This window comes from Equus asinus, chromosome 24 (genome assembly GCF_041296235.1).
Source record: "Equus asinus isolate D_3611 breed Donkey chromosome 24, EquAss-T2T_v2, whole genome shotgun sequence".
NCBI classification, from domain to species: Eukaryota; Metazoa; Chordata; class Mammalia; order Perissodactyla; family Equidae; genus Equus; species Equus asinus.
In genome coordinates, this window is record NC_091813.1 from 15691435 (window position 1) to 15835613 (window position 144179).

Sequence of the window (144179 nt, forward strand, 5' to 3'; positions counted from 1 at the left end):
CTGGGACCTTAATCCATGGCAGCTTGCACCCTCCTAGCTTTGCACAACAGCACGCTACAATCTCCAACATATTATCCTGCTCTCCCACCTGGTCTGCCAGCCCCGAAGCTAGCAGAGTAGTGGACAACCGCACACCTTTCTCTAACCTCAGCTCTTCCAACTTTTTAACTGGAGCATCAGCCTCTAGTTGGGCATCAGTGACCAACTGAATTGCCCCTGGTAGAGACCAGCCTACTACGGCAGCCATTCATTTCCCTTCTTTGCCACAGTGTGCTCTGCACTCCACAAAGAAGCACATCAAACCAGGCAGTACTTTGGGGGTGTCCCCATACTCGTAAGCATTTAAGCCTTGACCCCACATGGAGGTCAATGGCCAACACAGGATTTCCCCTGCACATGCTTCTTTCCCAAGACTCATTTCTTCAGTCTCCTAGCTAGCTCACTACTTGTTGGTTCAAAATCTTGAGAGGTTCCCAGGTAAAATCTGAAACTGACCCTTGTGCACACAGGGCAAGCAGAGACTGAAGAAAGAGGCAGACTGTTCCAGATTGGTAGGTGGAAGGCTTAATAAGCAAAGGAACTTACATACAAGACTTGTCTTAGGTGGCCACAAAACAAGTAGATCTCCATATCTGCCCACCTGAATCTTAAAAGTTCAGAGGTCTTAACTGGGTTCAAGCACATATTCAGCCCAGGTGGTCTCAACAACCCATTACTCTCCCAAGGCAGTCCTTGAAATAGCTCCTAGCGTAGGAATGGTGAGCTGACTTACATTCCAAGGACAGAGGAGGGGATGAGGAGCCTCCAGTTGCCTGGGTGCAGCTCACGGGTCAACAGGCAGTCACATTTTCTTGATGACTTCCTCCAACAATAGGATAACACCATGAAAAGAAGCATAGATTGTATAATAGCCCAAAGTAAGGAATATAAAAGCTTTCTTGTCGCTGGTGGCTCCTCAAAGAGTAGAAAAACCCAGCGGCATCTTCCCCTGCTCTGCAACAAAGTAGACATGAAGTTCAATTACAAGTGAATTATTCGCTCTTCATACAGTGTTTTGCTGTGTCAAATAGAATCTGTTGTATCAAGCAAAAGAGTTTGTTTCACCTGAAATTACTCATTCAAAATATTTATTGAACACAACCTAAATACCAGCACTTTGGTGGCTGCTGGAAACACAGAAGTGAACAAAACAAATATGGTCCCTGCCCCTATAGAAACTTTCCATGCAACAAGGAAGGCCAACATTGAGTAAGGAATTGCTGGTATGATCGAAGGAATCAAAGGAAAGTTAGCATTATTAACAAACATTGCAGGGATCTTGAACTTTGGAAGTGACAGGACAGGTGTCTGAAAGGAAGTGATTTTCTCAGCATCAAATTAAAGGATGAGTAGGATGTGACCAAATGAAGATAGCATGTTCCAGGTAAAGGAAATAGCACCTATACAGACTCAGGATTAAGAAGGACTAAGGCATGAAGTCCAGTATAGTTGGAGAAAATCAATTGAGATAAGGAGGAACCCTGATGTCAAAGGGTGGGAAGAGCCCCAATCCTTGATGGTTTATGAGTCTTGACAAGGTTTCAGAACTAGACACCACTAAAAGATTTTAAGAAATGCAGTGTTATGACCAGATTTGCATTCTCAACAACCATTTCGCCTGCCAACCTGTGAGAAAAATGATGGGAAAAAGATCAGTTAGTCTTCTGAGGAATCCAGACAAGACAATGGGGCATAGAGGAAGAGAATGGCAGAGGGGATACAGAGAGGTGAACAGTTGAAGGATGCTTAGAAGATAGAATCAAAAGGTTTTAGTGGTTGATGGGATGTGGAAAGTGAGGGAAAGGGAAGTCACGTTAATTCCTAGGTTTCTGGGTTAAGCATTTGAGAGAATGGTTGTACCATTCACAAAGACAAAAAACTCGTCTTGTAGAAAAAAGATGGTGTGGAAAGGAGTGGGGAGGGATCTCACTTTGTTCATATTGAATTTGAAATGCCTGTAAAATGTCCAGCTGGAGGTATGCCAACTCATTGGATATACATGCCTAAAGAATCAGAAGAAAGGACTGGGCTAAAAATACAGTTTTGGCATAAAAATGATATCCAAAGCCAAAGAGAGAAAGTGTAAAAGTTTCCCATCCTGGTTGATCATATGACTCATCTGAAAAATGTATTTAAAATAGATATATTCTTGGGCCTCCATCTCCAACATGTTGACTGAGAATCTCTAGATAGTAGTTTATCGCCTTAGCTCTATTTTATAATTATCTAGTGAGTTTTTAAAAGTCCTTATCAGCAGACCTTACCCTAGTTCAATTAACCAGAATTTATGAGGATAGGATTCAAACATGAGGACTCTTTTAAAGTTCCCAGGTGATTCCAGTGGGTATCAAAGTTAAGAACTACTGCCCTAGGGGAATGGCGGTAATCTGTATAATTACGAAAGCATCCAGATTATACAATTATCAGCCAGATTTGAGCCTCATGTTTTCAGCCATCTTTCACTAGGATCTCTGCTCAAATAAGCCTTTCCTAACCACTCTACCTAAACTAGCATACAAACCACATACACCCAGCACTCTCCATCCTTCTTTCCTGCTTTATTTTCCTTCATGGCGCTTATCATCCTCTGACTGTATTTGCTTTTCCTGTTTATCTATTGTCTGTTTCCCACTCTAAAAATGTGAACCCCATGAGGTCAGGGACTTTGTCTATGTTTTCCTATGTAGGAAGAATCCCAGCACCTAACACGTAGTAGGTGCTTAATCTAATATTTGTGGAAGGAGGGAATGAAAAGGGATCTAGAGTTCAAGTAGAGATGCTCCTTTTGTTGAAACAGGAGGAAAGGATGGGTACAGATGCAGGTGGGTTAGTAGCCCTAGTGGTAGAAAGGTGAAGTTTCAGTTGGGCTTCTCATTCCTATATGAAAGAGCTGCTTCTATGAGAAGTAGAAAGAAATCTCATGATCAGAGTGAGATACAGGGTTGGAACTTGAAAAATTTTGGAAACAGTTGAGACCATGCCTAGTCAACTACTGAGTAGTGTTGACAGGCAAGTTGAGGTTGAACATCACGAATTTGTAAACCACTTTGCCTCAATGGGTGATTTTCTCCAACTGTGCTAGGTATCCTTGGTACAGACATGGAGATTACAAGCAGTTGAGATAATCTGGAGTTAGGGTTTTAATACATAGATGTGACAGAAGGATAAAGGAGCAAGCGAGTTTGGTTCATTTGAATAACAGGATATTAAATGGGACTCTTCCCTTTGATTCAGAATTGGGCAAATAAATGTCCATAAAGATGTAAACAACCATTGAGTACCACCACATTCTAAAGAGAGCCATAAAGTACACTCCCTCAGAACTGGCTGTGCCATGAAACTATCACTCCATCACCCCCAATTAGCCTATATTTGCAAAAGACTGAAAATCAAGAAGAATCCACTGAAGCCAGTAAGCATTGGTGTAGTGTAGAGAGTTATGGCTTTTACTCTCCATTAAAGAAAGAATGCTTCAAACCCTCACCAAGTAAGCCACATGAGAGAGGCTCTCAGAAAACCACTCATAGAGACTGAGGGGTATCTTCAAAAAGGGCATGTTATCCACTGGGTGGATATCTATTACACAGTGGAGTTGCCTACTTAACTTACATGCCTATGTACCTCATTGTGAGGCAGCAAGGAAAAGAGAGGAGGCATTTGCAGGGGGAGACTTTCTTCTTTCATTTGGCTTGACAAGGATGCTTGAGTCTCCCGTGGTCAAACAGCCACTTAAAAAATAGCCAGACTTGAGCCATCTTACTGGAATCCCTTCTAAGAGGACTTCAGGCCAGAGGGAGGAACCTTAGCAGCAAGCAGTTGTGAAGCATACCATGGGGACAAAAGCTGAGTGGGAGTTGAGAGAGGTCATTTTGAGATACTGGGCAGTGGATAGGGCCCCTGCAGGCCCCTCTGAAAAGCATACACAGGCACTCCACGTGAGGAGCAGCATTTGGGTACCTGCCACACAGTGAGCACTGACAGTAAAGAGAGGATTCCAGTGGCACATGTTAAGTGGAGAAGACCTTAACCTCTTTTTGTCTAGTCTTCTCTCTTCACCTGAATTCTGAAAAAGCTGGAGTGAAAGAGCTGACATACCACCTCTGCAGTCCAAGTTCCTGGGTAAATTCTGACTTTAAGGCAGGAAGGAAAATGAGCACTAAATTGGGTTTGAGATTAAAGTTTGCAAGTGGATTAAATTGGACTATGATTTAAAGCAATGATCTAAAAGCAATGAAATCTTTCTGAGGTATGCTAAGGGGTAGGAAAGAATATCCCACAGAACATAACTGAAGGCAGTGGCTAAAGATAAATAAAACTAGTTTTGCACTCCTTGGAGTTCAGGCTCTTCAATAAATGGGGTTTGTTACCAAGACGTGGAATCCAAGCTGGATAAGGAAGGAAGTGAAGACAAGGAGGAGCTGACGGACGGGAAGAACACAAAAGGCTCACTGCCTTGAGCGTCATGATGAAGCTAAAAACAGTTGCAGAGGGGGCACTGAGCAGGCGAACTGGAAACCCAGAAGAATGGAGCATCTCAATCAGTGGTTTCAAAGCAGTGGCAGTTTGTAATGAATACAAGTTCAAGTTCAGTCCTTAAAGAGGCTGAGTGGCTGAGGTTGAGTAAAAAAAAAGGTCTTTGAAGATAAGAAAGTCAAATAACTGAGAGAATGTTGGACGTGTCATCCAACGTGGATGCTCAATTCACCCCAGAAGATGGCAGATATTGGGTTGCACTGAGGGCCACGTACTAAAGCCTCTACTGAATGGGGTGGAGTAACCACAATGCAAATAAATGATAGTGATGGGGAGCTGGGTATGAGCTTCAAACGACAAAGGCTTTCCACAGAAGGAAGATTTATTGGTCTGGAAGCAGCGCTGAAGAATGAGGAAGACACGTCCACAACCACCAACTCTGGAGGGCACAGACAGTCTCTTCAGTGTCTTCAGGGTTAAGCCAGGAGGTGCTGGGGTTGTTCACTAAAGGGGATGGGCATCTGGGGGAGTTTGTTAATAATGGAATAAGGATTCCAGATAGTCCAGTGGAAAGTTGGTGATAAGGAGGAATAGGAAGTTAGCAGACAGAGTCAAGATTCGCAGAGACATCTGTATACCACTCATAGAATCCTGAGCAGGAGACATGACATGGTCAGGTTTGCATTTTAGATAAGCCACTCTAGCATCTGCGTGGAATACTTGAGGGGGGCCAAGGCTACAGGAAGGGAGATCATTTAAAAGACTGTTATTTTATTCATGACAAGAAGTCCAAAGGTCTAAAATTGAATAGTAACAACAGGGTGATTGAGATATATATATATAAAACTAGACTTGACTGATTGGGTTTGAGAAGTGGAAGAAGGAAGAGTTTACAAAGACTCTCAAATTTCTAGCCTGAGAACTTGGTGGTTGGTGAGGACAAAGGAGGAAAATCAGATTTATGGGGAGATATGTTCAGATTTGGACATTGTGACTGAAGCCTCGAGTTGACCCCCAGTATTCATCTCCCTTCTTACATTGTGATAGACTAGCTAACTTTAGTTTGGCATATGGCCATCCAAAATAAAGGTAACATTTCATACTTGCAGCTAGATGTAGCCAAATGACTAAGTTCTGGCTAATGGTATGCAAAATAAATTTGTTATTATAATATCGGTTGTGTTTGCATCTTCCAGGAAGTGTGCTCAAAAGGAGGGTGGGTTTGTCTACACGCCTTCCTCCTTCCTGTAGGGAATATGGACATAATAGCTAGAGCTCTATTAACCATCTTGGATCATAAGGCTAACTTGGCCATGGAAACCACAAACAGCAGAGCAGCAAGACAGAAAGAGCCTGGGTCTTTGACTTCTTAAAAATGAGAAATAAAGAAATTTCTTGTTTAAGCCACTGTTATTTTGTGGCTCTCTGTGACTCACAGCTGAAACTAATCCTAATAAATACTAGATGTGTTAAATATGAGGCATCTGTGGAACTTCAAGGAGGGATACACACTTGGATATACTGATAGGGAACTAGGCAAGAGATCAGAGTTGGAGACAGGGTCTGTAAGTGAGCACATATGGGCCATTCCCTGCAAGCAAATCCATGTGATTTTTCCCTCTAGGCTTCAGTGGCCTGGATCTAAGAGTGAAAAAGTGAATAAATGTTCACTTAGACATCCACATCTAAATTTATTTTCTAACCATAAGTATAAGGTGACTTAGGGATCAATATTAATTTGCATTTAAAAGATTGTCTTTGAAAATAAAAGATTTACATCAGCTACTCTTTGCATAATAGGTTACCCTTTCTAAGGCACTCAGACCACTTGAGGACAATATAATCAATACCCTTTTTATTATGGAGAAATTATGACTAAAACCAAAGGAGGAATAATCTTATATGCCAAATACAGTGCAATGGATATAATAAATAGTAAATACTTAGGAATAATCACATTGATCTTATTTGTACAAAAAATAAAATGTAAATTTTATTTGAGCAATTGCATAGGCAGCATAATTCTTTGTAGACTCAAAAACAGATGCTCACAAATCTGAGAATACATACATGCAGCCACCTGTTAAGCTTGTTAAACTGTGAATCCCATTGTACAAAATACTCCATAAAAAATACTCAGAAATTAGGGTCTATGTAAATACTACTTTTAAGTTTTGAAAGCTTTCCCACTGTAGACCTCGTTAGAAGCTACAACCTCTTCCTACAGTTATTTCAGGCTAGTTTCTTAAAATTAAGGGTCCTAGCTTCAAATATAAATTATAAGTGATGAATTTCTTATGCTTCCAAATTTAAAGAGCTAGAAAAAGTATTTCACGTTGTTCTGTATTCCCCCAATGAAAGTTTGGACAAATAAATCAACACTTACATGTTTGATTTTGTGGGGTTTCACCGTTAGTTTTTATACCCAGGCTATCTGATCTCTTCTCTCTACAGCTTGTCAGTGTGCGCTCAATCAGGGATTACAAAAATAATTTTAACATAAGATTCAGCAAACTTAAGGAAGAAATATACTATGAAAATAAAAATCACAGCATGCATTTCAGCTAGTTATTAATTTTGTGCTTATCACCTGGTTAGGACTGCCTTGGCCCCTTAGTCCCTTGGCCCCTCTCCCAGAATAAACTAGAAGGTAGTGACTGAGTGCCTTGACAACATCAAGAATCAAACTCACATCTAGCCACTGAGAGAAGGTGAAATTCCTTTGTACCTCCATTCTGTGTGGCCCCGGGCCACAGCTGGGTCAGTGACAATCTGAACTGAACCCATCTTTAGGCTCCTGATACAGAGGCGCTTCATCAAGGAGCATCAGAAACCCAAATGAATCAGAAATTAATCAAAATAAATTCACAGAACTTTGAGGTTTGAAAGCTCCCGCCCAGAGACTAAGCGTTCCCAGGAAGGGAGGGGGAAGGGAGACTACCTGCTAATAAAACTGGGTGAAGAACCCCGAGACCTAGAATCTTAGTCTTGTTCTGGTACTAATTAGCCGAGTCTGTTTCTTCCTATGAAAGCAAAGAATTGGACTGGGATGACCTCAGTGGTCTCTTCTAACTTTAAAAGGTGTGCATATTGGGAATTACAGGTGCATGCTATGAATTTAGCAATCTGCTTAAAGCCTCCTGAATACAATACATCCATTTATTGTCTATTCCTTTTGATCTTGGTCTCCAGAAAATACTTAACTCAGACGTTTTGCTCTGTAGAAAAGTTTCTATCACTACGACTCAATCTTCAATTGATGTTAGTTCTTTCAAAAAAATATTTACATGGTTTTCTTTGATATTTAGAATGACATTACCGCATTTGTAAAACTGCAAAAGGAAGGTATCACTAAATGTAAAAATTTCCATTAAGGAATTTTCCTTTCTGCAATTAAACATGCTATAGGTAAAGTATGGTACAGGAAAGTGATCATACGCATATGAAGTCATGTGGCTGTCAGAGGTTCTTTGGTTGTTTGGGGTCTCCTAGGATACCTAGTTGTTTTTCCATCAACCCACACATCCTCTACATTCCTAAAAGATCCTTCGGAATCTGCGGGGCTTTTTAAGGCTCCCACCACTCTGTTTTATGACTTCACCATATCATTAAAAATCTAAAGTTATTTAGCATAATTTAACAGTCTTAGCAAGATGTGTAACCGTATCCAAGGATATGAATCTGTTTGTTGTAACAACCGCCTGAACACTCCAAAAGGCCATTCAAAGAAAAATCATACCACGACAAATTTTCAGTAGTTTTATTGAAAAATGCCTCTTTTGTTTCAGAAATAAATAATATAAGGCAGTGAAATTCACAATCTGCAGTTAAAATATAAAAGCAGCAATTCTACGGCCATAGTCTTGCAAACATTTTCCAACTGCTTTTGATAACTAAGAAACATTATGTTCCGGAAAAGAAGTTCATACTAAATATACAACACAAACATGCAATTCCATCTGTGCAGAATAATCTGCAATTTGGCATAAATGTTAGTGTGTCTAAAACAAGGAGGTTTAAGGCAATAAGGAACTGTATCCCGTCGATACAGTAATTTCAGCTACATGGCTTAAGTTTTGCGGTTGTTAAAGACGTGTAGGAGCACTCTATGCCCTAATGTATAACAGAAGGTAAAAGAGGAAGATAGATAATTGCAATGGAGTTGACTTCTCCCTCCTTTTGGGTTTCAGGAGGGGTATTACTTCGTGGTGTAATTGAACTGCAAATAAGTATTGGAAAAGATAAACTGCCCTCTGAAAATATACAGTCGTTCTGGGTTCCAGGACTTACTGCTTGACCTAGGAGTGTCATTGAGGCTGCCGCCGTGCTAGCTAAAGGCACAAGGCACGTTCTCTCCTTGCCGTTTTCGTGAACAAAGTACTGTGCAAGCATTTCAAGCGCAAAGGCAAAGATGTCTACAGACTGCGTGCAGCGAGCTAGGCTTCCTGCAGAAACAAGGTTCCTTGCGCTCAGAAAGGGTACTCTTGGCTGAAGCAAGGCCGGAAGAACCACGGAGATAGAACGCACACTGCTCTATCTGACCTGTGGACGAGAGTCCCAACACCTCCCCCCAGCCTGGCCGCGCCGCGCGGCCCCAGGTTCAAGGCCCGGGGCGGCGGGACCTGGCGCGCCGCCAGCGCGCGCGGGGAGGCTGCTCGTCGGCTGGCTGGTCGGCGCCGTAGTCCTCGTACTCGTCCGCCGTCCGCTCAGGCTCCACTGGCACGACGAAGGGCTCGCGCTCAGGCAGGTAGGCCCCGCCCTCGGGCACGTAAGGCTCTGTCCGATTCAACATTACAGTTATGGCATGATTTGGAAGGCACACACATAGCAAAAGCTAGATCATCACCCGAGGTGATGGCACGCCAGTCTTATCTCACAACTATAAATAGAAAAGTTACAATGTTCTGATGACTCTCATTTGCAGAGAGAATTTGATGATGATCAAATCATGAAATGGCCCTTTTTTTAAACCTTCAAAGATCCAGCAGTAGATACAATCATTGCACAAATACCTGGGAAGGGTCAGAGAGACTAGGCCAGACAACTGCAAACGCAGAACCTAGGTGGGATTTTTGCGAATCCCCAAGCAACTGTTCATGACTTCAAACTCCTCAATTCAAAGAACAATTTGGAAAGACGGAGAGGTGAGGGGAAGATTTATTGGCTCCCAAAAACTGAACTGGGGAGGTGAAAACAGGCTATCACCAGGTAACATACAGTACATGACATTCTCTGTGGCTCTCTCCCCCGCAGACTGAGTTACAGCTGCCGGGTGAGGAACACCAGTGGCTACAGCGAGACAGGAAGAAAAACTGTGACTATAAAACTTTGGTTTGAAAATCGCAGTTACGAAACCCAAATGAGAGCACATGTACAAAGAATAATAATAATAAGACACATGCCCTCTGTCAGACATATCACTATCAAGCAAGAGATGAGGAGCTTGCATTCCGGGTCATGCCGGCTTAGAGAGAGCGCAGGCTTTGATGCAGAAGCTTGCCGCAGAATTGTTAAGTGATTTTAGTGGACAGGGTCACATACAAATCATTTACAAGCCACAGTTAGTTTATTATTTACATAAGACATTTCTCTTTAACCAGGTTAATTGTTTTTCTCAAAATGGCATGATTTCAGCTGGTTAGTAGTTTTATTATGCGCCTCTTTCACAACCGAGGCTCCCCATGACTGTGTGTTTGAACTTTTTTTTTAAATAATATTTACCTACATTATTACTGGAATGCATCAAGCTTATAAACTAACACCACTGCTTTTGTCTCATTCAAGTTAGTATAGTCTCCACCCTCCTTTATGATATCAATCCAGTTCATTAACCATATCTGTAGTGAGATTCCATACAGACTCATTTCCTAATAAGCACGTGCGCAAACATCTCAGAAACAGGATTTTCATGTATTCAAACTGTAAGCAGCACTGGCGACTTAGAAAATTTGTTAGCCGGAACCTGAAACAGGTCAAAGATGATAGTGTTTAAAAGTTGAATTACTATGCAAAAAATATATATACACATCCATCTAAGTATCTAATGGTTAAAGTATATATATATATATCCATATATTTCCAATTATTCACACATACCATAAGGCAGAGATAATTTAAATTTATTTTATGAAGAATTAAATTGTAATTTTGTGAATGGGTTGCATGAGAAATTTACATTAAGATTCATTACTACTTCTGGTCATATGTAAGGATGCACATAAATATATAGATATATAGATATTTAGATATCCAACTACTCATGCACTATTTGCTAGTAGCCAACCACATCAAACAGCAGTATCGTTTTTAAAACTTGCAAGATGCTTGAGGGTGCGCTGCTGAAAAGGTCACCACTGACCACAGCATGACTTTCTCATTTCCAGATCAGCATAGCTTCTCCGTCCTCACATTCCCCAAAATCAGGCATAAGAGACTTCTGCCCTCTATAATCGTCAAACACTAGAATTTTACTACCAACTCTTTAAAAAGTATTACGTGCTAGATTTCATAAATATGAATTCCTTGGACAGTGTAAGACAGTGAATTATTTTTAGTTGTCTGCACCATGTTATCAAATAATTTGCCTACACATTAGAGTCCCAAAACAATTTTTATATATATAACAATTTTTATATATTCTTGACATTCCATAATTGTATTCAACAAATCCCTGTTCCCAGCCTTTAGGTTAAAAAAAAAATTCAATTGGTAGCATTCTTTTGAACTCCCAAGAGAAACAGAGAGGTTTATATGATGTCATTTGGGAAATGCAAAAATATAGGAAGGAAGAGGATATAATTACTCAACTCTTAACAATGAAATAATGTTTTATGCTTTGAGAACCCAATTGCTATATAATCAAAACACACAAGTGAAAGAGTTGGTATCTTCAAGAAATTCTCACATCAACCTTCCTCCAATCCTAGGGAACTCCATTTCCATGAAGGTTGTTTAATTGAGGTGAATTTGGGTTCCTACAATGGCAACAACATACCTGGATAGCCTTGCCCGTTGTATGGGATGCTGGCACACTGGGAGGAGTCACAGTACCCAGGAGGACCTGGGGGGCCTCGGATACCTGAGTTTCCAGGACGACCAGGGGGCCCAGGGGGACCTCTTGAACCTGTAGACCCTGGTGGACCTGTTCTGGATTCTCCTTGTGGACCTAGTGTGCAGGTAAAACAAATATTTCCTCTCTTATTAAATACATCTCCCGAGGCAACCAACAATACTTTGGCACCTCCACTGCCCCAAGACTAGACGATTCATTAGTGTCTGGCAAGAAAATATTTCCTTAAGAAATCACCAATATGAACCAAAGTGTGGAACTTTCTTACCAGTGATTCATAAAGAGTTAATGTGAGAAATCCAACTACTTTAATGATTTTATTCAAAGAAAACTGACTTAGCAAGAATTAAGCCAAACTGAAGATAGGAGTGAGTTCTCTGGTTTGCTCCCACTCTCACAGAGGTAGGACCACCTGAAGGGAATGGCAACATCAGCCACGTCAGATGCCAGGAACACAGAGAGCACCTGCTCCTCACCTCCAGGCTCTGTGAAGCAATGTTGCTTCTGGACTAAGTGATAGTCACTGATGGTTAACATAAACCTAAAGATTTAACCGCTAGGACTGATCTTGGTTGCAAGGGTCTCGTGGACCTTATAATGAAGGAAAAAAATTATTTTCAATCCAGTAAATGAGATGCATAAAAAACTAGATGACGATTATTTCTTTCAAAACATCAGTAAAGAACCTATGAATGAAATCTTGCAGTGTGTCAGGCTTTTTAGTGAGACTGTATTTCTCAGTCTACTAGCAACATCTTGAAGAGCACTAGAAGAAACAGGAAATGGCACTATTCTTCTAGGCCATGAGGCCAAAAAAACAAACAGGAATTCCATGAAAAAGGAAATAGCAACCCTCTGTGTCACTGAAACTCATTCCCTCATAGAGTAAAGTTATAGTGAATGCTTAAGAGAACACAGTCAAACATTTTTTGAACAAAGAGAATATAAAAATAAGGAGCTTATACAAGCTGAACCTCTTGCTAAAATGTGTTCCATGCCCTAGGCATGCCTGAAGCTACCAGGGTTAGGCCGTGGCTCCTGGGGGCTGTAGGCTCTGAGTATTTATACCGTGTACTTACTTGATGTTCTAGCAAACCTACCTGGGGGGCCAGGCAGCCCTCGCGGTCCTGGAGATCCAGTACCCCTCTCGCCTTTCTCTCCTGGCAAACCTAAGGAAGGACAAAAAGAGAAAGCGCAGGGAGAAAATTATCTGAAAACATGTCGTTTTCATCTTAACTGATAATACTTGATTCAAGTAATTCATTTCTCCTAGTGAAAGCAGAACCTAATTTTTCACAGAAGTTTACTCTTTAAGCCAAATTCTTTCTAGACATTTGTGTAATTCCAGATTCATGGCCAAGAAACATATCTGGCTACAAGTCAGGGGAAAAATTATTTGAAGAAAACAAACATGTCGAATATATTTTTTTAGAAACAGTAATTAAGGACAGAAATTTTGAATAAATAGTTACAACCCATTGAAAAACACCTTATCTTTAGTAGCCCTATTAATACAGTATCCAAACCATCCGAATTATAGAAATATCTAAGTTTTCTCCAGAATAACAACTACTTTGACAAAAGCAAGTACCCAAAGTCCTGAACCATCTGGACTCAGATAATCCTACTTTTCTTCTTTCCCTTCAATTACACTTATCTACCATGAAATTAAAGCCAAAAAAACACTTAAAATGAGTGCCAGGTCCTGAATAAAGGAACCAAAAGAATTTGGATCTAAAACTGTAGGGCTGCTTAGGTGTATTCAATTCCTGCCCAAGTCTTGCCAGTCATAACAATTAAGAAGATTTTAGTGCCTGATTCAGTTTGCCAAGATTACAGATTTTCCTGTTAACAACAACAATCAGAAAACAGCGTTATCTTTCCTGAGATCTCCCGACACAGTCATCCAGTTTTCTAAGCCATGGATCTCGATGGCTTGTGGCTGCCCGCACAGGAAGACAGGTTCATGGACACAGCTCTCCTGGGGCTGTCCAAACAAGACTAGCTAATGCAGATGGCCAGGTTCAGTGTCCCGTGCCTTTCAACCTCACCCAGCTCCTACCCTTGCAGATTCCTTCCTTGATCCCCATGCACCAGCCAGAAATGCTGACCTCGTTCACCCGGGGGGCCCTGCATCCCTGGTGTGCCGGGGAAGCCTGGCCGCCCCCCAGGTCCTGGTTCTCCTCTGGCTCCCGCACTGCCAGGGGGGCCTGGGGGACCCGGCGGGCCCGGCTGGTTGCGACTGGAGTGGTAATCATTTGGAATCTGATTCAGCATCTGATTGAATCTGCTCATCTGGCCTACAAATAGAAATAAGACTTGTTAGTAAGAAACCCAATAAGGGAGGGATGAGAAGGTGGAACTGTTTTCTCTTGGTGTCTAGTGAAATGCATCTCTATTCGTCCCCCCTCCAGGAAACATTCTAATTAGAATCCTAAAAATAAAATAAAACCCTCCAGCCATCCAGGACAAAAGGATCCCTCATAAACATTTGTCTCCACAAGCATTGCTATAAACATAAAAACCTCGTAAAATTTAATATGGTTCCCATATGAAGCTCTGAGGTTTGCCAAAAGATATCACTCAAAAAAGGCCCTTTTTAAATTAACAAATTATACTATTTTTGTGTGTACCTAAGGCAAGGATAATCAGGCCTTAGTGTAAATGGGGGTTGCCTGTGGGATATGTTGAAAAATACAGATTTCTGGGCCTCCTCTGCAAAGACAGTGATTCATGAGGTTTAGGGTGTGGCCCAGGAACCCTCATTTCTAACCAGCAGCGCAGGTGCTTCTCGTGCAGATGTCCTGACTGAGCCTTCTGAAAGAGGGAGCCTGAGCGTGAGCCACACTCAGTGCACAAGCACGGAGCCCTATCACGTACCGGGCCTCACGGAACAGGAAGAGAGAGGCTGTGAAAAATAAGGGGCAATAAAAGGTCCCCACCGAAATGGACTTTCTACGATCAAATTAATCTTGGGGGGCCTGCTCCCACAAAATCATAGAATAACTTAAGGTCATAATATAAAAGATCCAATGTTTGCTGCTTCTATATATTCTCAGATGAAGATCAGTATACATCCTAATATGGAAACCGAAAAACCCTTCTAAAATATGATTTTGTATCAGATCGAATATAAGGATAGCATTTTTTTACCCTGGGTTATTATTTTATCTTGCTGACAATCATTAAAATATCACTAGCTTTATCTAACCAGATACAAAACTGACAATATATAAAAATAAGAGATCATCAAAAATGAAATAGAGGGCCAGCCAAGGTGGCGCAGTGGTTGAGTTTGTGCGTTCCATTTTGGCAGCCCAGGGTTCACCGGTTCAGATCCCGGGTATGGACCTGCACACTGCTTGGCAAAGTATGCTGTGGTAATGTCCCACATAAAATAGAGGAAGATGGGCACAGATGTTAGCTCAGGGCCAGTCTTCCTCAGCAAAAAAGGGAGGATTGGCAGCAGATGTTAGCTCAGAGCTAATCTTCCTCAAAAGAAAAAAAAGAAATAGAAACATATGTCTTAGAAATGTCATGACTCACTCTGAATTTTCCTGCAATTAATTAAAAAAATATTCATACATTGAAAAGAAAAGAAATTTTACCACTTATCAATTGTTCACAGACTTGTCTTGCAACTGCTCGCATCATGTTCTGAGAAGCAATGTCTCCCTTGGTAATTAAATCAAGGAGAATCATTAGTATATTATTTCTATAGTTTCAGACTTCAATGTTTAACACACAAAATAAATGGAGGTAAATTTTAAGAAATACATACTCTATCGCCTTTCTCTCCTTTCAGTCCAGATGGACCCTGAAACACAGGAATTTCATATATTAGAAACTGACAAAAATGGTCTAAAATGACTCATGGACATGATGATGAAAGAGAGCAAGTTCTGTTTCCTAACAAACTAGCAAAACGACACATCACATTTATATCCATGTTACTCACGTTTTGCTTGTCTGTAAAAAGGAATCAAATCTCTCTCTCTGTCTCTCTCAGAAGCACATGTCCTTCAAAATAGTGCTGAGATATGAATTTTATGATCACAAATTTAGAAGTTATGTATTATGCATGCATTTTATGATGCCATTCACAGTATAGGCCTGAAACTGAAATACATATGAAAATTGCCCCTTGTAACATTATCGCTTCTGTCACGGCTGGGTAGCTCAGCTGGTTATTGTAGATTGTCCATGAGCTTGATCTTGGTTCAATTCTAGTAAGAACCACTGGGCTTTTTGTCAATTCCCTAACTAAATATATATCTCTAATTTCTTCCAATGATTTTTTGTGCAATGAGTATAAAAGGAACCACCTGTCTCCCTTATTAAATAACTGAATCCAAATGGTGGTCCCACATCCAAACACAAATACACAACATTTGTCCCTACTCTGTCAGACCTCTCACTGGCCATGAGAGGATCTTGGAAAAAGTTTCCCTATAGTACAAGAAGTTTTTATCTTTTAGTAATGTATTTCCAGGCTGCCAACTGCTATCACGGAAGGAACATCCAAACCACTGACAAATCTGATATTCAGATCATATTACAAACCAAACCACTTCTTACAGTCCCCACCCTTTTGTCTGAACTCCAATATCCCCAAACTGGTCTCCCTACTTCCCATTTTGCCCCTGTCGAGTCTATTCTCCACACAGAAGCCAGAGTGATAGTTTTTAAAGGAAAATTAGATCACGTCACTCTTCTGGCCCCCAGGGCTTCCCATCACACTTAGAATAAAATAAGAATTCCTTACCGTGAGCTAGATGGTCGAGTGATCACCTCAGCCCAGCTATCTGACCTCTCTTCTGTTCCTCTCCCTTCGCTCCCTTTTCTTTGAGTACCTGGGCCTCTCTGCTGGTCCTTCACATGCCAGGTCCACTCCTCACTCCAGGCTTTTCTTCATTCTTTTCCCACTGCCCAGAACCCTCTTCCCACAGATCTTCAAGCAGCTTGCTCCCTCACTCCGTTACAGTGTCACCCCCTCCGACAGGCTCCCTGGCTACTGTCTCTAAAATAGCCACGTTCCCACCACCACGATTACTCCCTAACCCCTTACTCTGTTTCTTTTTTCTGCACGTCACTCCTCATCGCCAGAAACTATCTTGTTTCTTCACGTTTTTGGTCTATATCCCCCACTAGAATCTCATGAGGGCAAGGACTTTGTCTTGTTCACTGCTGTATCTGCAGACCCTAGAACATGCGTGACTAGCACATTTAGACAGTAAACAAGTTTTGAGTAAATGACTAAGAATGTTCCACAAGCAGCTCCTGAAAACATCCCCTCTCTGACATCAACAGGTTACAACAGCTAATGACAAGCTAAGGGTAACTGAGCCAAGCTCTCTGCTAAGACCTTTAGACATCCATCTGCTGGTTTTGGTTTTAGCAATTAAGGGAGGCTAGAATCAAGAAGAAAAGGAAGGGCAATTTGCTACTTAGAAGGATGAGGAAGATAAAGAGCAAAAAGGGGGTAGATAAGGTCCAAATAAATGTTACCAAATTATAATCATAAGAAAAACTGAAGTTTGGCTCTCCCTTTGCCAAAAGCACTAGACTGGTATGGAAACACTATTACTATTTAGTTTAGAGCCTTTTGTAAATTATAGGAATTTTTTTTTACATTTACTGTTACTTTGGGATTGCTCCTGGTGTGTTTTTTTAATTTACTGCCACCCTGAGATTGTTCTAGTATATATGATTTGTAGAAATCATCTTTATTGCCAGTACCTAGAGATCACATTCAAGTAAAGGAAGTAGAAATTTCTTTCAGGTTTCTAGCTGCAGCCATCAATTACTTCAGTAATATTCTTATGTAAGACTCTATTCCAGTCATGGTAAAATGAAATAGAATTCTGAATGGGTAGGAAAGTTCCACATACTTTTAACAGCTCTTGTCAAGTTTCTCCATGATTCATTGAGCAAAAGAGAGTAATAAAGTAATGTGCTAGGGTACCCGCAGATTATAAAGCATATCAGGAGTCCTTTCATCTTGATGATGCTTGCTGAATTTTATGTAAACATAGAAGGTGTTCCATGTCACATAAAGATTCTACCCTGTTTGTTTAATATTAAAATTTTTTTTAACTTGGGTTTATGTAACTTGGACAATACTTAAGAAAAGAGACATTCTTTCCGGAGAACAGTCCTGAGAGATCTGTGTCATCACAGACTTAATTATCTTTAAGATTTTTGTATTTTTATATTTAGAATTCTATTCAGACAAAAAAAACTGCTTAAAATAAATTCATGCTTCATACGTACAAATAAGGAAGCGCTTGTAGAAAAGAATATGAAGGCCAACAGTCATTACAAATACTTCTGGATATTTTAAGAACTTCAAATTCAGTTTTAGAGATACTAATTTGAAAATACCAGATATGCATAACACCATCTCAACTATTATTTTAACCAAATCATCTGAGTAAAGGAAAATTAAACTGAATGTAAGTTGGAGCAGGGCAATCTAAAAACGTAAAATAGTGGACGAGATCAATTCTTTTCATTCTGAGACTCATCTTTGAGGACCCACAACGAAAAAGAAAAGAGCAGAGGGCCTGGCTGGAGCAGGCTGACGAGGTGTTAGCGACATCTCTGCACCACGGGGAGAGGTGCCGTTACGTCATCAGGTCATCAGGTAGTTCCTGGCGTAAGCAGCATACACTCCTAAAAGGCAGACTGTCCTGCTGACCCGGCTTTCAGTGTTTACACGTGCAGAAGTATGTGTCTGGGCTCATAATCTCATTCTCCTTTTAAAGAAACTCTATGACCCCAATTTCATCCCAGAATATTATAACTCAGAAAGAAAAACTTTAGAACTAGTACCAAGTTAAATCCATGGGCTTAGCATAGTTTCAACAAATGCTTCAAACACATGACAGCAGAGATAACATAAATATGCCAACGCCCTGCAGCCTCCTTGTTATTACGGCCACAGTGCAATGACTCTGCACGCGCCAGCTGTCCTCTTACTGGTCTGCCGTGGTCTCCGGGTTTGCCTGGCTTCCCACTTGGTCCCGTGACTCCTGGAGAGCCGGGGCTGCCCTGCAACACACAAGCCAGGAAGGGAAGGTTGCCATGAAAGGAAAATCCCATCTGAAGTAACTAACACAGTGTGGCCAGTTTTAAAAGCTTTTAAAAGAAATAGCACATATTCACACATTAAGGAGGAGTCAAATCAAATTTTAAGATAAGATGAAGGGGAAAAAACTTGAAAATTCCCATTCAATCTTTATGGACCACAATATATAGCTCTAAAATATATTTCGAAAGCATTTGAAAAATACATAAATACATATAAAACCAGTTTCACAATTCACAGACTGTGATCCTAGTAAATTGGCTACAAAGTGAGTTTGCAGAAAGCAGTTTGTGTTTTTCAGTTTATTCCTATTACAAAACCAGAAAACCCATCAAAAGACAGGAGTGAAAATTCTGGCTGGGAAAGAAATTAAGAGGGTCGCCGGCTTTGTGCTAAATTAGTCGTTGTAGCGGCGACGTCTTCCCTGTCTGCTGGGAGCTGCACTCTCAGCCTAAAAACACCTTTGGTGCATTCTCCACCCTTCCATTCTCTTCCGTCATAGCCATACCACTCACCCCAGCAAAATCATGAGAACTTCTCCCTGTTGCTTTTAACACAGCTTCAAGACATTTTAGCCATATTTTTAGTCTAATACATGTAATATCTACCACCTAATACATTATGTTCTGAAGCCCAAAATTTCCTTAAAATAGACTCATTAGATTTTGTAAAACAATTAATCCTTTACCTCGTCAATTATGCAAATTTTAAGCTCTATAATAAAGACCTAAAATCAAAGTTTACTATACATTTTAAACTCTCCTTTACCTGAGAACATATATATAAAATACAAATAATAAAATTATTTTAACATATGCTCTCAAGTCTTCATATCCTGCCATAAGACATGACGAGCATCCAGCACCTCATACAAGTTAATTGGGATCTCACCTGGATGCAGGTATATAGATGCCATTTTCAACATCATTGGCTTCAGTATTTTCCCCAAAGATCTTAATTAGAAGACCTACTTGGGTAAAACTTGCTTCCTCAGAATGACTGACAGCTGTTCAGTAACAAAGGTCCTTATAATTAAATATCATAGACCACAGATTCTTAAAATTCTAGAACAGGAATTAACCAGTGAGATCATGAAACCCCACCACTCCAAGTGGGGAGGGAAGGAACTGGGGCACTAACCAACTAGTCGCCAAATTAGTTAAGCATATTTTTTCAAATATAACCTGATTAAACAGAAAGACTTTATATTTTAACATATCTGTTTTCTCTAGCCCATTTTGACTTAGGAAAATAAAACACACAGTTCCCTTGATGGTGCACCCACAGCACAGATGAAATGTGCCTCAAAGGTTGGGTTACCAGGCTGTTCCCTCAATGATGGGGCAGGGAGTTTGGGCTGGGGCAACAACAATGTAACCCATTCCATTCTTACCGGTGGCCCAGGGGGACCCCTGGGTCCCATTGCACCATCTTTTCCAGTAAAGCCCTATTGTAAAAATGAAATTAATATGGATTAGTGAAATACTGATCAAGTGAAAAGGAAAAACAATAAACAGGTGGCTAAGAGTGAAGGGTGAGGAATTTACCCCAATTGCAGGTGAACTTTCAATATAAAAACAAATATACAGAAAAAGACCTTTCCAACTTGTTATGCCTTTTCCTGATAATTAATTTCTATATTCATTCGTTTATATAGTTATAAATAAAATTACTTTAAGAGTCAAACTACTCCAAAGAAGGTAGATTCTTTTTATGAAGATACCAGCTTTTAGAAGAGTGTAAAGAATTCCAAAGGAAGACTGATCCTTTCTGCTGAAAAGTCAATGTCCACAAACTGGCCCAGGAAGGATCAAAGTGGGGTGAAAGGAACGTTGGTGAGAAAAGTACACGACATCAGAAAAGATGAAGGAGAGGCCAACCACCTGACAGAAAACTCCCTCCCTCCTTCCCCACGCTATGACCAGACAGCCAGGGCAGGACTACCGACGGCCGAGCTCCTGGCGAATTTCTCTCCTCTGCACAAAAAAGAGGCGGAGCTGTCTTCACTGCCCACCACTCAAAAGAAAGAAAATGCTCAGTCCTCAGTTAATTTTTTAGTGGCCGGTCTCTCCCCATCTCACACAAAAGGCCAGACCCGCATCAGTGTCCAGTTGATTGGGGAGCAAAGAGGGGCCCCAGGAGCACAGCGCATCTCTGGCAGGCTCGAGCTCTGGCTCTCACGCGGCTCTCTGGACAGTGCCAAGTGACCTCTGCCTGGAATGAGTCACTCTGCTGCCCAGCCAGCATTCATCCCAACAGCAGATCTCTGAAATCCAGCCGAGGATTTCTGAGTCAGGTCGTTTTTTATGATTGTTGCATTCTTCTGTCAAAGGAGATTTTTGTCTTATTTTCTGCAGAGAATAAGAGTGATAATTTCATCCATATTCTTGGATTCTAGCAAAAATGAAAAACATTTGGGTCACTGCCTGCATTAAGTATCCACCCTTCCATTGATTTACAACAAAGGAAGTTTAAATTATTTCTTTAAAACTGTGTTAAAAATCTATCACCCCCTCCCCACATTTTATTTTTTTTGTCAGAAACTTATAGTGATAAAGATTTCAGACTGTTTTCTGGAAGATCTAGGCCTGCTTAGCAAAAAACAGACTCCAAGTTCATCTGATGTGCCATCAACATTGCTTCTGAGAGCCACTTCAGAAGCAGAAATGCTCTGGTAGTATTGCTTGAACAGTTTGAATAGCATTTCTTCCATCTGAGTTTCTCCAACTGCTATATAGGAGACTTTTTTAAAGTAAGTATCATATTTCTCAATAATCCTCCTTCAGTCAGTCTAAGAACTTCCTGATCAACCATTCTCTTTTTTTCCAGGTTTACTGAGGCATAACTGACAAATAAAAAATGTATATATTTATGGCATACATGATGTTTTGATATACGTATACATTGTGAAATGATGACCATAATCAAGATAATTAAGATACCCATCACCTCACAGTTATTTTTTCAGTGTGGCGAGAACATTTAAGATCTACTCTATCAGCAAATTTCAAGTATACAATGTAGTATTATTAACTGCAGTCACCATGCTGTACAGTAGATCCCCAGAACTTATTCATCCTGCATAACTGAAGCTTTGTACCCTTTGGCCAACACCTCTCCGCTCCCCACCTCCTCTGCCCCTGGCATCCACCATTCCACTCTTTGCTTCCATGAGTTCAGCTTCTTTAAAGTCTATACATAAGTGAGATCACACAGTATCCACCTTTCTGTGCTTGGCTTATTTCACTCAGCATAATGTCTTTCAGGTTCAAGGTTCATCCATGTTGTTGCACATGACGGTATTTCCTTCTTTTTAAGGCTGAATAGTAGTCCATTGTGTATATAAATGTGATATATCACACCTATACATATATACATACATATAGATATATGTGTGTATATATATGTATGTGATTTTCTTTATCCATTCATCCATCGATGGACACTTAGGTCTGATCAACCATTTTCTTTTAGGAGGAACATATATCTAAGTTGGAGTGAAGAGGACTTTATTCTGATATCAGAAGGGCTACCCATCTGCAGAGCTGTTTGCTATAGTTTTATTCACTCTCCATTTTCAAAGCTGCCACAGTTCTTGCTGTTTCCCCCATGAGGGAATGGCTGAGGAGCCCCATGGCTGTTTTCATAGATATACATGTATTAGATACCTGTACAGGTGTTTTATTGTTATCTTCTAACAGTCCCCAAAGGTGTGCCTCATTGTGAAAATCATCTATGCTGAAGACAACCCAGGCATCCTCTTCCTTCAAACTCCATCTTGGTCACAAGTCCTCCTTCCTTTCCATGGTCCTTGGGCTTGCTCTCCCAAGCTTTCTTCTCTTTTCTTCCACCATGCGGTTCAAGTTTCCTTCTTTCTTTTTTTTTTTTTAAGCTGAGATGCCTGTCCCTCAAGTCGATCTAACTTTCCAAAGTTGTTTATGTTCCACCAGCTGTGCACCCTACTTTCAGCATTAGTAAGAGGAAACTGGGTGGTAAGCAGGGTACAGGCTGTGAGGGAAAGAAGAGAATGATTCCTGAAAAGTCCCCTCACCCTCAACCTGGGAGACCTGGGTGGCCTCACCCCAAAGTTGGATTCACAGATTAGAATTTGAGAGTGGAAAAGCACAGTCCTTCCCACTCCCTCATTTTTCAGAGAAGCAGTAATGGTTGCGATGGCTGCCTGACCACCAGTTCAGAAAGAGGATATTGATGGATGTGCACTGGTGACCCACCACATCTGCATGAAGCCCACATGGGCAGATGTGATGGGCCCAACAAGGTTTCAGGTGTAGCAGCAGCAAGCATGTCAGCCTATCATCACTATTACAGTATTTGGGGGTTTGTTTTCTAATTGAATAGACTGACTTGTCACCCTTGTAATCTACTATTGTCCCTTATTATGATATAAGAATTCAAAAAACTAAAGTGCCAGTCTCAAAAGAGTCAGAAGAACATATATATATATATGTAAGATCCTGCTGGTAGTCATATATTTTAACTTAATTCATTAGTCAGAATACAGACTATTCTCGGACTGTTGTCGGAACCAGAAGATGCTGAAAAATCGTTAGTTCCTTGGTTCTGAGCAATTCTAAAATCGCTTATTAAAGCGTTCATGGTCTCCTATGAAACCAAATGTCTCTACAGTGTTAAATAGAGCATAAAGGCCACGTTCACTGTGCTGCTCATTGACTTGTCCTGGAAAATATTGGTTTTCCACACTAATTTCATCGTAAGTCAATAGCAAACCTGAAAGTTGCCACAAGTGAGCAAAATCCCTACTAAGTACCAGTTGTCTCTCTCTTCCCCGTGGCCTAGAAGTAGTATTTGAGATTTAAAGATGTAAGAAAGATGTCCTGACTTCACTGAAAGTGCCATGGAAATAAGACTACTCTCAGAGTTACATAAAAGCTGCCTCATAACAAAGATTTTAATTTTAGGATTTAAAACAATTTGCTAGGATTCTGGAATCTCTTTCTAATCAGGTTAAATTCTTTTTATGGACTTCTTTTTCTGAATATGATAAAAAGTAAGAAATGTTCCCCAAACTAAAATTTCAAGGACTTGCCTAAAGTCCCACCATTTTGTTTCAGGGACCTGGAGATAGATCTGGTGTTGTATGACCCTGATCCACTGACAGTAGCTTTTCAGCCTTCTGTGAGGTATGTGAGTTCTGCATTTTCAGCCACACAAACTGAATTGTGGAGGGTTCCTCATTAATAAGCAACAATGTGATATCATTTCCAACATCTTTATATCCTGCCCAAGAAAACTTACTCTATCTCCTGGGGGTCCCATTGGACCGGGTGGGCCAGGTAATCCTGGGGTTCCCTACACAAAAGGAAACAAACAAATGAAACACAGTAATATACCTCCTGTGGGGGAAAGATGCTTGTTATTCTCCAAAATGTTTGGAGAAAACAGAAAGTTCAGGGGGCTCTGAAGAGAAACAGAAAACCAGAACAAAGCACAGTCTAGCCATACAGTAGATGCTCAGTCAACAGGCTGGTACCTGGACTGAACAGCACGTGCTTCAAAGGCTAAGACCAGGCATGAAATGCACATAACCAGCCAGGTTTCTGCTGTGCTGCTTAACCTCGGCTCATCTTCTGAGGCACTACAGAGGCGGCTTTTCAAATAGCACTTGACAAGTGAAGGAAAAGGCAAGTTCAAGAACACTTACAGATCGGCCTGGAAGTCCCGGCTCTCCAGCATCCCCTTTCACCCCTTGGCGACCCTAGAGCAAGAAGCAGGAAAACAGCTCTCAGGGGTCCTACAAAGACTATGTGCAAAGGGGAGACATGAGTCATTTCTGACATCTCCCCATCACTTCATAAATCCAATGTAAGCATATTTTTGAAGAGAGATGAATAAATCATTTTTGAATTGATGCTCACTTTTTAAACTACAAATGCTATGTTATAATTTCCACTAATAGTGTTATGGGATAATTTTATATAATTATGGGATAATATATCTACTTTAAAAGGACATGGTTTAACATGAGATTTTCATAGAAATAAAATACGAAGGAAAAAACTATTTTTTATTTAATATAGTTAATTTGGTGCTAATTTTAATAGAAAGATATTCAATGAAATGTTGTAACATAATTTTGGTCATTATAACTACATGCTGGAAGACACTTGTTACAAAGGCAAACAGAATTAAGCAAAACTGATATGTTTTATTTAGTAGTAATAGTAGGAAAAGGCAGAAGCCCCTGAAACTCCCTTTTGGACCAAGAAACTGAAGGAAATGTGCTCAACACTTCTGACCGAGAAAGTCCTGTTCCACCACAGTCGCATTTCCAGCTATAACTGATAGAGATTTCGTTTTTCTTCTAAATGCCAAAATAATGTATCTGTCCTCTATTACGGCATCTTAAAAGAGAGCTCTAAACTCTACCCAGTTATTGTATCTTATTCATATACTGTGTTTATCTTAAGGTATAGAAAAAAGTTAGTAGTTAAATAAAATATGAGCCTTAGAAGGTAAAACACATTTTATAACTTCAAATTAGCATTTGGACCAAAGGTAAACTTTTTATTAAAATTTTTTTCAAGAAGTAATGACGTAGATAAATAATACAAGCTTGCCTGAAGTCATGAATATTAGAAAAGGACCCCAGGGCTGCCAAAAATTAGAAGCAGCTTCAAAGCTTTCAGGATGTTGAAGGCTTTATATATCACTTATAAAAAATTTTTTAAAGGTCAGATAAGTAGCAATAATTTTTTTCTCCACAGTTATGTTTTGTTACATACACTATTTACATATCTGAAGTTTTAGTCACAGGAAGCCATCTCAATGACTAACCTTGTTGAGTTCCCTGAGAAAACATTTGAGTTTGGCAAAATATAGTAAAAAATGTTCCAGTTAAACTCAATGTTAAGCCACCACGCTCACGTAATACAGAAAGCCTCTGTGCTTACTTGTTCTCCCGGAATAGACAGTCCGTTGGGTCCCTGGGGGCCTGGTGGACCCTGGGGGCCTGGAGGACCTGTATCTCCACGAGGGCCGGGGGGCCCCTAAAATGCACAAGACAGAAGCAACCACAAAGTCATGGAGCGCCCTTCTAGTACTAGCATCCAGTCAGAAACTTGTCCCCATTACTCTAGGACTCCAACCATAAGATCTTTGCAAGCATTTTGGAAATCTATATGTCTACAAAAGTATTTATTAATGCAATTCCTTTCTTCTCATTCCATTCTTCCTTTACTACTCATTAAGAAAACAAGTGGAAAGTACAATAAATTCACAAGAGCACTTAAATTTCCAAAAGTCTTATTCGAAGTGGATTTTTAAAGGAAGCAAAATACACTGAATATAATATGTTCATATATTTACATTCATAGATTCATACGAGATCAAAGCTCAAATTTCATCGGATTTGATTTATTTTAAGCTAGTACTGACTTCTCTTGGACTTGGGCTTATTTCTGGGACTAACATACATGTAACTCAGGGAAGGGAAGAACAGATATCCACTGAACAGATACTCTATGGTGGAGCTGCCTTGCAATGTGTCGAGGCGGAAAAGACAGACCCAGGTTAGCATCCCAGCCTCACCATTCCTAACTGGATTAGCTTATTATAAGTGATATTATGACAAAAATTACACATGATCTCCACAATATATTCCCCTAAGAAACTTGAGTTGTTTTATGGAAAACCAGTATGGAACTGGTAGAAGGGCCTGTGATCCCCAGTGAACACATATGTGGCCGCTCAGCTCTTTCTCTGAAAAAGAGCAGCAGAACTAGCTCCAACCTCTCCAGCTCTCTAGTGGGACTCTGCTCCCGGGGGTCTTCCAGTGATGGCCAGGATGCCCCCTCAGCTTTCCTAGGTTGCACAGAGCCCTCAGGTTCTTCTGCAGATTCCCCAGGTGCAATTCCTACAGCAGTGAGAACTCCCGAACCTTTCTTTCTCTGGCCAGTCTAATCCAACATTTTGACATCCAGAGACAAGACAAAGATAATCATGTTGCCTAAGGCACACTAAACTTGAGCTTGCTCAAGGTCACAAACCCCTTCAAGTGTAAATTTGAAAAAGCAGACTTCAATATACAGATGAAAATTTAAATGCACTCTAAAATATACTTACAACTGCCCCACTGATACCTCTTTCACCTCTGGGACCTTTAGCACCGGGTCCTCCCTAAAATATACAGTAAGAGTACATTTTAGGGTGAACATAAGGAAAGCAGGACGAAGCTGACATAGGAAAATCGCTTCAAGAAGCAGTGCACTCCCCAGACAACAAACACTTCTACAGTTACTTACAAAGTATTCAAGCAAATATTTCATCTCATACAAATATGCAGGGAAAGAGAATTTCAAAACTTTGTATATTCTAAGTGTCTCATTTTTTACATTCTGAACTTTTCTTAATTGTTAGCAAATTTTGAGGTTCATTTGAAAATTTGAGATTTACTGGAAAAAGCAATCATGACTTAAATACAGTAAGGGGAAAAATCTGTTTTGGAATTACATGAATGCCTTCTTTAGGGAAAATAATATGCAGAAAGACAAGTATCTTGACTCTCTCAGTCTCGGAACATGTGGTTTAGTAACAGGAATTCAGAGACCACTGAAAGAGAAGGATAAATATGCTCGTGACATCCACTAATGTTATCTTACAGTTAGAGGAAAAATCCCTACTTCTCAAAAACATCCAAGTCACATCCAAGACATAATTTTATAATTACAAATATAGATCAGGTATGTCATTGGTAATAAAAATAAATTGATAGTAATTCCAGTGACATTTTGATTCTGTATATGAAAAGCTGGTTTGTAATTAACCTAAAATCAATTTACATTATTTGCTATGACTCAACTATAGTAAAATTTTGTGTTCTGATTATCTCTGAGCTGTTCCTGTGTTAATTAACCATTTTCTTAAAAGAAGCCAATAGGGCTTAGAGGTGTTGATGCCACCGCACAAAACCAGTCCAGGCAGATCTTGGATTGGCCAAATCAAGGGGCTCCACATTGATTAACGAGATGGATGTCTGGCAGCCTTCAGGCTTTTGTCTTGCACTTTCTTGGCTCCCCTCCCCCCATGAATAGACCTGGTCATAGTCTTCTCATTCAAGTTATTCCAAACCTCAGTACTTTCACCCAGAGTTTATGACATCATCACATATGTAAATTATCCTCTTTATATGTTATTCTCATGATCTATCTGCCGCCTAAGGTACACATGTCCTCAGTTCTAAACAAGCTGTTCTTGGGTCAGCCTCTCAACTCTGGCTCCATAACATACATGTGAGGAGCTTTCAGGAGATGGAAGGAATTTTCAACATCATGCGATTACAGATGGAAATGCAGATTCACACCTTTAAGAGAAAAGCTCTTGAATACTAGCCGATTTCATTCTTGCCAGCATGGCTGGAAAAATGTGTTTAAATGTGTTCAAATTTTCTTCTCAATTTACTCCATTCCAGATCTCAAGACACACTACAAACATGGCCTCCAACTTAGCTTGCTCTGTCCTAGAAAACATGGACGGCTGGAAGCATTTTAGGCACCACACACTGGCAAGAGGATGATCACTCCAAAGGTTTAACAGGAAAACCTGGAAGGACTGTTTCCGTTTCCTTACCGCAGGGCCCGGCGGGCCTGGAGGTCCAACACTGTCCTGCGTGCACGTGCAGGCATTTGGAAGAGCAGGGCATTTCGCCTCATCTCTCTGAAATTTTGAAAAGAGCGTTTACCTATGAATTGAGGGTAAAAATAACTTCTCATCCACCACCCCCACTTACGCATCTGGGAAACGAGGAAATCTTTTTCTCAACTTGAAGAAATGAGTTTTAGTTATCGTTACAAATAATCTTCTGCTGAGCCTTGCTGTGCTCCCTTACGTCTTCATGTTTTACTTTAACAAACCTCACAAGAAAGAAATGCTTACAAAACCACCACCAGGACCGCTGGTAATTTAATCCAATTTTCTCTAATCTGGAGTTAGAGAAATGCTAGGGATCTCAGATAATCGATGCCCATTTCATTCAGAATAAAATCTGAAATCCTTCCCATGGCCTACAAGGCCTTAGCTATTCTGCAAACCAGTGCACACGACTGTGCCGGCCTGCTCCTCTCCCCTCTCACTCCAGCCCCGCTGATCTTAATGGTTCTCGGGTGTTTAGGGCACACTGTGGCCTTAAGGCCTTTGCACTTACAGCTCCTTCTGGCTGGAATGCTCCTTCCCCATTATCCACACTGTTGCTCCCTCACTTCATTCAGGTCTCTGCTGAAATCTCGCCTTATCACTGGGGGCTGATGGTACTCACCTGGCTAACATCCCCTGATTTGTTTTCCATCCTAGGACTTTTCACTCTATAACGTAGTATATATCTACATCTTAATTCTTTCTCTTCCCCTGCCTTTCACTGGAATATTCACTTTTCACTGCTGTGACTCCAGCACATAGAATAGTGCCTGGCTTATAAAAGGTGCTCAGCAAATATTTGCTGAATAAATAATGCACACTCAACCTGTGGACGGATGCAGTTCATTGCTTGCTAAAAGCTTCAAACCCATCATCAGTATTCAACTTTCTAACTATTACCACTTACACAGATACTTGGAGGAAACCCATCATCTCAAAAACAAATATGGTTATCTCTACAATAAACCGGAGATATCCACAGAGGTGATGGCTTATTCTGTAAAATGCTGATATTTTACAAGCAATAGGAAGGCTTTGCAATAAGTGGGTTTATCAAACATGCTGACTCAGCAGGACTTTTCTTACTAATCACCCTGACTGTCAGGGAGAATGTCCAGATATGGTCTTGTGCATTCCTGGCTTTCCAGAGAAGGGTCACTGGCCTGAGCTGTGGCAGCTGATGAGCATGCACATAATGTGGGTCCCCTGGCTCGATCCTGGAGATGCAGTCGCTGAGTGCTACTTCCTCTCCCAGACCAGCCACATCCGCATGCCTGATTCCTGGGGGACTCATAAAACCACAACAGGATACCATCCCACTTTACTTACCCTAGAGGGAATATCACAGCATCTGTCTCTACTGGTCCACACTGGGCTGCAGACGATATCAAAATTCTGGATTTGGAACTGCAAACAACCAACAGCAACATCAGCTAACGATGCAGGAAAAGCATTTTATGTTACTGTTTCCACGTTTTAACCCTTGCCAACTTCTGACATAGACTCTCTCCAGGGTGCAAGCCCTTGGGAGCAACACAATCCTTACTTCCTCAGGAAAAAACATAAAAACCTACACCTAAGAGAAAGAGATAGCAAATCAGAATGCACCTGTGAAATTCCCACTGCTGACTCACTTCCTTAGCTAAAAGGAAATGTTTGATTCCGTTTTGTTTTTTTGAGAACATTAATTTATTTAAGAATTAAGATTATGTTTAAGGATTTGAAAACTGCACATGTAAGCCAACTTTTAAGAGTCTACCTTCATAGAAAAATAACATTAAAAAAATTCCTCACTTATTCTAAAATTGATGTTCTTCTGCTCCTAAATTCTTACCTAGAGTGACTAATAACTTTTAATGACTACCCTCAGCTTAATGATTTCAATATAGTATATACTTTGTATCTTTCTACACTTTAAAAGTAAAGTTTTTTTGATAAAAATGAAAAGATTATTTAGACATAGCCATTCTTTTATAAACCTGATATAATTATTCTATTTAAATATCAATCCAATATTCAATTAAAAGTCTGCATTTTAATCACAATTAAATTTGCACTAATTGTCTCTATACTGTGTAATAAAAACTTCACTTTTGAATCTAGGAGAAGAAAATCCTATCCACTTAGAAAGCTAAATGAAATAACTGCAATTTTAATTAATTAATTTATTTATTTGGTGAGGAAGATTAGCCTTGAGCTAACATCTGTTGCCAACCTTCCTCTGTTTTCTTGAGGAAGATTGTTGCTGAGCTAACATCTGTGCCTATCCTCCTCTATTTTGTGTGTGGGATGCCACCACAGCATGGCTTGATGAGCGGTGTGTAGGTCGCAGCCCAAGATTCCAACTCGTGAAACCCAGGCTGCAGAAGCGGAGCGCACAAACTTAACCACAGTGCCAACGGGCCAGCCCAATAAATGCAATTAAAAACAATAATAGAAGCCAAAGTTGTTAGCCCTTCTCTTAGAACAATATTATTATTAATTGACATTTAATGTGAACTTAATTAGCCTGGTACAGTGAAAACCTTAGATTTAAAATTTGATTACTAGATAGCATTGTAAATAGAGTTGGCATGCTCCTGCCTCAAACTGGAGTCAGTGAAAGTTGTGAATAATGCAGTCCGCTGGCTGCCCCACTACAGGGATCTTCCTTCTGAGACAGACAGATGAGGACCCCTCCATAAGACAGCACGGTTCCAGTGACAGTCACAGCCAGGACCACAATGCTAATGTCCTGATCGCACAAATCTGTATTAACAATTACTATCTTCGAAGAACAAAAATGAATCATTTTAGATTTCATTGATTATCCTAGCAACTCGTTGTGTTGCACTCTCCAATTGGACCCTATTTCAAGATGACTACATGATGTTCTCTGGTGCCTTGACTTCTTATTTTGTTTCTAGCAGTAAAGCATAATATTAGGTTCTATCGGTACCACAGTTTCTCAATGTAATTTTTCCAATGTTTTGGTCTGAATAAGAAATTTGACAATTTAAAACTCACTGAGGAAGAAAACCTCACTGATTACTTTAAAAATGCCATTTCAGTCTTAACACAAGGTAAGAAAAATGAAAGCACGTTACTTACTGTGGCTGATTTCCTCTCCCCTTTAAGTAGTTTTCCAAGAATTTCATAACCATCAGTTGTGATATTTCCAGCTTCTTTGATGTCTTTTTCTATAATTTCATAGCAGTCGATGTAAATCTTAACACTGTTTGAAGTCACTACAATATGAACCTAAAAAGATCATTTGTTTCCATTATAAAATTGCTACCCCCCAAAATTGTCTGACTTCTGCATATTTCAGATCACAGATTAAAAGATGTGTTATTCAAGCTATTCTCATCCCAAACCAAGAGTCTTGTACTAAAAATCCAACAACCACGTTGCAATGTCAATGTCATTTATAAACCACATCAAATTAAGTGAGCCACTTAACTTCTCTGGGTCTCAGTTTCCTTCCTCCACACATATATGCATAATTTTTTATTTTCCCACATGTACTCTTACTGAGATGACCAGAGATAATGTAGTAGATGAGATGACTCTGTAAACTATAAAGAACTATTCAAATATAAGTTACTAAATCATCAATATATTATTATACTCGGTACAAAGGAATCTCAAACGTCTTCCACTGGTTTTGCTAAGTTCAATTTTTAATTTGTTATTCTCTAAGCTCGGTCAAAAAGAGCTTGCACACCATATAGATACCTAACACAGTAAAGAACTAGCACGTGTCTTCCATGGACATTCAGCTGTGGAAATCAATAGACTCAAGATTCAATTTCCCTATAAGGAAAGAATCTATGGTGATTTATTTTTTGTTTGATATTGAGGACATTCGGAATTTTTAGAAGTCTTTTAGTACAGATAATTAATATAACATTTGTACTTCAATAATGTAAAGAATGGCTGTGGGTAATCTCTGAGTGTCTAGTTATGCTCATAGCTCCCCTTATCACAGCACAGATCCTCAAGTAAGCACTTAAAGATTGCTTTGAAAAGTCTGGCTCCAAGTTAAAAGCAACAGAAATTCCCTTAAATGCTTTGAGTCAATAAGTATAAGGACAATCTCTAGAGATGTTTTTAAATAGTAAATATTTCTCCCACATAGAATCACCACCAAGACACTGATTTAGCATCTCTATGAGTGGTAAGTATGAATTACATATTGCTTTTATATACAAATTATGTATAGCTTATCAAAGAGAAACTTTAAACGCCCCAGGGCCATCTTCTAATACTGAATTCAAGAAGAACATCATGCAAGCCTTCTCAAAATATTTATTAACTAACAAGAACTAAAACTTCTTTGTTGGCTTTTGTATGAACAATTTCAGAGGCAAACATTCGCAAAGTATTTGAAAAATAGTATCCAGAAAAATTATTTCAAAGTCAAAACTTTTAATTTGTAGCAAAACTATTCCAAATACACCTGTCATTCAATGTTAACACATGCTAAAAATATATTTTGCTACAATCTCTTCAGTGTGTTTTATTGCATTTTAAACTCATGCATATTACATTTCTGAGTGGGCTCTTCATCTGTAGACCACTGTCTCAAGTAGTAAGGGACTATTTCCCAACTGTGAAATATTGTTGTCACAGACTAGTAGAAAGAAATAGGAATATTCTTGTCAACTCATCTACCTTCCCAAGCTCTGCCATTCCCTAAAACTTTATTTTTCATCTATTCCACTTTTTCCTCTTATTACAAATTTCTCACTTGGATCTACATCATCTATTACAATCAAATGGAGACACTAAAAGCTTTTCAAGGGAATCCTCAAGAAGAGATAGTTGTCTGTCATGCCCTACTTAAGGTCTTTTAGCTTATCTCCTTTCTCCCAGGAGCCCCTGCATGTCATTTTCACTCATTTCCTGCTATCAGAGTACCACTCATTCTCATCCCCGGGACTGAAGAACTTCAGCCCCCGAATCAGACGGATGAAGAAAGTACAGCGTTTGAATCCTTGGTCAGTGAAGAATGTAAACAGCCAAGAGTGATTGAACTTGGAACTTGAATTGATGAGATAAATGAGAGTAGCTTAAAATAATGAGGTGGGGGAATGGAGGAGGAAAAAGAGCATAGTGAAAAGTAGAGGAGAAATTAAAAGAAGAAATTTGAAAAAAAATAGGTAGAGAATTTGAGGAGAGAAGAGAGCTTGTGAGACGGAGAAAGAAGAGGCATTATTTAAAACCTAAGAATCTCTCTCTATAAAGGCAAATAAAGAAGGGAATGTAAAAAAAAATTAACTTGATTTGCAATAATTAGTAACTGTCCCTATAGACCTCTGCAAAATATTGCCTTTTTTTGCTCAAGTAAAATGAAGCTTTTGATGAAAGTTGGAAATTAAAAAATAATAGTTCCTAAATGCTTGTCAATTGGTTAACAGAAGACTAATTTCTAATATCTTCAGTGGGTATGGAAGGAAAAATAAAATAGTCCTTTTTAGCAAGGTACTCAAGTATAAGTTTAATAAGTGTATCAATGAGCCAAAAAAGTTCATAAGAACTTTGCCAGATTCAACATCTATTATCAGATAAGAAGCGGTTGAAGCTAATAACATTTGTCAAACTGGAATTCGCTTTCACAATGAGGCATTTACTTTACTGAACTTCACGTGAAGAGCTCTACGCTGTTAAGGAGAGAAGCCATTACAGATCTTTGCTTTTCCTTCCTCACTAATGTGCACGCTGAAGCCTCTGAGGGACACGAGGACAGTCCCTTGCCATCCTTACCAAGAATTTGATCCATGAATAAGAAAAGCATTCTGGAAAAACATTCAGGAATAGAATCAGCAAGAAATCCAGCTAAATCTACTTAAGTACAGGAAAGTTCTTCAATTTTCACTTGAGAATCAGATTAAACTGGAAATATTTGTCTTCTGTGTATGGGAACTAACTTTGAGTGCCACACTGGAGAAACTGCAGACCACTTGTGCAAGAAGTCGTGTTCCTTCAGTTAACTAAATCCAACAGATGAAGACATACCATTAAAAATCTGTTTCTAACCTAGATTGTTCTTTTCATTTCTAATGCTCCCAACTTCAGTACTCTTATTCGTCAATTAATCATCCTTGAGAAACCTGAGAGAAAGTCTCTATTACCCTTGAATGTTGACATACAGAAAATTCGAGACCAACAAGAATAGACAGCCCCCTAAGAGCGCATCTTAGAACTTTTAATAAGATTTTTTAGAAAATTCATGAGTGTGTTCATGTAAAAGTTAATCTCATAGCATTTATCTTAATTATTTTGGTAAATAATAACTTTTGGCCCGGTATGTTTTCAATAAATGAGCAACCAGAAGCAGCTTACTGTACTCTATAAAAGAACAATTTTATCAATTAAAATACAACACACAAAAATTAAGCTTTTGAAACAAAACGATATAAAGGTTCACAATAAAATGGTAGGTAGAAAAAACAGGCATACAATATTGTATATACTACATGACTCAAATTTTAAAAAGATATTACCATTGAAAATGTATCAAAATGTCAATCGTAATTATCTCTTGATTAGTAGAATTATTGTTTTATTTTAAATTTTCTTCTTTGAATTAACCAAATTCTCTAGAATAAGATTTTGTTTTTAAAAGACATAGCTATGTTTCTATCAATTTAGCATGGCTTTTTAATAAATAATAAAATTAATTAGTTTAAATTTTTGGCATATTCTTTTTTATATAGATAACCAGATAATCTTATGTTTTTACCTTATGAAAACTTCCATAAAATAATGTCTTCACTTCATCTGTATCAAATGTAACAGTTTGCACCTCACCTCTTGTATCCTTGTTAAAGAATGATAATGTCTTGCTAGAAGCTGTAATCAACACATAATTGTTATTAAATCACATGCCTCATATACTTTATATTGAAAGTGTTAACAAATAATTCTTGTTGGAAAGACTTCTAAAAAATTCGATAATTTCAGTTGAGATAAAGGGTAATTAGATTATTTACTGATATATTTTAAAAACTTTAAACATAAAAGCATATATAAAGTAAATATATATATTCAGAAGGTTCTTAAAGGGAAAAGAGAAAGAAAGAGAAAACATCATCGAAAATATGTATGCATGTGCCTTAAAATAAGAAAAGAATCCTTACGGTCTGCAATCACTCCAACTTGCGGCTTGTAGTCTCTGTCTGTGATTTGCCAAATTGCAAAAGGGTCACTGGGGGTTTCTGGGAGAAGTCTGAACAATAATATAATTGTGTACGAAGGAGGGAGTCCATTTGGGTGTACTTCTCTGTTGGAGAAAACAAAATTAATTAACTAATTAATTAATTCAGGAGGACTTCTCATCAGAAATAGAGAATATTTTAAATCTTTGGACCAGAATCTCATTATGGGTAGTATTAGAAGCCATGTATAATAATCTGACTACCTAGTAGAAGGGGAAACACTTAGGGAAGACATCAAAAGAATAAACACTAAAGATGCATTACCTAAGTGGTAATAGATTATTTATAATCTGATAAAGTCACAAAAAGTCTGGAAAATTGCCAAATGGTCTTTATCTTATTGTTAATAACTAATTTTTTCTAGACACGTAGATGATTATAAAATTATATAATAATTTTAGAGTGAGAAACATTATATCTATGGATGTAATTTAAAGAGAATGAATCTTACTAAATATACTTAATTTCTAATGTCAGGAGTATAAAATCATAAGGAAGATGGCTTAAGGTTTCAATTTCTCCCTCCCTATCTCTAATAGTTTAGAATTCTAAATTCCTCCCTTGAAATCAAATAAATCAAATAATATCCAGAAGCTCACATGTTCCCCAAAATAAAAACAGTCAGACATGTTAAGGCCATATACATGTGTGATGATAAAGAGATGTGATTAAATTAAAAGGAAATGTTTCTTGGTTCTAAGGCTGTTACACAAAAAATTGTGGTCCTATGTGTCCTTCCAGAGTTGAGTCTATCATTATTCTGGGGGATACTTTGAAGCAGAATTGATGGGTTTCTGTCTGAGACCATTTAATAACACTTCTTCCCTGAAGGTAGGAAAAAGGCCTTGATAATCAACTCTTGGACAGAAAAGAAGCTACTCCTCTACAAATTTTGACAGAGGGCACAGAATGTCTCTTGAGGTTTCGTGTTCTAATACCAGACTACTAGTACTTCTGGAGTAAGATGCAGCCCTGCTTCTTCAAACCGGTGCCCTGGACCGGCCGCCACAACGCCTTTGGTAAGTTCAAGAACCTACTGTCTTCATAATATTCTATGTTAAAAACAATCCCTTCTCATTATAACTCATCTCCACCTAGATCATTTTTCTTCTTCTTCCTTAACTAGTGCTTATGAAAAAATAATTTAATTGCATTTATGCTTCTTTCAGCCACAAGTTCTGACTCTTGAGAGAACAGTGGGCTCTCGTAAGTTAAAATATAGGAATCGTACCTTGAGGTGACTGAGTTAAACACTGGGTATTAAGGTTCACTGAAAAACCTAAAACTGCGCACCGATGTGGTGAGCCACCAAAGAACGAGAACATACAGTGTGGTCAGACTACAACAATCCAATCTGTTCTGCCTTAAAAGAAATTAGCTTTGGTTTGAGTCTGAATTTTCCATCAGCTTTCCCAGAGCATTTGAAATTTCAGACATCATTTTCCAACCCTGTCCTAAATTTCTGAAAGCTTTATTTCTCCTTGTTCTTTTCCCTCCATAAGTTGCCAAACACATAATTTTCAACATTAAAATGTTTTCCTTTTAATGAATAAGAAACACATATCTTGGTTATCATACCCAGGTGCAAACTTTCATGAAGTGAAACGACAACATCTAGAGCTACCCAACAGATGCCCGAGCGCGGGCCAATAAAAACGAGCGGCTCCCTGTCTGATCACAGACAAGCAGAACTGCCCCGTCCTTCATCTCCTGGAGGACTGAAGCACTAAGAAGAGCGCCTGCTCTCCTTCTGCACTCGTTCCACCCAGTCCCCTTGCACCACAGGGGAAAATGTTCAAAATAATCCTTTGCCTTCCTGTTTCTACAGCCTCCCTCAGAAGAAGCATAGCTACAATCCTAGCTTTAAGTTCAAAAGCAGCAGCAATCACAACACTGCAGAACCAGGACGAGATTCTTGGGTCTGAGAACAGGAAGCCTTGAGCCCTAGTTCCTGTGTGAGCTGATGGAAGACACTTAACCCAACTGCATTTAAGGAAACTAAACTGGGTCATCCATAAGGAACCTTCTAACAATTCTCAAGTCCCTAGATTCTTGACTAAAAAGTCAGAAAAGAGGTCCTGACTAAGAAGTCAGCAAAGATTCCAAGAACCTCAAAAAAATGTCTGGCCCATTATAAGGAAAAGAACCTGCTGCTGTCACACTTACGCCGTAGGCTGATTCACAAAGGCGTTCTTCTGAAGTCTGTAAGCTGAGTAGCTGGGGAAAGACCCTGACTCCAAAGAGACTCCTTGTACAGAAGCAAAGCTCTTCTCTGTCAGGTTGTATGCCTCAAGCATCTTAAAACCTTTACATCAGAAAAGAAAGGAAAATATTGAAATGGGGTCATTTTAATTATTTTATGCTTAAATCCTGAAATAAATTAGCCCAAGGGTATAAATGCTTACCTGGTGAGGTGTAGCCGTCCAAGTAAATGAGCGGACAACCTGCAATGCACAGTGAGCTTTCAGTACGACCCACCAACACAGAGAGCAGTATGCACACACATCAAGGAATGAGACTGGTCATTCGTTCATCAAAAATAACATCAATCTAAACTTTCATACATTATTCCTTGTAGACTTCCTATGAATAGGGGAAATTTTACCACTCACCAGAGTAACCAATGTTTTCTGAACACTCTCTACTCCGACTGGAATTTTACAATGTTCTTAAGAATAGTAAAATAGAATGAAAGGGGGAAATTTTCAGATAGTTTCCAGTAAAGTACAGGAATTTTCTCGCAGGGAATTTTAGATTCAAGCCAAGGCAGGAGCAGTTTGTCCCTATCCATGCCTCTTCCCTGCAAAGCCCCTGAGCCTCCAGCTGCTACCGAGCGGCCCAGCACCTGAGGAGCACGCAGCAGCCTTCGCCCTGGGCCCCCAGAGCTGAGACCCCAGAGGGCAGCCTTCAGGACCACCTGGAGGGGACGGGAGACAACTGCAGCTCCCTACCCACTTTCACCAGTGCGACTCCATTCTGAGCTTCAGCATAAGTTCTCATAGTAAACCACTGACATTTATTTACTATTCCTACGTCTAACCAGATTCTGAGTTTTGAATACTATGTTTAACAGAGGGAAATATAAGACTTGGAAAGCAGAGCCCTGCATAGGATCAGGGGTCTAGACTAGCCACATAACTGTCTGCATAATCTAATACCCCAAGAATGGGTGCTCCTGGATGGGGAAGAGGATAAGTTGACTTAAATAATCAATCTTTGGTCCTTCACTGTATTTTGAAAGCCAAACTTGAGGTCTTGTTATAACAAGAAAAATGTACACCCCAAACAAACAAATAAGAACCAAGTGAATTGCTATGGAGCACACAGCACAAGTCAGTTTTTTCGTTGCTCCCTTGAAGCACAGATGTTGATGGAACAAATACCAATTGATTACTAATAGGGAAAACTGCATCTCACAGAATCGCTTCTATTAATGCATTTCAAAGCTGAAGATTAATTTACTCAAATGTCATAGCATTGAGATGGTGGGAATAGGATATATTAAAACACTTTATTTCCATACAAGGAATATTACATCTTCAAGGCTAAAAATGGACCTCTGACAAGCACACATTTAGCATGATCTCAATAGGAATGATGATTCATCAGGTTCTCAAGTGACTGCCCAGGATCTATTTATGCACAGACCTGACCCCATATAGGACAGGGAATTATCCACTAAGTAGTTATTTTTCAAAACAAGTGAGATTATAGATCCGCTTGGACCATGACTTACTTGAAGTGGCAGTTTCACAGACAAAGGTAATGAGATTGTCCTCAATCTTCTCAAAAGACTCAAAGTCATCCACAATGAACACATGCCTTTCACTTGGTTTGCTGGCAATGTTGGCAAGCTCGTTGTAGTCAACGTCAGCCACACCAACTACAAAGACACTGAACCCTGCAGGCGGTGTTTACAGCGTGAGTTACATATCGCTTTTTCCATCCTTTGTTGTTTAAACTATTCAAAATAAAATGTTATCAGAAATGATGCTGTATTTTATCAGTGTATGCAGCAAATCCTTCTAATTGACATAAACTCTCTTTAATGAATACGTACTTTTTCCAGGTCTTCCTATTTTCTGGTTTGTAAAGCTCAATTAATTAGGTTTCTTAAAATAAAATCCTAACAATTAAAAGATGAACATTTTAATAGCAGAAAGACCCAATGAGGTGCACATTTCCTTCCACAGACCTGCAGTCCTAATATACCCATGACTTCTGCAGCTCTCTTAGGCACCATTAACTTTTCAAGCTTAGGTGACTCAGAAACCAAGAATGGGCTCATTATAAAATATGAGTTCTTGAAACTGATTCTCTTAGCAAATTCTGGCTCAAAGGCAACACTTTGGCTACTTTCAAAATGGTATCTACAACTCCTTCCCACTAGCAATAAACTGTCATTTATATAGGCTAACAAATAAACAAAGTCTTCACTCTGAAAGCTTAATTTGAAAGCAGAAAAAACAGACGATATAAGGAATTAGATATAAGTAAGGTAGCTTGAGGAAGCATTCATAATCCCAAAATTAAATCAGCTGAGAGCCCAAAATATGCAGAAATCTGCTCAAAGTACATAATGTAATAGCAACAATTTATTAAAAGATCAGTGCAAAGAACAGCCTCTACTTAAAAAAGACAGCATGCCTTAGCATTAATCATGACTCATAATTTTAGCCAAAGAATCATCTTCAAGGATGTGCTAAAGGAAAAGGCTTCCCTGTGTTTCTCCTTGGATACAACCAGCATCAAGATCCACTTCTGCTGCGGCAGGAAGCCTGCTCTAGGATCCTCCCAGTATTGCATTCTGTCGCCTGCCAGCCACTATGGGGAAGTTAGGTTTGCCCTTTGACAGATCCTGAGTCACATCTTATACAAAGAATACACCATATCATTTTTGAGCAATTCCAAACCATTCCATAATTAAATATAAACTAACATTATAAGCTATGGAGTACAGAGTAAAGCAGGAACAATAAAGTAAAATCGGCAATTTTGGCTTTTTGCAATGATTCTTGAACATTTAAAACTGTTAAAATAAGGGGGTGCAATCCCCAGGCATCAGCTTCATGCCTCTGCTTACCTGACTGCTGGATGACCAAAGCCGCCTTCTTGACTTCATCCTGTGACCGACCATCCGTGACCACAACCAGCACTTTGGGGACATTCTTTCTCATGCCGCTCTCCCAGGTCAAGACCTTCTCCTTGATAAATGTGAGAGCCTTGCCTATAGAGTGTGACATGGGACATTTTAGTGTCACCTCAGTGAAAACTATCGAAATGCCATTTGTCAACCCCAACTGATAAGACCCTGAATATCAGAGTGAGATGGTCCACTCACGCTCCGCCACTCCAAATGCCTCGGAGAGTGAATGTCTCCCTGTGCTCTGATTAACTGTACCTGTTCTTGTGTTTCCTCCTCTGTACCTAATATTCTGGAGGGCCCCAAGGGCAAGGGCCTTGTCGTTGTACGTGTTCAGCTTGAACTCAGACTTGACTTCATCACTGTACTGCACAAATGAGACCTGAAAGGGAATGTGGTTTGGTGGTGAGGGTAAGGCATCTCTTTTTATATTTCAGTTTTTCAGTGATTCCTCTAGCTGCAGAATGGGAAAAAGAAGTGTCTCAGATCCTGTAGAACTGTATAAGCTCTTTATAGCGAATACTATAACACTGACTACTGTTTCTCATTAAATTCTCTAGATTCTAATCTTCAATGAAATTGCCAATAATTGATGTTAATAATGTAAGTGCGCTGTATTCATATGATTCCTTTCTCTAGGATGTAGGAAGGGATAGGTGAAGTTGGAGAGCAGTGAGACCCCAGGATAAGATATGAGAACACACCATTTTGAACACAAATATTGGCTAAGCAATTGGTTCTCAGCCAATTACTCCTTCTCGCTGACTACATCCATTCTTCATAGTAATATAAAAATGTCGCATTGTGATAATACTCAGCACTCATCACAAACTCGGTGGCAGTTTTATTTAGTGTAAAGGTTAACAGGCCTTGTAGTCAGGATTCACAGGGCTCAAATCCCGGCTCTCCCAGTTCACAGCCGTGTGACGCTGGGCAACTGCCCCACATCGCCCAGCTCCGGCTTCCTTATCAGTAAAAGGGAGACAATTACACTTACTTTCTAGGGTTATTTTAAGGATTAGTAATCACCTATACAAAGCAACTAGCACACAGAAGTTCATAAAATACTGTAGCTATTTTTTAAGATTTTTTGTTAGAAATTTTCATTTTTAAAAGGATAAAAAAATGGCTTAGTTGTTGACACATTAAACTAAGAATATAATTAGCCTGATTTTTTACTCTTCTTGGGTTAGAACAACATCCACAGGATTGCTTGGGATTTGAAATTTAGTACATTCCATAAAGTACTATTCCACAAAAGAAGACATGATTTGTTTACGAAGTTATTTGTGGTTTATGTCAAAATCTCTTGTTTACGTAATGTCTCTAAGATGCCACAATGAAGAAGCACAAAATGGAAAAATAAAGAGGAAAAACTCACCAAGAGGAATGGGGAAGGAAAGAAGAGACTTTGAAAAAATAATAATGCAATACAGTCTCTTGCCTTAGGAGTCAATGATTTAGAGAGAAGAGAGTTGTACAAATCATGACAATAAAAAGTGATACTTGCTGTAACAGCAACATAGACCCAGAGTCAGGTACACCTAAAGCTATCAGGGAAGCCTCCCCAGAAAGGGTAGAATTTGAAGTGGGTCTTCAAGGCTGCAGAACACAAGAAGCAGTTAACAATGGCTTTAGTCAGATTCCCGGAGAGGTCTGGGGAGACTCTCAGAAATAGCCCAGAGCCATTGGACCACTGCCTTCAGTCCAGCAGTATGCTGGGAGTCACGGAGGAGAGACCCAGCTTCTCTGGCAGGTTAGAGCTAAGCGATTAATTACTCTTTGAGTCCTCTCACGGAAGGATAAACTCCTGTAAGTTCCTACTCTAGTGAAATGAAAAGTTTGGCATGACTGCACAGCAAGATTCTTGGTAGTTTTCATTTTAAGAAAACAAATGAAATCCCTCTGAGTCAATAACGGCCATTCTTCTGGTGAAGGTAATATCTGCAATGTCACGACAGAGGGAGTAGCTGGGTCCCACACACCCACTCCAGTCACTATTCATTTCTGAAGACTCTGACTTAATGGGCACTGACAATCACAACACATTTAATTTCCAGAACATTAGATGACCTTTTATGGAAATGTATCATTGTTGGACGTTTTAAGCAGGAAGTTAGAATCAGAACCTCCTAAACTCTTCAGCAGAAGTAGCATCTAGCCAAGAGAATACCTACAGGAATATTTATTTTTCTATTTGTCACTTACACCAACTCCTTTCCAAAAATACATGTGTAGAGAAAATAGCAAATAACAAAAGTCAAAACATAGTCTATAGTGAAAAGTCTTTCTACTAAAAAAGAGAAGTCAAAGGAAATAGCAAGACATCAGAAATGAACAGCCACCTGTGAAATGACACCCACCTGAATTCCTGCAGGACTGATTTCATCAAATGCTCCCACGGTATTGAAGATGAATTTGACAACTTTGTTAAAATTATCATCCCCGATACTCCAGGAGGCATCAGTCAAAAATACAATATCTGCCTTGGCCCCTTTGCATACTAGGGAGAAAAAAAAACAGAGGAAGCCCCAAATCTCATAAGTTCTTTCATTCAAATGAAATCACATAACTGAGAGAGGTAGTCTAACACCTCACTGTTCAAACTGTGGTTCAGCAGCAACCGCATCGCCTGGGAACTTCTTAGAAATGCAGGATCCCAGGCCCTACTCCAGACTCCTCGGATCAGATCAGCAATAACCAGGTGCACAGACGACTCATGTGCACAATCGTGTCTGAGAAGCACTACTCTAACTGGCCCTCCATCTCTGCTCTGGAATTATTCCTTCTCTTTAGATCATTATGCGAATATACGCTCTTTCCTCATGGAACTCTTTAAGTAGCTTCAAACAATAGACGAGGAGGAAATCAGATGGAAATCAATGGTGTCCCGAACTTAAGAACAGCCATCAGTGGGTTTGGAGATTTTTGTATAAATTATCAAAGATTTGGTGCAAATAAGGTGTGTTTTATTTTAAATTAGGCCACTAGAATCATACAGAGGGAGGAAAGGCAGGGAATAAAATAAAGAAATGTCTTTGATTTGAATTTTCAGACTTGGAGGCTAAAAAAAAATTAACAAAATTTTAGTGTATAAAAATTTAACATGCAGAATATACAGCACCAACAGTGAACCCTAATATAAACTACGGACTGTGGCTGATAATGACATGTCAATGTCAGCTCATGGATTGTAACAAATGTACCACTCTGGTGTTGGATATCGATAGTGGGCAAGGCTGGGCATGTAGGGGACAGGGTGAACATGGGAATTCTCTGTACTTTCAGCTCAATTTTGCTGTGAACCTAAAATTGCTCTAAAAAATAAAATCTATTAAGAAAAAAATCTTAGCAGGTTTTTAAAAAAAATTTTTTAAACTTTTTTGTAGAGGAAGATTCCCCCTGAGCTAACGTCTATTGCCAATCTTCCTCTATTTTGCATGTGGGTCACCCCACAGCACGGCTGACGAGCAGAGCAGCGTAGGTCAGTGCCTGGGATCCAAACCTGCGAACCCAGGCTCCCTGAAGTGGAGCACACCAAATTTAATCACTACACCATAGGGCCGGCCCCTTAACATGTTTTTAAGCCAAGATTATTTACTGAGTTTCTTTCAACAGTCTAATTTAAAGAAACTCATTACTATTTTAGCTTCTAATATTATTATTTTACCCCATAATAATACACTTTTAACTTTTAATTTTACTTATCTAATAGGTTTAATAAAGTTGTAGCACTCTAGAGCCTTCTTAGATAAATGAAAAATATTTTAAAATCTGAAATGCTTCCAGTTAAATGCTGGAAACAGAATGTGGAATTAATCAGCTTAATTTGATAAAGCACTGAGAATTGCCCCAAATTACTGAGAGACCAGTCTTAACAGCTCAGTGTGACTTTTTCCCACTTTAGTGCACGTGACAATTATGTCTCAAACTTTGGTGAATGGAAGTTTTTTAGCTTTCTGTAAGCCAGGGCACTTCCCAGGTCAGAAGCCAGGTATCCCCAATGCCAAAGACCCCAGGCTAGGTGGCAGATGCAGCCAAAAATGTCCACAGTGCCTGCTGATGCCAGCAGCCAGCGGAGAGAAATGCCCACCAAGGGTCTACGGACCATGTAAGGTATTAATCTGCAAAACTGAGGGAACAGACTTCCAACTGAAGAGCTGGAGTAGTTTGTGACTGATTGTATTCATACCAAAATCTGCCTGGAGGGGGAGAAGAATAAGTCACTGGTAATCTTTTCTTTTAATCTAGAAACTCTTCAGCAAGAATAATGAATCAGAAACGTTCCGTATCAGTTGTAAAGGATGTACAGGCTGCGTAGTAAGAAGGCTACAAACCCCCCCCTCCCCCCGCGGCACGCTGTGTGCCGTCGCTGTACGCACCCTCGCGGGCCGGCGGGATGGTGGGCGGCGGAGGAGGGGTGGGCGGCTCCGTAGGTGCCTCTGTTGGTTTTACGGCTAGAATTAAAAAGGACTAATTAGAAAAACACAACAGGTGCACATTTCATATCATAGAAAGTAAATTGTAAGAGCAATTTAAGTCCTTGATAACGAATCGAGTCTCATTGCACTGACATACTGGGAACTCTATTTTATCCCAACTTGGCATTATTAGTAGTCATTCGAGGTGACTACAGCTGCAGAAAGCAAAGCTGAGAGTCAAACGACAAACGTAAGGCCTTCAGATAGGGTCACGTGAGTAAAAGTCACTAACATGGATGCACAGCCACCTTCTCACTGTCGGCCAGAGCCATATCTCCCTCTTTTAGCCCTTTCTTTAAAATGACACCAACTCTGGAACAGGGGCAACATGAATTTGCTGCAGATAAAGGTCCTGCACCAGCAATAGACTCCACCTTCAGGAACCTGTCATCATTACATCATTGCTGCTGCCCTAGGGAGAAGTGCCTACACAGGGGTCGCGTCAGTCTCCCACACCTAAAGCATTCTGTTCCGAAGCCTTACAGAGACTTTCCAGATTACTCAAAAACTTACTGGTATGTTCTCTGACAGAGACACCTGGTCCCTCGAGATTTGGTGTCTGCACAAAAACAGTGACACCATAGTCAGTGTCTGGTGAAAGGCCAGTGAAGCAGTGACTGGTTTCTGATCCACGCACTGTAATTTCTTGTCCTCTCATTCCTGATTATGACAATAGGAAAATGCCAGTGTCATCATCAACTATATTTAAAGACAGTTTTATATATCCTTTTATAAACAAAATGGCATCTTCTTTACTGGAGTTTAAAGTGTTGCTCCTGTCACCTCCACCTCATTTCTTGCACACGTACCATCTGCAGGGCTGAGTTTCAGCCTGTAGGAGGTGGCTGCCCGGTGAGGTGACCATCTAACACAGAAGGTATCCCAGCCAATCTGGTTGGTTTTCAGATCTGTCACATTTAAATATACTACAAAAGAAAGAAAGAAGTTTACTTTGTAAATAAAAGCAAAAAAGCATACTTTTAATCATAACACAATTTTAGAACTTGCACTGTGGCTGAAAAAAAAAATGTCTAAAGTCTTACTATGTCTCCTTATAAGAAATATACGCGAAAATGTGGTGCAGCCAAAGCACACCTTCCTCTCCACCCTGACCTTCAAGGGGAGGAAATCCACACAGTCCCTCTCAATGCCACAAACGTCAAAGACGTCTTGTGGAAAATAATAAGAAATTTTCCTGAAAGGCAACCTGCTAAGTCTTTAAATAGTTATTAAAGCACGTGGTGACTATAAAATCTGAGGGCCAAGTCAAGATTCACGGCATTTCTGTGAAAATTTTCATTGAAATCAATGCATTTAGGTAATACATATTTTAACATCAAATGTCAAAAAACTACAGAGCACCTCAACTCTAATTTTACAGATCATTCATGGATGATAATTTCTATAATTTTTATCTTTCAAAATTCAAAATATATTTTATGAGAAATAAAAATATCATATTCATTTTTTGTATGCTCGATTATATTATTTATATATTGGTTTAGCTGGACACAAAAGGGCCACCTACTTAGCACTGAGGAAACATGCATACATTAAAAAGAAATAAAATTAAAACAGGCTGACCTGGTAACTGGTACTAGACTTTTTCGTATGACCATGAAAAGATCCAAGACTCACATGTGGTGCCCTGATCCGTCAGGGGGACGCTGAGTCCTGAATCGTACTGAGCATAGACATTCACATCGTAGGTGGTACTGGGGTCGAGATTGTGTAACGTGTATGACGTCACTTCTCCAACGAAAACTTCCATGGGCTCGTTGGAACCTTTAATGACAATCACAAAAATACACAGAAATATGCCATAACCGGTCTCAAATTTTTCTTAAAATCAAATAGCTGATACTCAAGTGATAGTGTGAACAGCGCTAATTCCATAGTCCCTTAAGCATTGCTCACAGCAGCACATGCTGTGTTATGTGGTGAAGACGAAACTACAGGCGGAGACTGGACTCGTCACCCTCTTATTCCTAGAGCATAGACAGTAGCAGGTGCGTAACCACTGCTCCTTTAATGACTGAATCCATCACACGGTCAACTACCCTGGACTGCAAGCCTCCTCTCTAAGCCGCACCATGCCAGCAGAGTGCTTTGCACATAGTAGATGCCCAATTAACATTTTTCCAGTTTGCTGTAGAGGTGATTTAAGAACGTCTATCTCAGACCTCGTGCCACAAGTTTGATTACGGAAGGTCCTCAGTTACCAACACATCCTCCTCCTTTAAATTTTCTCTCCGCTTCTTATACAGGCTCACCTTTCCTTTCTCTTGCCCTCTCTCCTTTATTTTTCTCTAGTTCACACCCTTCCTGGGTGCATGGAAATACCCTACCAAGTTTGGTACAAAGAACATTTTTCTTCCATTTGCCTAAGCATATGGACAGAATGTGGAAACAAAGAGCATAATTTAATCAAAGTGATATTCATAGGTGGAAATGTTAATGCAAAGTTGACAAGCCTGTCATGAATAAACTAAAATACACATGCTCAAAATGGAATAATACCTTGACATAATGGGAAAAATATACAAATTTATATTGATTAAGCATGCATTATTTCACAATCATAATAACATAGGATGTCTGCGCACACACACAGATTCCATTTGTGTAATTTTATGGACCAGGTCAAACTCTGAATCATGCAAATTAATGAGAGTCTCATCTACACCCACAGTAGCAATGGTACTTTAGACCATTGACTTAAACGTTGTTTCCAGAAATATTACCTCTAGTGGGAGAAGGCAATGTGATAGCTGAACTATCAAGAAAATCTAATTATAGAGATGTGATAAAGAGCAACCTCAGAGACAAATACCTCTCCAGTGCATTTTTATGATGATAAAAGTGCTTTCTTACCCGCTGGCTTATACACGATTTTATATCCAAGAACCGGGGAGGGTGAAGGATCCCAGGATACCCTGAATCTCGTATACCATTCATCAGAAATGTGGATGTTCTGAGGTGGAAGTAGTCCCACTGCAAACAAATATTGCCACATTTTACTGACCTTTCATCGACACACAAGGGCAGCACAGAACTTTATGAGTATTGATTATGAGAACTGATAGTGCAGTCCCATGAGAGCAATTTAATAATATCCCATAATGTCCTGATCTAGAAAACAATTAAAAGACATTGAAATGTTCAGCAAAAAGCTTAGCAGCTTTCCAAGTTCAAATGGCAGCTCAAACGGACTCAGGAACTCGTGATTTCCAGAGCTGGCATGTTATATAATGCAGAATTATAGAAAATAATAGATATCCCATACCATTTTTAGAATTTTATAGATTACAGATTGTTAAAGCCAAAAAGCAACTTAAAGACTATCTAATACAATCACCTTATTACATAAATAAGATATGATTTGCCCAAGACCACACAGTCAGCTAGCGACTAAAACAATGTTCTTTCCCACCTCCGTTCTCCCCTCCACCAGAAGAACCCAGAGTGAATCCTCAAGTCTGTCCCGCTCCACTCCCTACGGAATCAATGCTTTCATGGAGCATCCTTAGTCACTGAGTTATTATTCATAGCATTTCACAAATAAAGAATTCAACTCAAAAAACTGTTTTCACAAGAGAAAATAGAAATGGCTTTGGCCCTTCTTGGCCAATTCAAGATCTAGTAAAAAATTTTATATTTTTTGATAAGCACAAAATTCTAAAATATGCCCTTTTCCCTAGAAGGGTACCCAAATCTATTCTAAAATCTGAGGGAACATGGAAAATGGGCAGCTGTTAAATTGAAATCATCGTGAGTCATTAAGCTGAGTCTCGCCGACTCGTCGGGCCTGTAGACACAGGTATCGATAAACATAGCAGTCCCCAGCCTTGACAGACTGAGCTGAAACAACTCTATTCCTGCCTTCCTCTTAGGAGATTTCAAACATCGCTGCTCCCAAGTTCTGTAATGCTGTCAAGATCGAGTCAGCACCAAGAGTCTGGGCAACTGAGGGTAGCAAAGAACCTGAAATCATGCTACTTAGGTGGATTTTTGCCGAATGAAGTGGAAAAGAGGAATGCCAATATTTACCAGCCACAGAACTGGGACCTACAGCCCAGCCTGACTTTGTCTAAACCAGTTACGGTGGACCTTGGCTGCACGTGAGAACGCAAGCAGTCGAGGCCACGCCTCCGCCCCGTCACCCGTCACCCCCGTATCTCGGGGTGGGGGGGGGGGGGCACCGAGGCAGGAGCGTTTGTTAAAGCTCCTCAGGTGGCTCCAGTGAGCAACCAACTTGGGGGAACTTTTCTCTAAACCGTGAAAAACTGCCACCAGCGTAAGCTAGAAAAGAGGCCCAAACATTGGTAATTCTTTGTAAATTACCTGGCATAATAGAAAAAATACTTTAAAAAGCTAAATTTGTAAAGATATAAGGTGATTATGAATCATCTTGCTTCTTTATAACTTAAGATTCTTTCGTGATGGAGTGTTTTTTGCTGATACTAAACTGACTAACAGCTCAGCCTTAACTGATACCACACAAAGGAAAACAGTATTCAGAGCACATGCAATGGTTTTCCCAAGGAGAAACAAAACTGTCTTGAGCAAAGCAAAATATATAGATTTTTGTCTCCTTTTTCTTTTTTTAGTGAACCTTTAAAAAGCTAAAAGTCAGTTCTATAATTTTGACAAAATTCATTGTCTAATATAAATGTTAATACAGTATTAACGTAGTATTTGAGATGCATTGGTAAAGACAAAAGGTGAAGATTATAAAAAGTATGACATTTACCAGTTCTTCCATTTCCTATTAGATGGCCACCATCTCCATCTTCGTAAACAGCAATAACAGTAATTTTATATGGAGTATCAGATTGTAGGGGCTGCAGAATTACATTATTTCTTCTGCCTGGGACTGTGGTCTGCAGGGGAAGTACATTTAAATTTACTATCAGCTAGAGGACTTCCAGGTCAAAAGACAATATTGTTTTATGTATTTCCACAAACAGTAATGGTTTCTTGGTATTTTCTTTCTGTTGCACAATGCTCACGGCCGGGCAAACTGTAGGAGAAGGGTTTTAGAGTCAGATCTGGGCTCAAATTCCAGAAGAGCCGCTTCCCAGCGTTGTGACGTTGTGACGTAGCATCTCTCAAGGAAATGGTAGGGCTGAGAGGCAGCACCTACACCCTCAGGACACTTGACTGAGCACCGCACGCTCGGCCGTAGGGGGCTCTTCCCCCTCAGCCGAAGTGTTACATTTTCACATCCTCCTTCAACAACAGGGACCATGTACCCACCGTGGGCGGAGCACGGTACCAGCTGCTGGGAATACACTGGTGAGCAAAAATGGACTCAGTTTCTGCCCTCAAGGACATCCATTTGGCTGATACTAATTAGGTGAAAAAGAGGAAATGGACAATACATTCAACTACTTCGGTGAAGAGGGAATGAACCGATCACTCGCCCCACCCTATGCTTTGCTCCTACAAACAGCGTGCACCACTTACGCCAGTGATTCCCAGCACAGAGTCCTGGATTACAAATGGTGAACTGAGGGAAGAAATTATATTTTTTATGTTTTCAGAAAGGGGAGGGAAATTGTGTATCTGCCTGTGTCAAGGCTGAATAAACGCTAAGCGTGAGCTGCTTTGCTTTGGCAAACTAAGTGTTAATACTGCTTATCTCATTTGGATCAGAAACGCTAAATGAAAGTTACATGTGTTTCTGGTTAATAAAAATGGGGGCTTGAATTAAAGCTTAATATATCAAGTTCAAGTAGAGGAAATATTTTGTAACATGGGGATAATGGAGGGAGAATGATCAAAGAGGATATACGCGGCAAAATTGTTGAAAACCACAGACTTAACTGCTTGACAATCAACATTTTGTGTCATCTTCTACTAACCCATCACACAATTAATCACTAACTGTAAAGAAAGTGGTGAGCTTTTCCATCCGCAACAAGCGGATACACATAGTGAGGGCCACGAGGAAGCTACAGGAAACCTGTTCTGGCTCTAGAGGGACAAAATTTGACATTCAGAAAGTTTGAAATTGGGGCTGGCCCGGTGGCATAGTGGTTAAGTTCCCACACTCCACTTTGGTGGCCCGGGGTTCACAAGTTCAGATCCCGGATGTGGACCTACACACTGTTCATCAAGCCATGCTGTGGTGGCATCCCCTATACAAAATAGAGGAAGACCGGCACAGATGTTAGCTCAGTGACAATCTTCCTCGAGCAAAAAAAGAAAGATTGGCAACAGATGTTAGCTCAGGGCCAATCTTCCTCACCAAAAAAAAAAAGAAACCAGTTTGTAATTAATATGAGAGCATGTATATTTCAAAACCAAAGTGTACTGAAAATTGCTACATTTAGAGAAAAGAGAGCTAAATTAGCACTGAAATATTTAAGGGAAACCTTGTAGAGGAATTAGATTTAAAGAAAGGATAGGATTTGGATAGTCACATCATTTGAATATTAATTTAGGCAGCTCAGAATAATAGATATCATGTTTCACTAGATCTAGTTCCTGTGGTATAATTAGGTGGTTAGACACCCATTTCATGAGATAAGCCAATTTTTCAACGTCTTTAGAACAGAAATGAGCCCAAAGACATTGATTCTCTGTGATGTGGGAGGCCACACCAGGCACATTTGGGTGGTCCCAGTATCATGTCGGAGAAAGTCATAAAATGTGACTGCCACACAGGAGTGAAGGACTCAGCTGCAATCACAGCGCACTCCTAAAGAAGAAAGCTGAATTTCACCTTCCAACCAAGTAAGAGATTACAAAATGCTCAGATAAATGAGAACTGGACTCACATATTCATCAATCGGATCACCCACAGTGGGAGAATAAATGATTCTGTATTGCTGAACTGGCCCATCGGCATGATCCCAGGCCACAGACAGGCTATTGGTTGTCTCCCCAAAGACTCTCAGATTTCTTGGTCCACCTCGTGGCACTAAGTAAATAAAATACAATACAGTTAGTTCCTGCCTGGGAGCGTGGTGGACACGGAGGCAGAGGCAGGGTATAAAAGAGCTTCACTCAGGTCTGAACGAGGAAATCACTTGCCGTTGTCTCACCATTAGTTAGAATGTTTACTCCCTTATGATAAAATATACATCTCCTATGGTTTTAACATGAAAGCATAGACAGTAGACAGCGCTGCATTTCAGAGCTATGTTACCTGCTAAACTTTCAGCCACACAGAGCTAGGTTTGAACCTAAATGTACAGATTGAGAAAGAGATTCTTTTAGCCACTATAACCACCTCCTGTTTAGTGAAACAGAGAGGCCAAGCCCTCGAATTTCCAAAGTGCCCTTTTGGTGAGAAGATCCACTGCACAGCAGAGAAGGGAAGAAACCCTCCCTAATTCAGGTCCCGGATGAGGAAATGGCCAAACGAAGTTCACTCAGCACAGAGGGCAGTCATGGGCCCAAAGCTTTAGCTAGGAATGTAAACGTGGGAGAGCCCAGGTAGAACCACACACCCAGGCCTGCCCTCACCTGCACAAAGGTGGAAAAGTTCTCACCACCTCTCACTCCCCTCTCGCCTCCCACTCCTCACTCACTCAGAGAAGCCCTGCCAATCAAGTTACAAGGGAATGAGATGGAGAAAGGATTTCTGCCTCACGCGTTCGGCCCTGGCCCCGGCTGGGATTCCCCTCTCCATCTGAGTAGAGAGCCACGATGTTCACAGAATAGGGCGTGTCCGGAATCAGCTGCTCCAGGCGCACCATGCGGGTGTTTCCTGGCACCACCATCTGGAGGGGAGGAAATGCCAAATTCTGCCTGACAACAACCCAAATGCTTACAAGGCTTTGATTAGTCAGTAGAATGATGTTTATAATAAAAGCCTGAGCCCAGGCGCATCAGAAGCCAAGTACTATGCTTCCTCATGAGACCTGCTCAAGCCACCTCACTAGATGCAACTGACGCCCAGAAATCCCCTCCGAAGAAAGGTAGTTCATACTTGACCCCTAGTAGCTTCAAGTATCTCCTGTTTATGTTTATTGTAAGGATTCTCAAATACAACATCCAGGGCTCATGATACTTACCCAAAAAGCATCTCGAACCTTAGACACACATAAAAGAAGGGACCCCACACTAGGGGGAGGGATTGTGTATTAAAACAGAGCGCTGCTCCATGCAGTGGCTAAGGGCAACATTGTCTGCATGTGTCTTACCACACAAAGGGACATGCAAGTCGATATTCTCACAGAACACATGGATTGTCGTCATGTATATCTTTGTTCGTCGTCGTTGTTTATTTTTGTAAAGACTTGTAAATTAAATTAGTCTATAAATTTACTTTCTTTTAGATGTCCTGATTCTATCTTTATTCAAATTACTGATTTCTGATTTCTACATTATTAATCTTCTTACAAAACTGAATAGTATCTGAATTGAAGATAGATTGGGCCATGTGTGAGAGTCGGGGAGGGCGAACTTTAAGATATTTTCATAACAAAGACATTTGTCTGTTACAACAAAAGCCCATACTGTCAAGGTCCAGCCATGATTTGCATTTACTACTGAGGTTTTTAACTCATATAACTAATTTGCATTTTTCCAATATTCATTTTTGCTAACTGCATAGTTAAAACACCTGCCTTAATTCATTAAAAGCAATCACTTAATTATCAAACACTGATGTGTTTGTGGTTTGCATTCTCACAGCCTACCACACGACACAAACACGAGCCTACGTTCACCAGGAAATGAAGTTTCCATGAGACTCGGGGCCACACCAACAACTGGCTTATTCGTCTGGGCCAGCAGCCACAGCATGAGGCGCAGCAGAATCTGAAATCCTTTGCCTGAGCTCTAAGATGACAAGATTACTCACAGACTCTGGGGGTCTCGTGCCGGCCTCAGGAGAGTGCACGATGCGGTACTGCTGAACGGGCCCCGGCGCGGGGTCCCAGCGCACGTCCAGGCTGTGGGGGGTAGGATTGTACACTTGGATGTTTCTTGCCAGTCCTCTCACCACTGCGGAAAGAAAAGCCAACACATCTTTCTTAAGTCTGTTTATATATGTCGAGCTTTTGTTATCACTTCTCCAAGACGTATATTCTGTTACACAATAAAATACTGTCCTCCTTAAACTTCTAACCATCTACACACAAAAGCAGGTTAACTCTCCAAACCCAAATTTAGTCAAAGTTAGCCAGTGATGGCCTTTGTCTATATAGAAGCAAAGTTGTTGCCAATAAAAACAAGCTAGGAACAGTATTAGTACTGGGTCAGCCATAAAAGGACGAGGCACAAGAAACTGAAAAGAAGCTTCAGTTTCCCAACATAAGTAATGGAGAGAGAGAACAGGAATTTTATAACGTCTGCCTTCTAAGCAAGAACTGACAACACTTATGAAGCCCATCTAATTCAGTCAGCAAGTTTCCATCATTCATTCTTTCATCAATTCCTTCTTCATTCAACAAATAGCTACCAAATGTCTTCTGCGATTAAAAGAAAAGGCAAAAGGAGGGAGAAGTAAAACATACACTCAGTTCCCAAGTTACTGCTCCAATAGGGACTTAGAAAAATTTACAAATTGAAAAATTTACAAATTAAAAAATTTACAAATTAAATCCACATATTAACTCCAAACTCCAGTTTAGCTAATAACATCATCTTTCTAGACCACTAATCTTTTACCAAAAGAAGCCATCCGTACTTGCTTCCTTTTAGCCATGAGCGAGTATATTTTTAAAGCTAAAGAAATATTCATGAGTATGCACAAAAGCCTTTAAGCACTGCTACAAAGAATAGTAAAATCACTATAACTGGTTTCTCAAGAAGTTAATGCAAATGAAAATGCACACGTTTAATGCCAAAAAGCGCTTCATCAGCAAACCAGAGAAATGTGCAGCCGAGTAACGTGATGAACAGATTTCAACAACGCACTCGAGTTTATAAAGCACAAAGCACAGCTCAACGAACTCCTGTCAGTGAGAGAGAACAACCGAAGAACACTAATGATTGCGTGCACATTTCCAAATCTTGAAATTATCATTTCAGAAGAAGAATGCCATTATAATATTTTTATTTCATATGCTAAAATATTAACAGGTGATGGCGTTTGAGAGGTGAACTATGGGTAATTTTTATTCTATCATTTTGAATTTTCCAAATTTTATTTAATGGGCCTATATGGCCTTTATAATAAAAAGCAAAATTTATAATGCAAAAGCTAGCTTTTTGTGCCTTCTTACTTACATGTCCTTCCAGTATCTGACGTGCGTCCTCCATCACCTTCAGTATAAACAGGAACTACCGTAACAGTATATGGGGTATCTGGCTGCAGACTCCTGAGAATGGCATAATTGGTATTCCCAGGTAGTGATACCTGAAGATTTTAATAAAACATAAAATACCTGATTTGAAAACCTTGTGAAAGAAATAATACTCTCACCCCATGCTCCACCTTTAGAACTTCCTAGAATGATTATTTTCCCCAGCCCCAATCCCCTACAATTCCCCTATCACCTAGGTACCAAGGCACCAACCTATTACCCGCTGTCAAGTTCTATTAAATGAACATGAACTTCTTGTTAAAATAAGTTGGTTAACTCCTTTAGCTATTTTTTAAATCCTTCAGCTACAGTTTAAACAAAATGCATTTTTCACCATAGGAAATAATTACCAGTTCCTCTGGACCACCTGCTGTTGGTGCATAGAAGAGCTTGTACTGACGGGGATTTCCCTCTGCATGGTCCCAGCGAACATTCAAAGTGCTGGTAGAAGGGTCGTACACTCTTAAGTTCCTCACAGTATTCAGAGGTTCTGAAATGCACAGAAATCACATCACAGCATGACCCTGACAACCAGGCACACACAGAACAGGTTCACTGATATCTCCCAGGAACCCTAGAAGATTGCAGGCACCCCACAGTGGGCAGCCCACAAATATTTGTTGAACAGTAGCGAATAAATAATGTCTGTGATAATCTGGTACACGTCTCATCTCTTCACAAGATATTTTAGCCCCAAAGTGTTTCTTTTATCCTCAAAAGTAGTAAATGTCTTTCTCCACAAAGAGAGACAGGTAACTCCAAGCAAGGATATTAAAACAACATCTTTTTAAATGCATTTGAAAAGGTTAGCAAAGCTCTGTGTCACCCCAGTGTTTCCAGATAAGGAGGTGATTCCACTGCAATGGTAGGTACTGCATCAAAGAAGCTACAGGCGTCTGGGTTCACTTACTGGTCTTGCCTCTTCCCGTCATCCGACCGCCTTCACCGTCAGGATACAGGGAGGACACAGTAATCGTGTAAGGAGTGTCAGGCTTCAGCTTCTGCAGGACCACACTGTTCTGCCGTCCTCCTATTGTGGTCTTGAGCACAACAGGGATAAGTGTCAGCCCCGTGCTCTCCATCTCACTAACGTCCTGTTAGAAAAACCTCTTTCTACAGGGGGGTTGTTGGAGAACTTTGCCAAGATCTGGAAACATGTGCCACAGTGAAGGTTTAAAATATATCTTATGGTATAACTTTAAATGTAAAATATGCACCTTAAATCATAAAAAGCATTCTGAGCCTAAACCCAGTGACCTCAAAAAGATATTTCAACTTGCTCACCACCAGCACTGCAAAATTCAATCCAAAACACATTTCACAGATCTCCTCCCAAAAAAGACATTAAGTATAAGTGAGCTGCAAAGGAATTTTAAAATAGCAAAGAATTGCGTAGTATTAGATGCTCCACACCATTCAGTATTATTCTTACTTTTTTATAGATGTTTCCTATTTGCTTTAGAAACACATTAAAATGACTCAGCAAAAGATCTAAAGCTTTTGGTGTTTCCCCCAAAAAACTGCCGCTCTAACAGCATTAGCTGTGTAAAAACTACCTGACCGGACCCTTGGCCAGGCCACACCCAGGCAGGGCTTCCCAGTCATCTCCACGATACCAGCTTTGTGGTATAAACCTTTTCAAATTCCTCCTTTATGAAGTTTGAAGTTTTTATTCACTGCTTCAGGCCATCTAGCTATAGTCTTGAAAGAAAATTCGTATGAATTGTTAACAGTCTACCAAATTCAGATGTTTATGCTATACTAACTAAAAATCACATGAAAATGGCCTGCTGGCCACAGTGAGTGCACATGTGCATGACTGGACGTGCCACAAGTCCAGATGTCTCCAGCTGAGCACCCATCCACTCAAGTAGTCTGAGTTCCAAAGAAAACCTCACTGATTACCGTAGTCATCCTCAATAGGAGCAAATTGAACGACAGTGCTAATTTTCATAAATTTAATATTTGAAGTGATGAGAAAAAAGTGTCAATATCAGTACAGGCCATTTGATATTTAACAAATCTGAAAGCAGCCACTTAGCAGAACTCGCCTTATGAGTTAGCAGGGTGGTATCTACCTGCTTCTCTCACCAACTCTCCAAAATAATTCTAGCGTCAGCGATCCAGTATTTGATTACTTCATGGACTAGCACTAAAGCGCAAATACCCCTAAGAGCAACAAACCTAAGAGATTATCAGCTAACACTTTCCAGGGGGCAAGTTTATGAGACTTTTTCTAATTATAACAAACAGCTGAGGGACGGTAAAACAGACCCTCGACGGCAGTTGGACGGTCAGTGTGCTCCACAGGAGAAATGCTAAAGACAAGCTTCACTGGCTTCCCAGTTCTGCCTACATGTGGCCTGGCACAGACACAAACAAGTCTATTTCTGACACTAAAACATTACAGTCAAATGTGTCTTATCTGAGTTTATGCAAAATCCAGTTGATTACAGTTGGTATCTAGTTTATTATTGATAACCTATTTAACTAAAATAGACAAATTCTCAGTCCAAATGTATCATACCACCTAAGACTAGTTCTACAGAAACCTCAAAAGACCAACTCAAAAGTCCTATCAAAGTTCTGATTCAGCTAAACCCACTTACTATGAAGTATCAGAGACCTTTAACCACACAGCTTTAACCACCGCCAGCATCTACTCTGCTAATATCTCTAAACCGGGAAGAGGGGTGACCCATTTGCTGGAGCTCAGCAGGTCAGATGATTAAAGGTCAATCACTCAAATCTCTCTAAGGTTACATGAGGAAATATTATAGCCCCCCTCTCCAAAAGTCAACAAAATAATGGACCTTACCAAAAGAGGTATCTGAAATAAATGAGGAAGCATCACCCTATCCAGGTAAAAATCCTGGCACTTCCTGACCTAGGATAATGTGTGCAGTTCTAGTCACACATTTCACGAAAGCAAAGGTGGAAAAGGCTCAAAGACAAGACAACTGACGTAAGCAAGGTGAATGGACAAGGAGTCTGCTAGATGAGGGAAGACCAAGAAGATAAAGAAGATGAAGGCTGAGTTTGCAGTCCCACCCTCATCAGTATCCTCCATTCGGATAACTATAAAAATGATAAATAGTCAAAATTAGCTGGACAGGTGCCCCGAGCTGGAAACACCAGATCTGCAAGACACCTTATGATGTGCAAAACCCAGAAAAATTAGAACAAGGAAATTTAGCAAACTTTCAGTACTTGATTAAGTTAGAGAAATATGGGTTGAAAAATCTGTATAGACTAAAAACTCTAGATATCTTCATGGATAATCCAGCCCTGAGGGTTTTTATGGGAAGCGTGAGTGCACTGAGGCACATGCCTAATGCTGTGAGGCTTCCATAAAAAAAATTCTCGTTTCCCATGAACATCCACTGAGTCTCCATCAGGAATGGAGTCAAATAATTCCATCCAACACAGTAAATCTTGCATCTCTCAAAGTAGCAAGCATGACTACTAAACTTTGGGCATGAAAAGAGTTTGAGGCGGAAAGGTAGAATTTGTCCAAGTTATACTTTTTTCAAAACAAATTACCGTCTGCTCATTGCCTTCCCCTGTCGAAGGCTGATAGGTGATTCTGTATTTCTGCACACGACCGCTAGCAGAATCCCACTTAACAGTCAAGCTGTAGGATGTTGCATTGTACACCTGAAGGTTTCGTGGGCCACTTTTTGGAGCTGAAAGAAGATTGTTGAGAAAGATTAAGCACACAGAACAATGCCTCCCCACTAACCACTGTTTCCAAGGAAATAACAGAGTTGTATACTTCTAGGTTTAGAACTAAATTCGACCCCATGATAAATGATGGTCACTGAATCACAAATGACTCCTTAACAAATAGTAGCAAAGCAAAGTTTTTCAAGAAAGCCCTGTTTAAAAGAGGTCCCAATCAACCCCTTACAATTTAAAAGCAGAAGGATTGCTTGCAATGGATTTTGTGGTATTTTTCATCCATTCATTCATTATTTGGTCATTCATACAACTCAGCAAATTAAATTCTTACCTTGTGTTGTTAAGGGTATCAAACGCACTAAAAAAATAGAATTTGGGGAAATATTACTAATATGGCTAAAACTCCATTTTTAAAATTAATTTTAAAATAACAATGTCCTATTTGAAAGCTGAACACCTACGTGTGCGCTCACTGCCAATCAGGTCATCACTTTCTGACTCATCCGGATAAATGGCAGTAACAGAAACTTCATAGAGAGTGTTCGGGTTCAGGTTTTCAAACACCAAAGTATTTTCATCTCCATTTACGATGGTCTTAGGGAAAAAGGGGAAAAAAACAAACCCACACAAAACTAAGTCAGCACATATAGCATACACCAATGGCAGTGTGTTGACATCGTTTAGCCCAATGGTCTTCCTGCTTTGATGCAGGACAGGAGCTCAAATGTCACTAGCAGGAAAGAATGCTTTTCTGGCAACAGAGCTCACATATATTTCAAACAAGATTCCCTACAATGAAATAGGATCTAAAAGGGAAAAACAAGAGAAAGACAGAGAGTTAACACTACCTCCATCTTATCAGAGCTTCCAAGAGGCGCCCAGGTTATTCTGTAGAGAGACACATCTGACGCTCCGTGATCCCAAGTACCTCTGAAACTCTCTGGTGATACTTCAGTGATCCTTAGGTTTGTTGGGGCTGGCACAGTGCCTACCATGAGAAAAGGCAGCCCTAAGTTTTTGAATGGAATCTGCAAACTCAATTTAATACAATAAAACTGCCTTGTTTCATTTTAAGGGACATGGAAAAACTGTTGAAAACATTGCTTAGAACCAAATATTTTACCAATTCAGTTCATTTGAAAGATCAATGTAAGAGAAAGCTCCAAGAACTACAAGCATTATATGGATATAATAGGTTACTATTTATATCCTATTAAAACGGTGGTTTTTTTAAAGGTACCATTCAGTAACACTCTTCTAACTCAGCAGTTCTTAATCACTTTGCATTTCAAACCTTTTGAGAATCTAAGGAAAACCATGCAATACACATACACACAGCAATACACATAAGCACAAACTCTGATGTATAATATCAGAGAGCACATGGACCTTTATGGTCCATGAAATGTTATGATCTAAGTAATCCAAGCATAAACTTTTCCTATAGATCCACTAACCCTAAACACAAGGTGAAGCAGCCTGCACTGACTCTATCCAGAGACAGGAATAACTCTGGAGTGCTGGTGACTATCTGCTGCAATCCCAATTAAAAGCCCTTCCACAGATCAGGCTCTCGAATTAGTTTGCAGCACAAGCAAGTTGGAAGGTCTGTCACCAGTCCTGAGCTTCCACTGTCATTAATTTCTCTATCTCCTGGTAACCAAAGCCAACGACACAAAACCCAGAGTCATCAAAAATTTGTTTCTAATAATTAGAATGAAAAGTCCCATGGAGATAAAGAGAGTGGTACCACTTTCACAAGCACTCCTGCAAAAGAAACCAGCTGTTCAGGATGCACTTTGGATGTATGTAAAAGTTATTAGGAAATCTTAAGGACTAAAAGCATACATTTAAAGTATTAGTTTAGTATACTAAATTTTCTGCTTTCACTAGTCTTTTTTCCTGACTTCTTTTTCTCTGTACCACACCTGCTATGTTTATGCAAAGCTGTCGGTCTATTCATATGCATCAATTTTCATTCTAGCCACTACCCTTACCAGCTAAGAGAACTGATGCCAAGAAGGCAACTCAAATTGCTAAGGGATAACACATAGAAGAAAACAGCCAAAGTGGACAGTGCCTGATGTTAAGGCGCAGGCTGTGACATTTGACAACTTGCCCTGATGATCACATGGAGACAGCTGGGCACAAAAGGAGAAGCTCTTGAGTCCCTGGTGAGGCAGCTGCTGGACAGGAAATAAAACCTCCAAACTGCGGCACTGATCCCACCACTAGTTTACTGGGCAAGACAGCGCAACTCACTAAATTCTCTAGACCTGCGCCTCCACCATGGGAGCCACTAGTTCCATGGCGCTATTGAGTACTTGAAATGTGGCTAGTCCAAGCTGAGATACGTCCTAAAGGTAAAATCGATACATGCTGGATTTCAAAGAATTATTATAAAAATATAATGTGAAATATCTCATCAATAATTATTATACTGACGCATGTTGAAATGATAATGCGTTGGATATATTGGGTTGAATAAAGCACATTATTAAAATTAATTTCATCTGTCTCTTTTTACCTTTTTTAATGTGGCTACTAGAAAATTCTGAATTACATAAGTGGTTCCCATATTTCTTCCAAACACTGCTGGCTTTAGACCTCAACTTCTTAATCACTATATAATTAGGAAATTATGTGCTGAGCACTGTGCCAGCCACTGGAGATAAAATTGAACAAAATAAATGTCTCTGCCTTGACTAGGTGGGAGCAAGGGGAAAGTAGAACAGATAGAAAAAGACCCACAGACGATAGTAATTGGGTTAAATACTCTGGAAGTACCACAAGAGGGAGAGAATGGACATCCCTCAGTGCGGCAGCAGAATGGAGCAGGGGAGGACGGGCCCAGGCAGGCTGCCGGTCTCTCCCCACCTTTCCACTGTGGAAGGCTCTCTTCCTCTGCAGCCCCACAGCACACAAGCAGAGTGCCACTTACCCACCCTCCTTACACAAACTCATGTATTTTTCTTATCTCCACATTGACATCATCGGTTATTGAGGGCAAAGATGCTTATATTTTGTTACCCCTGACAGCACTTTACCTATAGTAAGATCTCAAAAAATATTTGATAACTAATGCAGCTTTTCCAGAGAAAATGTTCAACATACATCAAGAATATACTTTCTCCCCACCCCGCTACACACACACACCCCTGTTAAGTATCTGGAAGATGAATTAGTGACAGCAACTGATAGAAATTATCAGAAAAGGAATGGACATAAAGGTAGAAGATGGGAAGAAAATAAGTAAAAAACAATCTATGAATCCAAAGATTATTAAATACTCGCAGAAATAGCATTAAGAACCAAAATGCCACAGTAAGTTCCGTTATACAGGCATGTGATATGGTGTCCCAACTATTAATAAAGAGTGGTGACAACTCACGGGTGGTTTCCTGAGCAGCCGCTGCAGGAGACTCCCCCTCGTCATACACTGCGGAAACGCTGACCGTGTACAGGGTTTGAGAGAGGAGGTCTCTGAGAGGGGTGCTGGTCCTTGACCTGTCCACCTCTACCTAGAACAGAGCAGTGGACGATTTTTACAAAGCATTTAGTTTTGGTATTTCTCTGTTATTTACTATACCTCTCAGCACAAGAGTGTAAGAATTATGGTACCAAACAGAAGCAATGTTTTCCGATTTGTATAAGAGCACAGGAACTGGAGACAGTTTAAGTGTTTCCAAAGTGGAAAAAAATGAGTGTACTAGAGCCGTATCTGACACTACTGTTTGGCAAATGACGACTCCCTAGGGATTCAAATGACTTGATCATTTTTCACCTGTTTCCCTTCATATCACTGCCTTATTTCTTCAGAAGTGTTCTCCTGTGCATTATCTCATTTACTATGCACAAGAACCCCGTGAGACCCACTGGTCATTGTACCTCTTTTGAAATTGAAACCCAGAATGAAATGAATGTGTGCACAGGTATAAATTAGCTTTTATATAATCCAAATGACCAGCACAGTCAATAACTGGTTGCTTAGCAAAAGTATTTCTATCTATTCTATATCTATATCTATGTCAATGCCTCTGAGATTCTGACAATAATGAGCCCCCACCAAGCACACACAAGTTTTAAAGCCACTCACTGGGGAAGCCCCTCAGTTTGCTCCAGCTTTGAATCAGGTTGTCATGGAAACAGCTCTCTGCCCCAACATCATCTCGAAAAATGCTCACTGTTAAAGGGGCACCCCTCTAACCAGAAATCCCTCTTCCTCCTGTCCTGCTCAACGGTCCTATCTTCCCATGATCTGACAAACTCCTGCTTTTCTTTCCTGCATCCCTTTGCTAGCTTTATTTTTAGAAACATTATTATGACATTTTTTAGTAATTCATAGAAGGCAGAACACCATATAAGGCATCTGAATGAGAAGGAAATACCATCTAGATTCTATAACTCTTTATCAACTAAAGGATGATGTTTTGAGATTAATATCACACAGAAAAACATTTCTAAACTAAATCAAAACAGTCCAATATATCATTGATATTCAAAAAGTGCTTTATTATTCTAACAAGTTTTCAACACTATATTAATAAAGAGACAAGTATTCTAAACGTGCTGTCATCTATACTTGTTTAGGTTCTTTTGTTCAACCTACTGCGAAAACAAATATTTCCAAATCCATTCTAATCTCCAACCTACCTCTTTGACATCCTCTTCTGGTGTTTTGTAGCGAACAATATATTTGCGCACTTTTCCAGGCACAGGCTCCCAAAGGACGTTCATGGTGCTGTGAGTCACATCTCTGAGCTTCAGATCCCGAGGTCTGGGTAAAGGTACTGGATGTGCATGAGAAACTAGGTTCAGATGTGGTTCTCAATCACAAAGCTCTAAAGCATCCACACAAGCTTTCAAGAAGTTGTTTGGAGAAAACTTAAAGATGTACAGCAAAATAACCAAAAAAATGACTACGATGATAAAGTGCCACGATTCTATCAGGTAGAGCAAAATCTTCTTAAGAAGGCTTGTTAAAAATAGGATAAATTTAAATTTTTATTACAATTCTAACTTCTCATTTATATGTTAACCTTTTCCACTCTATCTAAATAAGCTCTTACATGCTGCTCAGCTATAATAAATAATAATACACCATAAATGTACAGCTAATCTTTCTTTATCAGATATTTAAATCAGTTAAGATAGAAAATAAAATCAAATGAGTTAGGCTCCCTTAAGAATGTGATAGGAAAACAAATGGTTATGACAGCGAAGAATGAAGATGGGCCAAAATTAAGTACCCAATAAGCTTATAGGAAAAATCCACAGAAGCCTACATGGTTAGAAGAAAATCCAAATGATAAATTTTTACCAAGTCAAACAAAGCTTTACTTTAAAAAGAATGGGGAGGAGGACAACTAACCAAGAGATTTTCTTCTGTTATATGAGACATATCTCACTCTTTCTATCTGCTCATTTGGCCAATTTCCTTTGTCATCAATTTCAGCTCTGTACATCTCTCTTCCTGAATCTCTCTCTCCACCTCCATGTTTCTGGACCTCCATCCCTTCAGTGTTTTTGTCTCTGCATCTCTCTCCGCCATCCCATCCTCCACTGTGGCAATCCAGCCCCATATCCAAATCCGTGACCCGATTTATCTTTCATCCCACTAGGACTTTTGGATCTTCTCTCCCGGTGCTCTCAGAACACGTCTCCATCTCTGGCTGGTTCCCCACTCTTTCCATCTGCGACTACTCCATTTCCACAAAACTACCACCTCTACACAAGGTCTAACATTTAAAAGATGGTTATTTGTTGTTAATGAATTTATCCTGCCCTGCCCTACAGGGGCTCTTTCTCTTTTCTGCCCCATCATGCTTCTGTCTCCGTCCACTCTCCCTCTCGAAGGTTCCTTCCAACTTCTTAATTTCCTTAGAAACATGGACTGAAACTCACAAAATTTAAGCCGAATCATCTATCCCAGCATGCCCACCTCAACAAGCCTGAAATGAAACTACCATATAGGTAAGGCAAGGGTCCTAAGTGCAATCATTGTCACTTTCCAAGAAAAAGCACCTAAATGCTAGTGAGACAAACCAGAAACACAAAAGACTCTGATCAACACACTCAAGAGAAGAGGAAACCATGAACAAGTCCACGTGCTCTATGCTGCTTTGGATTACGCACCTATGGGTTGCCAACACCTAGCACAGGTGACTAGAGTAGAATAGATGATCAATGTGTTTTGGGATTGAGTTTATTGATTAATTCACTTAATTGAAACAGACTTATTCATACACGCCATAGAGTTTCTACTTCAACAAGAACTAAGGACATCTTCTTCTTAAATCTAGTATCTTCCTCCAGAACTACATTCACCCAACATTCCCTTCCCACCAATGCTATACACCATATTTCATGGGTCTACAACAACATCAGTTGTAAGATGCACCATTATTTTATGTTCTATGCCCTGACTGACACCTGGCCAAGAGCAACTGTAAGATACTATGGATTGTAAGGTACACCTCAATATCAGGCATGTTAAATGTGAAAAAGAATGTAAATCCTGGAATCAATTTAAGATGCTGCCATAAGTCTAGAATTAATCTTAATTCTTAAATTTGATTGCCGTAAGTAATAACCCTATAACTTATGTACAAATTATCAAATTATTGTTAGCATCACTGAGTGAAAGAAAAATCCTAATGAACATGATGTTTACAGCAATAAGGAAAGAAGGAAAACTAGCAACGACTTACAGGTGACTTTCCGAGCAGTAACAGGTTCACTAGTGAGGTCGTGCAGGGCGGCCTGGACAGTAACCGCGTACTCGGTGTTGGGAAAGAGGTCAGTCAGCTGCACATCATTCACCGTCGGCCCGACGCGCATCTGCGTGTGCACATCCAGAGGGGAAATAAGCCAGTCAAATCAAACGTTTCCACTCACTGGGGATAACTAACTACAGCCTATTTTTAATCACTAGATTATAGCACAACTTTTATTTTTCATTTCTCTGAACTGCATTTCCTTTTTCATGCCAATGTTTTCTAAAATGTATCACAGACCACAATTCTAATTTTCTATTTTTTTCCATTTGGTGTGTAAAGTTATAAATGAGTTCATAGCTAACCACAATTTAATGGAGCTTTGAAATCTATACAGTCTCAGGAAGACCCAGTGATAAAGTAACAAGTGTTTCCCACCTCTTTGGGTTTTGTCGGTTCTGTGGCGTTGACAGGTTCGTACGACAAGGAGTAGCCAGTCGCCCCTCCCACTGGCTGCCACTGCACACGCATGGTTGTAGGGCCAACATCATAAATATTCAGGCTGACCACAGGGACTGGCACTGTTGGAATGTAAAAGGACAGATCAGTCTCTAATTCCTAGCATTCTACCCATTTTTTAATTGTGGTTTCCTACTTAACTATTGATACTTGTATATGCTAAATAGAGAACGGGTTGCTATGAGAAATCAATGAGTTAATATAACCCTTTCCTTTCACTAAACGAACCCATCTCATTGTTCATTGCCACCCCATACGCAGGACTGCACATTACAACTATTTCGCAGAGGAAAAAAGGTTAAATTTCAAATGGCATTCCAGCAAGTCCATATGGAAGCCAAAATCGATACCAACTTGCTGAGATTTCGATCTCTTTTCCTGGAACATCTCTAAGTTGACTATTTTCATTCTTCAATCATAGAATTTCATACATAAGTAACTAACAGTATTTTAATTTGTCTTTCTTTTAAAAAATATTTTCATGAGTGCCATGCATTAATAACTGGAACTTAGGGGATTTATGGGCTTTTTGAAGACAAACCCACAAGACAGAGTAAAAGGTTTACAATCTCTTCTTCACTTAATACCCATATAGCTTTTTATTTTTTGTCCAAATACTGAGTTTTCAGTTTTAAGGAATTATCAGATTAATCCTATCCATTATGAAATACATTATTTCCCACCTCATATGGTCAGCCATGAAGAGAAATAAGAGAAGAGATAAAGACCTAAGGAACTAAGCATAAGTGGAGTCAGTTCTTGCCTTGGAGAGAGCAATGCCCCCTCTTCCTCTTATAAGTGGCCTCCCTTCCCGCTGGAGCCCAGCCAAGAACATGGGAGAAGAAAAGAGTATTTTTTTTTTCTGGTATGCTTTTTGTTGAGGAAGATTGGCCTTGAGCTAACATCTGTTGCCAATCTTCATCTTTTTTTTCCTCCCCAAAGCCCCAGAACATGGTTGTCTATCCTACTTGTAAGTCATTCTAGTTCTTCTACGTGGGGTGCCGTCACATCGTGACTTGATGAACAGTGTGTAGATCCGCATCCAGGATCCAAACCAGTGAACTCTGGGCCGCTGAAGCAGAGCATGCAAACTTAACAACTCAGCCATGGGGCCAGCCCCGGAAATAGTATTTTCATATGGGCTCAGAAACCCTACCAGGGACAGGAGGGAGGAACACCTCTCCCAAAAGCTTTATTCAAAACCAGAGGCCTTAGAGCTTCTCTAGTAAATGCCAAGGGCCAAAAAACAGGAGAGATCTCATTGCCAGCAGAAAGATCTGACCATCTGCAGAAGTGAAACAGGTCACCTCTGCACAGCTCCTCTTCCTAATCTTAGTCCCACTCCCCACAGAGTCTCTTTCCTCAAGAAGTGAATGACTCTATTAAAGGTACTTTTCCCTCTAAGTTATCTATGGCCGTGACTACCCATTCCACCCGTGGGGCCCATGATGGTCGAGCAGCCAGGAAGATCAGACAACCAATCAGTGTTTATCCAGCACCTGCGCAAAGAACGCACTTGGAAAATATTTGTCGAATGGATAATGAATAAAAGAAGGATTTGGAAGGCTGAAAAAAATCCCACATGGGCTGTCATCTCTTTATCTTAAAAACAAAACAATGAGATGTTTTTTTCATCTGACTTACAGGTTTTCTCTGTGCCCTTCAGAGGCTCGCTGTACTCATCTTCCACCACGGAGTACACGTTCACAACGTACTCAGTCTCAGGCTTCAGATCTTTCAGGACTGTGCTCCTCTCCAGTCGGCTCACATAAAACTAGGGGGAAATTTAAAAATGACCACATCGTATAGTCATTTCCCTCTTTTCAACTATAACTACAAAGTAGTTAACTGCAATGAGCGTAGAAATTATATTTCAAGGAGGCCACTGTCTTTTGGCTTTGGAAACTACAACTAAGTCTTGGACAAGTCAGACAATTTATTCTCCCAGCTGTTGTTTCCTTATTTGTAAAATGAGTAGATAAAATTAGATCATCTTTAATGTTCCCTTCCAACTCTAATATAAACATGAATATATCAGGCATTCTCTAATTAAGTTTTAATTTAAAATCCTATTGATATTCTGCAATTCTTAGAAACCATAAGAATTCAAGCAAAGCTCGTTCCTTTCATTAAGCCCAAATGGAAGTGCTTGCCTAGCAGGGAAGAGAAAGCACCAGTGTTGACTCAGTTCTGCCCCTCTCTGCATGCCTCTTGCTCCACACCCAACATTTTTCTCAGCAGCCTAATGAGGAGGACCCAAACTCAGAATCAGGAAGGAGTGGGTTTAGGTGTTGTCTACTCACTTCTTGACGTTTTCCACCAGAAACTGGGTAGTATTCCACCTTATATCTGTCCACACTGTCAGAAGGAGGTGTCCAGCTCACTCTAAGAGAACGATGGGTTCGCTCAGAAATAACTAGGTTGGAAGGTGCTTCCAAGTCACCTACACGTGGAAATAAAGTACATACACTTTTTCCATTATCATAACAAGGTGACGAAATTTGAAATTAGGTTGAAACAGTATTACTCTCCATGTTTCAAGCTTGTACCCACATCCTTTCACACACTAAGTAGCTACAGTATATCCATATGGAGGCCCACTGCCCATAAAACCTCCCTGAATGGGTGTGGGCAAAGTGTTCCTTAGTCTCAAAGATTCAAACCTGAGCTCATTGTCTTTCATTAAAACTTGATCCTGCTCTTCCTTATGTCACCACCAGTTTTCCAGTCACCTAGACTCAAAAACCTCTGAACTACCTTTGGATACTTTCTCCTCTCTCTAACCTTGTACATATAATCAATAAATAAGGATTTGGGTCCTGACCATTCCACTGTTTCTATCACTACTGGCACCACCCAAGTTCACTGCCCCCATTATCATTTTGATTATTCATATTCATGCCTTATCTCCTTAACTATAGATTGTGCTCTGTGCAGACAGAATTGGTTTCTTGTTCATGTTTAGTTCCCCTACAGGACCTAGTTCAGTGCAAAAGAAGCTAACCACTTTCTTATTCAAGAGAGAGGAAAAACAACCACATCTTTTCACATTTGGGACTATCCTACTTCTTGTGACTGTGGTCTCTGTTGATAGGTGTAAGTGAGATGACTCATACAGAACAATATCTGGAATAAACATCAATGAAAATAGAAATAAGCTCCATATGACCATCAGAAATATGTCCCAAGTAATAATTTAAAGAGAATTAATCCAATGACTCCATGAGCATGGCAAATCACTCTCATATACACTCTTTCCACTTCCTTTGTAAGCCAAAGCTGGGAAAAGTATTTCCATTCTCAGTATCCTAACCTTTATTGTACTTGGGTCACAATCAAGCCTACAAAATTATCAAGCAATTTTACTGTCTGGAAACTAGAATGAATGCAACTATTACATAGTCGACTAAGAAAAAGAAAAGGACAACAGATAAAAGACGTTTTCATCCTCACTCAAAGTTCTGTACAACTAAATAAAAGTACAACACTCTCAGCTATTTCAGAGCCAGAAGCCTACAAATTCTGGCTTCCTGGCTGGTCTATTTCTCCAGGGAAAAGGTCAGTCTGTTGTTCAAAATCCAAAAAGAAAATCTGCAAAAGTCTGGAGAGAAAAACTCAAGAAGAAACAAATAACGTACCCCCAGGACCCAAAGCATGTGAACCATTTTTGCCACATTATTTGTTAAACTCTTTCCAACTTTTCTAAAACCAAAATAAATTACTAAAAGACAGTCTTTACCATTATCCATGTGTACTTAAAAGAAATTTTTATCATATAATAAGGATCATAATTTTTGTCATTAATTTTCCAAAAAGTTTCATTTTGGTGCTTACCATGTTTTGTCCTGTGATTTATACAGATAGGAACCATTTTGCACCACCTTCTGTCACCAAAAATTCAGTTCTACAATTTTATTTCTAAATCTTAATTGCTTATCAATAGCTACTTTTTTTCAAAGACCTCAAAATATCTTTAACCATTTAATCCTGGGTAAGCAATTTAACTTCTGTAAATCTCAGTTTCCTCACTAGTAAAGAGAGATTACATCATTTCTCAAGGTCCAAACTCTAAAATTATAATTTCTCTTTATATTTAGGGATTATAAGTGCAAAGTATCAAATTTGATCATCTGTAGTTGAGACAAAGCAAATCAGATACAAGACCCCTCTTCCACTCCTAATAAAAAGAAAAGATAACATACTTTAGAAAACAAAAGTCTGGGAACAACCATTTAAAAGCAATTTACATAGCATGAAGATGCTTTACAAGAGAATAGATATATATCAGAAAAGAAAGCATCTCTCTTCTTCTCCACTCCCATTTATATTTGTGTGTGTGTGGTGTGCATGCACAGATAAACTACATGTATCCTCAAATGAACCAAAAATCATTTCTAGTTGGGTGCCATCAAAAACAAATCAGAAAAAAAATCAGAGATGAAAACCAATGATTCTCCACTGGGGACGGTGTTTTCCCAGCAGACATTTGTCAACATCTGAAGGTATTTTTAGTTGTCACAATTCAGAGAATGGTACTGGCATCCAGTGGGCAGAGCCCAGGGATGCTGCTAAACACCTCACAATGCACAAAAGAGACACTTTCCCCCATCCAGAAAAGATTTATCTGCCCCAAAACATCAACAGTGCTGAGGGTGAGAAAGCCTGGGCAAACCTGACCTGGACCTTTGACACTGTTACACAAGTTAATGGTGAGGTCATCCACGATCCTGGAGAGTGACTCAAAATCAGCCACGTTGTACGCGTGGGTATCATCGGGATCCGTTGCAATCATCTTTAACTCAACTTCATCAGCATTTTTAATACCTTGAAAAGAACGTATGTATACAAATTAAAAGCACTTCTCAGAAAAAAATTAATGGAATAAAGCAAATATTTTTGGGCTACCCTTATATATTCAATGTTAACTAGAACATATGATTTTCCTCAAAAATAAAATGATTATCTATAGTTATAAAATAGAAACACATAAAAAATGATATAAACTGAAGATATTCTAAATTAGCTTCTTTTAAATGCTTCTAGCAGCAATTTCCCACTAAAAAGTGTCTCTTCGGTGTTTTTTCTGGAAAGCAAAATAATGGATATCAAAAATAAACATGGTGCTGTGGAAAACCAAACAGGAATTTTCCTGAATCCTATTAATAGTACATTTGTCCTCTTGATCCATTACTTTATTCCAAGAAGCCACGTAGTTTTGTCTCTTTACAAGGAGAAAAGAAGAAAGTTAACTAACTTCCTGGCACATCATTTTGATAAATTATGTGATAGGGAAAATGTGTTTGTTTGTTTTTTCATGCTTCAGAAAATATTTTTAACTACAAAAATATCCTCAGTTTTTGTAACCCCGAGGGCATGGCTAGCCTCGTCAGTGCTTACCAACAGCAAACAGCTCCACGCCTTCGTCCTTGAGTTTCTTTGAAGGTGCCTCGACATCATCTTGTGATTTTCCATCAGTGATGAGAACACCAATTTTTCGAGCCCGAGGCCTCATGCCAGCTTGGGTCTTGAAGCTCTGTTGACGAATGAAATTCAAAGCCATGCCTAGTGGGGTTTTTAAAAGAGAACCAGTCACATCATTATTCAGCCACAGCTTCGACCAAAAGCAAGAGCTGAGAGCGCACCAGGCCATCCTGCTCACCTGTGAGGGTGTTGCCTCCTTTGTACGGTAAGTTGGCCACCGCTTGCAACAAGCTCTGCTTGTCTTTGTGAGCATTTAATTGCCACTCTGTCCTGGGGTCCCCACTATACTGAGCAAGGGCTAAAATAACACCATTGGCATTAGCATATACAAAAGAGCATCATGAAAATGTCTAAATGTCTACAATATAGTCAGACCTACCAATTTGTACTCTTTTAGGGCCAATCTCAAAGACTTCCACAATACGAGAAATGAAACTCCTCACAGTTCTAAAGTTGGCCCGGCCGATGCTCCATGATCCATCCACCAACAACACAATGTCTGCTTCGGCTCTCGTGAGACACTCCATCCCTGACACGGCAACCGGGAGACAGGTCAGAGGAAGAAGCAAATTCGCAGCACAGTTGCTTCCTAGCCATGCCTCTTCCACCCCCTGGATGCTCAGTGTTGCCTAGCTGTTTCAGTTCTGTAGCTTAGCTCCGTGATTTGGAGTTCAAGACTCTCAAAATATGTCCAGAGGATTTATTAACTTCAAATAACAGTCATAGGAATCATCAGTTCCTCCAATGATTATTTCAGTGGCAAATCCTTCTTTCATCTTTGACTCTATTTCCTGGCCACAGTCACAGACCCTGGAGACTTAAATTAAACCATCAATGTAAATTTGAATAGGCTCACAAACCCAAAAGCTGAAGTAACTAAGTGAGAATGTACAGTTATCTAACTATAAGGCATTAATAATTTTAATAAAATTTTAATGTGATCTAAAGATTAGACGTTGCATTTTTCTGCAATATTTGAGGGTCATTAGCTGATGAACTGACAGTAAGCTAGGAGAGGTTTTAGTGAGCCAAAAATATCTTTTAAAATAATTAAGCTCCTAGGTAACTATTACATATATTCTGAAAGATTAGACACAACTCTTAAAATTAGATCTTTTGGAAGTAAAGATAGACTGCTTTAAAATCTGATAGATATGATATTATTTAGTTATTAACTACTTAACTTTATCATCTATTATGTATAACAATCAGGTAAAAACAGATGGTGAAGTCTGCACATTTAAAAAATCAAGAGAGAAGGAAGACAATTTAGAAAAAGTATGCAGACAAATACGGAAATTGAGAGCTGTAGAGACAACAAGCACAAACACTGACACAGAGCTAGGGGGCTTTGGAAAGAGAAAACAATCCCAACATCCTCAGCGCACAAGCTACAAAATAAAAATATAAGTCAGTTAATATCATCATAAAAGAAACAATAGAACATTAATGCAAAACAGCAAGATTGGGCATTTTCATAGATTTTATCCACATCCATATTTTCACACGCTTTCTCTTCCAGGAGCTTATGTTACCAACTATCAACTTTCTACCTTCTCGCCATGTTAGTGTCTGATCTTTGTATTACAAAAAAACACAACGCATCGAGAACAATTAAGTGATGCTCGCTGTCCAAAGGCGTCATTCGCATGCTGTGCGTGACAGCAGCACTGAGGACTCCCGAAGGCTGATCCAAGCACCTAAGCCTTTGCAAGCTCTCCTGCTCTGCCCAGATCTACTCTTTTTTAGTGAATTATGGAAAATATTTAGAAATAAATTCTATCCACAACTTCCACCTCTAAGAATGTTCAAAACTAGCTTGATGTACATCAAAGCTGTAATCGTGGCAGGAGCAGAAAAATCCAAAGGGTTTATGTTACCATCTTGCTTTCCAAGTCCTGGCTGCCCACTTATTATTGTAACTCAACTCTGCTTGCTCAGCCCAAATAAACCATTTCTGCAATTACTTTCACAAAATAAAACTGCATTTTACTCATTAAAAAGAGAGAAAATGTACATTATCTACCCATTGTAAAAATTCATCTTTACTGATGCAATGCTGACAAGAAAAGCCTTAAAAATATAGGGTCAAAAGTATGCTTAGCTGGATGTTTGGATAAATATTTAAGTATGTAAATTATTTAAATACATTTTAGTATAAAATTTTTATAGTCGCTTTTCACTGTATCATTAACCTAACAATTCACATTTAAAATAGTTTCATAATATTGAGTTTTCCTATGGGACTCTAACTCAATTTCTTACCAGAGGATAAAATTGGCATCACAGTTGTGTCAGAAAGGGTTGTCATTTCTTGTCCAACAAGCGGCGAACTTTCTCCTCCATCAAACATTCCAAAAACATTTACTTTATAGGTGGTACCTGCCCTGAAACGTTAAAATATATAGTCTGTATGGAGAGTTAGCCCAAGTGGTAGTATTTTTTGTTTGTTAAAGACATTCATCTTGAATTACAAACTTCCATTCAGAGGAAGTTATAATGCATAAAATCGTAAGAGAAGAAAAACACTCGCCATCACATTCTAGTTTAACTCACTGTGTGAGGCATCAGGGAAAACTAGCCAGCCAGCCTGCTAGAGAACACTACAGGCTCACAGCGCCAGTCTCTGTCTTGTCTTTCTACCAGATGTAGAATACCCCTCCTGCCACTGAACAGGTCAGGGGCGGACAGACTCTTTCCTCTTACTGCTTCTAAGCAATGGGCTTTAAGAAGGTAAATGCTGTAACTTGCAAGGTGACCTAAAGTGCCTAGCACCATGTCTGGCGCCCAGCAGGCTCCCCAAATTTCCTTCTCCCTATTCTGGTAAAAGTAAATAGTGAGCATTTAGATAGATTTCAATACTGTTGAGTGAATGGTTTAAACAAACAAACTCTACAAAAGACAACGCACAGTAGTCCATTCTTTTTACTGTAATGAATGTAGAGTGCTGTTCAGATTCAGACTTCCTTGTTTTCCACCGCACAGCCTGAAGCGAGGCCTCTAATCCTCCCACCCATCCCCGATCTTGCCAGCTGACACCAAGCACGGGTCCTGCTTTCTTTCCCCCACGGCACAATCTGGGAGAGGACTCGCTCTCAGCATCACAGTGCAGGTCGCCTGGGCCTTTTCAGAAGGCACAGGAACCCCCACATTTCCGCAGAGCTGCCTGGGGACAAGCTGTTTTTGGTGAAATTGTGTGATACAGATGTTAATTTTTAAGAAGCAGGATGTTAGTGAAAAAATGTCATTCCTGATCACTTAGAAACAAAAATAATTAAAACATTACAAAAAATTGTGCTCAGGCCTGAGTTCGACCTTCTAAACCCTAACCTGAACTTGAGCAGTACCAAGAACAAGAAAGCAACTTCAGTTAATTTTAAATACTCTGCTGGCAAACAGACACATAAATGATCATCCGTGGAAGGCCCACTAATTTGCATAGTTATTCAATCGCTTAACACAAACTGAATATAGTTCATTCCTACCTAAGTTCCTCCAAAACAACTGTGTTGTCATACGGTCCAACCACTAATTCCCCCAGTCTTCGGTCATCCCCCGTAGGGTGGAAGGTGACCTTATAGCCCTTCACTTCCCCAGGGGCAGGCTCCCAAGTCACACGGAAGCTTGACATGGTTGGGTCAGATGTTTTGAGGTTTCTCGGTGACTTAAATCGAGAAGCTGTAAAAATAATAAGATCTTAAAATATTATCCATAACTAGGCTTCGGGGTTTCTTAGTAGCCCCTACGATAATAAATTGAATTAAAAATATCTATGTGATATACATGGGAATCATCACAAACATAACACTTCAAAATGCATATTTATAAACAGGGTTAAGTAAGATAGCACAAGACATAATACCCAATAAAATCATAATAACAGAGTGTCACCCAAGTGGAAATGTATATAATTCTCACAATTCAGATTAGATTGACATTAGAACATTAATGTGTAGAATCATTTTACCAGGAACTAGATTGGTAAAAATAATATGCTAAGTAGGCATCCTATCTAATTATTATAATTTAATTTATTACAGAATCAGTTTTGGACATTTACAAATGAAGTAGATGTATTAAAGTATTCCTTTAAAATATAACACACTTTCCCAAAAAAATTATTATTTTATACCTGTTGTTCCTGATCCTTGCCTAAGCTTTCCTTCTCCTGTCTTATAAATTGGGAGAACTGTGATGTCATACGTGGTCTGGGGTTGAAGTCGCTTTAACACTGTCGAGGTGACTGTGGGTGGTACTTTAGCAACCATCTGTCTCCCTCCTCCACGTGGGCGATACACAACACGGTAGTTGATGACTTTCCCAGGGGCTGGTTTCCAGGTAACTCTCATTGTGTTTTCTGTTTCTTCATCTACTTTCAAGGTTTTTGAATCCTGGGATACTGTGAGATAAAAGGAAGATTATAATATATACCATGTTAAAATAAAATGTGTATGTCCACCTCCCCATTTGTGTGAAAAGAAGCCATCTGTGGTTTCTTCAACTCTGTCCCCCTGCTTGGCATTGTGATCCCCATCAGTTCATGGTGGCGTGTGAGCATAATCTCCACGAGATCACAGTGAGATGTTTTCTTTTTATCTGGCCAATAACTAAAAAATGGAAGTTCATATTGCAAGGATTTCCTATTTGCATTCCAGAGACTTTAGTAAAGAAAACACCCATTTCCGGAGATGAGCTTTTAGAATTTTTATTTATTTCCATCTGTAAAGAATTCCTGTAGCAATCACGCTGTGGGGGATACTAAACCTCATGAATGTGGGGCCAGAAATATTACTTGGATCTTTTCAGAAAAAAGTACAATCCATAAATGACTAACCAGAGTGACTATAGTTAACACTATTTTTTGTGATGGCCACAAATACATAAGACTACGAACACAAGGGAATAGGGAGCTCTAACACGTAAAACTGTCTCAAGGGCTCAAAGATAAATTGGTAAACACTGAGTCTTTAAGGAAGCACCATATATAAAAAAGTGTTTGATTACAGTCAATATTGTTTGTTAAATTATATTTTACTAATATCCCACAATTATTAATAACCATATCAGAAACAGGCCACCAAACATCCACAAATAGCCAACATATCCCTTTTCTTATAAATAATTAGAGTTATAAGCAGGATCACTTCATTTATTTCAATAATCTTTGCATTCAAAGGTCATAAGCATTTTCTATAGGAAGAGACTAAGCTAAAGGAAACATTGCAAAGAATCCTTCTTGATTCTAAGAGAAATTTCATGTTCAAATAGGCAAGGACCACCCGAAACAACTGAAAAGCCTGAAAAAACTAAAACTTTATATAGGGAGAGAGATCATCATTTTTCAGACACTGAACATCAGGCAGCACAGGACAGTGATTCCTGAGAGAGAGTTGACAAATGAGAAAATGAGAAGCAAATGAAAGTGAGCTTCACGAGCACCCTGGCTTATTGCTTGGAGAGAGTTTCCAGCCCAAGTACAGGAAGGGGGAGCCCAGACGGAGCCTGGTGTTCTCTAACTGAGGAGATGGTTTTGCGAGTCTGGGGAATCCAAGGCACCTAGAAGTTGCATGTCAGAGTGCTGTAGAGGAGATGGTGTTACAGAGAACATGCTCCAAAATTCTGCCACAGGTCCTCCTTGAGCCTTCAACCTAATCAGTGCGTATGTAGGAGGAAACTACCCCAAACCAAGGAAAGAACCGCCTGCAAGAGCAGAGGGAGCAATTCCTGGAGTTCATGCAGGGTCAGAAATGCTTTCCCTAGCCAGAACAGAAAACCTCAAAATTCCCAGGACATCAGGAGATTATTTCCCCAGTAATGGGGAAAATTAGCCCCAGTCTAGAGGTATCTCTGGTCTAGCTCTAATAGAGCTTAAGAAGGAAGCTTCAAAAAGATCAAACTATTTCCAAGTAACCTAACTGCATCCCAGAACAACGCTTAAGGATATTTACAAGGATATAAAAATAGCTGGCATCCAACAAAGTAAAACTTACAATGCCTGGCATCTAATAACAATTGCCAGGCATGCAAAGAAGGAAAAAAATACGACCACGTGACAGACTGAATGATTGTGTCTCCCCAAAATTCACATGTTAAAGCCTTAACCCCCAATGTGTTGGTACTTGGAGATGGGCCTTCGAGGAGATGAATAGATAATTAGAGCTAAAAATACAATGTATAAGATAAAGAATGCACAGTATGGTATTAACAGCAGATTAGAAATTGCAGGAAAAAGATTAGTGAACTTGATGACATGATAATAGAAACTACCCAAAATGAAACACAAGAAAAAAAAGATTGACAAATTGAACAGCACAACAGTGAACTGTCTAATAACTTCAAGCAGACCAAAACACGTATAATTGGAGTACCTGAAGAGAGTGGGGGCTTGATAGATAAAATATTTGAAGAAATAATGGCCTAAATATTTTCAAAGTTTTTCAAATATAAACCCTCACATCCAACAAGCTCAATGAACCCAAAGCACAAGAAACACGAAGAAAACGACACCAAGCCCCATCAAAAGCAAATTCTTAAAATTAGTGATAAAAAGAAAATCTTGAAAGCAGCCATATAAACAAAAGATACATTATATATAGAGAACAAAAATAAGGAATGATAAAATAGGTAAAGAAATTTAACATATAATCATGAATTGTGTTTCTGAGAGCTGCAAAAATATAACTTCAACTAAGAGTAAATTGGTTGCAATTTTTTATTGTAGGGTAAAGAAACTAAGAGAATTCTCAGCCAAGTCCATTACTTTCATAAAATATTAAAATTTATTCAGATTAATCTTCAATTTTCCATTACTATTCTCCAGGTAAGTGAACTATTAAAAGAAAAAATATTTATATTTTCAAACAAAAAGTATAAAGACCTTACATAGAGTTTTGAAAATAGTATGAGAAAGAATAGTATATAGAACAATCTATTTGAATTACTCATTACCAATTGTCACAACTATTGAATAAATTGATGTGTGTCTAACACTTTTCTAGAAAGAGTTGTGCTAAAATATGTTTTCTGACCTCTTGTTTCTCTCTCTTAAATTTTTCTTCAGTGGAACAAGACATCTCTTTCTTATATATAAAATTCTCAGACCAATTTCACACAGCTCAGAATTGAGAAAAATGGATATTTAAGTCTTATGAGTGTTGGTCTAAAAAGAAACCTATGGGGCTGGCCCTGTGGCCGAGTGGTTAAGTTCGTGCACTCCGCTGCAGGTGGCCCAATGTTTCGTTGGTTCGAATCCTGGGCACGGACATGGCACTGCTCATCAAACCACGCTGAGGCAGCATCCCACATGCCACAACTAGAAGGACCCACAACGAAGAATATACATCTATGTACTGGGGGGCTTTGAGGAAAAGAAAAATCTTAAAGAAAAAAAAAATGCCATAGCCAAAGATGATGCATTAACCTTTAAAAATTTAATTAATTAAAAAAATAAAAAGAAACCTATGTTCCCAAAAGAATGTGATCCCAAATTTTAAATTATTCCCCAATTTAAATATGTTAATACCAGTCAAATGTAGTACCTCAGATCTTAAAAGTCTTCAAGGAACTCACTTAATTTCTGCCTTTTAATTAACTCTTTAAAATAAAGGAACTGAAGTTAAATAAAGTACAACATATCTCACCCTAGCTTTAATGGAAAACTTTCTATTTTAGGGAGAAAAAAAAAATCCTTTTTGGCTTCCCATAAGTAAAAAGTAAGATTTTTCACTTCATTGACAGGTATGACACATGCTATAAAATGCTGTAACACTCACATTGTAAGTTCTTTTCACGTTTTAGTAACTCTGACAAGACGCTTCCCAACACCCAGCGTACCTCTGCTAACCCAGCTGCCATAAACCATAGGCCCAGCACAGAGTCTCCCATCTGCTGTCTTTCTACTGGCCACAGTGCATGGTCTTAATTGTATCAACAGTCTACACACCATGTCTCTGAGCTCAAGGGGAAAGCAGTCCTGAGACTATTTCCGAAATCTCCCCTTGCAGTTTGCAAGACACTCTAAGAACGTGACCTGGTGACTCTGCCCGGGTGTCCACACTTTAGGACTTGTCCACCACCCAGTCACCACATCTGACTCAGAGTTCTCAAAGTCCTCTCTACGGCTTCACCTTCCACAAAGAGAGCGAAGGAAAACACAACAAACTGCTCGCAGAGAAGAAAAGGCTGTCTGAAGACTTAACAGAAGCTGCTGATGGCACAGCCCCCTCTCCCTGTGCCAGAAAAATCACCCAATTCCTCTACTTCTTTCTAATAAAAAGAAATGCAAGAGCTTTTTCCCCTTTTCCTAAAACCCTCGCAAAACAAAAGAAAGAAATTTTTCTCCTATAAATTCTCAGAAATGCCCATGCTTAACAAATGACTTTTTAGGAAAGAGAATGAAGAAATGTTGAACCTCTTTCACCAGCCAGCTGATAATAAATAATGATAGGTCATTTAAAATTATTCACCCAAAAAAAAGAATATTAATAGGATTAAGGTAAATCTGAGCCACCAGAAAACTGAGTAGACTTTAGACTTAACCTTACCAAGTAAGGTAGGAATAAAGGAAAGAATCTAGGATGAGTCTTAGGTACATAATAATCACAGTCTCGATAGACACCACACTTCCTCAGTCACCTCTAAGTGGCTGGGCACCATGCTGCTGCTTTGCACACTATTATTTCATCTAATCTTCATGACAACTCTGACAGACTGCATTCCACTGAATGGGAAACTGAGTCTCAAAGAAGGTGAAGTGACTTGCCCAAGGTCACACAGCTATAAAAGTGTGGTGTGCCTGAATTCTCTTAGTCTCCATGCTCCTGATCTTTTTACTAGCTGTTTCTTACCTAGTTGATCATTCCATCAGAAAAAAAAAGAGAGACATAAATACACATAGTTGGAAGGGAGTCAATATTTCAAAATTTGACATAATTTTTAGATGTAAAATGAGTCTGAATTTAAACCACATTCTTTAAAGGTCCTAATTTTTCAGTCCTTATTTATCATATAAAGAAAAAAAATAGGGCTGGCCCAGTGGCATAGTGGTTAAGTTTGCACACTCCGATTCAGCGGCCCAGGGTCCGCAGGTTCGGATCCCAGACGTGGACTTAGCACCACTTGTCAAGTCACACTGTGGCAGCATCCCACATAAAATAGAGGAAGACTGGCACAGACGTTAGCTCACGGCAAATCCTCCTCACGAAAAAAAAGAGAAAAATAGAAGTGGTTAAACATCATGTCACTTGAGCTGATAGCTATTAGGTAGTATCGACACACACACAAACACACTCGTGATGTTACCTACATTCAGTTGTGGCTTCTCCAGTCAAAGGTTCTCCTTCTCCACTGCTGTAAGTTGCAAACACCGAAATTTTGTATTTAGTCTCCGGCTGCAGATTTTCTATTACAGTATGAATTGCATCTTCAGGAAGATTTTTCTCTCCAGCCTCAACATCATCATAAAGCGATTTCCAGGAGACCCTATAACCACGAACCATTCCTGGAGCAGATGTCCAATATGCCCCAATTGATGTGTCAGTGATATCTTTAGTAATTAAATCCTGAGGTGAACCACGTTCTACAATAGAAGTTAAAGAGGAATCATTTTTTAATGTCTACTAGATACGTAAATATTCCTTCATCCTGGTAAGCATTCTAATTTGCTGAATTCAAACTCAATTTGTCTAAAGTTGCCCATTCTTCTTTCTGAGTTGTCTGTCCTGTTCTGTCAGCAGAACAGATTGATGGATAACCCTTTAGAACTGGGTCTGATTCCTGCCTCTCACCCTGGCCCCAATACCTCCAGTCGGATTGTAAGGTCTTTCAGGTAAAGGATGACATCCAAATATGAAGGAGTGCGTGCCTAAAAAATTGTTTTCCAAAGGAAAAAGTGTATCTAAATGCAAAAATTTTACCACAGTTCAGTCCGCCTTATGACCTAGCACATTGTTCACACAGATCTTTATTTCTTTACCGTCATCTTTTCCTCTCTGATCTAATTGAAATAAGCGGCGTTTCAATGTATGATTTACGATAACTTCAACAATCTCATACCACTTGCAAATCTTAAACTTCCAACAATCATTTTCTGGTGGAAACTCCATTCATCCATGCAGTTAAAAAAGGAGAAGTGCAAACTTTCAATACAGCTTAACCCTAATGAAACTGAAAACCACCAAGTCTTCTTGAGAACTTAAAAGCAATTAGTCATCAAAATAAAACACACCACTTGTTCCGGATGATCGAAAATGTCTGCTACTAAATTTTGGCTCTTTCATTCAAAAAAATACAACCCAAACGGAAAAATATGGAAACCTCAACTTAATAGGAGGCACAAATGTCTTCCAATAAAACCCTCACTTTCCATCATTTAACTGTAACATAAATATACAGGCCCCTTTATGTTGGCGACCTTTTCTAGGGTTTGTGCCACAGTATGACACAAATATAAGACTATTTGCTTCTGCATAATACAATTTACCAGTAATTGTTGTATATTCAAGCAAATGGCATATAATGCTGTTGCAAGAATTATGAAGGCTATTATTTTACTTGAATCAAAGAGTAAAAGTGAATATCTTAAAAATACTCATAATTAAACAATTAAATTTCAGCACGAAGTGTAAAGATAACAATAAATGAAAAAGAAATCTGGGTTTACAAAGATCTATGGTATATGGTAGAATTTAGAGGGAAAAGTAAATAAAATAGGAGCTGGGCATCTTACCAGACCCCAAGCCCAAATGGAAAATTCTAGCTCCATTATAAATAACTCTGCCTACAAGACGTCTCATCTCTGGAGGGAAATTAGTTACATACTTCACTGCAACCAAGAATACTTATTTGCGAGAACATAATGACTTTTTCCCTTGGTACTTGAGGCTATTCTTATTTGAAGCTCTTCCTGAACTGTGTTTACTACTTAAATGGCCACACATCTTTATATTTTCTCTACTTACAGGAATATAAACATAGTGTTTCTTTGGTTTGGCTTGGTGGTTGTGTTTTGGCTTTTATTTTGTTTTCCCAACTGGTACCCAGCACTGTCTCTGAGTCTTAATGCAGCACGCATTTCCTTTGCTCGACACCCCCCCTTTTCTCATGTCCTCTTCTCCTACATTTCCTAAGTTGCAGTTAGGAAAAGTTGTTTTGAAATAATTGTACTTGAAAGTGACTGAATTTAAGTGAGCTAAAAACTGCATTAAGGACATTCTAAAAAAGCATTCCAAAGTTAGTTAGAATGTGGGAATTATGTTTCAAATTTGCAATTTACAAACAATAATTTCAGCTTCTAGCTTTACGAAAGGTTGTGCTTCTCAGCCTGTTTTCCTCCCTACTTTCCACAGCACTGAGTGTGACATTGTTTATTTCCGTGACAACAGACATCAATCTCACAAACACAGGCTAATGATTTCACTGTGAGAAAACAACAGGATGAGAATCGTGGTTGAAGCACAAAGACATTTCTGGGCTACAAATGAAAGGAGCCTAGATCACTAGATGTATTCCCACAGATTTTAATCCACTATTTTAACATCTCGAAACCTATAAAACTAGAAGAAAATACTGCTAAAACTGCAACAAAGACCTTTGCAAGATGTATCAATGTTCTGAAAAGAATCTGTAAAAGCACTTTTTAAGATACAAATGAAATATTAACTAAAAAATATTCTGAGTTCTCATTAATGGCATGATAACCCTAATTCGAGTGAGCACTAAGTTTGCAAATATAAAAAAAAATTAGTTTATGCCTGTGGCACACAAAGGCATTATTTGCAAGCACTGGAATTGCAACATTCCATGTCAGTGACAGAGAAATATGGGATCCAAAGAAAGAAGAAAAACACCTCAATCCAGAAGCCAAGATTGAAAAACAAACTGTTTCAATGGGCTTCTTTACATCAATCAGTCAGTTTGATAAGAATATTCCTAAATATTAAGTTTACACAGTTGTCAAATACATTGATAAACTTTTTTTCTCAAAAAAGCAAGAGGGTTGGGTATTCTAGCTATCACATTACACCAAAATTTTGAGAATATAATGTACTCATGACAAGCAAATTTTATCAGACCTATAACCCTTGAAGTTTCTAAAGATGGAAACTTGGCTTGGCCAAATATTAGATTACTAAAAAATGAAGCAATTGGAGTGCACCCTGTGATACAACTGGCCAGCTGTTATTGGACCTATATGTGCAACTGACAGAAGGGGCCACCAGCAGGCTGTGTCACCTCCTGGGGCCCTGGGGCCCTCAGCAGCAAAATAACTGGACTGGACCAGATCAGATACATAGAATCGCCTGGAGAGCCAGAGAGTAGGCCATGCCCATTCAGTTACATTGGAACATCCGGAGACACGCTGAAGTGCTGATGCTTTCTAAAATCCTTTAAATCTCCTCTGTGATTTTAATTCCTCTACAATTCTTTGCTCTTTTCTCATTTCCTTCTTTCCCCTTCTTTCCCCCGCTCCCCTCTGAGGCCTAGAGAGGCATTTATTTGGAAGGTGTGCTTGGTCAGGGTGGGAAGAAACTCTCACACTTGCTTTCACTCTGAAATGGGGTTCCTTTGAAACAAAGACAGGTATGGTCACAGCAAAACTTGTCAAAATTGTTAGACACAGCGACACTGTGAGGGACTACTTGATGGTTTCTTGATCGTATGGGTCTATAGCCAAGCACAACAGTCACCCTGAAGGTAGTGCATGAGCTCAAGGCTGACCCTCAGAACTGAGAAGTAGATTGAAGCTTCTCATTACATCCTTCCCATCCTAGAATACACGTGGGATGTTCCCTGCCCTCTCCTCCCCTCCGTCCTGTCTCGAAAGGAAAAGGCTCTCGACACATGCTTCTTATACAATAGTCATCACGTTTTCCTGTTACTGAATTCAATCCAAGTGTTACCTAGCCAGGCATTTGCTTTGGTTTAATATATTGAATTGTAGATTTTAGTTCTCAATCTAAGGAACTTCAGACTTCAATAACTACAGGAAGAGATTATTTGGCTTGGTTTGGTTAGACTGGGTTTGAGAAACAGTCTCTTTTTAGAGTCCCTGGGAGGGAAGAGGAAAGAAAGGAAAAAGAAAGGAAAGATGTCAGAAGAGCAGCCTGCAGCCTCTTTCCAGGAAACAGGACTGCCTCCCAAGAGGGGAAGGCCTGGAAACGGGGCAGTGAGCAAGCCTCAGCTCCAGGAGACTTCTGCCACTTCGTGCCTAACCTTTCCCCAAGCCTGGATCCCCTTCTGCTCTCGCAAAGGCCCTCTCCCCCTGGCACCCCTCCTCGCCCTCTGCCCCAAGACCGACAAATGGATGTTTGGTGATATTTCGGTTTGTTCAGGTTTTTTACCCAAAGGAGACTGTTTTCAATAATATTTAACCTGACGGTACTTGTTTTCTGCTGTTCTGGACGAGACACCTGTGCTTTGTATAGTACTTTTATCTCTGGTAGTAAATTTCTGGCAACTGTTTCAAACAAGCTATCTTCTACAAGGATGGGCTGCCTTCATCTTTACCCCTTTGATCCCCTCTCAGTCGCTTTCCCATCCACCCTATTCTCCCAGTACCAACACCAGTATGGGCATAAGGAATAGCAATGCTTTTCTGTCATAAATTTAAACATACGTTTCAAAAAATTCATCAGTTTTTAAAATTGTGATATCAGCATTTCTGCTCTGATTATAGAACGTATTCACGTATACTCAAAAGGTGCTCTTCTTGTGCCTGCTTGAGTGCATCTCTCCGCTGCTGCTGTGGGAAGTAATGTAGACAGGTGCATTTCTCATGATCTGAACATCCACAAGGGGTTGATTTCTACTTTTTTCCACATATGAGACCAAAGAACCTCATTTAAGTGACTTTCCTACATTTCCTTAGCCCTTTTCCATTTGCTTTCTTAAAAGCAAATCCACATCCAATTCAAATATAATTATAACTCAAATTAGCCAATGATGATAACTGAAAAATTAATCATAATAAAATGAAACTATATTTCATCTTATAGATTATTCCAGCCATCTTTCACCGAGTTTCACATACCACTTTCAAAAATAGAAGTTAAATTGAAAATGTAATGTAAACCCTCTCCTAAATCAATTTGTCTTTTCTGTTAGAGCTCAACTCAGAAGTTATCCAACTTTCCACAACAGAGCACAGAGGACCTTCTGGACCACGTCCATGTGGAAACACACTTGATTTACAACCAATGAACTGGAGCCATCGTTCCAAAGGACAAAGGTCACTATTGATAAGTTAACTTAATTACTTTAAGCAATACATAGCTCTTAAAAACCTTTTAACGATTCGAATCACCCTTCAACCTCAAGGCCTCTGTGAGATTTCTTCCACAACTGTGATCTCTCCAATTTGGTTTAGATTCTCTGATGAGCAATTAATTCGCAGAAAAGGAAATAGGAAATACTGTTTGGTGATTGTGCTAAAGTTCCCCGGAAACATCAGAGTTGTTATACCCAGAATGTATGATTTTTCAAATTACGAAACAGCAGTAAATCTAGGAAAACACAGAGGCCCTGTTTCGCCCATCTTGGAGAGGCCCTGTGACTCGACACCATGCAGAAGAATTCCTGTGATGTGCTGAAACCTCACTGTAACAAAATGTCAGCAGAGTTAGCTCGATTTGATGTACAGGAGGCCGTTCGTGTCTAGGACATTGTCAGGTTGCTATAGCAACTGAAACAAAGGAAATTGTGAAAAGTTATCTTTTCCACAGCCAACAAACAACGGTCAAAAATAAGAGGATCATATTATTTCCAAACTGAAATTTTCATTCATTTGCGGCAAATCTCTGAATAAAAAGTGGCCATTATTCATTTTGAGGTTTGTAAGAGCAGGTTTTCCTCTCTCTGAACACTACCGGTGCCGACTGGAAGTTCTATTGCAACTTAGGTTTCACTTACATGGACAGCAGGGTTTCAGTAATCTACTTTAACAACAACAACAACAGGAGAAAAACAATGTAAATCAAACCTAATGGTCTGTGCTCAAATTCCTCCGAAGTTTGGCTCTGAAATAGTAATAAACTCTGCCTCTGTGATTCTATTTCATACAGTCCCAGAGCCAACCGTGAACTCCCCCAGTGCCAACGCTAATAAATCTCTCTTGCAGGGACAAGGGAATTTTCTGATTATTGGCTGCATTTCAAGAAAGCACTAGGAAACAGATTTAAGTCTGGGATGCTTGTAGACCACACAAAATATTTTTTTTAATTCTTTTTGTATTGAATAGAATGCACTTCCAGCAAGCTATAAAATTTGCAACCTACAGAATGCTCTTGCTGGCTGAGCCATGCACCTCTGGATGGAAGAAACATTCCTTCAAGGTCTGCTCTTGCCACCTCCTCTCCCAAGAGAAAACCCGATTGGAAAAACAGCAGCCCTCAAAAGCAGCTGCCTGGCTCTGCTTCTGGGCTTTCCATTCCCTGCGTTTACCATCATATCCTATTCCTGTATATGGTATGTGGATTTGGCTAGGTTAATATAATAAAATGAAATGGAATAACCAGGGGCAAAAAAACTTCTATTATTTTAATTTAGTCACAACTATGCTTTCACATTTTTGTCAAGTTTACCACACATAATGCAATGGAATAAAAATGTTAATAAAACCAGGCTGGCAGCATTTTATGTAATCTTTCACTGTAGTAAGGAGCTTTGGTGTAAATGAAAAAATTTAATTATTACAATTTAGTTATCAATTAACTATATTTTTAAAGTAAACTTGCAAATCATCTAGCTTTCCTCTCTCTCAGGAAATGGGAAACATTAATTTTTAAACTTAATTTTATTACCAGTATATCTCCCTTAGAGATAATTTTCAATCAAATATGTGCACACACACTCACACCCACATACAAGCTGGTAGATTTTCTACACCACCTGTGCAAAGATATAAAATTATAAACAATTTAGCTATACACTTGGCCTAGAAAAATCACAGCCCAATAGAATGCATTTGCTCTTAAATTAAAATGTGGATTTTGTCTCCTAAAGATTTTAACATATTATTTCTTAGTAAAAATGCCTTAATTTTTAGAATCAGAAAGATTTTGACTGAGTGTGAATATATTTTTTAAAGCAAGAAAATGCGGAATATCAGAAAGTTAAAAAGTATAAGCAGAAGTAAAACTATTAAATTATTTCCAACAAATTCCTTATATGAGAGAAATTTTCACAAACAGAAATAATCTACAACTATTCTGTAAAAAATAAAATCTCAAAAGTTTATCCTTAAAAAAGTCCTACGAACCATCTGTGCTGAAAGCCTGTGGCCAGCACGCAGGCAAGACAAGTGCCAGCGGCCGGAGGGCCAGGACAGCTTCTCAGAAACCCCCGCTGCAGCTCCAGATATAAAGACCCCATGCTTTCATTGTTTGGATTCCGTCTCTGTAGTTAAGGCAATTTCTGTTTCTATCTATTATTTTCAAAACTTTAGTGTAATCAATCAATCTCTCTGAAATACTTATAAACACTATATTTTTAGACATCAGTTCTAAAGTTAATGTGATTCCCTCTTGATAAATTTTTTTTTTTTTTTAGGAAGATTAGCCCTGAGCTAACTACTGCCAATCCTCCTCTTTTTGCTGAGGAAGCCCGGCCCCTGAGCTAACATCCATGCCCATCTTCCTCTACTTTATATGTGGGACGTCTGCCACAGCATGGCTTGCCAAGTGGTGCCATGTCTGCACCCGGGATCCGAACCGGAGAACCCCGGGCCACTGAAGCAGAATGTGCGAACTTAACCGCTGCGCCACTGAGCTGACCCCTGATGAATTTTATATACGTATAATATTTTACCATCCCCAAAGAGTCTCACGGACATCCTTCCATTTGATCTCCACAGTCAGTCTGGGAGGAAGGGGGGACAATGACAATTCCCTCTAAATAGATGGGTAAACCAAGGCTCAGAGAGGTTAGGGGTTATTTCAAGGTCACGGGGCTAAGGAGCCAAACCAGGACTCTTCCAGCAATCAGTATTTTACACGCTGGTATTAATCTTTCATTTAAGTCCTCTTCTAAAAATAACAATCATGAACTACTGGAATTAAACTCTTGATCACTATTAGAGATAGAATTGTGATTAGAATATTTTTTGTTTTTAATTCTTGACTAAGTCTTGAAGTTTTAATCAAAACTGCCTATGTAATTGTCCCTGCCAATTACATCTACAGTCCTCCAAATTTGATGGATATTTTGCCTAATATCACTGTGATTTCACATCACAAAAGATACTTCAGGGGCTGGCCCAGTGGCGTACTGGTTAAGTTCGCACGCTCCTCTTCAGCAGCCTGGGGTTTGCAGGCTCAGATCCCAGGCACAGACCTACCCACCGTTCATCAAGCTGTGCTGTGGCAGTATCCCACATACAAAATAGAGGAAAATTGGCACAGGTGTTAGCTCAGAGCCAATCTTCCTCACCAAAAAAAAGAAAAAAGAAAAAATGATACTTCAGATTCATTTTCTTCCTGTAATCATTTTAAATAAGTCATATGAGGATGGTGATAACAGAGGGAAATCTATGCCTGACTTCTCAGTTAGGCCCCCAAGTGTGGTACTGACTCATCACCGTAAGCATCCACTACAGCCCATTCTCACTGTGGTCAAGTTAAATTTGCATTTTCTCTCTCTTACACAACTTACTTTGCAGTTGCGGGTGAGTTAAAGCTCAGCTGCCATTATATCTCAAAAGATCCTAAGAAATATGAAGCCCTCTGACGATTAACTCTAGAGAACCAAGGAAACAGCTCTGGTCTGATTGGTTCTTACTAAGTCCTGCATTGACTTTGAACTTCTAACACAGTACTGACTTTTAGAGTTTGTTTAGAAAACAAACAGAAACTTGGGTTCTCTTACTTCTCAAGCTGTTAAGAATGCTTCTATGCATGGTGAGTGAGAAGAGACGGAGAGTCAGAAAGGGCTCCCCTCTGCTCCTGGTGACAGGAGCAGCTGCGTCACCGGACAGCCCAAGCCCCCCCCGCACCCCATGCACGGGTGCTTCCCAAGGTCCCTTCCCACATGAAGGTCACACACTGATGCCCATTTAAACAACCCACAGCATCACAGACACATTTCTATGCCCTGATTATGCACTCAGCTCCCCAGTACACTTCTTAATCAAGTTTAATTTCTCAGTTGGTTACATTCTACATCTCTGAGTAAGAAGCAGTTTTATGGTTATTTTTCAACACAAATTCCTTTTAAAGAAAGGAGATTGCGCATTTCCAGATTTCATTCTCTGAAAACATTTTAAGCTTCCTCAATGCAAGCGCAAACAGGCTCAGGGATTTCTACAAAATATGACAGTAATTACCTTCAAGTGTTGTCCCTTCTCCAAAAAGGGCATCCCCAGCCCCAGACGCATACAAGGCCGTCACAGATAAGGCGTACCGCGTCCCTTCGTTTAGTCCACTCAGCACGGTGCTGGTTGTGTCTCCCTTCACAGTGACCTCCTGAGCTTCCCCTCCTGCCACTGGGGTGTAGGTGACGAGATACCGTTTCACTTTTCCGGGCGCTCCACTCCAAGACAATCTCATGCTTGACGTCGTAGGATCAGAAACTCTTAAATCTCTCGGGTTCCCTCTAACTTCATTAAAAACAGCAACAACATCAAAACTCATTATTTAATAAAATGACTTGAAAAACACTTTGTTGCTTTACATATGTGTGTGTGTGTGTGTGTTACATCAAATTTATATCCTGGGTGAGAGTACAGCCATTGTAACTGCTGACCAGCCAACAGAGTTTAAGCATTTCTAAACCAGGCCCCAGGTGTTAGCAGAAACACAGCAAAAGACATCCACTTGCTCTTCCGCGTTAACACAGGTTAAAACCTTTTGTGTTGGAATCTTTCATGTAAAAAACTATAATCCTTCCTCTAAAGTGGCACAAAGCACTATAAAATATATATACTTTGATTAGTGTCACAATGTAGATTCTAACTCCTCTAAGAAGACTTCAATGAAAGGGGTTTATTGGCATAATGCTATGAACATCTCAATGTAATGGCCAGGAAATACACTGATATGATAAAATGATAAATGATAAAAATTATGCTCTCCCTGGAAAAAGACAAAGAAGGAAAACAGCCCAAGTGAGGCCAAGCCTTGGGTAAAACTCCAGGGCCGCCCATGCCTTTGCAGCTCTGATTTCCTGACTTTTTTGGTAGGGTGCCCATGTAGCCTCTGCAGGGTCTCGAGGCACCCAGCCTGTGCCACTCTCACTGGGCACACAGCAGCCAGCCACTTTACTCCGGAAAACAGATCAAGAGTCACTGAGTCTTCTTACGGTGCCCAGCAAAAGAGCCCAAGATCCTCAACTAGAAAAGGAAAAAGGGAAGCAGTGACTTCCCAGAGAAAGAGGGGAAGAAAGCAGGCGGAAGGAGGAGTCTCTGCAAGAAAGGCTGGTCGCCAGGCTGCCCAGGAAGGAAGCAGTGACTCCAGCTGAGCTGGATGGACTCTCCCTGTGAGTGACTGCATGAGGGCAACAGGGTCCACAAATACAGACTCACCACTTACTAGCAACAGGACTCCAAGCTATTATTTGGTTTCCTTAGCCTTGATTTCCTTGTAAAACTGGGATAATACTAACAACTTTGCAGACTCTATGCAAGGATTAAGTGAGATAATGTATGAAAAGTTCTTTGCTCAATAACTGTTCATTGTTGTTAACATGTTGTTACTATTATTAAAAACTTTAAAGATAGAGAATCAAAAGAAAATTATAAATGCCGTAATTTTTCTCAATGAAATAACATTAAATATTAATAATTTGCAACAACTATCAAAATTTCTCCAGGAAGCCTAAACATCCCATTTAAATAAAAACGGGTTACGATTTAAAAATGTTCCTGAAGAAGGAATATACAATCTGCTTCAATGGTACACGGCAGTTTGATTTTTAACCTCTAGTGACTTTTCAACTTATATTAGAATATTTAATAGTATTATTTTTAAGAGAATATTTAGACCATGTCATAGCATTCAAATTCTACTGACACAAACAAATACTGTCACGAGTAAGTCAAAAATTCGAGTAACTCAAGTCTAAAAGGACTACAGTTTACGATACTCAGATAATTGAGACAAAGTGTCTCTTGGCTGATAGTATCTGGATAGTTGTCCACAGCTGCGCTGCAATCTGACTTTGGTTGTCACTACACGGGCAGCATATTTCCTCTACCTTCTTCAGTGGCTGCATTTCCAGTCAACGGAGAGCCAGGTCCCGAGAAATATTCAGGAACAACAGAGACTTCATATTTTGTGTCCGGAGTCAGGTTCTCCAGCGTTCTTCTCCTCTGATTAGCTGGGGTGGTAACTTCTTTGCTTTCGCCACCAGCAACTGGTCTGTATCTAATTCGGTACCTTAAAACTCTCCCTGGAGCTTGAGTCCAGGTAATTTTAAAGCTATCTGTGGTCTCATCTGTCACCTTTAGGTTTCGAGGTGCTCCTTTTACTGAAATTTTAAAAAAAGTTGACTCATTTTATATGAGAAATACAAAACTAGCTTTTAAAGAAATTATAGCATTTCTCTAAACAAACCCATGAGCAGTTTTTTGACAAACATTCTGGTTACAGCAATCATTTAGCCAGATATTAACTAGATTCTGAAACAACAAATACTTGACCACATCCAGAAAGAGAATAAGTACTGTTAACATTTTAATCAAATAAAGAGGTATATAATAGTAAACTTTTAAAATCATACATACTCTATTAAATGGTAAATTCATGTTGACATAAAATTCAAAAAAAAAATTCATTTCTTCAAATATAAGTATCTAAGTCTTTCACTCTTACTAGATTTTCCCAGAGAAGTAGGAAAATAATACCTAACACTCAGGTCTACCATATTTACCCACTTGAACCAACCGTCTTATCCAGTCAGTCCCACAACTGACTTTTTTATCTGCACAGTCATTTGACTTGGAGAATAGTTGGACCATTCATGTGTTGGACCAAACACATTATAGGTACTTAATGAATGCTAGTTGGATCTAAATCTTGAGGTCAAATTGCAACGTGAGTAACATCCATTGATGTCATATGGCAAGAAAAAAGAATAAATTAGTCAGAACAAATGAGGCAGTTAAACTCATGGCCTTGAATACTGGCTCTGAAGCTTAATACATGTGTAATTTTGAACCTCAGATTACCCATCAGTAAAAATGTGATTAGTTATATGATTACTGAAGTGGGTAAATTAGACAACCATGGGAAACAACTGTCATAGTGCCTAACACACTGCAGAAGCTCTATAATTGTTTAATGAAGGTATTGAATCAAAAACTTCCTTATTGACTAAAGAAAGCTTAAATCTCAGATTTCACTACAGACAATAGAATTGGAAAGGCATTTCCAAATTGTGTTGTGGTGTCCCGATAACCAAAAACTAGAGGTATACGAATGCAGTTGTCTCTACTCAAACACCCTTTGGATTAAATCTCTTCTTGAGACATATTCCCATCCCCATCCCAAAATGCTGAAGAAAAAGGGCTGAGCTTATCAAGCAGCAATGTGGGCATTGCGGAAAAATCATCAGAAAATCAGAAATATCTAAGTATGGACTTCTACGTTATACAATCACAAAACTCATAAGACAAGAAGACACTCTAGGCTATTTAGTTTATTTGCTGGCCTTCAGGTAGAAATATATCTAAACCATGCACAAAAGAAAAAAATAAATCTTATTTGAAAGGTCTTTCAGAAAAAAAAAAGATTCTCTAGCTCGTATCAGCAAGGTATGCCAACACGTGCCTTCTCCGTCAGCAAATACTCCCTTGCAGCTATCTTAAATTCCTCATGCTGCTGTTTCAGCCTCTTCTCCTATCCCCAGTAAAGATGGAGAAGAACAATTGACATCTCTTGAAATATTCACTGTATTTATCTTAAAAAGTAATTGTCTGGTTTTAATCTTCTCCCTACCAGGTTCATCAGCACCCTTTAAATGTCAAAAGTAGTGAAATGTATCAGAAAGTATTCAAATCTATTCAGTAAAGAGGACACATCTAAACAAATACTGCTTAAAATATTTGGTAAAACTTGTACACCCAGGTTATTAGCAGTATTATTTACAATAGCTAAAAGGTGGAAACAATTCAAGTATCCATCCATGGGTGAATGGGCAAACAAAATGTGGTACACACATACAATGGAATATTATTCAGCCATAAAGAAGAAAGGAAATTCTGACATATGCTGCAACATGGAAGAACTCTGAGGACATTATGTAAGTGAAATAAGCCAGCCACAAAACAACAAATACTGTATGACTCCAGTCATATGAGGTACCTAGGGGAGTCAAATTCATACAAACAGAAAGTAGAATTGTGGTTTCCAGGGCCTGGGGAGAGGTGGAATGGAGAGTTACTGTTTAATGGGTATGAGTTTAGTTTTGCAAGATGAGAAAAGTTCTGGAGATGGATGTGGTGATGGTAGCACAACAATATGAATGTGGAAAATGCTACTGAAATGTACACTTTAAAATGGCTAATTTCATGTTATGTATATTTTACTACAATTTAAAAAAAAAGAAGGGGCCGGGCCCACGGCCGAGTGGTTAGGTTTGCGTGCTCTGCTTCAGTGGCCCAGGGTTTTTGCTGGTACGGATCCTGGACTCGGACATGGCACCGCTTGTCAGGCCATGCTGAGGCAGCGTCCCACATGCCACAACTAGAAGGACCCACAACTAGAAATATATACAACTATGTACCGGGGGGCTTTGGGGAGAAAAAGGAAAAATAAAATCTTTGAAAAAAAAAGAAAAGAAAAAGAGTTGGTAATATATATCTGCCGTCGTATCCACAGATAAAGCAAGGCAGTTTTAGAAGTGTGTGAACGTTACGCTGTTGAAAGGTGAGAGAGAAAATGCTGGATAAGCCATATTTCAAAAGTTAATTCCCGTCCTCTATGTCCGCTAACCTCAAATTCATCAAAATAAATCTAAAATTTTTTACTTAGAAGGTTTTTTCTCCTTCTAAAAAGATTTGTGAATAGTTGTAGTTTAAAGATGCTGAATCTTACAAAGGCATTCACAATTCTAAACTAGAAAGCAGATGGTTCTTTCAAACGGTAACCCTGTTCTAAAATAAACTGCTAGTTTGGGGAAACAGTGGCAGAAACCCTATCACACCTTCTGCAGTGGTCTCCTCTCCAGCGATGGGAAGGCTGAAGCCATCCTCATACTCTGCAGTCACGTTGACAAAGTATAGGGTCTCTGGCTTTAGGTTGTTGAGAACGACGCTGGTGCTCGCCGCTGGCTCCACCACCGTGACCTCATCATCCCCGGTAGCTTCCTTGTAGGTGATGTGGTATGAAAAAACATTTTCTCCAGCAGGAGACCAGTTGGTTTTGAAACTATAAGAAGTCACCTCAGAAAAACTAAGATCCCTTGGAGGAACATAGGCTATTAAAAAAAAAAAAAAAAAGAAGGATATAGTTTAAAATTTTTTAATCGATAAAGTAAAAATGGAATTAATGACTACACATTTCCGAAACGGCTTATATTCATTTGGGAGCGTGATCCTTGAGACCAATATACCGAGTAAATATTCTGCACAAGACTATTGAGAGGAGGCCTCTCCCTTACTGCCCTACAAAGAGGTCCTCGTCATCTGTCTTAACTATTTAGAATACTAAGTTATGTTGTTTAAATGACTAATTAAATTTGGTTTGAATTTTGAGCTTTTTAAGACAAAGCAGTAATGGAATGGTCCTGCCCACAAGTGGGATTTAAACAGTAACAGATCTAAAATGAACCATCAAAACATCCCCATTCATACCTGGCAATCAGATATTCACCTTTGGTGGTAGACTGATATTTCAAAGCAATAATTAAGGAATTTTTCCTAACAAAACAATAGTTATTAAACTAAAATATAGGAAGAGACAATATTTAAGGGATACTGTCTGTCCTCAGGGGACATACAATCGAAGTGGGGAGATGAGAGTGTGAAGTCATTAATAAAACCAAACACTACATGTGAATGCCAAATGACTGAAAGTAATGTCTTATGGCACTAGAACAATTAAGGAAGGCTTGATGAAAGAGATGAGATGTGTAACTCAACGTTGAAAAATGGAATTGGAACAAATGAAAACAAGAGGGGTAGGGAATTCCTGATGTAAGGAACAATGCCCAAAAATGGTACAGGAAAGGGATTGTGTAGTAGAACTCAAAGGTCCAGGACTATGTTCTAGTCATTTTCTGTTCAAAGGATCAGGCTCAGCATCCAGCACGTAGTAGACACTCAATGAATGGTTGTTGAATTGGACATGACAAACAGGGTAGTTCCCAGCCCTGCTTCAAGATCTAGGATCAGAAACATGTCATGACTATAAAGCAAAAATATCTGGGAGGAAGTCATATCTCAGAGTTAAATCAACTGAGTTTAATAGTTTTCAATAACACAGGAAAGCTCCTCTCTCCTGCATATAAATAGAATTGAAGAAGCATATTATCCACAATTTTAGAACTAAAACTGCTTTGTTCATGAAGAGATAACTTTCACTCTACAGTGTCTACTAACCTTTTTTCTTTATAGCTGCTAATTCTTGCTCAATTCTAAGGCAGATCGACTGTGTGAGTTCAAAAGATATCCTCTGAAAAGCATCAAAATCTTCCACTGTGAACACATGAGTCTCAGCAGGAGGAGAGGCAATCGCTTCTAATTCTGAGCGAACGGCATCTTTCACACCAACCGCAAAGATTTCAACATCTGAATTCCTTAGTTTTATAGCAGGATCTCTGAAAGCATCTGAGGATTTCCCATCAGTGATAAGAATCATGACCTTTGGCACGTTGCTCCTTGAACCCTTGCTAGGCACAAATATTTTCTCTCTGACATAAGTCATTGCTTTCCCAGTGTTTGTAGATCCTCCCCTGTAGGGGAAGGTGTTTATTGCTTCAATTATATCTTCAACTTTCGTGAATTTTTTCAAAGTGAACTCGGTGTGAGGATCCCGGCTGTATTGGACAAGACTGATCTGTACCCTGTTTGGTGAAATCTCAAAACTTTTTACAAGAACTTCTAAAAAGGCTCTAACTTTAACAAAGTTTGCAATCCCAATGCTATAGGAACCATCAACCAAAAACACAATATCGGCTTTTATATCCACACCACGTGAGCATTCTGTAAAAAGAAAGAAAGTCCATTAAAGTTTAACAAATATGAATGAATCATCAGAATACAGCTATTTGGTTTTCTTAGTAAGCGTGCTTCTTTAAAAGAAAACTATTGCACATATTTTGTCTAAAACGAAATCTGAACCAGTAAGGCAAACTGTCAAATGGTCCTTCACATATTCCAAACCCAATGATCCACCTGTTAACTTACCCACTTGAACTTTCATTGGCTGAGTCTTCTCCATTATTGACACAGGTTCACTGGATGTCAGTCCCTTCATGGCAGAAACACTGATCTGGTATTCCGTATCTGCTGAGAGGTCACGAACACTGAGCATGGTCGTCTGAGGTCCCACACTCAGAGCATGCTGTCGGCTTCCAGCGGTCATTGGTGTAAGGAGGATTTTATAGCCTGTCACTGGGCTAGGAGATGCACTCCAGCCTAACTTAATGTATTTTGATGAGACTTCCATGGCAATCAAATTTGAAGGCGGTTCAATAACTAAAAAGTAACAAGCAGAACAGTCAACAAATACAGTGAGATATAACCGTATTAATTAGGTCTCTAGATTTGAATCTTCAATTCTCCTTACTCAAATTAATCATGAATGCATCAGTCGTCATCGTCCAACCCCAACCTCCCACTTCCAACTGTATCCATCAAACCAAAAGAGACTCAGTGCCTGATTTTTTTGTCAGGGAGCGGAGAAGTTTAGGGGTAAAGAATATCCTTGGAAGAAATTAATGTCGGACATCTGATGCCTAATTCTTCCCTGGGACCAAGATCTCCATTCCAGTTTTGGTATTTTACTCATTGCCTTTATTCTCAGATACCAAAGCAGGCACTTGACAAACATTTGTTAAATCATTGACTTACTCAATCCTTTAGAAAGTTTTTCTCTATTAATAATACCACAAGAATAAAAATGTAATCTTTAAAAGACATTCTATAATATGCCAAAAAAGATAAAGAATTCACCAGTTCCAAAATGACAGTCTTACAATTTACACAATTTTATTCCCACTTATTTCAAGGTAAGAAACAAGTTCAACTATGTTCATAATGCCACCAAGAAGAGGTGAAACAATGGCTTACAATGTGCATACTGACAAGCAAATATTGAAATATAAAAATTTCTCTCCTTGCTCAATGTAGAACATAGTCACGTACTGAACAGACAACAAAGTATTTTAAGATATTTCAGGCAAAAATCTTCAAATTTTACAATTGTTAATGGAATCAATTTCCCAGAAAATATACTTCTAATTTTTCACGTCAGCCCACAAGAAGTGGATGAGAAGACAAGTACAAGTTTACTCATCATTGCTCAAAGAGGCGATCAGATGCAGTGCCTAAAAATGATGTCTAAAGAAGTGAGAAGTAGTGAGAGGGAAACAACAGATGTGCCACCTGGAAGTTTGGCCAAGCCTTTTGAGTTATTCAGAGACAGTACAGGGAACAGAAGTCACAGGCAAACGCCAGCAAGAGAGTGAAGGCCACGAAGGACAGAGTGAACACCTGCAATGTGGCCCTGCACCACACACAGGGAGAGTTCACACAGAGGCAGAACAAAAGACTGGCTTATCCTCACACACGCACCCCAGTGAAGACGAAGACGAATTAGAATGTTTTAAAAGATTGAGTGAAGAGAGGTTAACCAGAGAAAAATGGCGAGGAGGATGGATTTTGTAATAATACAAAGCAAAAGAGTTAGACTAGGCAGTGAAACAAAGAAAAAGATTCAGAGCCCATGAAGTAATGAGAAGGAGTTCTGAAACAGAACCAGGGCCAACGAACATTGCCAAAATACTTAGGGTTTGGAGATTAAAGAGTTTATGTGATTGAAGATGTAGCTATTCATAACTTATCTTTAATCACTTGTCAATTCTCAAACGAAGAAGGGAACAATTGCGGCAATTGTGACTTTTTAATGCCCAAAAAGATGCTTATGAAATGTCTCCTGAAATGTCTTTTCTTTCTCTCATGTACTTAGAAGCAATAGCTGATTAAAAAATGGGAACATTTTCCAGATGTGGGAGGATCAAATTGACTGATTGAAATATTCTTAAAAGCTTTGAAAACAATATGCAGAGCATGATGATGGAAAACCCTTTCCTTTGCCATTTAACAGAAGCAGTGCCGTTAGTTTACGTGGCAGAAGGCTAAAATAAATGTTCCCCAGACTGTGAATGTTTAAATCAGAGTATAAAATAATTAAAGCAAGTACTCGAATAGCATAATTATGGACACTTTAACCTGCATAGAATGGTCTTAGAGAAAAATAGCAAATAAAACTTGTCCAAAAGAAGAGTTTTAAGAACTTTACAATGATATAAATATTTTATTTAATATTCCACTAGGAGGGAAAAAACAATACAACTGAAATCAACAAGCTGAGTTACTGAAAAACAATACAAATGGAGTATACCATTGGAGAATCACCGGAGGGTGTGTTTGAGTACATGTGTCTACTCCTAAGATACTTGCAAAGCTATAAATTATATCAAATAATGGAAAAGGCTAACACATGGGAACACTTGAAAATTCACTTACCTTCTTCTCCACTAACCAGTTCACCAAGTTGTTCATCAACACCTGAGCACACCTGGGAGATGATCTCATTCTGAATATCCACAATTGCATCAAAGTTGGCCACGTTGAAAACATGATTTAGTGAAGGTGTGGAGGCAATCTGTTTGAGTTCTTTTGCATCTGCAGCTTTAATGCCTTAAAAAAAAAAAAAGGACAAAGATATACTGAAAAGAGAAATATGCTGAATTTCTTTGCTTTCTTAGTCTTTCACAAGTGAAGACATTTTTAAACCCTTATTCAGTCATAAAGCAGAACTGCTTTGCTTTGTAACGGATGTGCAACTATTCAAATGACAAAGGCATCTTATAATTTCACATAAAGTGGCCAGCCAAAGAGGAAAACAAATGGTTAGTAAAACAGAGTGGGCTCTCATCCAAACCATGCCATCATTTGTCCCTGCCATCTGTAAAGATAATACTTTTTTCTTCCAGAGTCCTGAATGAGCCAGAGCCCTCTGAATTCTTCAAGTATTACATAATATAGGAAACACATAAAAAACACTTAATGATAATACAAGGAGGATCTTTATTAGAATCGTTGGCCCAGCATTCTTTGAAAAGTAGAGGGCTGGCAAAGAATGTGAATACCACCTCACTTAATGCACATGTGAAGGGAGTTGCAAGAGAGAAATAGATACGCCAGCAAATTTTCACTCAAAGACAATATGGCTTAATGGCAAATCACCGTAAACGCAGTCAACACTTCTATACGTCCCTGAGGAATCAACCCTTTGCCATCCTAAGCATTAAGTATTTCCTAGTTCTAAAATGAAAACAACCAAACTCGACCTACCCAAAGAGAAAACTTCAACCCCAATACTGCGAAGCTCTCTTGCTGGAATTTCCACTTCATCCTGAGATTTGCCATCCGTAATAATAATTGCTACTTTAGGAAAGCCAACTCTTGCTCCAGCAGACTCCATGAAAGTATTTTTAATTAAGTAATCAATGGCATCCCCTGAAGTGAAAAAGAAACATGTTCCCTCATGCTGCACTACACAATTTTGCAAAAGTCAAAAAATATGTGATTAATTTCAAAATTACTTAACATGTGATAATTGTTCAACGCTTAATTTCTCTCCCAAACTGGTATTTCACTTATTTTAAACAACACAATTTGTAAAGCATACCTGTCATTGTGTTGCCACCTTTGTATGGGATTTTTTTAATTGCAGCAAGAAGTTCGTCCCTTTGGTAGTACTGATTCAAGTTGAATTCAGTCCTGGGGTCAGAGCTGTACTGAACAACTCCAACCCTTGTCTTCTCCTCTCCAATATCAAAAGCAGACACAAGAGCAGCAATAAAGTCTAAAATGTACTTGAAATTATTTCTTCCCACACTCCAAGAGCCATCCACGAGAAACACTAAATCAGTCCAGGCACTGACAGAGCATTCTGAAATACATTTGATAGATTTTTAATGATTCATTATTAAATCTATCCATCATTAAGGAAGACAAACTAACATCGCAAAAATGTTGGCTCCTTAGATCATTTTGTTCATTGGAACATATTCACACTGTTTTTCACCCACAACTGACATGCACAAAAGAATACAAAATTTTATTAGCACACATAGAAGCATTTTCAGTGCTTTCACGAAGATACATTTATAGAATCATGTGTCTTCAAATTGCTATATAAGACCTTATGCAAGAAGAGATAAACAGACGGCACGACCTGCTCTCCAGAAGCATGTGACCCAAGGATTTATGCTATTGACCTATCTATCTTTATAAACTATACCCTTACTGTTTCATCCAAGTACAAATTATACAAAACACCTGGGAAACACACAAAAGAAACGTAAACAAAGTGTTTTCCTTTCTTGGTATTTAGTAGGAAATAAATACACAACAGTTGCTGTTACCATTCAAGCAAATATAGTTGAGTGGAAGAAAAGGGCAAATCTTTTAACATTCTCCTGCATTTTACAGTATAATAGTCTAAAGTTTGCAGTGGATTAGAATAGAAGGTTACTGGAGTCCAAAGAAGTAAAAACAAGCATAAATACGATGCAAGGTAGCCAGAATATCCTGTTGTCCCAATTATCAATGCATTTAGTTTTGACAACCAAAACCTACTTTGACTAAACAAAGGGGAAAAAGCATATTGGTTCAAAACCGAAAGTACACATAGTAACCTTAAATTACTTAAATGCAAAGATTGGCTTTTATAACCTAATATAATATCTTTCCTCCTTTCCGTGGTCGGGGGGAACAGGTTGGTTTTCATGAAAATCTGCACTCCTTAGGCAGCACTGAGTGAATTTTCTGAAGATGATTCTGTCCTTGAAGTCAGCTCATGGATAATAAAAGAAATATTTGGCTAGGAAGAGGAGGAAAGGGTCCTGGAAAATTTTGTAAGCCAAGTACCAGTTGCTTGCCTAAGTAATTTCTGCACACTATTTCATGGGCCAATATAAGTCTGCTGAAAAGTCAATATTTGGCAGAATGCTTTGATTTAGAATAAATATTGATAGTTCAGGAAGATATCGGCATTACAACTGCATACTGTAAACTTCGTTTCAGATTATTAAACACAAGAAAGAATGATAAACAGTGATGTAAAGGAAAAAATTCCAGATAAAGAGGACTTTGCGTTCGTAATCTTTTTATCATCATCCTGGGTCATAAATCTAACTTTTATAAGGCGGCAAAAGTAGAAGTCCAAAAAAGGCCTTAAGGGTCCATCCCATTAAGTTAGACAAAGCAGGATAAGACAAAAGGAGCTAGAAACTGCAAAACCTAGACCAGCCAACAGAAACTGCTTTCATTTGGTTACAAATGCCTCAAGGGTCACAGTGTAGCTCGCTTTGTTTGGGGTTGGGCTCCTAATTCTATACCGTAAAGAACATTGTAAAACCATGTTTTCCATGCCTTTTTTTTTAGTATTTGCCTCCATGACTCTTTGTGGGGGTGGGGTAATAATGGTGGAGGTGCAGGACCTGTCAGAATGACCTGGGGAGTTGTTTCAAACTGCAAAAGCCTCGACTCCAATCTCTCACCCCACCCATTCCCAGATGCCACCGCCCCAACACCCCTGGAAAATATGTCATATTCTTTAGGTATGTTAGGACTTACATGTTACCAGAGATGTCTCACAGAGACTCTGGAAACAGTTACCATTGCCATCAACTGAGGCCATGTAAACACCCCAGAGATGAGCACAACATACACACAGACTTAGGAAGATATTTTCATGGCAACTGAATTTCTTCAAACACTGTGAGGGCCTCTCTCTCGTGCTCCATCTTATATTTCTCAATGTCCCTAAGCCACCAGCTCCTGCTCTCAGTCTGTCTGAGAAAGAAGCCAAGTCCCACAGGGGCTTTGTCATTCACCCACCCTTGAAGTCCCGCAGGAAGATTTCAACTCAGACAAATTCAAGACACTTCCAGTGAAAACAATATTTAGTAAATAGAACGAAAAATTGGCTAGAAAGTCAGAATGTAGATATTACAACCACTTGGTCACATATTATATTGTCTGTACTTCTTCCAGATAAAGCTCATAGACATTAATAAAGGAATAAGATCAAACTATGTAGACAGTTGGAACATAGGACATTTATGACTTCTACAAATCCAAACAAAAATATTAAGAGAAATACTTACTTTGTATCTCTGTTTTTCCAGATTTCTTCTCCCCTGGCTTCATTGGACCACCTGTTTGAACTGAGTCAAAACTTGATTATTACAAAAGGAAATGAATTCATACAAATAATTCCTAAAAAGAAAATATCTATATTGCCTGTCACCATTGCCTTTCAAACGTATGGTCCATGCCCACTTGGTCAGAGACTACTGCCGAATAAGCATTTCCTTGCAAATAAATTATTTTTACTGAGATTTTAGATATATTTCAAAAAGACATTAACATTGTTGCCTGGCAAAGTTTAATGTTTTTAGTAGTTTTCATTCATAACATTCCTGCTGCTTCCAGAGACCAGGGTTATAAATCAAGAATGAATTAACATCCGCTAATAACTAGGACCATAGAAAGAATATTTAATACTGATATAAATTAACTCAGCTTAATAACAGATTAAATCTAAAAGTTTGAGAAGTCTTCCACAAAATAAAAAGTATGAAAGTACTTTATATGTATGCTTACTTGTTAGCTGGCCGATAACTGGCACGCTTTCTTCTACTTCATCATAGGAAGTGATTGTCACCACATACTCTATTTCAGGTATAAGGTCTGATAATAAAGTTTCAGTGGTACTAGCTGCAAGGGTAAATTCTTTAGTGGGCCCATCTGGAAATATAGAAAAGAAAATATGAATGCAACAAACATTATTCACGTATAACATAACACAATATAATGTAATTCCCAGATACACTCACAACCTGAAAAATTCAATATGTACACTTTTCTTCAGAACACCCAAGCATTATTTTCTACTGTCTTCCAAAACCAAAACTTTGAATTCTAGAAATTCAGTAAGTAGATTGGCATTGCCTTTACTTGTTACAATCATATTCAATGTTTGTTTGAGGACTCAAAGCTTCTTCTAGATTAAAGATATACCAGAATATTAAACAAAAAAATCCCTCATTGTTTTTGAAGACTGATGTAGACAACAAAATCTTTCTATAAATGAGACATAAAGCAGAAAGTAATTTAATTTTAAATTATGCATTGGAGGAAAGCAGAGACAGAGAAATAAGGGATAAAAATCAACACAAGGAAAATAAACATCACAGGCTAAGATGAACCTCGAGTGGGAAATAATCTGTGTGGCAGCAATGCATTCTCCCTACTCAAATGGGTACATACATTAATGGGCAACCATGGTCCTCTGAATTGACTTAACTCGGTATCAGACATTTCAGGGTACAGTGTACTGAGTGTTTACTTAGATTTTGATAATTATGTACTACCTTCTAGATTTTGTTAATTCTCAACTCAATCAGGGAACACAGTAGTTCCTAGAGACTAAGTGCCTGCTAAGATTTTTAATTATATTAAGTTTCCATCAAAACGTAAATAATCAAGAAATGTAGCAGGTGTAATGGAACCGTGAGAAATGCTCCTGGTTTACACGCGGAGCAGGCAGAACTGCCCAGGGCCCCATGGGCCAAGAAGACACCAGGGCTCTGCTGGGCTGGGTGGTCCTAGTGCCAGTTTGGGGAGTATAGGAGTCCGCAATTCCCTACCTAGGAAAACTGAATGGACTCTTTTCCAAGTGCTTTTCTACTTTAGAATAAAGGAACTAGTTAACTGCGATTATATTTGGGGAGAAAAGATGCAAAGAGGAAAAAGTAAATTCTTGACACTTTGTTCTCAGATCACGTTTTTTTTTAAAAAGCTTCCCAATTCCTTGATAAATCAGCATTTAAAATCATTAGTATTTTTAAAGGCCATAAATATTTAAACACAGCTCTAGTGATAAATTATGTTGACATCATCCATCTCTACAGTCACCCATTCAAGACTGCTTCCTACTACTCAGCCAGTGTTAGTGGCAATAGTTATTTTCCCACTTCATGTTAGAACTCAAAGTTAATCAACTGAGATTGGTTCTCCATACTTGGGCAACATCATGAACACTAAAGATAACTCTTAAGAACAACCAAATGAATTATGTTTTTTCAAAGAATCTTAACCTAAGATCTACAGAATCCACCCAGCCAAAGTAAATTCACGTCTCCATCATAGCAGCTCACCATTACCCCCAAATAATGTTTCCTGAGTACTGAAGTGTGTTAGGACATGGGGTAAGGCGTAACAACTCACTTCAGCACTTGACACTTTAAATGTTGGAAAGATTAAGTACTTCAAGAAGAGAGAATTCTATTTTATAAAATCAAAGATTACCAACAAATTCTAATCAGGTAAAAAAAATGTCCATTTTTAATAACAACAGCTTAGCACAGCAAACCATGTTAATAAAGCTCAACGCTATAAAAATATAACCTGGACTACAAGGCTGGAAATCTAGAGACTTGAGTCCACCAAACATCTGGTGATATTGGCTAAGTCCCTTAGGTTTTCTAAATCTTGGTTTCCTCATAATAAAATGAAAATGGGGAGAAGACTGGATTACATCATCTTGGATGTCGCTGTCCTCAAACCCCAACATCTCAAAACTTACCAGTTGTAGGGTCCACTGTTATTCTGTAACCCACAATTGGATCAGCTGGTCTAGCCCACGACATATGAACAGTATTTTCATCTATAATTTTAAAATTCAAGTCTGAAGGTGGGTCAACTGCAAAAGAGAGAGTTGATATCAGTTACGTTTTCCAATGTCACAAAACGGCCAATTAATAAAGAATTGTGTTGAGCAAAGCTTACTAAAATTGTCTTTGCATAAATTTGTTTCCAACAAATATAAAAAATATCTTGTTGGATAAGAATAAAATTAAAAGCTGACAAGATATGACAAAACATCAGAGAGTATACATATTACAGAAGACAGCACAAAACACTCTTGATTCTTGAGTTGCTAGGTCATCCAAGAATGGCCAGCAAAATCAAGCATAATAGAAACATATTTGGATACAAGTACATACAAGTACAATGAAATCACATATAATAACCACATATGCAAACAATTCACATAACAATTAAAGGAATCTCAATACATGCTGAGCGCATTTTGAATAAGCATGCCAAATCACAACCTGCTTATAACCATAGAAGTTAATAGAACATTGACATGATACTTTATTCCCACAATGTGGAAGAGAATCAATGATGTTTTTGGGTCATTCTCTGCATCGTTGCCTCGTTATTAATTTTTGTTTGATAAATCTCAATCTGTAGCAGAGATGAAAAATGTATTTTAATTGAAAGGAGAAAGCATGGAAAATTTAGCATTGCTTTGTCTCACAAGGAAATATACATTTAAATGTATATTCATATTCATTAAGACAAATATTCAAAAATATTAATAAGGGATGTTAATTTATATGTATACAAACAGTGATATACAGATGTTTATAAAATGAATATTCTGCCTGTTTACACTAATTTGCTGTATGTTTGCAAGGTGGAAACTAACACTGTTATCTTCCCTTGCAGCAGGTATACCCCATACTAGAAGTGGCATTTTAAATTAAAATGCCAGTATGGTCCTTTACAAAACAATGGTTAATTGGGAAAAGACAACATCAATGTATATTTATGGACATTTATTTACAGAACTTAAAGAAAACAGTGAAGAAGGATCAGCAATCTGAAGATATGACTGTGCATAAAAACTTGAAGAAGTCAATGAAAGGAATAACTGAAAAGTACAGAAAGAAATAGTTTACATACAAAACTGTACAGCATCATGCATGTGTCAATAAAATGTTGACTTGTTTTTAGTTTCCCACAATGAACGAAAGCCTCCATGTACAATAGTCATTACACAAAGACGTTTCAGAAATATTTTATAATGATATTCTCTCTGCAATGTTCATGCCTCATCATGCAGCATTGTACTGACTCACTGTCAGTGCATGGTCGATGCATTAAAAATTATTACTCTTTGAAGTAGGTCAACAAAGTAAGATGACTTTCAGCCATACTCTTCTTAAAGTATTTAAGTCTGAAAGTATTCCTTGTGAGTCAGAATTTTTGCATCTATTTTGAGAGATTACAATCTCTTTTTAGGTTTTCACAGAGGTCAATTGAAATACAGTAGTAGCTTTGAGACATGAGTCATAGAATTTAACTGGGGTTAAGGATTTATATAATATTAATAGCACGTTTTAATGGAAATAAAACAAAATTAAGCAAACATTTGCTTTAATGAACTGCTGCTTCCAACTGTATGAGATGGCTTTTTATTTTTATTGGATACACTAGTAATGGAATAAATGTTATTTTCTTACTGTCCATACACAGGCAGTGAGATTAGACTATTAATCTACATGCACAGCTTAATTATTCCACATTCTGCGTCCGTAACCATACTGCGAGGTCTAGCTGTAGTCATCACTTAGTATAACAAGCATGCAACAAATGTTAATAGGACAATAGGTGTTAAGAATATCATTATAAAATATTGTTCCAGTAGCAATGGCTCAGGACAAATTTAATGCAAAGGCAGACACAACTGGCCTGAGCATGCTTTTAAAAAAATCAGTACATGGAAAAACAGTACCACCAACCTTGCAAGGAAATTGACCTGAAGCAGCGGACATTAGGTTAAAACTGCTGGAGGGCAGCAGCGGCCCACCTTGTTGATTTCCAAATGACCAGGATTCCAGAAAAACTGAAAAATTGACTGTTGGGAAAAGTCTTTAACATTTCAGAGGACTTTAAGGTGTTCATAGAAACTCAGATGTGGGACTTGGGAATGAGAAGGAAAGAAGGCCGACCGGCACGCAGACAGCAGAGAGCCTGCCCCACGTTTCTTCCCGCCACTTTTACCCTTTTTAACCCTTCAGGCTTGCCATTCTGTTTATACATTTTTTTTTTATTTCATGAACAAAGATAATAATGCAGGTATGAGTGTAAACCCACGTCAACTTGAATCAATGCAAAATGCATTTTCATTAATTTTGAAAATCTTCTCTTTTTCATAAAGATAATTCACAACTACCATGGTGTCACAGGCCGTGTCTGTGTTCCCTGAAACAATGCAGATGCCAGAATATTTCAAATATGAACTATCTACATATGGATTTTGATTGCAAAAAGCCATAGTTGCATAGAAGGAGAATCTGAACCAAGAGAAGTAGAACTTAAATTATAAATAAGGTAACAATCAGATATATATTCAAAAAACCTGAATACTGATAATGAAGAGACTAAAATTTTAAGTGTTCATAACTCCAGTAGTTTAATTTCATATTTATGAATAACGCTTTTTGTTATCAAAAAGCTATGCTATGAAAGCTGCATTCTGATTATATTTTTGTTACATAAATTGGCAGGATTTAGAACTGTTTAGAAATGATAATAACAGCTAGCATTTGTTGCGTGTCTACTATGTGATAGGCAGAGTGCTAGTCACTTTATATATTGTCTCTTTTTCTTCTCATGACAACCCAGCTTACCGGGCCTTGTTTTCCCCTTTGCACAGACCAGTCAGTGAAATTTAGAGGAGTTAACACAGCTAATAAGCAGCAAAACTTTGATCCCATAGACTGACTCCAGAGCATACAATTTTCTACCATACTGGGTTAAATGTAAAGAATAAGAACTATTTAAATGAAAGATTAACTTTAGAAACCAATATTTATACATAGATGCCTTTTAATATATACCTATATATTTCTCTACTCTATAAAAAACCATTATTTAATGCCTGGTCAGTAATAAATATGTGGGATTCAGGTATCTCCAACTCAGATATAGACAGAATTTGGTATGTTAACTTTACACACTTGTTCGAGCAATTTTAAAACTAAAGTGTCTATCTTGATATATAATTCAGAAAACAATTTCTTTTATTATGGCACCCAAAAGTAAGATATGCTCAAGAGTTTACCAACTGTGGAGAGATGAATGGATGGATGGATGGATGGATGGATAGATGAATGGAAAGATGGACATGTGGCAGAAGAGTCTAATAAGTTTTGGTAAGTGTATAAATTATGTTAAAGATGAAGCAAAACTGAGAACACACTACTGAAATATCATCCTGATGAACTAGTAAGATCTTTAGCCTGATCTGTGTGATAACAACACTAAAGAGGGTACCACCCTAAAGGTAGAAACCTCTAGAAGTGTGCAAAGAGAGTTACCCTATCCAAAACCATTAATTTATATTATTTTACCATCCAAAGCTCGTATAAATTTAATGATCTTGGCCGTTATATAGACATTCACTTCATGCGTGTTTCTAAGATACCAAAAAAAGCACACAATTGAAAAGTTAATATTTCAGACAAGTAATGGGTTATTCTGTACTCATTACAAAATGTGTTCTCTCATTAAACTGATTGGATTGATCAGTTTTGAGGCAAGAAAGCACAGTGTGGGCGAACTAGCACTAAACCAGGGCTAGAAGACCCAGATCTTGTCTGTGCCTTGTCCCGAGGAACCGCGTGGGTTGACTGAGTCACTCGGCCTCTCTGGTCCTCATTTTCTCATTTGGTAAATAAGAGAATTGGAATAGATGATGTACAAGTTCTCCACTAGTTTGAAATTCCTGTTTAAGTCGGACATAAGATAATCAAACTATATAAATTCGCCTCTTAACCTAGATACAAGATAATTAAAACATATGGCCTCAACTCACTGAAGAATTGATACTACCGAATTGTTCATTATATATTATAAACTAGAAATCAGGCTTACTAAAATCAAAACTTGGTTTTTCACAAAACTTGTGTTCATCTCAAATTCTAGACTGATTAGAAAGGTGTCTAATTCTCAGGGAATACTGGCCATTAACTTTTAAATGCAAAGCAATAAATTTTCTAAATGGCAATTAACATAATAGGATACATGAACCAAAAATAATTTACACATTCTAGGTCATACAGGGAACTGGTCAAGTTACAAGTTAATAAACTCTATGCTATAGCTAAAAATTACAAATAGTAAAAGCGAAGAAAAAATCACTTTCACCCTTATTTCTATAGAACAAAATACCATATTATGAAACATAAAGTTCCTCCTATAAAAAAGGAGATGAAAAAAGTGAATGCCAAAACTTTTTAATTAATATCCAAAAAAGTGTTGTTTGCAACATATAAAAAATTAAGTAAATATGGAGAAAAAGGAACCCTCATACACTGTTGGTGGGAATGCAAACTGATAACAGCCACTACAGAAAACAGCATGGAGATTTCTCAAAAAGTTAAAAATAGAAATACCCTATGACCCAGCCATCCCATTACTGGGTATCTATCCTAAGAACCTGAAATCAGAAATCCCAAGAGTCCCTTGCACCCCTATGTTCATCGCAGCATTATTTACAATAGCCAAGATGCGGAACCAACCTACATGCCCAGAAACTGATGATTGGATAAAGAAGATATGGTATATATACACAATGGAATACTACTCAGCCATAAAAAAGACAAAATTGGCCCATTCACAGCAACGTGGATGGACCTCGAGGGTATTATGTTAAGTGAAATAAGCCAGTCAGAGAAAGACGAACTCTATATGACTCCACTCATAGGTGGAAGTTAGTATATTGACAAGGAGATCTGATCGGTGGTTACCAGGGAAAAGGGGGGGTGGGGGGAGGGCACAAAGGGGGAAGTGGTGTACCCACAACATGACTAACAAAAATGTACAACTGAAATCTCACAAGGTTGTAATCTATCGTAACATTAATAAAAAAAAATTAAGTAAATAGAAATTGGTTGGAAAATAGTATGAATACAAGTATGAGTTGCAACAGGGAAAAAAAACTAACTATGGTGACTTTACAGCAAAGGTGAAATGACACAGCAGGAAGCAGACGTACGAGTCGAAATTCAGAAATGCCCCTCACAGAAATATCTCAAAGAAGTTCTGTTTCCAGCTCATTGTCTCAGAAAGGCCATGGCCACAAGTTTTGTTGGCCCTTCACGGTCTCCTGGGAGCACTTACTTGATAGTTCCCCCCTGAGCTGTGCTGCCCACCATGGGCGCCACCAGCCACCTGTGGCTGCGCCACACTTGAAATGTGGCCAGTCCAAAACGAAACACACGACGAGCATGAAATGCACACCCAATTCAAAGGCTCAGGACAAAAAATGTAAAATAGCCCACTAATGATTTTTATATTGATTACATGTTGAAATGATAACATTGTGGATATATTAGGTCAAGTTAAATATGTTGTAAGATTAATTTCTCCTGTTTCTTTTTCCTTTTTTAATGTGGCAACCAGAAAACTTTGGCATATATGTAGCCGGCAACTGCAGCCCACAATCGACTTCTTTTTGACAGTACCACCCTACAGAACAAGGCAAAAAAAATGAATGCTACTAAAATATAATTATTAAATGCTAACCTAAGGAGCTGGAAGACAAGAAAGATATAGATTAAGAAAGCAAATGGAAGAGCTCTACTGCGTGGAAATAAATACAAACTGAAAAGATAACGTGAAATACAGAAATAATGTAGATAGTCAAATGTTCTTTTTAACTGCACTTTGCTAACCAGTCATTATCCAATTCAGAACTGATTTCTTTCCACTTACATCATTTCCGATCTAATTCCTCTGCTAAGAAGTCTCGAATTTTTCTGATTTTCAAATAACTATTTTCTTAATGAGCAATAAATAGGCCGCGTCAGTGAATTATCTAAAATATCTTTAGTAGGGCTTCCAGAAGTTCCTCAAATAAAATGCCTTCCTAACAAGGACATAGAAAGGAACATTAAAGCAACCTCACCAGTATTACTTGGCAGAGGCCACTCTGAAAAGCCTCTACAACCACAAAATGCTAATCACACAAGGAGGGCAGCACGGTTCTGTCACCTTTCTAAATAGGCATACATTTTGGAGACCCTCTGCTTTTCCTAACCTTAATTTTTTTGTACCTGCAGTCTGAAAGTAGAACATCAAACACAACAGAAAGGTTTTGAACATCTCAGTGTTGTCATGAGGCAGCTCTACTTTCCCAGACCTTAAGAGAGCACAGCCCCAAGAGCTGGTGGGGCAGGGCAGGGGGCACCACCGCGCCAGGCAGTAGCAGCTCTCTTCTCCCTTAACCACATCAGGGGCATTTCTTTTAGTGAAAACAAATTTGAAGATGTCTTTTATATACCTTGCAGAACAATAACTCTAGTCTGTCAGGTCTCCAATGATCACTGAGGGGACACAGAAGCTCCCATCGGCTCAATACACAGAAATGGCTTGTTTACTAAGTACTGAGAAGTTAGCGCACACGACAAACAAAAAAGTGACGTTGAAAATCTAGCAAAAGTCCCTCATTTTCTAGAAGGCGAGCCACATGGAGCCGTGGTGCAGACGCTGGGGTCCTGATCTCTGGCCTCTGGCCAACCCGCGCTCAGGTAGGGTGCTGGAGGGGACAGCGGGGAGGAAGGGCCAGCTGCTCTGGCGCCCGCCTGCTTCCTGGGCTGGGAGCCTTGGCCCAAACCCAACCTGTCTGCGCAGGGTCGGACCTGGGCCACGTGCCTACGAAGCCTCGTGAACCAAACAGGGACAGTAGCGACCCTGAGCCAAGCGAAGACACCCCGGGTCCCAGATCTCCGCTTGCCACCCATCCCCTGGGAGGTTTGGCGCCACCTCGTTTCCCTGCACCGTCCACCCAGACGACTGAGCTCCCCACAAAACACACAGACGCGCAGAGGCCGCGCTGTTTAAGTCTTTTATTTCGTACTGTCACCGAGGTCGCAGCCCCGAGCCAGGTGGTCACCCGCCAGGCAAGCGAGCGCCCGCGCTCCGGGCTCCTGGGTACCCCCCGAAGGGTCCTGCGCGTAGAGCTGGGCGCAGCTGTCGCCCCCTCCCGGGCGGCTGGTCCTCTCGGAAGGCGACAGTGTAGGTGTCAGTGTGGACAGCACACCGCAGAGAAAAGCGCAAGGAAACCACACAGCACTGTACGGAACGGATTAAGCAGAATACGAGAGAGCTGGACCTAAGAGCTGGGAAACGGACAAACCTCAGGAGAAGGGGGCGTTTCTCTGGAGGAGAGAAACCCCTGAGAAAACACGAAGTGCGAGAAAAACAGAGCAAGCAACAGGGGCCAGATTGAGTTGTCTTTTCCTTTCTGCAACTCTGCATTGTTACTGGGGGAGGGGGAAGGAAGAGCATTTTTACCTTCTGCCTCGATGGAAGACAGCAGCAGGGCCGCGCCCAGGGCGGCGAGCGCGGGGGGAAGCCGGATCCGCATGCTCGGCCTCTGAGCTCACCGCCGCATGAAGGGATCTGCGGGAGGAAGCAGTGACCGCATCAGAACCAGGTCCCGCAGGCCTGGAAGCAGGTTAGATCTGGAGCCTGAAGCCTGGAGCGGGGCCAGGACCCGACCAGATCCGCCTTAGTAACCACAGGGCTCGGCCCAGCAGATAATGGGCCTATTGTGGAGCAGTGGAAGTCAAGTTCATCTACAGCGGTTTAATCATGGCACTAAGAGGGAGTCGAAGTTTAAAGAGGGTCCTGTGTTCCCGGAGGCTGGTCCTGCTTAGCATCCCGGGTGAAGCCTCACCAGGCCCCACATGACTTCATCCTGCCTGGGCAGTGGTAATTCAGAGGTCATTTTACCCTTGACTCAACCAAACATCTCTTCCAGCTGGGGATGCTATTTGGCTGGCTGCTCTTTCCTAGCTGCTGAACTCTTTAGGTAACTGCACTTTAGCAGTCTCAGGGGAATTTGGAAAAGTATAATAAACCTCTTTTACTCTCTTTTTTCTTCATTTTGTTCCGCCTACAAATATGCAGCTCTTTAAGGGTCTGAAATGGATTATACAGAAAATGTAAACCCCAGCTGAAATGACCCTCCTGCTAGCTGCCTCGTCTTCACATCTGAGAAACCCTTTACCCAAGATGAGGGGAAACAACTCGAAAATACATTATAAAAACGGACAAGCAATAGAAGAGATAAAACACCTTTGTTTTTCCGAGATTTTTTAAAAAAAATTCTCAGTAATAATCTTTTCATTGAACTGTTAATTTATCCCAGATGACAAGTACATACGCTGCAGAAGAGAATTCCTTCTATTCTGATTTTTCCTGATTCTGTAACTAGGTTAGGAATTCCTTAAAGACGAAGGGTCTTATTCATCTTTTGTGGTTCCCAGCACACAGTAGGCACTTAATTCATGTCGGCAGAAGAGAATCTTCTAAAACATTCTAAGGTCCAATCCAGAGACAAAAGCTCCTAGCAGCGAACTGAACCGGGAAGCAGACAGAGGCAAAACGTAAAAAGAGAGTTGACTCTGAGGTACATAAAGTATTGTAGGCCCCAGGAAAACAAAGTCGTGCTTGGGGATCCAAAAGTGAGCCGAAGGGCGAGCCCTCTTTGAGAAGAGGAGCTGACAAGCTGCAACCATGTCTCTCCAAACTATGGGCACGGTGTGCGGATTAGGACAGCTTTCCTCGGCCTGAGTGTAAACTGCACTTTAACTGTCTGACGAGCAGCGTGCCAAATTGCCCGCAGCTCCTTTTTATAAAGCCAAGATTAAAATTTGGCGCTGCTCTGGGATCCAAGGGCTCTCTCCATTTCTTTCTCCCTAATTAACCACTGTTTGACGTTCTAACCTCTTCTACCTCGGTGGAAAGCAAGAGGTGAGACTGGCCCATTGTTCCCGTCATCTGGCCTTAACTTTGCTATAATAATTTCCAACTCAGTTGGCAGTCGTGCTCTCGAAAAGTTAAAGGCTGACAATCGACCCACGGAAAAGCTGTGCGGAGATTTTTTTTTAAGCTGCTGAACTCTGGACAAAACCCCAGCGGTGGAAGCGCTTTTTCTGTGTCTAGAGCGCCCCCTATCGGCGGCCCTGCTCGGCGGCAGGCATGAACGGCGCAGCGCCCGGGTGTCCAAACGTACAGTCAGTTCAGCCAGCCAGCCAGGCAGTCTGTCCATAGGTTTTCAAAAATTTTTTTCTCCTCCTTTTAACCAAAACATTTATCTGAATGCTTAGCAACACTTCATTGAGTATTCTCAAACACAAATGTCTGAAAGCGGCCGCCCCTACGTGGCAGCGAGGAGTCCCTAGGGCCCTTCACCCTCATGAATGAACATGAGTCAGTTGCGGAGGGTCTTAAGGGATTGTCTCCTTCTGCCAACTCGCTCCCTCCCCCACCCTGCTGGATGTGGCTAATTCCTTAACCATGGAGTCCAGTTAAAAAGGGAAGTTACCCCTCCCCCCACCCCGCAGGGTCCCTCCAGACTCCATGCGTGTCACCTACCTTCCCTCCTACCCACAGCGACCTTGACATTAGTTAGCCGAGGGCAAAGTTAGTGCTCATTTCATTTCTTGCTCCATCCTTCCCCACGCTCCAGCAGATTTCAGAAGGCCACATAGTTTGAGTTGAGGTTGCGGGGAGGGGGTCCCGGAACGCCCCGAAATGGTCACTCGAGGATCCCTGAGGATGCTCGCTTTGGGGCACCGTGGGTACGGGTCCCCGCTCTGTAAATGAACCCGAGGCCTCACGCGTCCTGATCCCTACACTCTAGGATGTGGGATGGAAACTAGCTCAGAGGTTCCATGGACGCCGTGTAGGGCCTCGACCAATGCGCTCGGAAAGAGGTCGGAAGAGGCAGCTTTCTCCAAAAGCTGGGGGAATTCGGCGTAGGCTGAGTACCCTAGAGCTGGACTAACCCACCATCTCGGATGCTTTGAAAAGCATAGGAAAGAGCCAGAACGCTCGACCAGGAATCTGTCTCAAGATGCCACACACACCCGCGCAGCCTCGACGAGATGCAGAGCACTCAGCCGGCGCCCCAAGGAATTCCGCACCGTGCGCCACTCCCTAACTCCGCAGCGCCGGGCGCAGGAGCTCATCCTGGTACAAAGCTCCACCGCAAGGTATCGGGGACGGGTGGCCACCGAACAGGGCGCACCCCTCATTGAAATCGACACCGAGCAGGCTGCTTTACGCACACCAGCTGCCCTGCATGCGCTCTTAAGCTAAATTCTCTCTCCCTCAAAGACACAATGAATCACAAAACTCCAGTCTACCCGGCAAATCTCGGGCACATCTCCACTCTTACAAGCCCAAACGCTCCTCGCCCGGATCCTTAATGGTTCAGGGCGGAGCAAGGCACAGGCTAGAAGCAAGTTTCCCCAGTTATCTTTGGGAAGGGAAAGGGGTAGGAAGGCGAACTGACCTGAGCGGCTGTGACCGAGAAGCGGCGGCGGCAGCGGCTTCCAGGGGTCGCAGAAGCCGGCGCTCGGTGTGACCCCGCACGCCCGGCCTCTGGGCGCTGCCTCCGGGAGCACCTGGCGGCAGCCGGGAGTGCGCAGCGGCGGGCCGCGGGGGCGGAGGCGGGGAGGACCCCGGGCGCAGCGGCGGGCGCTGCAGGTCGGGAGGGGACGGCACGGCGGGGGCCGCGGCTGCGGCGCGCGGACGCGTCTGGGGCGGCTCGCCCTGGTCGAGTGGGAAGAGGCTCCGCGCCGCGGGCTACTTAATAGAGGGCAGTTCCCAGCTCTCAGTTTACTCGGTTACGAAACGCCTGAGAAGGTGGACGGCTGCCACGGGGTGATGTATGTTCCTCCGGCGGTGAAGGAGGTCTACTTTTGGGAACGTGTGCATACTTCGAGCATTCCTTCGGCGTGAGGTGGCGATCGCCGTAGTGGAGTGCCCCGCCGCGGAGGAGGAGGGGGAGGGGCTGTGGGAGGGGGCAGGGAAGACGACCGCCGCAGCCGGGGTCACTGCCAAGGGAAGCCGCGCACCTCCCGCGTGGGACGGGCTGGGCAGCTCGGGTTTCCCTGTCCGTGCGATTTTCTCTTAACGAATTGATATTTCTAAATTAAGAACAATGGGAAGGAGGGAAGCGACTCTCATTTTCAGAACTGCAAGAATGCGTGACCGACCCCACCCCATCCTAGCCCGATCCCCCATCATCACCACCTACACTTTCCTCCCCCTCTGTCCTGGGTGCACTTAAAACCGATTTACAGGGTTTCCATTAACTAACTGTCTGTGCACGCGGCGCGCCTCTGTCTTTTTCTATCTCGGAGCGGCAGACAAACCCGGACAGCCGCCCGCGCGGGGCTCAGCGCTGGGATGGCTTTCCCAGTCCTGTCTCTCTGCCCTGATGCTTCGAGACGGAACTTGGAAGCTTAACTTGAGCCAAGAGAGAGGGCGAGGAACTCTATGAAACCTAGGGGTCCTCGGAACAGGGAGCTGCTCAGGAACACGTTCCACCCACTGTAGAAATTTCTCACCCGGGTCAGAGCAAAACCTGGCCCCAGGTGGAAGCTTGGGACCGACGGAAAGCTCTGCCCTTGCAACCCTACGGGGTCAAAGCAACAAAGGGGAGTAAGTTTCCCCCTACTCCTGGGGAAATAGAGGCCAAATGTGGGGCTGACCTTCTGCCAGCATCATCTCTTCTTTTCGCCGCCCCTCCCCCCTCCGCTTCACCTCTTGGCCCTGAGCAGGGAGCCTGGCACTCCTGGTTGCCAAATTGTATTAGGCGCACGGGAGCAAGCGCGGGGCTCTTACACTTTGGCACCAGCAAAGTCTCCAAGAGAGGTTCAGATTACACGCGTATGTGAGCTCAGCACAAGCCCTGTGCCTTTTGGCCTCTTGAGGCCCAGGGGTTACCCCTACAAGGTTGAGTTCTGGGGGATGGGGAAGGGGGCATGGAGGCAAAAGCAGGAGCGGCGCCCTGGAATTGACCGCCTGCAACAGAAGCAGCAGAGGTCTTGTCGCCAGTGTAAACCTCTCTTCCCTGTTTGATCTGACGTCCGCTAATTTGGCCTTCCCTCCACCGGGAGTGATAACCTTGGAACTTGTCTTTAGAATGACAAGAACTTGGAGGGCGGCCCCCTGCACTCCGCCCCACGCATAGGCTGCCTCCAGCAAGAGCCAGAGGAAGCCAGAGAAGACTGGAGGGAGAAAAACGGGAATCGCCACCTCTGCACATTCCCCAAGCACACACGGCCCACTCCAGCTGGGCAGCTCGCACAAAGAGCCCACACATGCACAGTGCACAGGCTTTTTCCCCTTCAAATTTTCACAGCCCCATTGTCTGGCACAAACCTCCGGCGCGCGAGTGTGTCCTGAGCGCAAATAACCCGACGTGCACAATCGGCCCCCGGGCATCGCCCAGGTACCAGTGAGCCCCTATCCCCAACCTGTGGAGAGCCAGCCTCCGCACCCGGGCCAGCCCTGCACCCGCGCGCCTCGACTCGCCTCGCACAGACGCACGCAGGCGGGTGGCAGCCTCAAGGACAGAGCCAAGGAGCCCCGAGAAGTCCCCGGAGCCGCCGTCCGGGCATCCAGTTGTGCTGCGCCGCACCCGCGGAAGCCCTGGCAGGCTCCGCGGCCTGGAACGGCCAGGGACGCCCCTGGGAACCGACCCCCGCAGTCTAGAAAGGAAAATTGCTGCCTTTAGTGTCAGCCCAGGCTGACTAGGGTTTGCATTTCGCCCAAGTGCCGTGTGTGAGTGCGTGTGGGTGTGTAATGATGGCAATATTGTTGACTAGGGAGCAATGTAACTCTGGGAGCTGATATTCTTGGTTTTAAAATAGTCCTCTCCGGTTGATTTGGCTCGGAGCTGCAAATGTGTCGAGGATCCCGGGACTGGAGCAGTCAGTGGCCCGCCAGGGAGCCGAGGGCAGGGGCAGGCCTCCTCTTCCTGAGGCTGGAGGCCATGGGCTGCATGGAAGAGGCGTCTGCCCCCTGGAGCGCGCACTTGGCTCCGCTCTCCACGCAGACCGGCGTCTTGGCGACCCGCGTGGCCATCCTCTCCTGCTCCGCTCCAGGCATTCTCGCTTACATACTTAGATTTAATACGTTTGAAAATAGTTGCTGCAAAGGAGTGTAGGTAACATAAATCACGGACGCAAACGCCCTCTCTCCCTCAGAAAAAGGATCCCTTCTCAGAACTTCCAGAGCAGGATGAGAGAAGGAAGGAAGTCACACCGGGATCGGGGAGTACACAGACGCACACCCACAGGCTAGTCCCAGCACACGCGTTCTCAGAGGACACGAGTGCAACCCAGACGCATCCGAAGGGGCGCCTCGGGGCCTCCCAGCAGGACGTCCGCATTGTTGGGCCTCCAGGGCCCTTCGCTGGCCTCCCGGTATGGTAAGCGGACAAACGGGTAAAAAGCGTATAAACCTTCTCGTGTGCCCTTCAGTAGTGTGTCCAGTTCTTAACACCCCTTGGAGCCCGTTAATGTTTGTATGGACTGAGGCAGAGCTGGTTGGATTTACGTATTCAGTTGGGTTGCTTTCTGCGGCTTTTATTCCTCAGGTGTTGACCCGGGACCCCCTCTCCTCGCTCTTCGGGTACCGTCTTCTGCGCCCACCTCTTCTCCCTCCGGTTCCTGGGTTCCCGGCGGCTCCAGAGCTTGGATTTCCTGTCCGACAGCGCGATCTAGCGGTCACCGCGAGCCCTGGCGTCCGCGGGAGCCGACAGTTTTAGGGGGGCTTTTGAAAAATGTCATTTTATCTATCTGATCCCCAGGACTGACTGAGAGGCGACAGGATGGGAGAACGAGTGGGGAGGTGGCATAAACTTTCTTTATGCCCGTTAACTAGCCGCCTAGGAAAGTCTTGCACCAAGGCTGCTGCGGGGTTCTGGTCGGGGGTAGACAAAGCAAGAGGCCGTAATTTCAGGAAGAAATTCAGATTATAGCGCCGCCCTTAACTTCCCCTCATTGATTTGCTTCGGGTTAACTAAGCCAGCATTCCCGGCGACACGTGAGACTTCCCACTGCGACTTCCCGCTGAGGCACCTTGTGGGCAGGGAGAGAGAAGCTGGGCTGCACGTGCGCTGATCGCTCAGCTCCTAGGCTGCGCTGGGCCGTACCCAGAGTAAACTTTGAGGGTCTGGGCTGAAGAAAGCCCTCACAGCCCTTTGAGATGAGGGTGTGAAGCGAGGAGGCAGTGCTCCGCCTGCGTGATTCTCAGAGGCGGAGAGGCAGTGACCAGCAAGGGTCAGACGCAGGGTGTCTGAATCCTCTCCCTCGCACGCCCGAGCCCTACGCAAGTCAAAACGCATTTAACCAGCACCTTCTATGGGGCTGTGCAGTGCCAAACCCAGAGCAGCGCACAGCAAGATAATTAAGATGAGGCCTTGCTTTCAAAACTCTGGAACGCCTGGGGCACTGGAAGCAGCCTCCTGCGGCCCACGCACATCTCCCAAGAGATGATTCCTTCAAAATGTTTTCAGCTGCAAGTGAGACGCTGTAGACAACCCCCTCTCTGCACCAGCGGAGCCGAGGCGCGGAGACCAAAGCCGCCGCTGAGGAAGGAAGAGGGCGCCTGCGGTTCTGCCTCCTCGAGGGCCCGCTTCTCCGCAAAGGACCGTTTCAGTGCCGCCCATGGGCTTTGTGGCTTCACTCAGACCTTCTCCCCCGCGGGAGACGACCTCCCCACCAGAGGGTGGGCACTTTTGGAGCAGAAAACAGTACCTGCCTGGTGCTCCTCCTACCAAAGCAGGTGGCCAGCTCCAACCTCCGAACTCATGGATGCATGGAAAGCTATGAACTTCCAAACACACCACATCCAGATCAGACGCCTTCTTAGGAGAAACCCTTCAGATTTCATCAAAGGCCAGTGCTACTGGGAGTTGATTATTCAGTTAGCTCTGACCTCCTTGAGCACAGTGTAAAAGATAAAAGGAAATAAATTCACTTGAGAATTGAGAGAGCAACCCTCTGCCGCTTCTTCCTTTGTTTCTGTAAGATTCAGTACTGTGCTCATCATCCTTACCACCGCAAGGGGCTTGGAACCCATTTATCTTGTAACTAGCAAAGTAGCACAAGGTTCAGAACTTCTGGTCAGGCCACTGCTCTGTGTGTCAGCAGTAGGTATGTGTACACTGACATACACTTTCAGGTTAGTGGAAAATGTGGAAAAGTCTTGGAAATTCCTTTCTCAAGATTTTTTCTTGGCCTTCAAACTTACTGCCTAGCAGACTGAAATGTAATAATGATGAAATCATAGTCCAAAGGTTTCATTGGTCTCATTTGGAGCCCCTGGGTAGGATGAAGTCCAGCCAGACCAAGGCTCCACTTGATATGCATTTTTATACACTTACTAATTCATTCAGCAGTATTTATGGAGCACTGACGCCCAGATATTCAAAGCAGGGCTGCTCGGCCTGCGCATCTCCTAAATCCACAGGGAAGCGCCCTCTGGTGGAGACGAGGACGAAGACAGCCGTTATCTAAGACGACTAAGTCCTTTTTACCCTGAGCATTCATTCAAAACTGCCATTACTGTAGTCGTGATGCTCCCTAGGAACGTTGGAAAGGTTTTTTTGTTAAGGCAAATCTAAGGAAGCCCTGTCCATAAGAAACTTAAGCCTATAAATAGGGCCAGAAATAAACATAAGAGAAAGTCGAATGATTCAGGAGAGGTGTGGAGACAGTGTAATTGAAAGGCAAAAGACCAACGTGAAAAATAATTTGGGAGGAAATACACGGTATAGAGAAACAGGGTAAATGACATCACAGGAAGAAATTAGCTTAATCCACCATTCAGAACATTCCACAGGAAAAAAAAGAAAACAATTTCTCCACAAACCAATTTCTCTGTAAACCAATCTCTCCACAAACCAATGACAAGAAAAAAGGGCAGAAAGAGTAGATTGTTATGAAAAAACATTTAGGAGGCATAACAACCAAATAATAATAATAACAATAATAATAGTTGTCAAGAACTGTGAAGGGTGTGAAATTTTATCCCACTTGCGAGCTAACAAGTTAGTCGGCTACCATTTCATGGATGCTGGCAGACACACAAGGAACCAGGACAAAGGACTACATTCCTCACGGCAATAGCAGTAGCCCGAGTATCATCATTTGTGCTGGTTCCCAAGCCCCAATTCCGACCGGGTGATGCAAAGAGGGTCCGTTGACCCGTCATTTGCAGTGGGTTACATTACAGGAACGGAAGCTGAGCTTGGGGAACCCTTTATAAGGGCAATAAGCCTGTCTGACTTTTGCCCTGAAAGGAGACATTATCTTTGTTATACTGGACAGTAAACAAACTTGCCCTTTGCTCTGGAGGGAGAAATGATCCCCTCCAGATCCAAGGCTGCTGGTATACAGACAGCCTAGAAGAGATCATCTGGAACCAAAGCAGTAAGTGCCTCTGCTGTAAAGACACACAGAGGTGTGAGAGACCGTGCAGAGAGGTCTCCGAGCGATCAGAATTGTGAGGAGTTCATGGGAGGAGAAAGCATGGTATGGTGAAGTGGTCCCTGAAGAATTTCTAGCTGGAGAAGACATTAAAGGACTAGGAGTGAGCATTCCAAGCACAAAGGTCAAAATGAGAAGTTGAAAAATAGCAGGAGACAGGAAATGTTTGGGGCAATAAACAAAGCAGCAAGTTTGTGAACACAACTGGAATAGAAGTGGAACTTGGAAGGAGCCAAGGTTCTGCACTTTAACCTTCTAAATGTGGTAATACACAGAGTGCAGGCCAGATACTGCATGAGGCCTTCTGCAAACATCGATCCGTGATACTTAATTTTTATCTCTATGCTATAGATGGGGAACTGAGGCTCAGAGGAGTCAAGTGATTTGCTAGTAAGTTTTGGAACCAGGATCTGAACTCAGAGCTCTCTGACATCTAAGTCCATGGTCTTTCCATTATATTAAAATAAATGCTTGTTAAACCAAAGAATGATAAAAAATCTTGTTGTAAAAATGCCTACTCTGGCAATGGAGCTCACAGTAACTGAGAAGACAAGCTACAGGCAAGGAGCCTGGGAGAGGCCGTGCCCGAGTCCAGGGCGGCGCCGCGGAGGCTCTGGGTCCTGGAGCTCACAGCGGCGTGCAAAGAGGGAGATGGCTGGCTTCAGGAGGTCTGGATGGGAAATAGCATCCGATGGCCCAGCGAAGTCAGATGACTGAAAGACTGACGATGCCATGGGGAAAATCAGGGAAGTGGGCCCGGCAAGTTAGTTTTAGGGGGACACGACCAATGGCTTTAGGTATGCCTTATATATGATCAAAATCCTTGGGGGATTTTTCTAACAAAAAAAGTTTATTGGCAACTTTCTGCTATATTAATAAAATTAAAACAGTATCTTAATTCAAACCCAGATTTGTTTTGAGAGAGAGAGAGACGTATCCTTTTCTTTCTCTCAGGCTTTTGCACACCATGAAAGCCCCTAGGGAGGCCCAGCTGCACTGTCTGCAGCAGGCAGTCACTCAAGGTGAGGACCCGGCATCGCCGCCCAGGCTCCCACCGGCTTCTGCATGGGTGGTGAGGACAGAACGCTGCATGTGACACAAAGAGCATCTGGGAAATGCCTGCACAATTTCTCTGTCTCCCCCTGTCTGTCTGCTGCCCAAGTGTTGGACTCATCAGCCAGAAAGTACATGAAGTCCTCATGCATTGCTTAAATTGAGAAAATCATTTTGAACTCTCACACGCATGGTCTAGTTTTTCAGGAAACAAGGTGTAGTTTTATTTACTTAATGGCTTCTTTTCTTTTCTATTTTGTTTTTTCCTGGTGTCAATAACTTTTGAACAAAACCACTAACTGCCCCCAAAGTTAAAGATTCTGATCTCTGTTGTTAAGGACACTTAAGGCCATGTTTACAACAGGCAAGTAGTTAGAAAACCAAGTGCTGAGGAGCGTGTTTGTGTTTTTATTAACACTTTTTGAAATGAAAGCCTGTGCCTTTACCATTTTTATTACCACCTGTGAAAATGAGTTTGAAATGTGTGGTCTTGTGTTTTCTAGCAGTGCCTCAAGCACATTCGGATTTCCACACTGGAGCTGAGGTGGCCTCAGCAGGTGACCAATGGGCTTTCACAAGATGTCCATTGTATGGACTCTGTGGTTGGCTCAGCAACATTGCTCTCCCCTCTGCTCCACCACCCACTGCAAGGCCACCATGTGGCTTGAGGAGGCCCTGGTAGGTCTAAGCTAATGAGTCTCAAGCCTGCTACACAAAAGGGTCCCTGAGGGACATTGAAAAACTTCTGTATTGATGTCCGAGCACCACCCGTAGACCAATTAAATCTGATCCCTGGAGTAAGGCCTGTATATTTTTGAAGTTGCCTGGATAATTCTAGTGGCCAATGAGGGCTGACGCGTGCTGGTCTAAGCCAAGCCTTCTTTGCTATTCATGAAGTCTATGCTAAGCATGCTGGGAACTCAACTGCCACCTGGAAGATTGAGAGGAGTCATCTGGAACCGGCAGATAAAGACTAACTGCCTGTAGGCCTGGTCCCCAAACCAGTGGTCCAAGTGAATATTTAAATTTGGGTTCAGTCTTGCCAGCGTAGTTAGGAAAATGCTTACCAGGAAACCAGCAAACTGAGGGAAAGTCAATTGGCCAGGCTCATAGAGTCGCTAAGTGGAGGAGCCAGAATCAAACCCAGGCCCACCTGCTTCCCAAGCCCCACAACTCCCACTTCCATGTCACCCCCGGAGGGGTCTGTTCATTGTTGTCATTGGCTTTGAAGTTGAAATCAGACGAACACATGGTACACAGTTTCACTCGCCAAAGGACAGTCAAGATGCTATTTATTTCTTTTTCTGGTTAATGTTGATGCTGAAACAGATATCCAAAGAAGAGGAAAATTTGCTTTATTTCTTCTGGTGTCAATCCCAATAATATTTTTGCACTATATTTATACTTAAAAGATTGGTTGAATACTTTCAGAAAAAGAAATGAAACTGTATGGTAGACCTCATCTAGTTATGACGGGAATTATCACAGACTGCTAGGCCCACAAATGATCTTAGAAAGCATAGGACCCAGTCCCTCATTTCACCTTTGTAAAACCTGAGAGCCAGAGCTGTTAACTAGCTCGCTCACTGTCATGTTTCTCGCAGTGGAGCCAGGACTAGAATCCAGGTGCCAGCTGCCTGGTTGGTCGTTTTTCTACTATTCTGGATACCCTATTCCTGGGCATGTTGGGACTCATTACCTCACTGTCTCAAGAAAGGGGTTAGACTAGAGCAGTGGCAGGCTGCCATCTATCACAACATATCTGCAGCTGCAATCTTTAAAGTTAAAGCAAAACAAAACTTGCCACAAATAGGGAGGGACATATGTAACTAGGCGTGCCTGGCCCACCCAGCACTTACCAGTGCAGCTGACACGGCTTCTAACAAGGAGGCCAGATGCCCAGGCACCATTACAGCTTGCTCCAGAGCAAGCAAGAGGGGAAGGTAGCCTCAGTGTCTACCTGCTGCAGACACTGAATTGGCACCAGTGTAGTGCCTGTGTGCTCCGAGTGCAGGTGACAGGATAGACCCAGCACCATAGACTCCTGTCCCACAACAGGCAATGCCTGCTCCCTTCCTGAGGCCCCCTCTGGGAATCCGTGAGAACGAGGCCGCACCTGCTTTTAATGGCTCCTCTCCTAACAGTGCCCACAACTGGCAGTATATTGCATCAGAAAAATCCTGCTGCTAGCAACAGAGAACAGAAATAACAGGGACTAAAACACTCATGAAAGTCGAGAGGTGTGTAGTCCACAGCTAGTGTGGTGTCTCTGTTCCCTGGAAGCCTCAGGCGCCGGCCTCCTTCCGTCTTATTACTCCACAGAGGAGGCCTCTATTTCAAGGTGCCACATGGTCCAAGGTGGCTGCTCCAGCTTAAGACATGACATACAAATTTTATCCAGAAGGAAAAAGCAAAGGACAAAAACAAGGTCGGGGGAGAGGTCTCATGATAATGTCTTTTGTCTTCTGTGGAATGTGCCTACAAGCTGCTCTTTGGTGATTGTGATTATATCTCATTGGCCAGAACTTAGTCACATGGCCTCATCTAGCTGCAAAGGAGGCTTGACAGTGTAGTTAACTCTGGCCACCTCTGTGTCCATCTAAAACTTGAGGTTCTATTATTATGGAAGAAGGGGAGAAGAGATAATGGAGGATAACCAGCAGACTCCACCACTGATGGATAGCAATCCAGTGGCAAATATCCACTTCCTATGGACATCAGTGCTGGGCACTTGGTAACTAAAAAGCGAGCTAAGCCAAGCCCTATCCAAAGTGTCAAATAGTCCTGGTCACTGACATCAGATTGAGCAAGACTTTAATCGAAATTTTGACTCTTTCCACTCAGTCTGGAGAACTAGCTGCACGAAGAATCTCCTTTGTGCTATTGTTTTCAGAAACTCCTTAACTCCTGGCCCTCACACTTAGCATAATTTTGAGATTGGCTTTACTTGAAAGAACAACCATCCTATGAGCTAGACAGCCTATCGAAACAGCAGATCCCCAGAGAACAATGGGGCCATGGAATCATTCTTGATGACATCATTACAGAGACATCTATTTTCCCTAGTGAGACATTTACTCCATTAAAACTTCATTTCATCTTTCCTATCATAGGGGGCACCAAAAGGATTACATGATGTCTTTTTTATAAACAAACATTATGCTGGAACACAAAGAAGGCAAAACAAATGCAGTTATAAATAGAAAGGGAGGGTAGGAAAATGTCCAGGAAAATGTAGGCGTGTTATAAATGACTATGACGGAAATTGTCTTGTGAAAAGATGCTTATTCGTGTCTTACAGACAACAGAAAAGTCGCAGAAGGACACCTACATCCCCTCAGAAATTGAGAAGGCTCCTTCCAGCATCTCAAATCGATTTGAATCCCACTTCAAGTTCGTTGGAATGTAACTTGAGGGTTCCTTGACATGTCACAGAACCTGAACCTGAAGGGCACATCCCAGTCACATCTAAAACCTCAAAATTTTGTTCTCTGGGTCTGAAATTGAGTGTAGTAGAAAGAAATTTATGAAAGTGCCACAGATTACCTACTCCAAAGTGGGCGGGACGTTTTAAAGGAACAGGAAAAGAGATTAAATGGTCTGAGAGGGGACACCATTGATATGGTAGATATAGAGTAAAATTCAAAAGAAGGTCTAACAGAAGAGAATTAGAGAGAGGAAAAGTAGTTAAAAAACTTTACTAAATAAAAGAAGATATCTATGAAGCACATATTGCACTTAACAGTACAGCTCAACAGAATACCCACAATTACCCATTTGATGCAGACTCAGCTAACATTATTTCCTTGGCATTCCAGATGAAAAAACTCTGATGTTAAATAGGAGGTTATGTGATTTGCTTAAAGCCACCTGATTAGACAGTGGCTCTGCTGGTTCTCAAACCCAGATCCACCACCCCCGCTGGCAGAGGAGTAAACTGGGCCTCCTGTTCTGTCTCCTTCCGGCCCTGATATTGGCCCTTTGCTGTTGGCCCTTTGCTGTGTCTCTCCCCATCGCGGCACTCTGCTCTTCCTGGCTTTGGTGAGCCCTGGACTCAGACTCCCCATTCTCCACTCTCCACTCCACATTCTCCACTCCCCATTCTCCACTCCCCACTCTCCACTCTCCATCCTTGGAATGGCTCTGCCCACACAACTCCTTTGGAAAACCGTCCTGACAAACTTTGATGGGGTGGTCCTACGAGATCGGATTCCTGGTGACTTGGAATCCCTACAACTTATTTGGGGGGAAAAATGACACTGCAAAGAAGGAATTTCAAGTATTGTTATAACTAAAACAGCGGAGGAATTATTTGGGGAGAAACAGGTCTTATTCAACACCTTTCTACTCTGGCAACCAAAAAAGCTGGACCTCAGCACATCTATCCATTTATTTTTACACATTAGGTTTTTTTTAGTAACTTAGTAATATCTGACAACTATAAAACCGAAAACTTAGTATGAGTATACTTATGATATTCATTTTAAAAGCACTTATGAACTGAAAAGAATATAATGCCGGTAGAAGTGTAAACTGGTACAATTGCTTTGGAAATGTTAGCATTTTATTATAACATTAAATACACACTTACCATATGATTCAGAAATCCAAATCCTATATATTTACCCAAGAGAAATGAAAATATATGTCCATGTAAAGACCTATATGTGAATGTTTATAGCAGCATTATCCATAATAGTCAACAACCAGAAACAACTGTAAGGTCCATCAAATGGGTAAGCGCATTTAGACCATGCATACAATGGATGCTATTGAGATGTGAAAAGGAATAAACGACTGATACATGCACCACGGATGGATTTCAGACTCTCTCTGCCCAGAGAAAAAGTCAAATTCAAAGGAATACATACATGCTACATATGATTCCATTTCTGTCACAGTACAGTACTGGTAAAACTTTAGGGGCAGAAATCAGAGCGAGGTCTCCAGGGGCTGGGGGCGGGGCAGGGCATTGGCTGCAAAGGAGCAAATGGAACTTTTGGGGATGATGGAAATGTTCTATATCATAACTGTGGCGTGGTCACAGGATTAAATACATTTGGCAAAATTCACTGAACTGTACAAGTTTAAAAAGTTGTTATTATTGCATGTGAATTACTCCTCAATAAATCAAACTTTAAAAGTGTATTAAAGAAAAATGTGTTTGAGATTTTTCTGAATCTCAGAGCTGAGAAAAATTGTTTTTAAAAAAGAAGAATTTGTTGCATATTTGCTATAAGACAGACACTTTGCTGGGTTCTAGGAAAGAGATGAAAGACACGGTCCATGACTTTAAGGAGCTTGCAGTCCAGTGGAGAAGAGAAAGGAGCAGGCAAAGCCACAGCATTGAGCAGCAAGTGCACTGGTGGAGGTGTGCACAGTGGGCTGTGGTATCTACAGCAGATCTCTAGAAGTGGTGGACTCCCAGACAGAGAGATGCTTGAGCAGAGCCAAGATGCTGTGGGAGTTAGTCAGATAAGAGAGAAGGACGTCCTTATCTGAGGGAGTGAAAAATACAAAAACACAGAGAGAATGTTTTCATGGATCAGCTCTAATTTTGAAAATTGCCAAAATGAATAATGTAATGAATCAATAGGAGAAAATTTAGGCATGTCAAAATAAATTCCATGGCAGTGAGACACATTCAAATGTGAGCTGTTCTTTCCAAGACAGTGATAGATGATCTTGAAAATCCAGAAAACTAAGTTTGTAAATAAACAGGACTGTTACATGTTAAGAACCAGCATTCTTCGCCTTAGCGTAGTCACCTATTAATTCTCCAGCAACTCAAGGATCCAGTCTTTACCGATCTGTCTCATTTCTAATATCTACTTCATGTCCTATCTGTTTACCTCAATTCCTTAATTTAATAGTCTGACTTCAACTTGCATCTTCTTATTGCTTTCACCTTTAAAAAAAGTTAAACACAAAAATCAGGCTGGCTGTCATACTGTATCATTGTGGGACACATAGAAATCATTTAGCATGATGTGTTATTCGTGGTACAAAAGTCCTCTCCCAAAGAGGCAACAAAACAGTCCAGTCTGATGATCGAACTAAAGCATACAGTCTCCTAAAGCAGGTTCCTGTGTGTTATCCTGCAATGCTTCTATTTCTATCTATTGGCCGGAACTTAGTCCCATGGCCGTACCTAGCTGGAAGGAAGGATGGGAAATATAATCTTTGTTCCAAGCAGTCATGTGCCAGCTGCTAGAAATGGAAAGAATGGGTATTGTAGGATAACCAGGAGTCCCAGAATCAAAGATGAAATTCCTCTTATCTTGCAGAATACGGGGGACATAGAGATAAGGCATTTTCTAGTTAAACCCTGAACACTAGGATTTAAATTATCAAAATTTTCCTCTGATTTGGATCTATTTGTTTTTTCATTCAGTACAACCCTGAAACCTCACAGGTTACTTTACAAAGCACAAGGACAGTGCCCAGCACAGAGTAAGTGCTAGATAAATACTGGCTGTTATGGTCGTGATCTCTTTGTCATGAAGCAAAAGAATCTTTTAGCTGCAAAAGAGAGAATTTAGTCTAATCTTCACCTCTTCCTCTACCCCTCATGCAAATGTTCGTTTATGGTCTTCATAACCTAGTTAAAAATAAGGAGGTGAATTTGGCAGAACAGTGCTATATGAAAGTATATAACATTCCATAATATATTTATAAAATGAGAAAAAGTCTGTTTAACTCCGTCTCTCAGGGTCTCCAAAAGCATCTCCGGCAGGTGCTCGTCAGACATGCCCAGCTGGCTGGGCCTCTGGTACCTGGACCTTTTTGTGTGAATTCTTTCCTCATTTGCAGAGGTTAAAACTTGTGTTCCTGGAAATGATAGTGCCAAAACTTTCCACATAAAAAGTTCTACTTGTATATGTTTATTTTCTAATTATTGATCATTAATTTACTAAAACCAGACAGACTTTCTAACAAGTTAGCCACATTCCTGGTAACAAAACAAAATTGAACAAAATTACAGTTGCCTTTTCCAGTTTTTATCCGGTAACCATTGACTGCCTTTCCCAAATTTGCATATCAATATATCAAAGAGAATTGCCTTTCTTTTTATAAATTTAGGCTTTCATTTCCAAGAATGCCACTGAAAACTGGGCCAGTGAATACTAAAAATTTCAACTTTCTGTGTATCTTTTGCTGAGAACTACAGTTCAAGAAATACCATTTTGTTGTATATACTAGTGTTCAATTTTGATAGATAAGCTATTTCCTGGTGGCTAATTTTGCAAGACAGACCTGAGAAAACCTAGATAAGATTGTTGACCTACCATTTTTATTTTATTAGAAAGCATCCTGGGTAATTTCCATACTATCAAAATGACCTGGGGGAGAAAAGAGAAATAACTACATATTTTCATTAATTACGAAATAATAACAAATAAATACTAGGGAGGACATTTCCATTAGATTTTCTTTTTTTTTTAGGAATTTAATAGAAAACAGCATTGCAATTTACTTAGGGACAAACTGTTTTGAGAACTGAATTTAAAATAAGGCCAAAAGACTAATCACATGAATTATTACACAGAAGAAATGAATTTGCATCCAAAAAACCTTAAAAAGGAATCAATCCAACAAATCTTGGATCATGTTCTTTAGGAAACTAATTTATCTTATGGGAACTCTGAGCATAAATAAAATCTTTCAAGTGTTTCCTTATCCACTAATAAGTGTAAAGGATTAGCAATGTTTCTAACATCTTTGACTCACAGCTACGCACAGACCAAAATCAATGCCTCAAATTTTATTCCAGCTCTTTTTCACCAAGACTTCATTTTCATGAGAAGTGGCTCCAAGATCTCCTTCCATGATAAAAATCCCTCTTTCACCACAAGCTCCGCTTTTCCAAGTCACTTCTTCTTCCCGAGGTAAGATTGAGACGTGCGGGCAAACTTGGCAGCCTCATAATTTAATGCCACCTTCGAAGCACGATCTGCAAACATTCATTCCACACACGGTGCAGGTGGGATGAAACAGATTACCTGCTAATAAAAAAAATGTATGCCCTTCAAAAGAAGTGGCATTGGATATAAAGTAGTATTTTAACTTATTTGGAAATATCTCTTAAGTTGCAATTTTTCATTCCTTTATTCATGAATGAAGAAATGAAGTGATAAAATAACTGGAAGCTACATTACCATAAGTCAAATGTCGTCTATCTGTTGTATTAGTTCCTGGGGCTTCCATAACAAAGTAGCACAGACTAGGCGACTGAAATAACAGAAATTTATTTTCTCACAGTTCTAGAGGCTAGAAGTCCAAGATCAAAGTGTCGAGAGATTGATTTCTCCCAAGGCTTCTCTCCTTAGCTTGCCGGTGACTCCTCGCTGGGTTCACACAGCCGTCTCTCTGTGCGTGCGTGTGTGTGGTGTCTCTCTCTGTATCCTCATCTCCTCTTCTTATGAGAACACCAGTCCTATTGAAGGAGGGCCCACGCTAACAATCCCACTCTAACTTCATTTCCTCTTTAAGGCCCTATTTCCAAAATACAGCCACATCCTGAGGTGCCAGGGCTTAGGGCCTCAACAGACAGGTTTGGGGGAGACACAATTCAGCCCATGGCAGCTGGCCATCTTGGAGTGTTGACATCAGACGGAGAAGAACTTTATTTCAACTCCTGACAGCTTGATTACAAAATCCTAACAGTAACTATCTGACGTGGCAGTTTATTCTGCACTTTTGGATTCCAAATTATTTTCTACACAAGAAAACTTGCAGAAACAGAAAGAATAAAAACAGATGTATTTACTAATTTCCTCCTGTGTGCTAAAGCAAGGCCAGCATCCCGCGGGAGGAGAGGATCGCCATCGGCCCTGTGCGTTAAGTGTTCACTCTCTCCGCTCTTTCATGACTTTGGAACGGGGCGATCTCTTGGGGAACACACTAAAGGATTTAAAACTTGGAAAACTTTTTTAAAAATCACTGATTCCTGGCAAGCCACATTATGTCAAGTGTATCAGTTATGATTTTGGTTACAAATACTAGGAAATCTTACTAACAGAAATTTAAACATTAAGGACGCTTACTATCTAAACAGAAGACCAGCGGCCGGCACTTCCAGGGTGGTGAATCCGGCAGCAAAATGAGGATGGAGCTGGTGGTTCCCGTCTCCCCTCTGCCCTGTCGGAGTTGGTCTCTGTGGTCTCCTGGTCGCCAGGTGGTCGCCAGCCGTTGCCTTCTCACAAGCTGCACTCAGAGGCTAGAAGGGAAGCCCTCAGACTCCTGAGCCTCTATTTATCAAGGAGGAAAGCTTTGCCACAAGGCTGCCCCTTATGTCTCATAGTCCTGAAGGGTAGCAGAAGATGCCACCCCAACCAAGACAGCAGGAGTCCAGGACGTGCCACCCCAACATGTGCTGCTTCAGTTGAGTGCTTGTTTTGAGATGTAGGCACTTGAAAAACAGCACATGCAGAGAGAGGCTTTCTCTGAACTCCCGTCATCTGCCTAGAAACAGAGTCTCCGTAAGGACCTCAATTGTCATAAATTCCCTCCCCGTGAGTTTCTCCAACCAGGGAAGACTGATAAAAGTGGACACTGTACCCAGACAAACTGTCACAAATGAACATCTCTGCCATCTGTTCTTCTAAATGCCCATTCATCTTTCCCGAAAATAATTTACTCTCCCTTGAGGCCCACCTCCCTCCTCCCTTTTCCCTATCAAGATGGTATTTAAGCCTGAATTCTAAGCCACCTTGGGGAGTTACTCATTTTCCTCGGGCATCTTCCATGTACGCATGAGGCATATATGTTAATAAACTTCTATTTGCTTTTCTCTTGTTAATCTGTCTTTGCTTACAGGGTCTCAGCCAAGAACTCAAAAGGAGAGGGGGAAATTTCCTTTTCCTCCCCTCCAGTCCCCACCTCCCCTAGGCTGTCCCTGGTAAAGGGAAATAGAATTCATGCCACCGCCTTTCACACAAATACACAGCAGGGATGGATACGTGCTGGAAAGAAGCGCTTTTTAATCAAGTTCCCTACAAGTGGAATCAGTTGACATTTCACCGGAATTTTCCTGAGAGAATTTGAGTTTCCCAGCATCATTCTTCCAATGTATTCTGTCGTGTCTCAGCGCTTTGTTCTAATTGCCTACTGCTGCATAAAAAGTTACCCCAAAACATGGCTTAAAACAATCCTGTTCATTTCTTTTGCTCGCTGAGCCTGGGCTGAACGGGTGGCACTAGGACGGTCCTCCGCAGCTGCAGCCCAGTGGCTGGCCCAGGACTGCTGGCGGCTCCCTCAGTCACGTTTGCACCTGGGCTGGAACCTCTCAGCGGCAAACTAGAACCACTGGGCGGCCGTTTCTCTCCTCCTCTCCAGGAAGCCTCCCCACACCGTGACCTCAGGGCGACCTTTTACATGGCAGCTGAGGCTCCATAAGTAAGCATCCCAAGAGAAACTGTCAGAAGTGCTGTGGCCTTTTCTAACCTATCCTTGGAAGTCACACAGCATCACTTCAGCTACATTTATTCATCAAGACAGCCACAAGAGCACCTAGGTTCAAGGGGAGGGAGCATAGACTCCACCTACTGATAGGAGGAGTGTAAAGGACCTGTGGATGTACTCTAAATACTGCCACACACCCCTTAAAGATTGGCCCTCCTGTCCTCTATTTGGCTGGCCCGCCCTGAGTTCGCCTCTGAGTCCACAGAGCCTGCTTTCCACGGTGATGCAAACCTCCAGATCCTCATCTCTCATCACTCTCCCTGTGGGTAATTCCCACTTGGGCACTTCACAAACTCCTGTCCCAGGACAGACTATTTAGAGGAAGACGTAATGGTCTTTGTGAAAAGGGATCAGGACCTCTGGTTAACCCCTAGTTATTTCTATAGAGCCAAAATCAACCCAGCTGAGACAAAGACTCTCACGACCAGTATTTCAGACTAGTAAATTTATAGTCCTTACTTTCTCTCACACTTTTTGGCCTCCAAAAGAGAAGGAAAGTACAAGGATATCCAACTAGCAATGGGAAAGGTTCTCCTCCGCCAAGTAGGCCCAAGAATACCTGGCTTTCAGGTTGGTCCATCCCTCCAATGAAAATGAGCAGAGAAACCAAAAGCGGGCAGGCCAGTGCCGAAGGAATGCCTGCCTTGCTAGGCCTGGTTTTGTGTTGTTTTGCCCACCTAGCAGAAAGGATGAGTCTGAAATCTTTTCTCTTTCTCTCCTGAATGCCTCTTTACTTGGTATCAATCAAGCTGACTAACTTCTCCTTGAATAAAATATTGAAGTGAGACCCTGGAGTAAAGAGTATTCCTCAAAACAATTTCACAGAGAACCAGGGACAGCTTTACCATTTAGGAAGAAAGAGAACCTTGTATATTTTACGCATATTGGTAGGAATAAAAGGAAAGGAATTCAGTGCCGCTCAATTTAGGACACAGAGTTTCACTATGTGGAAATAAATTATTCAAGCTCCGAATGTCTTTGATTCAGTCATAATTTATATTGAAGTTATTTTTCTTTGCTCAGTTGTTTGTTTTGTTTGTTTTAAGCAGGAAATGTTGGGGGAAATTCTAGGAAGTTATTTTTGCAAGTATATTTGAGAATGCAAAGCACAAAATTTACAAGTAGCTTTGTGTGGATGAAGTAGAATTGAGCATATATACATCCCGGTAACCATGAAATATGAGTAAAATCTATATGTATTCTGTATTGTGTTATCACAAAATTCAGTTTCTGTCTAACTTTGTGACTAACACAATGAAAGAATTTTCCTGTAATCTTAAAAAATTTGTCTTACTAGTTTTTAGGACTTCTACTTGTAAACTTGGTGTCATAAATATTTGTTTTTAGGGGGCTGGCCCCGTGGCCGAGTGGTTAAGTTCGCGCGCTCCGCTGCAGGCGGCCCAGTGTTTCGTTGGTTCGAATCCTGGGCGCGGACATGGCACTGCTCATCAGACCACGCTGAGGCAGCGTCCCACATGCCACAACTAGAAGAACCCACAACGAAGAATACACAACTATGTACCGGGGGGGCTTTGGGGAGAAAAAGGAAAAAATAAAATCTTTAAAAAAAAAAAATGACTCACTGCTTTATTTCTAAAAAAAAAAAAAAAATATTTGTTTTTAGAAACTGCATTTGTTAAACTGTTGTAAAACTGTGCACGGAGAGTTGTAAACTCTGTTTGCCAAGTAAGGTTGATTTTATCCCCCAAACTTGGACAACTGGTCCACTGATTCTTTTTTTTCTTTTATAAGATGCTCATCTTACTATTCTTGCAACTTTTTTTTTTAAGATTTTATTTTTTTCCTTTTACTCCCCAAAGCCCCCAGTACATAGTTGTATATTCTTTGTTATGGGTCCTTCTAGTTGCCGCATGTGGGACGCTGCCTCAGCGTGGTTTGATGAGCAGTGCCATGTCCGCGCCCAGGATTCGAACCAATGAAACACTGGGCCGCCTGCAGCCGAGCGCACAAACTTAACCACTCGGCCACGGGGCCAGCCCCGTGGTCCACTGATTCTTGACCTTGTGGATCTAGATAACTCAATTGGTAACAAAACAAAACAAAAATATTATGCATAGTTTCTTAAAATTAGGAACATTGCTAAAAGCATTCCTACTTATAAAAGCTGTATTATACAAAATAACTTTAACAGACCAATCTTAAAACACAGTGTAGCATCTTAATTTGCATAGCCAAGACACGGACCACTTTGCCAGGTGAGACCTAGTGGAAGCCCCTGCCTGTTTGACTTTCTGGCATTCTGCCTAGTGGATGTCACACTCTGGATCAGAAGCACATGTGGAGGATAGTTGGAGGGTCAATCTCAGAAAAAAAATATGAAAAATCTCAGAAACATGATAGAAAATGAAAAGAGATAATATAGGGAATTAAATTGTGAAATATATCACGTCTATTATTTTTTTGTGAATGTAAAATTTACATCAATCTTAAAACTGAAAACAAAGGAAATCCGTAAGTGTCTCTAGAAGATTCCTAACACTGCCCTGTCAGAGGGTGCTCCCCACTTTCGACCCCTAGTGCTGTAGTCACAACGACATCCAAGTGCACGGGTGTGAGGGGCATTCTACAAGGTGACTGACCTAGTGTCTTCACAAACTGACAAAGACAAAGGTGGGGAGGAGCACTATTCTGGCTCACAAGAGCCTTTGGACACAACGAACAGATGTCCTGGATGGTCTTCGGTGAGAGCCCAAGTTGAAAACACAGATATGGAGTAAAGGACATTCAGGGGTCAGTTGAGGCACTTAAATATGGCTAGCTTATTGGAAATAATTATTCATTCATCTGGAGTGATAATGCTTCTATATTACATAGGGTAATCCACTGAAGCATTTTGGAGTGAAACTTCATATAGTCTACAATTTTAAATGGTTTAGTGAAAAAATACATAGATGAAGGATATGTGACAAGATGATAATTTACAAGTGGTGATTACACACTTTTTTCTAATTTTCTTTGTCTGAAAATTTTCAAAATAAAATTCTTTTTAAAGTATGTGGATGTTATTCCTGTTCCCAAATTTTAAAATTCTTAAAATAATGAGAAAAGGCATGTTAAAATTGGCTTCAGAAGATGAGACCGGTACCTTCCAAAATGAGCTGGCAGATGAAGTCGTGCGGCAGCCTTCTTCTGAGGCAGAGGCCCTCGTCATTAAAACAAAACAGAACTAGAAGCTAAGGCTCACCTGGGATTCCTGTGCCGGACAGTGCTATGCCAAGTGTCGCATGTCAGGCTGCAAGGCCAGGGTGGTCACCCTAGGAGACAGCCAAGGCCACCAGAGGGAAGAAGTGTTGGACTCTGTTGGTTTCAGTGTTTCTGTCTCCCAGACTTAGCAAAACAATTGGTCAGAATAAGCCTTGGCGGCACGATGTGATAACAATAACAAAGAGTAACGTTATCAATAGTAATCAGACTGCCCAGCGTTTACCAAGAACTCAGTGAAGGCCTGATAGAGGGACGTTAAAGATGATGCTTAATATTAACGAAGATGGGGCATGTTGTATTCACTGAGCTTTGTGGTCATTATGGATAGCCTTTCCTCAAGCCAGGTGGCCAACAGAAACGTACTAAGTCTTCTTCCTTAGTGTCTCCTTGGGCAAGCTCTCACAGTTAAGACTATTCAGTGACTGTACCAGGGTCACATGGGCAGCTGGGACACCTTTCCCTCCTAGGCCCCCCAGCCCCTCTCCCCTGCCTGACTTGTCTGTATCCTTCTTCTTCCAAGAGAGCTTCCCCCACCCCAAGCTGGCTGGAGCTGCCTCCATGCTCCCATCGTTCCGTGGTAGCCGGTAGTATAACATACAGTCCAATGAGCCACTCCACACAGTTCAGGACCAACAAGTTCAGATCTCTATTAACTTGTTTTCATATCTCCACTAATTTTTCAACTTAATCCTCCTGCTTCCACCTGCCTGGGAAGCCAGAAACCCTGTGTCTTCCATTTGGGAGCTCCCTCTATGCCCAAATGCTCAGGAACAGAAGGAATTAACCCAGTCTGAAGAAAAGTGTGGGTATCATCAGTCTAGCTTCCCCATCCAAATGCCAGATTGAAGTCAGTCCCCGAGGGCTGCGGCTGCCCAGGGCCACCTGAAGTCAATACTCAACTCACTTCCCGGGTTATTATGAAGACCGAACAACACACCGTAGTGGGTACTTGGCGAAGGACTACGAGTACGTTAGTTGTTGTACAGCCAAATGTTGGGTCAGCTTTGTCTTATTTAATACTTTCTACTTTACAATAAAACTACAAAATTGCATTTTTATAAAAATGTTCTCAACCATTAAGTATTCAGCATGTGCTCAGAGGTACTCACACAATATTCGTTTATGCAACAAATGTCCTGTAATAGACAGTCACCTTCGGGAGCCTACACTGGATGGGGGAAGCAGCAAATGCAAAGTACCTTTCCTCTGACATGCGCCTGTGAGCAGCGCTGTGGGCAGTCCGCAGAAGATGAGCCTGAGGCTTTAAATTCAGGTTTCCTGAAATAGTATCGTATGGAAATAGGATGAATGTAAAGTTTCCTTTTCTCCCTATCCAGTACCGCCCTCTTGTGGAGCCATGGATCCTTTGCAGCACCTCTCGACTCCTGGCGGCTACAGAAAGGGAAATGGAAACACCACATCAACACACTGATACTGAATTCAAATTGATTTGTGAACATTCAAGTTGAGCCACTTTAGGCAAAGCCTTTATTTCCCTTGTTTTTTTCGTCCAGAAAAACTGTGTCCTACCATGAAAGTATCATGTCCTGTGGGTCCTAGCGTCTTATCACAGGGCACATGGGGCAAAGGCAATGACTTCTGTCAAACAAGATATAGAAAGGAAAAGCAAGCCTTCTGCTGCCTCTGGAAGGGCTGCCTCTTGTTCCAGGCTGCTATGGAGAGCGGCCTCCTTGTAGAGACTCCTAAGGGAAGAAGAAGCTCACAGTTCTCAAGCTTGAACAATTGAAACATGGTCCTAAGGACTTCGAAATCTTGATGCATGTATGAAAAGCCACAATTCCTGCCATGTCAAAAACAGAGCTGTTTTCTGTTTTTCAAGAGGTGACAACTTAGGCACTGCTTAGTACTCTGGGACTACGTAGGCACTTAGGAGTGCTTAGGTACTGCTTGGGCCAGGCTCTCACCTTGTTCTGGGTAGACCCCTGCGATAGGCAAGTGACTATTCAAGGACAAGGCTGAGGCTCTAGAACCATGTGAGAGACGTCAGTGCAGCAGGCAGAGTTACAGCTTTGAATTCTTTTTGTTCCATCAACAAAACAAAAATGTGGATTGTTTTCTAATTATGAGTTGGGGCACTATGTACGTAAAATAGGTGCTGCTTTTTGTGGCACATGAGGGTTTTATTGGAGAGGTGCTAATAGGAGCCCAAAACTGGAACAGTCATCTTCACCAGAAACTTCGCAAGACTCCGGCCTCCAGAATTGATGCCTCAGGGCCTCACTGAGGAAGCATGACTCAGAATATAATTCACTGAGAGAAGGTATTTTGTTTGTTTTGTTCATGGATGTACACCGCAGGGCCATGTAGGCATTTCAACGTTCCTTGAATGAATACGCGAAGGAAAAGTGCTCCCCGTTTCCTCATACAAACAAGCTCTGCCCTGGGACACAGAAGGGTAGGTTTGATAGCATCTGAAGACAGAATCTCGGGAAGAGCAGTGCCAGGACAACTTGATTTCTCGTGGCATTGGTTAATCAGTCTGACAAGAAAGGAAGAAGGGAGGCCTGGAGAGTCATGTTCCTCGGTGTATGTGATGTGCCAACGACTCACAAAAATGGACTAGGACACTTTGAAGGGTGGCATTGTCCCTGTGTGGCCAGGTGGGAGCTCAGGGTCCTGGTTATTTGGATACGAATGTAAATGTGGCTTTGGTTCTGAAGCTGGTGTGCCCTTCAGTGTAACTAGCACATATAGGATTAACCACCCCATATCACCTCAGTGGCTCTTTGCTGGTCTGCTATTCCCTTATTCCTAAAGTTGAGTGCCTTGGAGGTTGGGTTCCCTTCTTGAGGGAAAATGCTTTGAATTTCTCACCAAAGATGACAGCTCATTTCCCTCAATATTTGTAAATCTTGCTTAGTCCATTATAATGTCCTCCTCCTTAGGCGTTTTGTCTCCACTCTGGTCCATCTTCAATGCAACTGCCTAAATCTTCTGAATTTTACAATCATATCTCCTCCTGCCCTCAGGAGTGCCACATCAAAAGATCAAGAAATGCTGCAATGGGTCTTTGGATGCAAAAATGTCATGAATTTCAGATCCCACACATTTCAGAGTTTTTCTGTCTCTTGTCACTAAAACCTTGAGCAGAATATTCTGCATTTCTAGAATCAACTTCTTTTTCTCATCTACCACGATATTTTCCATCTTTCTGTGACTCTTGAAAAACAGAACCATATTCTTTAAGTATGCCTACCTCTTATTCACCCTTGAACACACGAGGTGCACACAGTATCAAATCTATAATCCTATATGTTTATAATACTATGTTTAATCTGTGAGAAACTCTTCAGAGCATTAGCTCTTTATATAGAAGCTATTGATTGGCAAGGAGTGAGCCCTAAAATAAATCAGGCCAATTATGGTAGCTTTCAGTTGAGGGTTCCTGGGCCAATCAGAGCCCTTTCTTGAAATTTTTGAACTTGGGACCAGAAATAACCCTCATTTTCTTTCAGATGTGTCCCCTCAAAATTCACATGTTGAAGCCCTAACCTTCGACGTGACTGTATTTAGAGATAGAGTCCTTACGGAGAGGCTTAAGGTTAAATGAGGTCATAAAAATTGGGCCCTCATTCCAATAGGATAAGTGTCCTTATAAAGGGAAGAGACACCAGAGCTCTCTCTCTTTCCCCCAGAGGAAAGGCCATGTGGGGACACAGCAAGAAGGCAGCCATCTGCAAGCCAAGAAGAGAGCTCTCATCAGGAACTGAATTGGCTGGCACCTTGATCTGGGACTCCCAGCCTCTAGAATTGTGAGAAAATAGATTTCGGTTGTTGAAGCCACCCAGTCTGTGGTATTCTGTATGGCGGCCTGAGCAGACTGACACAGGTGGCGAGCTGGGAAGTACACGCTACCAGAGGACACATTTCTGCCTTACTGAAGAAGGGCTCTGAAAGAATGAGCTGAGACAAGAGGTGTGGAGAGACCCAAAAGCACTCCAGTTACATATTTACACAACAGGGGTCAGAACACACTCAGAAGCATTCCTCTTTATTCCTTTTTGTACTTACCATGAATGAATTAGTGTTATACTAAGAAAATGTTTCTGAAATAGTAGTATAATATATGCATGATACTTAAGTGTTCTATAAATGTCCATTTCTTTTTTACTCAGCCTGCTTAATAATAATCTGTAAGAAAAATTCATCTCTACCAGTTAAAAAGCTTGATTTAAAACCAATTATCACAAATTTATTATTTAAATTAGGCTACCGCCACCTTGGGAAATGAGCATAAAGTATCTTTCAAGACTTTAAATTAACTGGTATTCAAAATTGCTTCTTGAGAAACACATCTTTTTTGTTTTGTTTTCTTTGCTTTTCTATCTTTCAATCCTGTAAATGGTTCTGTTAGCTGCTCTTTGTCTAAACTTTTATTGATAAATATGGATGGAGGTAAACAAAAGAAGACACTCTTAGCTCCTCGTCCATGACAGGAATTTCTGGTCTATTCCTTCTTACTATGTTCCTACTAAGGTGGAAAGAAACCTTTTGAAAAATCAAGGTGATCATTAGGATAGAATCCAGGTAGAAAAATGACCAAACTGTAAAGATGTGTTTTTGTGACCAGAGTAGTCAAAATGGTTCATCACATACTGATTTCCCAGAGCAGATACTGTTTTAGGAAAAAACACTGTGGGAAGAGCATCCAAACATATGGCACCAATTTCTTTGTTAATTGCATTAATTGAGGTAAAATTGAAGGAGATGTATTAAGGCCAACCAAGGACATCAGCCTTTAATCATCAGAATAATGCTAGAGAATATTTTTAGCAACTCCCAGGACGGAAGATGAGGGCTTCCTGCAAGAGGTCACTAAAGATCTGACGTAATCTCAGAATTAAAGGAAACAGCCAATCTTTCATTATATTAATGGCACATATTTACAATTGGAAACCAGTGGTCAAATCCAAAGTGATATATATGCATATGTATCCACACACCCACACATGCATTATTTTCTAGCACTAAGGCTGCACAATCTAATGAGTTCCTCTTCCTCTAGCAGACTTCATGTGCGCTTTGAAATTACCATTTCAGTAGACAGCTCTCTAGTTTCCAAGGATCTAATTTTAAACATTTAATCATTTTCCTCCCTCTGGTGTATTATAGGAGAAAAATTTAGAAAATGCCTTGTATTTTGATTGGTTTTCCTCATTAATGAGTTGAGTCCTTCAAAATATCCTTGACTTGTTTTTAAAAAATAAGAGATAAGCCACAGCTGTAAAACTATAATTTCAGTAGAGATAGGCAATCTGAGGAGATACGTGACCAGTTTCATGGGAATCAGAGAGAGAATTAAAAATTGCTAGTCATTAAGGCACAGGTCTACCAAACATAGGCAGTCATACAACGCTGTTCAGACAGAATAAATTCTATGGGGGAACCAGGCAGTAAATTTGTCCTAAGTATTTTTCTTTGTTTTTTCTTCACCTAGGACGTAACATGGTACATGGTAGAGAAAAAAAATGGGTTTCGGAATAAGACATCTCAATATGAAATCTAGTTTAGATGTAATTTCTGTATGTTTGATCTCTCGCTAATTATATTTCCTCAGTTTCTAGTTCTTACTAATAATAATAACAACAGTTGGCTGGGATAGAATGTCCACACATTGGTTTATGTTTAGACTTCTTGCTAAATCAATACTATGGCAATCAGACTGTGTTGCATGTTAGGAAACCAGAAAAGATGAATCTTGATGCTGTGTGAGGGACACAGCCATTTGTTGTGTTAGTCACTGGAGAAGAGATGACAATGGCTGCTTTCTTTTTCCAGCCCACTATGTTCCAACAACCCTGGTCTTCTTTCTGCAATTCAACCAGGCAAAGCAATTTGCCTTTCCCTGGAATGCTTGGCTCCTGACATAGCACAGCTGGCTCCTTTTATTCTGGTTTCGGTTCAAATGTCACTTCCTCTGAGGCCTTGCTAGCTTCCATTCCATTTTTCCTAAGAGATCACAGTGTTGATTCCTTTCTATAATTTCCCACTGTAGACCATTATCACACTTACGAATTTATTTACTGTTTCTCTCCACTGACTAGAATGTAAGCTCCATGAAGGAGCTTGCTGGGCTAGTTCGCAATTGTATTCTCAAAGCCCAGAACAGTGCCTTACACAAAGCAGGTTTTCGATAAGTAATCATTGGATGGATGGATGGATGCATGGATGAGGTAGGAGAAGGCCTAGGTGACAGATAGATTAAAGATCCTTCTCTGTTCATAATCTGACCACTTTTCATTGCCTTCATGACTGATACCTGTTCCTAGTCTCCATCATTTCCCAACTGGATTGCTGCAATAGGCTTCTTTATGGCTCTGCCTGCTTCTACCCTGGGTTCCCTGTGGTGTATTTCAGCAGGACGGCCAAACTAATCCTCTTTAAAACATGTAAGCCTCTCTTCTATGAGAAACTCTGCCATGGCTCCCCACAGCACTCAGAGTAAAAGCCAAAGTCCTTACAAGAGTCTACAAGGACCTACTTGGTGTCGTCCCTCACCGGACGACTTCTCCCTGACTCAGTCAGCAGTAACTGCTCTTGCTTCCTGTTCCTTGAACATGCCAGGCACCTTAGGGCATTTGCTCTAAGCTGTTCCCTCTTCCTATAACGCCTTTTCCCCATATATCTGACTAGTGTCCTCATCTTCTACAGTCTCTATTAAAATATGACCTTCCCATTGAAGCCTATCCTCACATCTTATTTACTACTGCAACCAATCACCCCACCCCCACATCAGCTCACCCCTTTGGTCTTTTTTCCCCTAGAACTTATTACCTTCTAAAATACTGTACGTTCATTTTTCTATTGTATTAACCATCTTCCCTGCCACCCCTCACTGTAGTGTAAACTCTGTAAGAGCAGGAATCTGCATCTTTTGTTCAGCAATGATTCCCAGGCACCTACAACAGTGTCTAGCACATGGTAGGCACTCAATATCTATTAACTGCAAATATTAATTTTGATGTATATATAGAAGAAATGTCTTGGGCAGTAGATTATGAGATGCTGCTCTCCACATGCATGCATACCAGGACCCAGGAAGTTGGAGTCCCAAGCTAGACGCCTGTGATATTGCCAGCCTTAGGCAACTTGTGCAACTATCTTAAACAGCAGGAAGGGTTCTGCAAACCCTTAACCAAACTGGCTATAGCAGCATCGTAATTCTTGTTTTGATCATTCTTGCATTTTCTATATCTATTTGCA

General features: G+C 40.6%; 1 protein-coding gene across 5 annotated transcripts; it reads right to left on the reverse strand.

Annotated features, from left to right (window-relative positions):
• Positions 1-8258: 8258 nt before the first annotated feature.
• Positions 8259-116673, reverse strand: COL12A1 (collagen type XII alpha 1 chain). 5 transcript variants are annotated; one of them, XM_014868644.3, is made up of 66 exons: positions 116222-116673; positions 113212-113319; positions 105644-105760; positions 103660-103803; positions 103161-103220; positions 100676-100939; positions 100339-100503; positions 99508-99681; positions 97165-97455; positions 96358-96960; positions 94962-95234; positions 92013-92285; positions 90145-90417; positions 81133-81405; positions 75961-76227; positions 75314-75506; positions 74094-74215; positions 72208-72357; positions 72007-72126; positions 71745-71909; positions 71025-71171; positions 68651-68790; positions 67992-68121; positions 66267-66409; positions 65823-65952; positions 63766-63902; positions 62504-62633; positions 59961-60100; positions 59574-59706; positions 59444-59470; positions 58975-59117; positions 56342-56471; positions 55782-55921; positions 55355-55484; positions 53985-54127; positions 52770-52899; positions 51952-52094; positions 49920-50049; positions 48041-48160; positions 46805-46951; positions 45976-46092; positions 45680-45826; positions 45068-45142; positions 43049-43188; positions 40944-41067; positions 40626-40769; positions 39279-39443; positions 37948-37986; positions 37709-37847; positions 35465-35607; positions 35068-35177; positions 31431-31580; positions 29670-29747; positions 28278-28364; positions 26775-26828; positions 25604-25699; positions 24355-24408; positions 23949-24002; positions 20065-20118; positions 18563-18634; positions 15363-15398; positions 15190-15256; positions 13693-13881; positions 12682-12750; positions 11507-11677; positions 8259-9288 (listed from the first exon to the last, which is right to left on the reverse strand). In XM_014868644.3, the coding sequence occupies exons 2-66, from the start codon at positions 113282-113284 to the stop codon at positions 9113-9115; spliced, it is 9363 nt and encodes a 3120-aa protein (XP_014724130.1). In that variant the 5' UTR covers positions 113285-113319; positions 116222-116673; the 3' UTR covers positions 8259-9112. The 5 variants fall into 5 exon arrangements, with proteins under 5 accessions (XP_014724130.1, XP_070352221.1, XP_070352223.1 ...); XM_070496120.1 differs by having other exon boundaries at positions 62504-62629; positions 63762-63902; XM_070496122.1 differs by having other exon boundaries at positions 8259-10474; positions 62504-62629; positions 63762-63902.
• Positions 116674-144179: the final 27506 nt, after the last annotated feature.

What these genes read in the sequence shown, in the direction of transcription:
- COL12A1 (XM_014868644.3), bottom strand. Translation starts at nt 113,284, where the DNA reads ATGCGGATCCGGCTTCCCCCCGCGCTCGCCGCCCTGGGCGCGGCCCTG. An exon ending in GCCAATGAAAGTTCAAGTGG is followed by an intron (nt 96,961 to 97,164) that starts GTAAGTTAACAG and finishes TTCTTTTTACAG; the next exon opens with AATGCTCACGTGGTGTGGAT. An exon ending in GGGGTCCCCCTGGGCCACCG is followed by an intron (nt 18,635 to 20,064) that starts GTAAGAATGGAA and finishes TGTGTGTTGCAG; the next exon opens with GGCAGCCCCGGCTCTCCAGG.